We start from the raw sequence: 124,196 nt of genomic DNA on the forward strand, positions 1-124,196 counted from the left end.
GCAATGGGAAGGTTCTCTACAGTAGATGCAATTAAAAAAACCCCACAACAACAAAAAACCCCACCAATATTTCTAATAGTTATTTTGAAACAGCCCTTCAAGCTGGCTACATTTGGGTAAAGCTGGGGTCATAAAAATGCTCCTGGCCCAGGATATGCTCCATCGCCACTCACACTGGAAAAACTCAAAACAAGAGCATCTTTTCTTCTCCTGAAACAAAAAGGGGCTAATGAAATATTTTAATGCTTTGGGATGACTTTCTTTGGATGTGGAAATTTCCTGGGCTGAACTGTAGTTTGGAACTTTCACTGAAGGACTGGGGAAGAGGAACTGAGAGGCCCTGCATGGAACCCCACAGAATAGCTGAGGAGTGCACCTCATCCTGCATCCATGAACACGGCCACAGCAGTAACTCTCCAGCCTGAGCTGCCAGCCCTCTGAAAAAGCAGGCAGATAAGAGCAAGGACTTCCACCTGGAAACCCTGTGCTTCATCATTCGTTGTTCCCCATACAGTCTGGCAGGTCGGGCCTTTTCAAACTGGGTAACAGCATTTTGCACAACTTCCAACTTTTACTTCTCCATTAGTCTGAGGGGAAAAAGGACTCCATGCTGGCTTACCCATCTCAGTGTGATGTAAGTGACAGAAGGAGACAGGAGAAGGGTGAGGGATTCAAGGAGAAATAAAATCCCTCCCAAAATCTAAATGCTGAATTGGGAAAGGTCAGCTGGAAGAAATTCTATATAGAACTGAAACAGCGCTGGGCCAAGCAGGTAAAGCTTACATATATTTTTTGCTTGGCTGGAAAAAAACCAGAGCTCTAAATCACATTTTTTAATATAGGTATTGGGGAGGGATTGGGGAGCTTTTTGTACAAACTCCTCCACTGCAGCTTGCTTTCTCTATGTGTATGTGTATTTTCTGGGACATGGAGGTGGTGGTGGGGGATTTTTTTAATCTTATAAGTACCATCTCCTGAATTTAGACCAGAAATCCACATCTAATGCATCCCAAGGGCAAGCTGAAGGTTGAACCACAATACTGCTACACTTGCCCCATTTCCTCCTCAGCTCCCTCTGCATGCACCAAACCTGTATCATATCTAAAATCATTATCTGAACAAAGTCGGCACCAAAGACAGAAGGTGGAACTCAACCTTGCTTCATGGCAGTGTAACACAGGTCTGCAGGAGGCAAGCTACAGAGCTGCACCCACTCCTCTTCAGCACATCACGCAGGATGACCCAACCACTGGCTACCTGAAAGCCAGTCTTTAGGATTACCAGCAGTCTCAGCTGGTAAAATCTTTGGTGCTAGGTTGTTCTGAAAACTTCTCCTAGTAGTTTCTTCTCTCTATTTAATTTGCCCTCTATAAGAAAACCACCACCAAAGAAGAAAACTAATGAATTACACACTAATGAAAAGTGTAAATTTCACACTTGAAATCTCTTTTAGTAATTTGTAACTTCTACTTACAAAAAAAAAAGTTATTTTGTGTTTCCAAACAGTGGCCTGGTGCCATCCTCCACATAAAAGCAGTTGACACCACATTAAAGCAACCCATTGGGAGTCTCACTGGCCTCCTGTCTCTCCTCAGGTCAAAACAAGTAATTGGTTAAGATCTGAGTATGCTTTCTCTGTGAAACTTCAAATTTGTTCATTACTCTACAAATGCCACTCACAGCTAACTAATATATGTGCGTTTTACAAGTATTTTGAAACTGAAGTAAAGTATGATTTCATAGGGAAACTCCTCTACTGTATGACACAGAGTACACTGAAACAAAAGTCCTAGAACACTTTTTTATGATGCCAGATATATTAAAGGCAAGAGCAACACGTCATTTACTTAGCATTTACAGGCTGTTCACACAATTGTCACTCATATATCCATCCTTCAGGAACCTAGATATTCAGCACTTAACATGAACATAACATTGAAATGTTCTCATATTGTATTTGGGGAAAGGACTGATTTTTCTCCTATTTTGCAGTTCCCATAGTAACTAACATTAGTGAAGGAGGGAGAAATCCAATGCCAGAGGAACCCGATGTTTTCACATAAATGGTCAAATGGAATGAAGAGGAGGCAGAGACAGAGAGGTTTCATTCAGCGCTGTTTGGGAGAGACAGCAGAGCTGCCATTAAGTAAAAGTTTGTCAGGAGAATTTAACCTGGTCATGTAATTGCATAGCAGGTCAAGCAGCCAGCACAAGGTCATTCCCTGAGCAAACTTTGCAGAATTTTGCCTGAAGGAGCCTCCAAGTGCCTTTCCCACTGCCCCGGGTCTGGCACTCTGTTCCAGTCAGGTTTTGTGACTCTTGGTTATTGCCTTAACCCTAGTCTTGAAATGCAAGAGGTGACTGTATGCAAGGTTCATTTAAAAACAGCACTATAATAATTGCTTTAGAATATAAGACGCTTGTGCAACATGCTTCTACTACCAGTCCTATTGAGAAACCCAGTGTTGGTGATGGCCTTCACTGGAGAGCCTAGTTATTCCTACCAGAAAGATAATCTCCATCTCAGGTCCTTGAAGCAAGCAAGGAAAGAGACTGTGAAGAAGCAGACAGAGGATCTGACTTGCAATTGAATCGAGGAGCTAGTGAATCCCAGAGCACAAGTCCATGAAAAAAGCCACACATTCACTTTTGAATCAATGTATTTTTTAAGAACCAACAGTGAGCAAAAAATATCTCCAGGAAGCTTCATGCAAGTCTTACTTCCTGACCATTTCAACCTCATGTTCACACACAGGGCATTGATATGAAATGGTTGATAAAAAGGAAACAACAACCGAACAGCTGAGCCAAGTGAATGGCAGAGCATCTCTGAGTGTCGTGTCAGAGAGCTGTGGCTCAGCAGTTGTGGAGCTCATCCCATGATTCAGTCAATGGTTGTGTCACGTGTCAAAAAAGAAAATGCTAATAGGAACCTATAAATAAGGCATCTGAGCAGGGCTTTGCCACAGGCATTTTCCTGCCTTGCAGCGCTGACTTCAAGAACTACAAGAAGTTGGAGAAGGTTATCACACAGACACTTCCATCCAAAACAAAACGTCACTGTTTTTTTAAGAGCAGCCAGCCACCATAATTAAGCTGACAGCCTATTGCTAACATGTAACTTATCTAATAACACTATTCTCTAACAAAAATATTCTGCACTAAGTTCAGCTTGAAGCCTGCAATACAGTTGGTCTTGAATATAAAAATCTTGAATAACTCACACTTACTGTGGTGAGAACTAGAACCTCATTTATTTAGGAGCCATTGACTCAATATATAGTTTGTATTATTTCAGTGCACATATTTAAGTCTAAAGCATTGTTCGTTGTGATGTAAAAAAATGCACTGAACAGTGCACTGAACATTTTCCAACATGGTTGGAAAATGCAGGACCACATTTATTACAGAAACAAATAAGATACAGGAATTTAAATAGGAGATGCTAAAGGCCACTAACAAGGTGATAAAACTCTATATTGTTTCTTGTGGATTAAGCTAGCGGGAAATGCTGCAGAGGTTTGAGCATGCCTCACCCATTCATCTGTCTCAATGTGATGAAATATATACAAAAAGCTTATACTGTTCCTTTATTTGGCTGTGCTATTTCTTCTGAAGGGAAAGCCTCCAGACTCTCTAGCACATCTCAAGGTCAGTAAGTTCTGAATATGCATCAGTCCTCCTACAAAATAACTGGTTGTCCCTGTTTCCTACACATGCTCACACACACTTCCCTTCCCCATCCCTCTTGGATCCCAGCAGTGGCTTGCTGCTCTGCCTTACAGCATGCACTGAGACCCATATTCTCCACCAGCCCATTGCTCTCTTTATATTGAAATCCGAACACTCGTACCTGATTCCTTTCTCACATAGGCAGAAACAAGCCTTGCATAGGAGCAGATCTAGATAAGTCACACAGGATGGCATTGGTAGCAGGAGGGATTATGCCTGGAATTGCAAGAGGCAATTCAGAAGAGAGCATCACAAAGTGTCAGCCCCGTGGTTTTATGAATGCAATTCACAGAGTCCCCTGACTTTTTGCTTTTTCTAAGGCATGCTTCAAAACACTGCTATCTTGTTCAATGCACACACTGAAAGAAGAGGTCCATTTCTTTCTTACAGCACTGCCCAAACAGCATGAGATTCTTGAAGACTAAAGAAAAATACAATGCATTCATGCACAGAAGCATTCTAATGGGTGCTAATCAAAGCAAAACCCCAGAATGGAAGCACTTGCTTGTCTGAAATCATTGAATGAGCATCTTATTATAACACATGAATGACCTGGGGTATTTCCCCTCTCAAAAAAAAAAAAAAAAGTGAGAAAGAAATAGGAGGCTTCAGTGCTAAAGAGATCACATAATGGTTTCTCAAGTCAAATCATATTTAATAATAAGTGTTACGGGGAAAATGCTTTGACATGTCTCTTGTATGGTAAAGTTAAAATGGCATCTATAGAAGAAGATCTTTCCATTGAGAAATAGGGCTATGTGAAGGGAAATATGTTAAAATGATGCTGTTCAAAGAGGGGGGAGGTCTTGCCTATTTTTAGAGTGTAAGGAAGTAAACTCCTTGTCACAAAGAACTAAGCAACACAAATAATTTTCATTTCCCCAAGCTCAGACATTTTGATGCCAGCTGTGATCTCTATAAGAATCTCAGCCTCAGAATCCATGTCAAATGCTACTCTGCTATCCCAAGTTGCTATAATTTAATTTCTCCTGCCTTTGACAGCCATCCTCCTTCTCCCCACCCCCAAGACAGAAACAATCAGAAAAGCCAACTCATGGAAAAGAGGTGCTCAAAAATCACCCTCTCTCCACGAGATCTTACCAATTTGGCCTCTGTGCTCCCATCTTGATGGTGCAATCAACATGCTCACTCCATCCTGGCCCCACACCATGGTTCCCTGCTCCCACCAGGAGCAACCTGGGCACTTGTGTTCTCTGCACAACCTGTTTTCTGCACACTTTGGGGTGCAAGGATAGGAGTCCTTTCCTTTGGTAGTTATCTGCTTGGTTTGCCTTTGGATAAGGAATACAATTGATTTGCATTTATTAAGAAAACTAAAGGTGACTACCCATCAAGGCCTATTATCTGTCTGTCATACTTCCTACAGAGGAATCTTAATGGATAAACACTGATTCCTCTTTATTGCTTTATTACACTTTATTACTGTCACTATTGATCAAAACTAGCGATAAGCAAGACATCAGTGTTAACGCTTACTCCAAGACAACAGCATCTGCCAAGCAGTTCCTACTCCCTGATGAACATTACCACTGCAGCGTGAAGACTAAACAGATGCAACCATACATCTACATCAGAGCCCTTTCTCCATTCAAAGTCACACTACTGAATCTTTTGTTGGTCTGCTTTCTGTGTAGCTATACAACAAACCCCCTTTCCAGCCCATGTGCACCTTCATGAAAAGCTGCCTTACCAGAAAAAGTGGCCAGTCTGACCAAGCACTCCAAACCCAAGGGCAAAGACTGCGTGCAATGGCCCCAGAGGGATTTACCAGTGATCAGGCATCTTTCTGGTGATTGTGATTTTAACATTCAGGACAGAGACAAGATTTTTCATGGCCTTCAGTGGTTTAAAAACTGTTTCTGGCTATTCTATGCACAACTGTCTTCTTGTCCTCCACTGAGCTGCTGTCCCTGTGATGGAGACTGCAGAGAAGGTGAAAATCAGTCGCTCTTGCAACCAACCCAAATCGCATAGGAATATCCCATTCATTTCCAGTGGTAAGAAACCCTGACAGAAGGGACAAGTAAATATTTTAAGACTAAAATCTTTTCATCTGCCCTCCGGTAAACTTATTTTGTCTTCTATATCTTTCATCAGCACAGAGGTTCAGCTGCAGCTGTCCATTCCCAGGGCTGCTGAGGCGACCGCTGGTGCCAACACTCTGCAACACCTGCCCAATCCATCCAGGCATGTAGCTGGGATGCCTGAGGCATGGATGTGGTTTTGTTGCCTGCTGGAGGGTACAGACTGCCTGTGCTCTCTGCTCATGGGAAGTCCCATTCATATTTCATCCTTTAATTGAAACACCCCATTTGAGTGGTGAGATACCCTCCTATAGTTTTTTGATAGTCTACTTAAAACAGGTGGCCCTCATACACGTTCCCTGTGTCTCACAACTGAAAAGTTTTTTCCAGAAGCAGAACCAAATAGCAGTTTTTCCAGGCAAAACTTCCAGGTTATGGTGACAGAAAGAGATGCTTTACCACGCTATCTCACAACATAAAGCCTTGTGGAAAGTTCAATAATTCCCCACAGAAGAGAGAAACATGTCTCACTGCTCTGTCTGCTCCTAATATGAGGGACAGAAAGAGTGGGTGGGCACATGCTTGTTAACAAAGGAAAAATATTTGCATGGGAGTAAAACAATGCACACAGGAGACCAGACAGCATCTTTTTATCCATCTAACTAGTTCTGCTCAGACAGAAATATAACAAACACCTAAGTTAGTCCCAGATACCAACAACATAAAACTCTCTCCAACTTCACTGAGTAATTATATGAGGTTCCACCATTATTTAGCCCAAGCAACACTGAGGGAAGCAGTGTATTTATGGAGAGGCAACAGGACTGTGAAAGTAAAAGGAACAAGAAATGCCTTGCTGATAAACTCAGCAGCTTTGGAGAACAGGATACAACAGTTGTAGATAGAAGAGATGAAGAATAAAATACTTAGAGGGCAGAATCCTGAAAAAGCGAAGGTATACTCAGAAAACAAACACTGGAACGTATTTCTAATTCCTTAACTATTTACCAAACTTTTCATCAAAGCAACTGTGCTCATAAGTGACTATTGCATTAGGTATCAGATTGTTTTTGCAAGCTAGGAATAAAAGTGTCATGCAAACAATTTCTAAGATTTTGAGTTGGGTAAAGCAGATGAGCAGAAAAGTATCAGCAACTCTATTCAAAGAACATATCACATCAAAGAGAACACAAAATAGAGCACAGAAGAAGGGAACGCAGTAGAGAAAAGGTTTTCAATTTAAAAATACTAAGTCAGAACAACATAGGACAGGAAGAAAATGGAGTCTCAGAACAATTCTGTCCCACAGCAGAATATACCTTGTACCTCTATATTTTCCAGGACAGATTTGGCTAACCTGTCCTAAACTCTTGTAGTGATGAACCATCATCAACATTGCCATCAATCTGGAATCTATTTCAGTCTTTTGCTATATTCATTTTAGAAAGATTTTCCTAATGTCTTATTTGAATTATCTCTGCTGCACTCCCAGTAGAGTCAACACCACTACCGCTTGCCCTTGATACCGTAAATGTGGAAATATTTTATTTTCCTCCTCTTCCTTGCAAGAGCCTTTCATGTATTCAGAAACTGCTCCCTTGTTCCCCTCCATCCCTTTGCTTCAGATTACCTGATTCTTCCATCCCAGTGGGTGATGTTTGCTAGCCCTCTAATCATTCTCACGGTTTCTACACATTCATCCTTCCAGGCAGCCCTCATTTTTCCTCAAGCTTATCACCAAAATTAGGTGCAAAGCTCCTGCCTTGGCCTATTCAGAAAAAGCAGCAGGTATCTGGTTGATTCCTGGTGTTTCACCTTCCTTCCTGCACCAGCTGCAGCACTGGCCTTCTTCACATGGAGCTGCTGATCCTGTTCAGCCTGTGCTTCTCTGTAAGTCCCAGATCCTCTTGTGGCAGGCTGCTACCTTGGCACTCACCTCCCTTCTTATCCCTGCCTCAACTAGTGCACATGCTGGCTGACTGTCTCAGGGCAAATATTGGCTGCTTCCATTTATTAACTACCTACAGGTAGTACCTTGAACTTTTTTCCATTGAACTATTTCCCAGCAATTCCTCCAAGTTATCAAAATGCTTTGGGATCCTATAAGGAAGAAACCCCAGGATATTCTACCCAAATCCCCAGCTGATCCATCCTATCACTTTGATTACAAACCTTTGATGCCACCTGAGAAAATGGGTACTCAATAAGTTCTGATCCTACACCTCAACAATTTCATTCTGACCGTTTTTCTGAAGCTTACTTATATATACATGTGAAATAGTGTCAAATGCCAGCTCCTGCTGATTCTTTCTTACCTGCCAATGGGTTACAATTTTGCAAAAAAAAAAAAATTAGACTGGCTTAACACTTTGATCGTGATAAATTCATAATGGATAGTATTTACTTTGCAATCTCAAGGGTGCCTACAAAATATCACATAACTATTTGTTTCAGACTTTATCAGAGAACATAACTGATTGGTTAAAAATAATTCATCTGCTTCCCCTTTCGTAATTATTAGTATATCTTGTAATTTTCTAGTTGTCCAGGACCTGGCTGTCCTCTTATTCTCATCCAGTGGACCATAGACTGTGTCATTTCATGATCAGCATCATATTACTTGCTCTCAGCATAAACTTTTCAACTCTTCCTACTAGTAAGAAATAAATCTTTAAGGAGTTTCCCTCCCAGTTGCTTTCACCACCCAGTATCAAAACTCCCCACCAGTACACTAAAAACTGGATGAACCATCTGTCATGTTTGTTTTCAAGAAATGCCTAGGTAACTAAATGCCCATTAACAACACATGCTGCTCTAAAGGATTCTGTAAGTTCATTTTTGCTGGAGCATCTTTGCCAATCCTTAACAGCAAGCAAATTGCATTTGGTGATTTGTTAGTCTGGGGAAACTAGCTGTAAATTCTCAGTTTTTCCTCTGTCCAACATCCAGACAAAGTCAGAGAAAACAAGAATAAACATTTATCTGCATTATGAGCAGGTAGACTCCAAGAGGAGAAAGACTGCCATCCCGTTTCATCAGCCCACAACAGCTCTTCAGTCTGCACAGTGCCCTGCATCACAGAATTCATTCTGTTTGCAAACATTTACAAGAGTTTAAACCTTGTGTCTGAGGAATACCCTGTTGGGTTAGAGTAATAGTCCATCTAGGTTGGCATTCTGAACATGGAAGATCCAAGCTACAGTGTGCCAACTAAAACTTCTTTTTCCAGGTTCTTTGATGAATGTATAAAACTCGAGTAGAAGAGAAAGGCAGGATCTCACTGCAGTGGTGGAAACTTTCCAAGCCAGCTCTGTTCATTCACATTTTCAGTGATCTTCAATGTTTGCACAGGCAGAAGTTTATAACTTCACCTTGGAGACCCTTCAGAAGTCCAGGCTAAATGCCATCTAGTCCAAGGGACTTACCTGCTTAGTCAAACATGATCTGAGTCCTGTGAGCTTCCTGCTGTGAAAAAAATTGTTGGTTGTAGGAATCTCTCCAGCAGCAAAGACCACACAAATACAGTGAGCTTCTTGGATATGATGCACTGAGGCACAGTTGCGCTGAGAGCATCTTTCACCTTTGGCCAGCCAGTGGTCCCACTGATTGCAAGTCTGGCTTCCCACTTCTGAGGCATTTGAAGAACTTCTCACTAGCAGCTCAAGCATCCTTAGCAAGGCTCTCTTCCAGTTTTAGGAGTTTTTTTTAGTCCTCCTAATTGCCTGTTTATGTGTCATAATTTATACGCTCTCTTAATTTGGGCAATTTTCCCATTTTTTAATATAAATCTTCTCCTTGTGATAGCCTCAACTTCTGTATTAAGCCTTGAAGGGATTTTACTGGATTTATGTTTTCTTTTTAATTGCAATGCAAAATTCACCTAAACTTCTAATACTGTAATTTTTAGAAGCCTCCAGTTTTCTCACTTCCTAGACTACTGTTTTCAAGGTTGTTTTGTTTTCTTTTTTTGACAAATTGACTCGTTTTCACAGAGCATCCTGTCTCAAAATTAAATATTCATGTTCTGAATTAATTTGGCTTGCTTTTGCTGAAATGTAATCACGCTGAAACAGTTGCCTCCTGAAGCAGGTCTCATACACCACTTGTGACCAAACACAGATCAGCATCTTCTCCTGCAGGTTATTCTACACAGCCGGCAATATTGCATGTCAAAATTTTTTACCTCCATACCTTGCCCTCACAAAGTATCAATCCAGTCTACAGAGGGACATCACAACTACCCACTTTGCTGTTTTGTAACTGCAGCTCCTCTCATCTCATGCAACATTTCCCCATCACGTTATGATGATCAATCCCTGTCTGAGCAGGGGCTTGTCAGTACAATCCTACGATGGCACTTTGTTACTAGGGATTCCACTGCACATCTCTTTTCCTTAGAACATTTTTATGCCATTACATTTCATATTATCCTTTCAGAGCCTGGCTTCATTTTAAACATGGCATATCCTGACAGCCTGCACAGGTCCATCTTTTCCCAGAAGTGTCTTCATTTCCTAAAACACTTTAATCCTACCTTTCTGCCCCAGCACCTCCTCTGTGAAGGCTCTTTGCCTATGGAAATTGCAAGGTGAGCATCCAGGTAGAAGTCCAAGATTTATCCATCCCTCCGGTCCTCATTTTGATGCTGACACAGGATACTACCAGGAAAGCCTGGGTCCAATTCTCCTCTCTAAAGATCATAGAATCTTAGAATGGTTTGAGTTGGAAGAGACCTTAAAGATCATGTAGTTCCAACCCTTCCACCATGGGCAGAGACGCCCCTAAACCAGGTTGCTCAGAAACCCATCAAACCTGGCCTTAAACACTTCCAGGGATAGGGCATCCACAGCTTCTCTGGGCAACACCTGGTTCCTCACCATCCTTACAGTAAAGAAGATAGGACCTCAATCCCCTTGAGATACCTGAGTTTATCCCACCCTGCTCCACCTGCTCCTCTGTAGAGTATGGGCTATGCACAGGCTCTGTGTTACATCTACTGATGCTGCAAGATCTGTCAGAAGCCCTAAGGCACTCAAACAGCACTAGATGGCTGTTGTTTAGACAACTGAAGTGAGCTGCTTAGGAATGTGAGATTTGCCCTGGAACAGCAGGGAAAGGATCCCAAACTTAAAACGAAGAGATGCTTTGGAACAGCTAGTTACAGTAGACAATAGATGGTACTTCCTCTGAGGAAAGTAAGGAAGAATAAGGAAGGTTTAAAGACACTTTTTCCAGAGCAGAGATACTCAGCTTAATCAATTTGATTCTAGTCATGGCTGCTTAAAAAAAAAAAAAGGTTCTACAATAGCAGTGAGGGGGGGAAAAATCCCCAAAATCTAGGTGAATTGTAGAATGCTCTTTTACATCACAGCTCTGATTATCCCTTTCCAGAAGGTTTTGTACCCCTAAGATCAGGGATATTATCTCCTATGCATTTTGTTATTAGCGACAAGTTCTTTGCCATGAAGTTTGTTGCCTTTTTTGAGGTTTGTAGTACTTTTACATTGTACGTTGTTTTAAGCACAAAATAAGGGATCTCAAACAGAATATCAGAAATAACTACTTCTAACCTCATAATTAAGTGTTCTAACTCTCAGTATACTGATTAAGGGCTTTTTATGATAACTTCTTCGCTTTTGGGGGCATTCAATATCTACACAAAAGCATCAAAAGAAGGCAATCTTGCTGTAGAATATGTAATCAACTTTGCTTTGGTTTTTCACATAGCTACAGTTTCCGCATATCCCTTTCAAATACAATATTAATTTGAAAATGCAACATTGTTCTCCATACAAAAATGTTCTTCTGCGTGACCAAGGAGATTGTCTAGTGCCACAGTACACTGTGCCATGCCCCCACATATTGTGTAATTCCTTTTCCTTTGCACATGTGTTTCTCTATGCAGTCTGGCTCCAAGGCCAGCAATAGCACTGGACAGGTTCATGCTGCGATTTCTCCCAGAATTTCATGGAGTATTCACTTTACATTTCAGTGGTTTAAGGCATCATTCACTGATGTCTTTTGTGCATGTCTTAACAAAGAAACATGTACTTACTGCTTGTGAAATAGCCCCTTTATGGGACACTCAGGGCTACATATTGCAAAATATAGGACAACTAAAAGTAACAGTTTTCCTTCAAGTGATATAATGCTACAGAGTAAAAGGGCAATCCATACTTAAATATGGATTAATAAAATGAACTTAAATATGGACTAAATTTGTAAGTACTTCTGATTTCGACATGACTGAGCTCACAGGTTCTTCAGGGACAAAATACCAATTGCATAGCCACCCCTGGAAAGCTGATGGGGCTATAAGGCAATGACTCACTGCACATTTTACCAAGTCAAATTATATTCTTAGTTCTCAAGCATATTATGATTAACAAAATAATGCACAAGGAGACTCTTAGTCCTTGTGCATTACTTAGTCCTCTTTGGCACAATTTTGCGGTGTCAGTTTTTTGCCTTCTGTGAAATTATTCCTGATCAACATTACTTAAATAAGAATCCAGCCAAGGGTGGGCCCAGTATTGTACAAGAACAAATGTAGCAGAGAAGAGTTTCAACAAATGAACCCTAGTCTCGAGAGGAGGCTGCAGCAGTACTTATCCAATTTAAACAACAGAGCTATTATAAAAGTCTAGGAAATATAATTTTTGTCCTAAGCCAACACCCTAAGAAGTATTCAGATATGTTTTCATCATTCCTTCATTTCACAGTTTTTAATCAGCAAAGACAAAGAAATCTCAGGTACTGTAAAACAAAACAAAACAAAACAAAAACTAGTGCCAGAGCTCAGCAGCAACCTTCCCTCCACATCTGTGCTGAACTAAAGCCATGACACTTGGCCAGGAAGACGTCTTGTTCATTGTTCTCCATGATGAGAGAAGTTAATCCTAGTGGTTTGGAAAAACTGCAGTTTGAGTCATTAACATTCAGCCTACACAAATCCTTGCTGTCCTAATGCTTAGGCGTTGTGCTCCCTTCACAGTATCCCATAAACTACTGCCATGTTGCAGCACAGTGCTTAGCACTGGTCACACCCCTCGCAAAAAGCAGTTTAAATGGCAGATAAAACAACTATTTAATATAAAATCTTCAGCACAAAAACGTATTTTCTATCTTTTCAGAGTAAAGATGCATGGAATAGAAATAATGAAATGCAAAGCTGTCTGGCTAAAACTCAGAGGGGTTGGATAGGGTTTTACTTTTTGTTACACAAACCAAAATAAACTTATTTTAGCACATAGGGACATTTCCTTAACATTTTTAAATGCTGAATAGCTTTGTTCCCAATCCAAAACCTAAATAAATCCTACTTCCAAGCCAAAGAGATTTTTTTTTTTTTTTAGATCAAAACCGCAAAGAAAAAAAGGAGTGTTGTGGGGTTTTTTCCACCAAGTTATGTGAAACGTGGTAACCAGGAGCTGCACAATGTGAGATTAGAAAAACCACATGAAGTGGTGAAATGATGTATACAAACCTTCATTTTGCGCAGCTCCATCAGGGATAAAAGTGCTACTTCAGTGAAAGGTATTATTAGAATTTGTAATGCTCTTGCCTTGGAATTAGCTGTCATGTCACCCACCAGGATTATGGCTGGGTGGACAAATAAGAAGAGCAGATGATACATGAAAGCAGTAGAGATGGAAGCATTTTTCAGAATTAGACAGCAATGACAAGGGAAATGAAAATGACATGTAAGGTCTAATTGGAATTCCTTTAGTCACTTGGAAAGGATATTAAAAAGCCTTTCTCAAAGTACTCTTATCAAAATTTTCTTCAGGAATTAGTGTACAGCATAATTTAGTGAGTGCATAAGCATATTAATTTTTCATTCTGTGAGTAGGTGACAGAAAGCTTGCACATATTAACACCAGCCCATGAACTCTTCTTTGGGGCCACAGCAGAGAATAAAGCTGGGGAGTAGCAGGCAACTGGCTACCCCCTGACACTTGCGGATCAGTCTTACTCAATCACTTCTCAGTCAGGACAGGCTCAAGTGTCAGTAGCGCTCTGCTTCTAGCACGTATTTATCATCAACCCTCCCAGCTCAGATTGGTAGCTTAATTGTCCTTTTATCTCAACATCCTATGTGAACTTTCAACATCACAGCCCCAGTGAAAAGCAGGTAATGTGAATAGATACAAGAAAAAAAAAAAATCTGACCTTGCAAGATTCATTACTTCTCCACAACCTTGGCCAAGACACAATGAACCACATAGGGATCATTGCACTGGGACTAGCCCACGGTTGAGCACCAAAACTGCTCAAAGCAGTCACTGAATCAGAGGCCCTGACCAATCTAATATGATGTTGAGGTTAACTCTGCTTTTGGTAAGTGGTGAGATTAAATGTCCTCCAAGTATTCCTTCCACTACAGTTATTCAACTTCTAAGAACTCCTTATTGCATCTGACTGTTTCTATCTGTCCTGCATGAGCTGTATGTTCATCACAAAAACTTTTTGAAGATTCTCGCTTTTCTAAGCTCATCCTGAGCTATAACCTCACTTCAATGTCAATTCTCACCTATATTGCCCTTACTGCATTTAACAGGAATCCTGCCAATCTTTGGGGGTGAGACAAACCAGAGTAGGAGCTGTCATGTTCCCCCCCCAGCAGTTATTGGAAGGCTCATGTTGTTCCTTCACACAGTGAAAAATTGGCCTCTTTTCACTGAGGAACAAGTTCTTGATATCAAAGGAAAATTGACAGGACATATAGGGGGAAGAAACCCTTCCTTCATTAACCCTCCTCATTCTCTCTCTCAAACAAAGGAATGACAAAAAGGCTGTGCACACTCATCATCCAGTCCCCAAGAAAAAGCCTTGGAAATCTAGTGTGGTGAAGGTCAGAGTGCTGTTTTACCAAAACTAGTATTTCCTATAAAAGCCCTATATTTGCTGCCTACATAATACTGGAATAAGGGCCATGCAGCTTGATTTGTCATGAAATTAATGTCCAATGCACATATGCCTTCAAAAGAGTCAGGAACATTTACAGTTAGTTAAGACATTTCAAAATAGCCATTTAAGATATAACTATAAAAGTACTTGGTATAATTCTTTAACCAGTTTGTCGGTTTGCATGAGAAACTCATACACTCAGGTGTCAAGTGGAGGAAACAGGCTTAGGATTTGTCCTTTTCCAGGTCACATAGAAATCTGCTGAACTGCACAGACCTCATGAGCTCCTCTGCTGACTTTTCACCACTTCAAGAACAATACTCTTTCTCCTGCCCTGGTTCCTGACTTGAAACCCATGTAGGGATTTTCCTTATTTTCCCTTCTGTGGGATGGTCAAAAACGATATTCCAAAAATTCCAAAAATGTTCCTCCTGTGGGATGGCCAAAAGTGAGGTGGCAAGTGAACATCCCCTACTATTTGATAAAGCTTCAGGTCTTCAGCTTGATCAGCTGGGCTCTGTCACACATTACATTCGAAACCACATCTCTGAATTCCTGCAACTACATTGGTAACATTTCTGACCCAGAGACAGAAGATATACAGATACACTGCCTGTTTGCCTACACCCATTCCTCACATACTAAGGGCCTGCTAAATTAAAAGGGGATCTGCAAATACACTAGTGCTGTTTTAGCAAGATGCTGTTCTCCTGGTTTCAGGGTAAACTAGAGCCTGGTGTGCAAGACTACTGCAGAGACCTTTCCTGCTTAAACCTGACTGCTGGACACCAGAAACAACACGGGTCACCAAAATCTGAGAAAAAAGACATCACGTCTGTCAGTTGTTTTTGTTTACTGTACAGGTTTTATTATGTGACAACATCTTTTTTTTCCACAGACTCTTCCCTTTATTTACTACACAGAATAGTTGGGCTTCACTTCACTGTTACTTTGGTTTTCCCCTTTATTTTTCTGCATGAGGCACAACTTAATCCCTGATCTGAAGAAAGAATTATTTGCTTCCTTCAGTGGTTTTCAAGGCTGCCACCCCTATCAGATCTCCAAGCATGTCAGAAACACTCAGATGTCAAATGGGGAAAAATACGTGCAAACCCTGCCAGAGTTTAGACATGCAGCTGACTGCTGCCACTCCAAAGAGAAGCACAACTGAGAGCCAAACCTGGTTTGCTTTTTTTACCATCTGCAGCACCAGGGAAGATGGGACATTTTGCCCAAGGCTTTTCCACATTCTTGCTGACAGCAAAATAAGTGTCAAAGGGAAAAACCTTGGGTTGTCATCATGGGGTTAGAAGCAAAGGTTGGTTTGGTGAACAGCGTTTTGACCCAAAACCAGACCTCTTTTACCTTTCAAAGCTAAAATACAGAGACGCTAAAGCTTCTCAAATAAAATGTCACTGGACCTTTTTCCAGCATAGTCACAGCAACGTTTTCCACTACAGCATTGGAACACCAAGGAGAAGCTGGTTGGAAGGGAGTCCAGCCCCCCACTCACAGCAAGGCTATGAGCAAAGCCACATCAGGTCAATTATAGCTTTGTCTATCACAGTTCCAAAAACATCCAAAACCACTCTGGGTACTTTTTCCTATGTAGCACCAAACTCCTTTTACATTGGATCCTACGCAAACACCCCATAGTGGGCAGTGCCCCTTGATATACTGGGGAGGAATTTGGGTCCTTCATTCTTTGCAACTATTTCTCAGGTTCTTGAGCACTTCACCCTCTTCTGTGTCAACCAGGGCTAGGCTAGGCCTCCTCCATCTGTGAGCAGATCCATTTTTATCCTGAATTTCTTTTAGCAGCTAGTATACCTGCAGGATTCCTCCTTTGTTACCTTTGAAAGCCTGCCTCAAGTCTTTGCTCCAGCTGGGCTTTTTTCTTCTTGATTTTGTCCTTAGGCACACAAGGGATGCTTTTATACTCCTATTGTCTGTCCCCACTTCCATCTCCTTCATGCTCCCAGTCTCATCCAAGTTGTCTTGAAATGTCCCAGTTGTCTTGAAATGCTGTTTTTCAGACACATTCAGCCTGGGGCAGACAGCTGGTATGGAAAATTACAGCCCAGTCATAGCTTCTTCAAGTTATAAGTAACTGAAACAAGGATTTATAATGAGCAGGGTTGGGAAATTTCAATAATTAGTAACTCTAGCCCTCCCACCTGTAATTACCTACTGTCAAATACTGCAGCCAGCACTCACTGTGCTCTGGCCATATAATCCTTTTAAGCAATCCTGAAGTGTATTTGTGCTACCCAAATAAATATAGCACTGATCTATCCTAGCAAATGAGTGCTAGTGCTTGCCTGTTTAATGTTATTATGTTACCTTTCACTATTTCTGCAGCCCTAGACATTTTAAATTTATTTCCAATATTTTAATCTTCTTTTCCCCCAGCAACACCTCATTGTATCCTCTCTAGTTCTTGTCAAGATTTTAACTGGATTTTTATTACGTCTAATATCACTTGCCCATAGTCTGTTCCACTTTTTCTCCTTTCACCTAAGGTGTTCCCTGCCTCTCAAGCTCACTTTCCTTTATTTTCCCTCCTTTACCTCACACATATGCCTCTCCCCTGCACCTCTCTCACACAATCGGTTCTTATCTTCATCTTTCTTCTCAGACACAACTCTTCTGGCTTGACGCAACAACTCGTCCATATCATTTTATTCCAAAGCAAATCAGTGTTACGCATTATCTTCCCTCCTGCTGTGGGGAGAGACCAGGCTCAAGTGCAGTGTTTCCCTAGGGTACATTCACTCTCTCCCTTGCCCTCTGCACAAACTTCATCCCTCATCCTCATGGCCAGCAGCTGTCATGGGCAGCCTGTGTTTGGCAGTCCAGACCTAGGTGCAGACATGTCCTTGTTCCACCCACAGAGCCATCAACCTTTTCTGACTCTGGTAGAGCTATTCCAGCCCCTTATCTTCAGTGGACAGAGAAGAGATGCTCTAAACAGGGCTGCTCCTGCATCCAGGCCTAAGTTGGGTGTTGAGTTTATTGTTCAGTTCTTTTCTTCTTCTCAGCAGAGACCCAAGATCACTGTTTTACCTGCTACAAAAGTCATCGGCTGTTCTTGGAGGATTGAGGTCAGTAAGTCATACCCACTCTCCCACCCAGCTGCTGTAGACAACTGCCCCACGATGTTTCTGGATGCCACCAGCAACAGTGGGAGGGACACCATGCTGAGCTCCTGTGGCAGCAGCCAGGGAGAATAATGAATCCAGCAAACTTGGAGGCAAAGCCCCCTGCCCTGTACTTTCTGCATGATCTTGGACAAGTTGTTCAGTTGCTCAATCCCTAATGAGAACAGCACTTTCCTGAACCTACTTAGTCTAACACTGCCCTACGAGATACCCTGAAAACATATAGAGCACCACAAATACTGGTAAGATAAACATGACTTCATAATAAGAAATCAAGAAAGCTACCAGAGAATGTTTTCTGTTTTCTTTCCCTGGGGGAAGCACGATTGCTATCCATTCGCTTTGGCAACATGCACCCACACAGAAGGGAAAATAGAGGGAAGCTGGCAGAGCAAGAGCTCCAGCTCAGGTCTACAAGGATACCACAGTGAGATTTGCCCACAGCAGATGCATCTTTATAAAGAAAAGTGCCTGGTTCCCATGGCAGCTGACCAAAAGATAAATCCAGAAACTGCTGAGCAGCTGAATCTATGGGATCATCATTCTAACAGCACCATCCATTGAACTGAGCAGTCAGTCCCACATAAAAATCCAAATCAGCCAGATGGTCTCCTGTCACTGTGCAGACCTCTCAGAAGGAGGCAAATAGCCTTTGTACACTTGTCTTCTGAAGTGTTACCTAATTTGTTTTAACTGTTTAAAAATTAAGGTCATACTCAACACTTTAGCTACTCTTTTTTGTTTGCTTCGTTCTGTAAGTACTAAATATTTAAAAAGGTCTTACAAGGTACCATCTAACAGCAGGTTCAGCTGTTGCTGTGCTGCACATTAATAATTTAACCCCCTTCCAGAATAAAAATGAAGCCTGGAATAGTCCATTGGTATAACCTTTATATTACACCTCTGTGTGCAGGGAGAAGGGATATTATAGTAAGGAGCTTCTGAGGCTGCGGTGAAACAGCTCAACATGTAAGGACCTCCTCATTCACATCTCCCTTCTCTCCCTTTCGCTCCTTCTGCCCCTGTGACTCCAAAAATGAACTGCCTCCTTCCCCCTTCAGCTCTCTCCCTTCCTTATTTGCTTCACGCATCTGCAAAGCTGCTTGTCACTCTAGGAACACAGCAGCAGTCAGCAGTCCTGTCGCCTCCAGGTAAGTGATGCTTTATCACAGTGCCACAGGCTGACAAGCAAGGGATGTGCGGGCATCCCCCTGTGCATTGAAGGAGTAAGAAACAGCGTTACTGCAGAGGACAAGCTGTACATTGGCCTTTCCCACTCCCTTAGAAAATTCCCTTCCTGTCAGGGGAGTTCTCACAAATATTCCAGCTTTTATTGCTTATAACTGTCTTGCTTGCTCATTAAGCAGCTCTTCTTTCTCGGACATCTTCATGCTTATTGATACATATCACCAGAGCCTTTGCAAGGGAACCAGACTTCCAAAATAGCTTTGGCAGCAGAGCAGAGGCTTCACCAAACCCCACAGCAGCAGACCAAGCTTCCCTTTGAGCTTCCACTGGGGACCAGGGCAGGCATGCAAAAAGGAGCTTTGTGTTTCTAATTATTTGACCTATCAGCTTGCCCAGACATGTTCAATGGTCTTTTCACATACAAACTGACTAGGAAAGTGTTGAGCCATCAAGATAAAAATTCACGGAAGTCATTCTGTGTACCCACAACTAAGGTCACAAAGGCAGGTGAAGGGAGCTGGGATTCCGCAAATAGAGCTCTGAGTATTTGAACAAGACATCAAAAGCTTTGTCAAATTCAAGTTTCTGGCTGCAAGTTTATTATTTTATATTTGGCTTTTTCATGTACAGAGCATAAGACCAAAATGTTAGTAAAAGAGGCAGTGAGGAGGGGAAGCAAACAAAAAGCCAGAGAATTAATACAGACTTAAGTGCAAACACTGACTTTGCCTAAAGTAACCTAGCATCAGGAGGCACTGCTGGGTAACAACACTACAAACAACATAGGCACACAGACAGAACTTTAAAAATAGTAACATGGGAGTTATTAGCACACCAGCTTGCTATTCCCTGTCAGCTCCGTAACTCAAGAGGCCTCCGCTTCTGTTAAGCAAAATGCAAGGCACATGCCATGGGTAGCATTAGCCTTGTGAGTACAGCACTTCCCACACTGTTAAAAATAACCTTTCTTGTCTCTACACTGGACTTTGGTGTTGGTTTCGTTTTCTGCTTTAAAATATCAATACAATTTCAATGCAAGCTAAGAAAATTTACTTCACCAAGGTGAAAATACATGGGTGAATTACACATCCTATTTTTTGCATTCAATCAATCAAACCAGTCAAGTGGCTCATGTCACCATGGTGTTTTGTGGCCTCAGCTGTATTTATCCTGACAATACCCCCATGACAAAATCAGCCCTGGACCATTAGCGCAAGGGGGGAGCTGATGCATAGAAGCGACTTTCTGAAGGCTACACAGGTTACTGGTGGAACTGCAAGCTTAAATCAGTTTGAGGAGCTAATATCCTTTATCAACTGCATTTTTTCTTTATTGCAGCCAAGCTCATTTGTATTGCGACTGCCTCCCTGCCAAACAGGTGAAATCCCCAGACCATCACCCAGCTACATCACAGCACTAATAGCTTGGGAGATCCCTGTAATTTCTTGCAGGGGAATGCTGTGCAGCCACTTGGCTGTAAGCACCAGCCCTCAGCTCGACCACACACATGCACATCTTCCTCACACTGTTGAACAGCACCGAAGAGCTACAGCTTAACAGAGCCATGGGGACAGGAGGGGGTCAAGGCAGGAGGCAGTTGAAGTTACCCTCGCCTGTGGGGCAAAGAAGAGCTGCCAAAGAAGGACGGGTCAGAGTATGGGTGAGGGAGAGCAAGGACAGCCACCAGAGACTGGAGACCATAGGGACAGACACTGGTATGCCCCACAGGGCAAGCAGAGCAGGAAGCAAAGTGGGACTTTCTCTATAACAGGTCAGGAATATTTTATTTGACTTCTCTTCTGAGCTGGATCAAGCCCTGGTCAAGTGCAGGGTAACAACATCTGAAAGCAAGTGTGTCAAGGCAGAGTTACCTAGTCAGAGCAGCCAGTTTAAAAGAGCAATACATGAAACTAAAACCAGACTAAAAGCATCCAAGAAACCCCACATGTGCTACTTCCTTCCCAGAGCAGCTATAGTGTTGTAATAGTGCATTTGAATCATCCAGCACTTTTCAGGCTGCCCACTGGGCCGGAAACCTTGCGGCCAGGCACTCAGGTCTCTTCTTAACTCCCAGCTGTTAGAATGAACCCCACAAGGTTTTCTGCCATCTACCAGCCAGTCAAAAACAGTGAGGGTACAAAACCAAGAGATAATGGCTTCATACACAAACCCCTTTAACAACGCTCAGGGTCCGATGTTTCTTATTTCATTCAAGTCCATTAAAGCAAGCTCACATAGCAACTATCTATTGCACTTGTCAGCAAACACTGTTGGAAGCTGACCTTCACTTAGACCACAGGATCCCGAGCTCCAATAACAACTCAGCTCCCTCCAAGCCTGACCTGAGATCAGAAATGCACCATTTGGCTTGAGGATTTCAAGCTCTGTTTGCTGACAATGAACATTGCATACCTGAGCCTGACTCTTTATTCTTAGCTAGTTACCAGTGGCTGCCTGTGCTTGGTTCATTGATTTATTCCCTTCCTTAGCCTGCTGCAGATGACCTTGCTCCATTCCACACACCAGAAAGGCCATGCTCTGCAGCAAAAAAATTCCTATGTCCTGAACTGAGGCACGCAATCATGCTGAAACACATCACCCCCTTCGAATAGCAGAAAGTGTTGCACACACATGAGCCACAAAGGAGCTCAGTGTAAAACGATTATTTTACATGCTACCTACTGCATTTTTAAGAGTTCTTGGGGTAACAAAAGATGGTTTGAGAGGAGGTTTTTTTAATTTAACCCAATATTTTTATGGCAAAAAAAGCCTTTGGCCTGCTATACAAATCAGATGCTAGCATTATCCTGTCAGAATATGGCAGTCTATTTAACCATAAAGCTTGTCTTTTTATTTATTTTGTCTCTTTAACTGCTATAGCACCAAGCAATCACAGTCATTCTTAACTAGATATATGCTATTCATTTATTTGTCAATATCCAGAAAGTTTTCAAGAATGGACAGTAAGTTGGGAGCCTCAAATTCCTAGTGCTCCAGGTGAGAAGCATTGTCAAGAGAGTAATTATTCTATAAATAAAGGTCCTTTTAAAGTGCCCCGTGCTGGAAAAACCAATAAATCAAGGCCTTTCAAATCAGTAGTTAATTATGAATGCCTCAGCCTTAACAAGCTTGCAGCAGAATAAGCAGTGTGTGTTGTTAGCAAGAGAAAATCCTCGGTTAGGTTGGGTGAGCTTCAAGCTTGACTATTTAGACTACAGGAACCTTGTATTTGCCCATAGAGAATTTCTCTCTGGCATAAAAAAATGGTGTATCACTAATGTTCGGAGGGATAAAGATTATTTTCCCATTAATAATAATAAATACCTTAATCCTATTTAAACCTTTGAAATATACCCAAACAACAACAGTGCCTCAGCAGGATTCCCACTTGTTACATCTGCTATAGCTCCCTCTTCACAAGTGATCTTGTACTACACAGTTCAATATTTTCAAAGGTATTTTAAAAATACTACATTACTTAGGACTCCTGCCAGTGGGCAACTGAGAGGTGGTGGAGGACAGAAAAAGACAGAGAAACATGAGCAAGGCTCTTCAGCATTCGTTTAGGCATTCTCCTTAAGCAGTAAAACCTCATTAATCCTTAGAAATTAAAGAGGTCAGTGTGCTGCTTCTGACTCTGATGTGTTCAGTCTAGACACTAGTTGCTACCAGGAGGCAGGTCCAGCTGGGAAGGAAAGATGTTAGAAAGCCACTGAATCAGCCAAGAAATTCCCTGCAGATTTGCTTCATTTTTCCAAGTCAGTGCCAGTTTCCTGTAGTTTCCTCCTGGATGCTTTTGACATGTCAACTGCTAAAAGGACCAACTCTACTCCTTTAGGAAACTAGAAATCAGGGCATAAGGAAGGAAAAATACTCACACACCATTAGATATAGCAGGTTCTTGTTTAGGAAACTGCTGTCCTGACGAGCTCTTATGAGGGGCTTCCTTTCCTTCTTCAAGGAGATTGACCACAACCTCTTTTGACAATGTCACTTAATGCAGGAGAGTTCACATGTTTGTTTTCTTAAAAGCAACAGACTGTCTATTACATCAACAGTTAAGAGCTTTGTGAAGAGGAGAGGAAGCACTGCTCCTTGGTTTTTGACACTGCTGCTGACTGAGCAGCAGTGACAGGTCCATCTGAGATGTGTATGAGGGAGCACTACTCATGTCTTGGCTTTCAGCCATGGGATTTGCTAACACCATTTTAGGTGTCTGCCTGAGCGTGTGAGAATCTGTGTGTTTTTTACCTGAATCACAACAGGAACAAGTAGGCAGGTTGTGCTCACTGGAGTCGTTCTCTTTCCCTAAGCAGAGATGGGTAATAATACACTGTCATGATCCAAGCAAAGGTAGTGTAAGGAATAGGAATTAACAGCCTATTTCATGGCAGTGGGTTAATGCAAAATGTTGTCTTATACCCTCTTGTGGAAAACACTTCTCCGAGATCTGGAAAGCAGAAGACAGACAACAAATCTCAAAAGAGATACTTGGATCAGAACAGAAACCTCAGGCTTGACAAGTTGAGTGGGCACTAGAATACCAGATGAAGCAAAGAACTTAATTCAGCTTAATTAATGCCAACAAATTGGGGAGGGAGGGAATGTTTTGTGGTATTTACTTCAAATATAAGAGCTCAGTCATTTGCTATCCCTAAGTGAATAACTTCTAAGTCTTCCATGCACTGCTGTGGTAAAGAGTTACAAGCACTTACCTCTGCTTGGCTCCAAGTTGCCTGACACGTGAAAAACTGGTGGGATCCCCTGCCTTTCCACGCAACCCTGGTCCTTCTCTGGGAACCCTTCCAATTCCCTGCCCTACCTTAAGATAGGGAGGGTTCCCATGAACTGGAGAATAAGATACTGTTTAATTAAATATATCCGAACAGCAATCATAAAATTCTTGTAAGATTATCCATGTTCAGAGCTTTATACAGAAAGCAACCACTGGTTGTCTGTTTCCCCTCAGCAGTACAGCAGTCCTAGATTGTGAAGGAAAGATCTGTGGGTAACTGAACCCTACACCTAATCTGTCATTTACAGAAAAAACAGGATATCATGAAAATGTTGTCATTTTAGTTTGCTCTCCCTATGGAGCTTCCCTCAAACATGTGGCACAGAAAGCTGTGTATCCATTTCCCAAATGCCCTTACACAGCTTTGAAACTTTCTGCCAAGTTTTGAGCATCAACTACCATTCATTTATTAGAATTGTTTGCTCTCAGTAAGTGACACTTTTAACAACGAAAAGAACTCAAAAGGCTTTCTTGATTTGCAGACAGCCCAGCATTTGACAGCCTTTTTCTGTCCCCAAAGGGCAAAATTGGAAATATAATTGCTTAGGGTGATAGCTAGGCTCCACTACAACACACTTTCAATCTAAACACATATTTAAAATGAGCTTATTTCTCTCTGTCCTCAACTATTTACACCAAAAAAAGAGCTGATTGTTTCTAGCACACATCCAAAAACTGTTTCTTCCACCCTATGTACTGCAGTAAAGCATGGATGAAGTGATACATAAAAGCCCCCATCACTAACTCATTTTAAATGAAGATTGCTTTCCAGTTAATGAAATGAGAAGTCTGCATTTAAATGGATAAAGGGCAAGCTAAATCAGCTCTAATGCCAAGTGACACCAGTATATTTAAATTTTACCTGACTTATCTACCTCAGAGGTTTCTCTGCACAAGCAGACCTGAGGTCCTACCAGCACAGGGAGAGCTCCATGGGCTACATGAAATGCACCAAAAAAGGCAGAGTAGCAAAAGAGGAGCATGGTTACCTCCAGCATCTACAAATGTTATTTCCCTGACCGTCCCTGACCTTTATGTTTTTATCACAAGCCCAGAATCTTTCCTAGGATTTCTGTTCCTGAAATGACTAGAGATGGGAAAGGAAGATTCAGTCCCCCATCAACAGTATGAACAACTTACAAGGGACCTCTGAGAAAGCATCTCTCAAGAAACAATCAAACTATGCATTATAAAAGATTCAGGACTCCATAGCCTCAGAGTGCCAACATTACTTGCCTCATAATTCTTGAGCATTTGAGATGACCAAGTTTCAGACAGTGAGGAAACTTTGAAAGAAGTGGAAAGTCAGCATATTCCTGTACCATGCCTTCTGTTTGACCTGGAGTCCCTGCCCTGATGCATATTTGACAATTGCTCCACAATTTCTAGTAACAAGACTCAGTGGTTGAATACGAAACCTCTGAACAGTCCCAATCTTATTTCTGTTTTCAAAAAGCCAACCTTGTAAATGAGTTTCATCTAACATATTTGAACCAACTCCCAGAGTTTTAAGCACTTTATTTTGGGTACTTCCAGACTAGAAAAATAAAAACATTCTCCTAGGGAAGAGTTTGCTTGTGCAAGAAAGAGAAAATACGAAACTCAGAAGTGGGCTGGGCATGATAGCCTAACTTTCTCCAGAAAAAAACCACAGCAATACTGTGGGTTAATGTGATTTATTTGATCTCTCTTGAATCCCTGCCAAGTTATCTTTGCTGGTGCTGCAGAGGTGGCACAATTTTTACATTCTTGAATTTCTGTTGCAAAAGGGATGAGAGCACAAGGGAAGAATTTTGAGGGAGGGGGAACAGTTGTTAGAGAGAACACCAACTGCAACCATAAATCAAAACTATAAGAAATACAAGTAGAAAATGACTTAGGAAGCATCTAACAAGATCAGAACTGAGAAAATCATACTAATTTCAGGAAGTGATCAGATTTTCAGATTTCAAAGGTAATCAGAAAGGGAAAAGTTAAACAATTATCACTTCACTCAAATCAGGCATTAAAATTTTTAATTTTTGAAGAGTTTTAAACATATTGTCCTTGTCCCAAGGACAAAAAAATCCAGCCTCAGAGTGATTAAGTGCTGAGCTGAATGTACAGCTTCACAGATGAAGAAATAATCAATACAATGTGTTAAGTGGCAGCTCTTGGTCAAGGCACATCAGAGGACAAAAGAAAGAGCAGATACTTGAGGTAAACTATTAAAATTCTAAGGATTTGGCATTATAAAACATGCACTACTGTGGTGCATTGTTGATATGGAAACAGAAATACCTTTGAGATAACTGTAAAGTGGGGAATCTTAAATATTATAGCCCTTTTCCAATATGTAATCATTTTGTGCCTGATTTTAAGTCTAAAGCAGCACTAGAAAAATTCCCCAAATAGGTTAAAGCTTTTCTGATAACTGTGAAATCTATGTTAAAAGGGCAATTGAGTTTAGGAGGCATGAATTAAATTAGTTCAGATAAAAGAACATTTAACAGCTTCATCTTCTCACAAAAACAGACATTACTGGTTAGTAATAGCATACATACAGCTATACTTATTTGAAAGATCTGCTTTTTAGGTATGTATATCAGAGGAACAAAGTTATTTGTATGTTTGGGTTGGTAACAAACTACTGTCCCTCCCAAGTAAAAAACATGCTCTTTCCTAACTTCAAGCCTGAAAAACTGCAGTATTCCTTAGTGGCAGTGGCAGCAGAGACCACACATATCACAGTCACTGCAAAACGGAAAAGGGTGATGACACATCCTACCAATGCTCTTCCTGACACACTGGCTTAGTAACAACCCAAACACTGATTCAGCGTTGAGCAACTTAGCTGATAGCAATTACACTAAGGTGCTTATATCTACATTACTCCCGAAGAATCAGTACTCACCTCTCCACCAGGTCACTGCCTAGACTCAGTGCAAAGCCCAGTGCAGCCTGATGGAAGTAAGTTCATCTCTGACAAGCACTGAGTTTAGGACACATGGACAGTTGTTTTTTTTCACAAGGACACGAAGAATGTCTCCATTTGGAGAGTCTGTGTGTCTGCCACTAGTTATTCCTTGATCCCTTACTTGCACTACACCCTCAGGTTTCTAAACAGGAACATTTCTGCAGCCCTGCAAACACTACTGGAGTATCTTCCAGATATTTGGAGGAAAAATAAAGATCACATTTATATTTTTTTCTCAGAATGTAAGAAAAACTGATTAGCTCTAGGAGCTTTGTTCTCTCATTACAATGTGTGGCTGAGTTGCATTCACACACTGATGAAAACTTACTTGGGCAAGTAAAGAAATAAGGCAAAAAGTGAGTAAGCTCCAGCAATATGAGGTCATAAATCAGAAGACACTAAATTTTACTGCATCTTTTCTAGTTTTTTGGATTGACTTGGTATTAACAGCAGAGCCACTGTGGCAGAAATAGCACCATGACACATTTCCATTGAGTAGTAAAAGGACCCTAAGAGAAATAATAAAGCTGTTAAAGTTGGAGGAACAGGGAAAATTAATGCAAACTGTAGGCAAACACACCATGAGGTACTGGAAGCAACGGATGGCAAAACTCATTTAGTAACTACTGCCCTGGTAGGCTTGAAATTAAGTCTGGAGAGACACAACAGAATACATGCATTTCATTGAGGATGGTTAGTTGCAGAAACTAGGTACAAAACTGTCTGAGGGCCCACTTGCAGGTTGAATTCAACTCCATTTTTTATTTGATGTGGTAGTCAAATAATGCATATGATCCATTACACTTCTACAGGCATCAGGCAATGCACTGTCCCCCTCTGCCCACAGTGTTGTCTAGGTACAATGGAAGGAACCAACATGCAGCATCCAGAAGTCCTCTCCATTGTGGCAACTCTTAGAACACACCTGAAGCCCATCTATCCAGGCTGCCACAGTCGTAGTTCACTGTCATAGAATCATAGAATGGTTTGAGTTGGAAGAGTTGATTAAAGCTCATCTAGTTCCAACCCTAATGGAAGGGACACCTTCCAGTAGACCAGGTTGCTCAAACTACCATCCAACTTGGCCTTAAACACTTCCAAGTCAGTTCTAGTGCCTCTGTCTCAAGCACCATCATGGCACACTCTTTGTAGTCTTGATATGGCTCTGGCTCAGTACTGGTTGTGGGACAAGCCTGAAGCACCCATTGAAGCCTTTTCATTTGCTTTATGAGGCTTCCTGAAGTAGCAGAGACAGAACAAACAAATAGGAAGGCAGGCTCAGACCCAAAGCCAGGTTCAGACAGAGCTGTAAGGAGATCTGTCTGCAGGGTCTGCACAGCCACCACTGTCACAAATTGGCTTCTCTAACTAGGAGACAACAGGTATTTGATGGGAGTTTCAACATACTATCCATATTGGAAGTTCTTTTTTTACTGTAAATCAGTATAATAAATAAAGGTTATTCCAACCTGGTTTTGCCTCAGGTCAAGCAACATGAAGGGAAATGTGGATCCTGGATAAGCGCAATCCTGTCACAGACCTGCATGATCTAGTTCTCCATATATGTGATAGTACACACTGCTACAATTCCCACAAGCCCCAGTATGACTGTGGGTTGCATGACATGAACTTAACCACAAAGCCTGGGCTGACACTGATGTAGGATCCTCCTTTAAGGAGGCAGGAAAGTTTCATGTGCTCTGATCCCCCCATACCCCCTAGAAGCAGTAGTCAAACAACTCTCTGTCCTTGAAGTGGGTCAGCTCCTACATTTTTTGTCAATTAGTTATGTGCTTCAAGTCCAACCCAGTATTATACAGTTACTCAGACTGAAACCTCTGCTAAGGGATATCACAGGATAGTTTTGATTTTGATCTTAGAAGGAAAAAAATGCAGTAAGACATCTGAGTTTACTACCAAACAAAACCTGTTAACTATACCTCCACAAGAATTTTCAGCCTTATATACATTTTAAAAATAGCTCAGTTTCTTTAAAAAGCTAATGTCAATTTTTGTTGGAAAACACAGAAGTCTGTAAATAGTGGAAGCTAATATCTCAGAGAATTTGGTTATTAGTTGTACCAAAAAAAACCCCAAAACAAATAAAAACCCAATCAGCACTAGGTTAGATTATTATGAATAATAATTTCAAAACTTCAGAAACATTCTGTATTTACACTGAGAGCAGAATCCTCCAGCGGCAAAAATAAAACTTGCAGCACCAAGTACTTTCTAGTCACATTTTCTCTTCATCACTTGAAGCTCTCTAGCTTTCAATAGCAACTTCAATTACACTCACACTTACTATTTGCTTACTTCCAGAAAAAAAAATAGAAACATGAAAGTCAAGTAAAAAGTAATAGAGTTGTATATAATATGTGTAGCTATTACTGGTAATCTGACTTGACCCCTACACAAGCATGTAGTTACATGGCCACAATACATAGAAATCAGTTTCTTATTAGTTTCCTCTGCTTTACAAAAATTTAAAACCAAACAAACCAACAAACCAACCAACCAACCCACCAAAACCCACAAATGCCCACAAACAAACAAATAAAAACCAAAAACCCCAAACAAACAAACAAAACCCCATGAATCAGAAGTCTATAGTTTTAAGGTCTTTGATTACCTTGACTGAAACTGAATAAACTCATCTAGTTGAAAGCTTTTCTAGAAAAGCATACGATTTCAATTTGGAGATAATATTAGATGTCAATCTCACCTATTCCCACATTAGCAAGCTCAAAGGGCTCCTCACCAATCACCATCAAGATGCTCTATCTTCTTCCACACTTCAATTTTCCTTCCTTTATCTTCCAGGTATTCCTCCTCCTTATGCTTTTCTCCAACACATGAAAACACTCTCATCTCTCATTTTCTTACCATACAGAAATATATGCAGCAAAGCAAGACTTCTCTGCATTCTTAACAGCTAAACACATAACAGGTTATTTTCTTAGTGATTTTTTTCCTGGACTTTCCAACATTTGCTTTCTTTTCTGACTTCCTCCCTAAATCTCAACACCCTTTAAAAAGCATTGCATACAGTTATTCAGTACCTGTTTACCATCTGTGCATGATGCTGGCAATGACAAATCTTATACACCCAAGAAGCAATTTGTCCTTTTGTTGCAGCAGTTCACCAGAGTTTTAAGTTCAGCTGTTTGCTCAGAATGAGACCTGCATTTTCTTCTAGTGTCCAAGCAAACAGGCTCTCCACTGATGTGGCCCAAGTAATTTTTTTTTTTACCATGGAGGTGCATGCTTACATAAAGACTGTCTTAAATCTAAAAAACCATCATAGAAATAGATCACTCAGTAATTTCAATTTCACATACACTACTATACCTAACAGCATAAAGTACCAGAAACTCTTACCAAGACTCTGTGTCAAAGAGTTTGAAGTGCACAGACAGAGCAGATATTTTGCTCTCAGTTTTCCTGGTTGTGTTCTTGGAGATTAGAAAAAATTCTCCCTTCCACATATCCCCTCATGTTCCCTGCATGCATGACAACTTTAGGAGTAAACCCCACTGTTGGGGTGAAGGAACAAAAGCGACACCAGCAGATGAATGGCTCATCTTTTTCTGTGCCACAGGAATACACTACCCAGTCACTGCAGCCTCATAAGGCACACTAAATATGATTACAAGCACTTTCCTCTTCTTTCTAAGCCAACTGGAAGAGCAGTCATGGGAGACATCACACTGTCAGCTCCTGCTGTAAAACATGCAAAGGCTAATTATGCCATGAAGCAGACCCCAGGAAAACATGCTCTTGCAGGAGATCTTTGTACACTAGAGAGGCACTTCAATTCCAAAACAAAAACCTCAGCTTCACTACATATTTATAAGGAGGGACGTTAGTTCCTTTCATTCATTCCTTTCACTTAAAAAGCCCAGAGGAAGCTCTCACTGCAGCCAGACTTGGCCCTTCTCGTAAAAACCAAGGCAGAGAAGAGCCTGGGCTCTTCAAGTTGTTTCAGTAACAGTGTGCTATTGATATGCCCCTTGAATATTGCCCCAAAGCCAAGAACACCCACACAGTATAAAGACATAAAGCACAATTAAATGTTTAGTGAATGGGTCAATTCTTTTCTCACTTACACCAAGGCCAAGAGTATCTCCATTAAGTAAAAATTAGCAAGAATAAGACCCTGTAAGTCCCTAGGAAAATCAGGCCAGCTGCAAACAAAAGCTATTTAGAGCTTGGCTTTGCTCACTGACACTTGTAAGACAGCAAAATCCGTGGAGCTGGAGGAGAGGAAGCTCTTCACAGTAGTGACTTGTCCCATCTACATAAGGCAAGAAAATAGTAAGTGCTGTCCCAGTCTTCACCATTTCTAAGTGTACCATCAAACCTACCGGTTTTAGAAGGAGTAGACTGCTACTTTCCACTGCTACTTCAGTGCAAGATGAGTAGGACAAAAGACACAAATGTGTCATGCATAGAGTTGGGTGGGCAGCTTTTAGTCAAACAACAGAAAGAAAAAATACTTGTGGATAGTATTTTGCTGTAGGAAAGGAAAGAACTGGTGCAGTTGCGATTAATTCACATTTCTGATTTTGCACACCATTATTATAAAGGAAAAAAACGTTATATTTGGAATTGTTAGTGAAGTCACAAAATGCATCTGTGGATGTTGAAATTGCTAGAACTCTTATTGTTCATACTTTGGGTTGTTTCTAAATACCACCTGCAAAATGTAAGCAGCTGTAACCACCTCAGAACTTGAAAAGGTATATTACATGCTCTCAGTTTTTTCACCCATGTATCAAATGCATGTGAATAAATTTATGAGTCAGGGAACAGTACCCACAAGCACACAGTTCAGACTCCAGCTCAAAACTCTAAACTTGAGAGTTGACAGCAAGTCTCAAATCAAAAGGTTTTTCCCAGTTTTGGACATACTAAACCCAGGAGTTTAAATAAGGCTCTCAATGGTTTACAAACCAAGAGGTTTTCCAGCAAAAGTACTTGCCCACTCAAACATCAGGCTTGCTGGTAAGTAAGACTTCTTTACTAACCCCACCAATTCCTGCCTCCAGAGTTGAGTGAAAAATCTAACAAAAGGCCCCTTACCTCAGCAGTTGAAGCTTTTCCTGTAACATTCTCTCCTTCAAAGGGTGATGTTTATACAAACTTGGTCATTTAGATCTAGCTACATGAGATCCTCTGCAAGGAGCACAGACCAAGGAGAGACAGTCTTCCTGTGGCAAGACACATCATTCACATGGGCCTCTCTCAGAACCAAAGACATCCCACTGATAATGTTGACAACAATAGCTGGATATCCCTACACAAAAACAGATGAATTCACAGGCTCTCTCTGATTTCCCTGAAGCACTGATTTCATTTCGCAATTTCAAAAAAATTTGCTCAGTCACTCTTTAGGAATCCAGAGCTAAACTGTAACTTCAGCAAAACATGAGATTTAAATTTAAAATGCTGCAGGCAAGCCTTTTCTGAGGGCCATTGGAATTTCTTGAGAATTCAGAAAGGTGCATAATGGAAGAAAGGTAGAATGCCTCCAGCTGAAAGACCCCCCTTCTGCCATACCTTCAGCAGAAAACTGAGAGCCACAGCATGTAAGCTCTCCCCTACACTCACCTTTGGCGGACAGAAAAAATTACATGAATTTACCAGCATTTATCTGAAAGAGTTTCCAAGCTTTTTTTTCCACCCTGTTTTATATCCCTTGAGGCACAGCAAAGGAAGGTCTCATCTGCAGTAGAGTTTCAAAAGTGAAGCTGTGCACCAGGTTACAGGAGTTTGAGTGATACTGGGCACATTAAAAGCCAATAAGGGTCAGTACAGCTGGGTTCGCATGTACTTACCACCTCACAGGTTTCTCTTTTTGACAAGCAATTCCATTTACAAACCTACTCAGCAACAGTAGTCTTGTAAAGTGTACATGTAACAAGTCACAAGTTGTTCCATTTATTTGAGTAAATATCTGGTAAATAAAATCATTGGTAAACATTACAAAATTAAATACATTAAAAAAGCTTGCCAGTATACATGAAATTCACAAACATGTACTTCTTTTGAAAAATAAAATATGTTCAGAGCACCCTTGATATAAAATGTCTGACTAGTGTCACCTACCAGTAAATGGTAGCTTATTAAACATTCCAGTTAGGACATTTTTCAGAAGGGAGCAGGGATCTCTGTCTGTTCTTGCTTTTACAAGTAAGAGAACCCAAGTTAAGAAGTCTCTCCACTTCTCAGGGCAGAGCTATAAACAACGACTGTATTATTCTTTGCCTACCTTTATAAGAGAGGAATCTGCATTTGATTAAGACCACATCATTAAATGCAATACAGTACTTGCAATTCATTTTGGTATCACTGCCTTTCCCCCAGCCTGAAGCAGCTTTTAAATGGTGATGGACATTTCTCTAGATATCACTCCAGGCCCTTATTCAGTATAGGTTAGCACGGCTCCAAGACACCATGAGGTGAAGAGGACGTGATCCTGGCAAAGCATCAAAGTCAATCAAATAACTTTTAAGTCTACACATTAAGTCTTTAAAATTCCCAATTTTCATATGCTGCAGTCTGAATAAGGAGATATGATAAAATTCTTCACTGGGCTGCTTTAAGGGTATTTAGAAAAATGGGAGCACTTATTTTAGTAATCTAAATTAGTACCTTCTGGTAGCAAATTTGCAATAACCACCATTTAAATAATTTACTATAACAAACCTTTCCTTCCATCCATGTGAAACAGTATTCACAACCCACTTTAAAATTTATGTACAGACAAGCACAAGAAACTGGACATCCATGAGTCAAATGTACAACCAACTTAAGAAACGTTATCCAACTAGTTGCAAGGAGAAGTCTCCTAGCTCTGTAAATTTACAAGATCTTCTGATTCAACACATAGGCTTGCTGCCCCTCATCACTAACTCTTGGATTCTTCACTTGCTTCAGTAATCCTCAGCTGGAAGTTGAGCAGCATCCAAATTGTTGATATTTTTGATAAAAAAAATTTGACACTTAAAAAAGAACCCTTAAAACACACAAAAGAAATTCCTTGAGTCGAAACTGAATAAAATCAAAGAAGTTGTGGAGAAAGACAATTATTTTAATAAAGGTCTTGTATTCAAAGTCCTGTTTCCCTTGCCATGTCTTTTACAGAGTGCTACTACTTCAAGTTATTTATATACTCTTCTTTTGAGGGGGACTGAGTTTCCTCATTCCTCTTATCCGAGTTAGCAGCTCTTTGATAAATTCCTAGGGGAAAAAATAGACAATATGAGTAATTTTAATGATCCCATAATACCATGATTCACAATTTTTAGAAAGCAAACTATACATTTTTATTTAAGTTTTACTGCTAAGCTAGAATTTCTCTGGTCTGATCATCAGAAACTTTATAAGCATATCCTCATCACCCAGCAGAGGTGTGAACAATTAGCTTTTCCTTGTGAGTGTGCTGGCTCAGTTTTTAACCATCTTTCAGGCTTTTGCCACACAGGGCCTTCTACCAGCTATTGAATGAAGCAAAATCTATGGTTGGATACAATGCAAACAGTCAAAGCAGACTTTCACAGCCTAAGCCTGCACAGAAATCAGCACTCCTGCCAACAGAGGTGTTTCTTTAGCCACTTTACCTGCCGGCACTAGTATTTCGGTTGGCTGCATACTCAGCTGTAACAGAAAGAAGATATGGCTAAAAATTCGGCTATTTTTCCTCTTCCCTTGCTACTTTCTAAGCTGGCTCAGCCCTCTGACCAGGCTCACCACTCGGCCCACACTAACACTGAGTGAGGCAAGGCAGGAACAAGGAGCCAGAGGTAGTACCACTGGCTTATGATGGGTGAAACTGGTTGCGGAGCTAAGTGAATGACACTACTCTGGAAAAACAAAACAAAACAAAACAAAAACAAACCCTAAACCAAACAAAAAAAAAAACAAAACCAAACCCAAACCACCACACAAAAAACCCAACCAAGCTAACAAACAAACCCACTCTCATCCCCCCCCAAAAAACCCCAAACCAAACCAATTCAGTTTGTGTGAGAACAGAAGCTTACAGAGTTGCATCATTATCTGAAATTCTTTTGGTATACAATTTCTGATGGTAACTGTAGATGCATTAAAAGCTAAATCATCTCCTTACTGTCACACTAGGAAAATAATATTTACCCACAGTACTGTATATGAAAGCTGTTAGCTACAAACAGGGAATGTAATTATGGATTTTGTCAGTCAGGTTGAAGTGAAAATCCAGGTTGGATAGGGCTTTGAGCAACCTGGTCTAGTGGAAGTTGTCCCTACCCTTGGCAGGGGGTCAAACTAGATGCTCTTTAAGGTGCCTTCCAACCCAGATCATTCTATGATTCTATGAAACAATAAAAAGCATGACTTCCTGTCTGAATGCTTGAAGCTAAAAATTCCAGTGAACAAAGTTACCACCTAAATGACAACACAGTACCTCTCAAAAAAGGTCACACAGAAAATTATATTATCCAGGTACTACACTTTGCATAAGGAAAGTCTCTGTAAATGTGTATTTTAACTTGAGAAATATGCCAGGTTTTTCTAGTGGGACCATAATCCTAGCATGTATCAAGAAAGCAATTTCCTTTCCTGATCTTTTACACTTCTTTATAGTGAGCTGCATGTGCTGCTGCACCATGGTTATCATTGCACCTACACTACCTGTTGCTGAAACTAACAGCAGCAAAGGCAGAGCAGCAGACACATTACTGTGGTCTACAAACACTCACTAAGAACCTTTGATATTTAGGCCTCCACCCCTGAAATAAGCCAAGGCCAGTTCAGGAATACATCTATGTATATCAATACCATGCTTCCCATCTGGATAGTCAGATAGCCTAAAGAGATGACCAGAAAAACAGATTTGTTAAGACCCCAAATTCTCCCCCTCTACCCTCTAGAAGTTATGTTTTTTCACATAGGCACAAGCCACTGCAACGTCTACTCTAAACTTGTCAGAATCCAGTACTTTTCCACTCAAAAAATCAGAAAAATGAGGAAGACATGTTTACTTTGAAAATTCACAGTTTTCAATGCACTTTGCATTGGTTGTCTCAACGTTTCATCATTGTAAAGACCTGATAGATAATGCCAAACTATGTGGCATGGTGCTGCTTGAAACATATAAACACACTTGAGGATTTTTTACTATCAAACTTAAATAAAGCCCTGCAGTAAAATCATTATAGAAATAAATGCCCTAAAGTGATCTTAAAAGGCCATTATTATTGCCTTTCAACAGCTCTTTCCACAAAAAAGCCCCTATACTCCCATGCCAAAACATCAGATTAAGACAGCTTTGGGAAGGAATGGGTAGAAGTACAGTTCTTCCCTTTGAAAAGCTTTATTTTCTGTTCAAGCCACACTCTATACCACCTTCATTCACCATCAAGGCAGCAACAAGACACTGCGACTGGAAACTGTTCAACAGTTTCAAATAAGCTGAAAGTAAGAGCCTTAAAGGAAGGGGCATATGCAGAGTGAACAGGGACATCTGTGGTACTGTTTGGGAGGCACTTCTGCCATTTCTCTGTCCATTTTCTCTCAGGGGAGTTCAGAGCAAGTTTCCCTTAGATACGAAACACAGCCACAGGTCAGTTGCTTTTCAATATGACATTAAAGCAAGAGAGGAATTCCTCCCCTTATATTTTTAAGAGGTATCACAAGCGCCTTCTTTTGCAAAACAAGATACTTGCTTGAAGTTTTCAGGCAAGTTTGACACCACCTGGAAACTTCTTAGGGCTGCCAAAATAAACCACACTGTAGGGGCAACCCCCTAAGCAGATCTGAGGTAACTGCAGCTATTCTTAAGGCAGAGCGAGCATTCATTTGAAGAAGTATATATAATAATTTACAATGCTTTACCCCTCAGGAGCTATTTTTTCTTGAAATAAGGGTCTGCAGTATGAAACAGTAAAACCCAACAAGAGCATTTTGTATGTGGTAGACATTTTGCATAATGCAGTTGGGCTGTTGTGCACATCCCATGGGTGCATAAACCACACCACTGGTTCAGCACATTTCTGATTTAAGTATCATTTTGCATCTGACACTTGCATGGAGCTGGCTGTCATTAACACAGTTCTGCTCTGGTGCACTTCTGCCTTTCCTGCTTTGCAGCTCCCCATCAAGGAAAGGCAGCATTCTGGAAAAGATGTACATTTTCCCTTATGGAGGCAGGAAAGGAGACTTCACAGCATTTCAGTAAGCCTTCACTTTATAACTAACTTCACTTTATGACAGTAATACCCTTTTTTTTCCCCCTTTAGCCATCACTCAAAAATTGCAGTTTTGTTCCTTGTGGCCATTTGAGTCAAGGCTTAATATACAAATCTATCTCCACCTCGTACACAAAAATCATTTTACACAGAGCATTTTATTGAAATCCCCTTTAACGAGATGCTGAAATTTAGCATCTGAAAGCTGATCACGTATAAATCTTTGTTAAAAGTAGTCCCGTAACACAGGTTGAATTATCTACCTATTATACTGATTTAATTCACAGAGTTGAAAAACATACAAGAATAATTCAGCTGAAGATTCAAGAACCTATTATTCCTTGGAGGGTTACAGCCAGGAATACACAGGTTACATCCACTTTTAATAGAAGAAAAATCCCACAGCAGCACTTTGTACATTGGTAAATAAAATAAAAAATAATTTTTTTTAAACAAGCAAAAGTTTAAACAAACTTGGTTTAAATTCTTTTTACAGATATTCTGCAAGGGGATACCCTTGCTACAAGTACTGAGAATCCTGTTAATTTATAATACTAAATTATAAAGATGTTNTTGGTTTAAATTCTTTTTACAGATATTCTGCAAGGGGATACCCTTGCTACAAGTACTGAGAATCCTGTTAATTTATAATACTAAATTATAAAGATCTTTCTAATTCTGAAGGCAAATTTAAATGAGAGACAAAGACTAAATCTACAGTTCATTTGAAGTCATCTATATTCAACCTTAGGCAAAAAAAAACAAAACAAAAGATGACAAACAAAGGTGAAATGATAATTCAGGAAAGGGGACGAAATCACTTTACCTCTCTACTTTAGTGGTGTGACTCATTGTTTTAATGAGGTCATTTGCCCAACAATGAATTCCAGGCTTTCTATTCAAGTCTTCCAATTAATTCTGGAAACTAATTAGACTGTCTCTCCAGGTTTCTCTTCCACAAACAGTGCACATGTAGTAGGACTAGTTCTTAGACTAAAATTTAGAGTTTCTAGTCCATCTGCTTCACTAGAGCATGAAATGAATCCTAAGTCAGCTTTCCTCCACAGCTTTGCTTTCCTTCACAGCTTTACTTCCCTGCAGCCAAATCAAAAATCAAAATTTTCTTATTTGTTTGGCCAAGGCTATTTCTTGGAGATGGCCTGATTGGTTGGATGTAAAAACTAAAGTCAGCCTGGAGAGCAATCCCACAGCTACCTGTGGAAGAAATTAAATAATTACTTTTAAAAAAAAAAAGAAAAAAAAGCTCCATCTGAATGTGAAAAGGGGACAGGCAGGGGTGGGAAGGAGGAAGAAGAAAAGGGAACACTACCTACTGCAAAACATCCTCCTTTCCACACAGGCTCAAACCTGAAGCCAGTTGTACAGAAAGAAGAGAACTGACACGACACAGTTGTTTTGGGAGAACAGGACCAGAAGCTGCCTTCTATTAGCAAGAACCAGCGCAGCATGTCTGTAGCCTTACTGAACTATCCCATCAATAAACCCTCTCCAGTGAGGTCACAGCACCATCAGTGTCCAGAGGACAACAATATGCAGTGAGAACAACAATACGCAGGAATTTAGGCTCTCATTGAGCCTTGTACAAGGCACTAACTACATACCACAAAGCTTAGCCATGGTAAAGACCTGCAGTCCAGTTATTCTCCAATTTGGCAGCATATAAACAAGCTTATTCTTGCCAAGTCACTGTTTGCTCCTCCATTCTTGGAGGAATATTGCTGTGGGTATTTATTAGTTGTTAGAAATACTTGCAGAAATGAAAACATAAAAGATTAATTCCTTCCAACACTGTAGTACAATATAGGGTAAATCTCAGCAGCCACATAAAGAGTTTTAGTTCACTGAATTCAGTGGTCAAATGGGTGAACAAGAAATCATGTTTTACTAGAAATGCCTCCATCTGCATTGCTTTTAAATATGCATGATTCTTAACCTTTTTTCTCTACAAATTATCCTATTTGATTTCAAGTAAAATGGGCACATAATACAGTTACTGTGACTTAATAATTTACCACCCATTCAGCTGCCCTGCAGCTGATGTCTGTGAGTTCCTAGGCTTACGCAGATGTAAGGCCATACAGTGCACTGAGGCTTTAGGACACATCTATAGTGACTATCGCTTCAAATGGCTATCCTACATATGATCTGCCTTGCAATTACATTGAAAAAACAAGTAGTAACAATAACTTGAAATAACTCATTACACAGTAGTACCAAAAATAAATATAAAATCCTTGAAATAACTCATTACACAGTAGTACCAAAAATAAATATACAATCCTTCAAAAGTTTAGGGGTTCTATTTCAGAGACACTGAGCTTTCTACTCATGCCTGCATACTAAATACATATGTTATCTGAACAAAACAGGTTTTAGCTTTAAATCCACAGTGCCTAGACCACTCTAGAAAGCTGCATCACAAGCCTGTCATTTGCTCCAACTAGGAATTAAACTTTGCAAAATACACACTTAAGCAAATGCATCTCTATGTTTTTCAAAATGAAGTTTTAAAAGCTGCTGAAATAGTAATTGAGTAGTCAATGACTTAAATCTCTGCCTAAGTTTTCCAGAAAATATGCACAACAATTCAACATAGTTTGTTTGCAAATCCTATTGAAAATCATTATTAATTCAAAGTTCCCGGCAATGCAACTTTCTTTAATGATGCAACTTCATCTCCGATTTCTCTCATTTTGCACTGAGTGAAGAATTGTACTAACAAAATGGTCTGGATAGATTTAATCCTGATTGAATGAGAGAGCTCTCCAGCCCATTCATCTGAAGCTTTGTATATTTCCATAAGAAAAGAAAGAAGTAAATAAACTGCAAATCTAATTTATCCAGTTCTCTTAAAACATTCATCATCTGCAGCCATTGTTTTGCTCAGCTGCATCTTTTGGAGTCAGCATAAAAATTGCCCATTCATTGGATTTCCCTCCCATAGTAGTTTAAGAGTTTCCTTGTAATTTCTTCTGTCATCACTTTGGCAGTCCCAGCAGCGGAAGGTATAATTCACATTGACCACAAATATTTCAGATTTTCTGCAAAGCCCAATCTAAATGAGTGGCTTTGCTGCTACCGATAGCAGAGATATAGTAACACAGATTTAGTCAGCCTTCTTCAAAGTATATGTCTTAAAAAAACCTCATTGATTTCACAACCACAGCAGTCTTCCTATCCTAAATAAAAGTCTATTGTCGAGTATCTAAACCTTATCATCAGGACTGAAGATTATATTTAAATTTCTTTGTTACTCTGCTAACGTGATACTTGAAATTCCCTGTGATCTACATTAAAATTCTCCATCATATAGACAGAACTGAGACAGCAACTTGACAAACGTTCCACAGGCGATGCATGGGACTGAATGAAGAAGTGGCTGCTCTGGCACACGGATGATGCAGGAGGATGCTGCTGCTACCTGCTACTCTTCAGCCACAAAAGTTCAGATCCAAAATTTGGTTATGGCACTGATTTAGCAGATACCATACCCCTGAAATTAGTGTGCAGGACTCTTTACATAAAGTTCCCACATTAAGCATATTTCCATGCAAATTAAAATGGCCATAAAGCTTTTAACATTTTAGAGCACATTCAACAGTCTAGCTATATTTCCATTAGAAGAAAGGTTTCATAACTGTTCCTCATAAGTTACAGTCAGCTATTATATTTGACTTAATTATTAAAGAGGCGCAGAGTTCTTTCTATCTTTCAAGTGACCTGGTGAACTCTGTTTCCTCTGATGACAAGTCAATCCAGAATACATGCAAAAATGCCTCAGTCTTTCCTAAACTTTTAGTCTAAATGGAAGGTACTAAGCAAAACTGACTTAAGATATACATTTGCAGGTTTGGAGGGTTTTTTTAACAGATGGGATAAGAGCTTCAAGTTATTAAGTTTTCTGCCTCTACTATTTTTCTTTATGTTTGAATACCAGAGACATCATATTACATAACTTTTTCCCCAGTTAGTAATTACTGCCTTTTGCAAACTATATTACTCTTGATCATAAAAAACCTAATGTGCTTGATTGGTCAGGATAAATTCCATCAGCTCATATCCATTCTCCACAAATCTTCTAAAAATCCTTTCACAAGCCAATTACCTTAATAGTTTTGAATGGTCTGCAAATATAAAAGGATTGCAGATTTTCTAGACAAAGTGTGGATCCTCATATAGCAATTTTAAGCCAACTTAAAGGCTGTTCTTAGTCCACACATGGCATGTTAAAAATCTCTATTTTTAAGTGGCCTTAGTTAGCAGTCATGCAGTATTACATGCCATAGATGAAGAAAAGCTGCTGCTGGGAAGTGACACTCATTTTGGCAACTATCCTAACAGAAGAGTGGATTAAGTACTCCTCTCAGCTTGGCTGTCTCAAAAGATTGTCAAGGAAGATGAATATTCTCCCAGGTAAGGGAGCTGCCTCCATCCCATCAGCAGATGACTGAAGACGAAAGTCACCACTTCAGTATTAAAATCTCACCCTCATCCAAGTGCCTTGAGGGCAGTTAAGCACATGTGTCCAGGATGTTTTTTCCTGTGAACTGCCATGCCAACTTAATTTGCCAGCATGGCAGAAGTATTTCCTGTAGGTCTATGACCAAGGTTTCCAGTGAAAAACTCACTAACATCTGTCATGTACCCTTATCAGCTCTCTGAATTTGTCCTTGCATTATGTCAAGTTTCACATTACACATTCAATGAAGAAAGGAAGAAGAGTAATTATATGAGTCTCTGCTTTCTTCATCTGCCTTCAGATAACACAGAGATAAGAGGTCAGCACACGAATGACTGTTAAACCCTTGGCAACCTGTTCCTACCACCTGGTCATGACCGAGAAGAGCCATGTCAGGCTCCACATGCCCTATCAGCCTTCACACCTATCTTAAGAAAAGCCACCAAGGTTCAATTGCACTTGCTTAGAGAAGGCTGGAGGAGGCTGACAGGAGTCATCTATAGCGTAGCATTACTACACTGAGACATCTGAAGACTTGGCATTATGGCATCTGCACAGTGGGAGATGTGTGTTATCTGCTGTAAAGAAACCAAGGTACAACACAGATCAAGCTACCCATGCGTTATCATGTAAGTCTTTCCAGGTGAATACTCTGCACTGTCAAGACGTTTGTACCAGCAACTATAATAACAATTATGGAGAATTTCCCCAATCTACCATAGGAATCAATAAAAATGAAAAAGCCTTGAAGAAAGTATCTGATGGATTGGGAAGTGCCTATTCAACCACCCAGTGGTTCTTCCTGACAGTCTGACTATCCTTCAGCCCCAGTACTTTATGTGGTAACAGATGCAGATGTTACAGAAGAACCAACCTATATGTAGCCTTGTTTCAAGAAACTAGTCATGCTGTAGTGTGTTTCTGTGGCTGGGTTTTGGTAGCAGACGGGGGGCTACCGCGGTGGCTTCTGTTAGAAGCTGCCAGAAGCTTCCCCTGTTCTGTGGGGCCAATGCCAGCCAGCTCCAGGACGGACTTCCTGCTGCTGGCCAAGGCTGAGCCAATTAGGAGTATTAGTAACACCTCTGTGATAACACATTTAAGAAAAGAAGATTGTTGCGCAGAAGAAATTACAGCCAGGGAAGAGCGAAGTGAGAACATGGGAATAACAATGGAGACACCAAGGTCAGTGCAGAAGGAGGGGCAGGAGGTGCTCCAGGCGCTGGAGCTGTGGCCCCTGCAGCCGGTGGTGCAGACCATGGTGGAGCAGCTGTGCCCCTGCAGCCCATGGGAGACCATCGGGGTGCAGAGACCCATGTGCAGCCCATGGAGGAGCCCATGCTGGAGAAGGTGGATGCATGAAGGAAGCTGTGACCCTGTGGGAGGCCCAGGATGGAGCAGGGTCCTGCAGAAGACCTGTGGCCCATGGAGAGGGAAGCCCACACTGGAGCAGGTTTTTCCCGGGTACAACTTGTGGCCCCTGTAGGGGACCCATGTTGGTACAGCTCATTCGTGAAGGACTGCACCCCATGAAGGAGTGACCCACAGGACAGCAGTTTGGGAAGAACTGCTGCCCGAGGGATGGACTCACATGGGAGAGGTCCATCAAGGACTGTCTCCCACGGGAGCAGGGGAAGGACTCCTCTCCCTGAGCAGCAGCAGAAACAACAACTGACCATAACCCCCATTTCCCCTCATTCACTGCTGAGGGAGAGGAGGGAGAACATGGAAGGAAGGAGGGATGGGGGCAAGGTGTTTTTAAGACTGTTTTATTTCTCGCTCTTTGGCACTTATCCTGTTAGTAATAAATATAAGTACTATCCCCACTTTGAGTCTTGTTTTGCCCATGAAGGTAATCAGTCACTGACCTCTCCCAGCTCTTATCTCTACTCATGAATCCTTAGCTGTTTTCTTTTTAGCTCTCTCCTCTGTCCAGTTGCAGAGGGAGAGTGAGAGAGCAGCTTTAGTGGGTACCTGGTGTCTGGCCAGGGTCAACCCACTAGACACGCACAGCTGAAAGGTGTCTGATTAGGGGAGTCCTGTAAGCCACCCCCTCTACTAAATACTGTGCAGTAGCCGCTTCTGGGAAAGCACTGACTCTATAAATGGAACCAAGAAACTGACCCATGACCTCAACTTTCGAATTTATTTTTTTTTTAATATTTAATATTTACTCTTCCTAGTAAGCACACATTACTATATGAGAAGTAGGCTATATTGACACTGAACACATTAATAGATATGCAAGTTGAAAGCTGAGTAACTAAATCCTGCTAGTTCAGGTTATCCCACAATTCTATTCAAGTCCACTCACAAATACAATTAGTCAAGCTGCATATCTGGATAACAGTCCTCAGAATAAAAAAATTTTACTGTCAGAGATAAAATTAAGTGTTTTCATATTGAAGAGCACAGTCTATCATGCAAATATTTTAACCATCTGATGAGAATTGTTTAGTTTTTCTATCACATGACAGGTTTAAGTATCAGTATGGACATTACAGAAAACATTATTGATACTTCAGCTGGAATAATCAGCAGTTCCTCCACGGGGCAAAATCATGTTCCTACTGTAGCTAAGGGACAGGGCATAAACATTTCCAGGATATAAAGCCCCAAGTCCATCAGCTACCATTAACATTCCTCTAATAACTTTATCATAACTATAAAAATAAAGTTACTTTATCTTGAACATAGCTACAGTTTCCACATGTGAATAGTATTTAAGAAAAGTCTTTTACCTCTGTTGGTTTGTAGCAATCTACAAGAGTTTCCTAGAAGCAAAATATGAAAGAGTCAGTTCCCATAGAGAATAACAGTGAACATAAACAAGTCACACTATGAAACCTGACAAGACAGGGGGGAAAGAAAAGGAGCAAGAACCAGGAATCACTGAATAAAGATGCTACTGAAAAGCAAGTGTTATAGCAAGTTATCTTTGCTTTCTAGTTGGATCAGAATGATTTGCAACAGGAGAGAAATAATGGCTTCTTCCTCCAGGTAGGAAGTTACAAAACCCCTCTCTCCAAAAAAAAAAAAAAATGAGAAGAGGAGGAGAATCCAAGAACATTTCTTCTAGCAACGGAAATGTGAAAGGCAGCTTTCTATGAGGGCACCAGAGTTTTTGTAATGCAAAATACAGGCAGTTATTCCTAGCAGGGCATTCCTAGCAGGGGATCTGCTGCAGCTAAACAGAAGCACCAAAGCTATTAATGAATACTCAGTAAACAGGCCAGGGCCATGCCCCACATCTCTGTGGCTAGTCAGTGGGTACTGAGAAAGGGTGCCAACAGACACTCAAATCAGATGTGCTGCATTTAAGCACCACATTAGTCACCTCCCAGAAGAAGCTGAGGGCAAACCGTGACTCTGGAACAGTTTTCCTTTTAGTAATGCATCTGAAAAGATTATAAACAGAGACCCTTCATATTGGTTTTACACCTTGATTTAGATAGATAGATAGATAGACAGATAGATAGATAGACAATTATATTTCTTTTCTTCTCCCTCTCATTCTTCCATTCATTAACTTCTACCTCACAGAGGATTCAAAGAATTAGAGAGCTGTTTTGAACCATGTCATTTCAGCGGACTCCTTTTGAATTTCCCTATTAATTCCTGTTCCTGACCATCTTACCTTTCCTCAAGCATTTTGACAGGTTACTTCAAGGTAGCTTGATGAGTTACAATTTCTAGCTAGCATAGACAGAGAAGTAATTGCCAATAGTCTAAGGACAAGGGAAGATTTTTGGTCTGTATACACATGCATGTATGTTTCTGCAGCTGAAAGAAACTATCTGGCCATCATAACTGACTCTCGGCCATATAATTTTTCCTATGTGACTGTTCTTTATTTTTCTATGTTTTCTGTTCTTTATTTTTATATTTGTACAAATGAGAATGAGGCTTATATGGCTTAGCATATTTCCCTATAATACTGGATTCTTTGAACTTTTATTTACTCCTATTATCACCTATCTTCCAGAAATTTTTTATCTAAAAGGATTTTGATTACCTTTGAACTGTCTAGTGGATTATGCTAAGCTCAGACCTAAGAATCTCTCAGTTCTAATTCTACACTTACAGTGGATTCAATCAAACACAAGATGTGGATCCAGATGCATTACTTCAGCCCCATTCTGATTTAAAATTATAAAATACTACCTGTAATTTGAGAGCTCTCTCCTCTTCATTGGCCGCATCAAGAAGGTCATCAATGTCAATTTCTACTTCTGGCATCTCTTCTTCCTGAAAAGAAAAAATACCCACTTAGTTCATAGATCTATCCTTTAACTAACCTCAAAAGCAGCATAGTGATAGCACACAAACCCATTTTCCTGGAGCCAGACAAGGAAATCAGTAAGGGATGGAGGCTTGATTCCTTATTCCCAAGCCAGTAGAAGGTCAAGCCTCAGCCACACGGGAAGTGATGGCTCTTAAGCAACCTTTCACTCACAGCCAGGAGGTGTGTTACTAACTCATGCCCAGCAGCACAAGTCATGCTATTCTCACAGTACTGGACAAGAGGATGAAGAAGTAGTCAGGGAAGAGGAAGTAGATAACAGCTGCACCAGGGCACAAAATTGCTTTCAAAACATTCTTGCTTGAACTGCTTATTTTGTTAACACCGTGGAAGATTTCCCTTGCTTAAAGCTGGCTTACAAGGACAACATACATGGCCTATCAGAAGAGCTCAGATTTTCAGTGTCTGCAGTGGAGCACAAAGTTTAAGGCATAGAGTATTTTAGATAATTTTTCTTAAAATCCCTCCACCCACACGCTTCTCCCATTGCATCATCAACACCTCAGGTGCATTGTTCCCTGAGTCAGAGCAGCAGTCCACACATTTTGAAGGACCCCTGAACTCTGGAATCTCAATGAGAATTCATCATCCACAGATAGCACTATTTATCACATTTTCAATTATGCAAAAAATATTCTTTTGGCCATTTTTTGCATTTTCTCATCAAAATTCTTACACAGCACCTTGTTGCACATACAAAACTCGGGTCTCAGGCTCTCTCCCACATCAAGTCTGACCCTGGTAGCGCCCTCAGTGTCATGGACACACAGCTCCTCTGTTGCCCCTCCTCCACCCAAGCCAACACACAGGCACTGCAAAACTGTCCCCTCCCACATGTACACTGCCATCAATCGACTCACTAACACAGCATCACCTTGGCACCTCCTGAATGAAAGCAGGGACCTGAAAGCCTCCAAATGGAAGGGTGGATTTGAGAGTCAGGATGAAGCAACAAGACCATTATCCCCAGCAGCAACTGTATTCTTGGACCCCACCAACACTTTTCAAGATCCTTTAAAGAAACATTTTGACAAAAACGTGGTGGTTCCAGCAATTTGCAAAAGTTTCAACAATTGTGAAATAATTTAACAGCTCAAATGGCAACTGCCCCAGGTAACACTTATTCTTAGCCTGGGAGCAAGGAATCAAGCCACCATCTCTTAAAATTACTTTTCTACTGGATAAAAGATGAGACCAAATATTAGCAAGGAAAATAACAAGTTAGCTCCAGTTAATCTAACAGAAGTTAAACACCAAGGTAGCAAGGTACCTGTATCAGAAACTCCAGCTAAAATGCCAGCTGTTCAACATCTTTTTGAGTGTGAGAAGGAAGGACAGAAGTCGGATGATTAAGTTCCCCACTCCCCATCTCTGAAGGAAAGCGTGTAGGAACGTGTAGGAACACGATAGTGGAGTTGCACAGGCTATTAGACCCAATGAATAAAAATACACAAAGAACACTCTTTGCCCAGTTAGCAGGTTTAGAAAGGAAGCATGGACATTTGTTGAGTTGAATCAAAGACACTAGTTTTTGTAATACAATCTGGCAAAAAGGGAGTTTCTAACCTAATGATACAGACTCATTAGCAATTTAAACAACAAGGAGAAGAGGAAAGAAGTCTTCCACAGACTATAAAGATATTCAGCAAAAGCCATTAGAATTTGAAAGGATAAAAATTAATCCACAACTAAGTGATTTACTTAGTAGCTTACTATCCCAACTCTACGCTAATTAGCATATCACACCAAGAACCAGAAATTCCCCAAGTAGATAGTAAACCTCCTGAACATTTTATCTAAGCAGTTCATCTTAAATACTGTTAAGACAAGGCGCCTGGAGTTACTGTTAATACAGTAAACTTATCAAAATACCCATTCATTGACCTGTGTAAATGCCAGTTGTGCACCTCTCTGCATTCAGAAGTGCTGTTCAGCACATTGAATATTTTGTCAGATAGACATTTTGAACTCTCGTCTGTTGGAGCAGCATTCTGGCAAACTGAAACAATGCTAGAAAGTGACAGTGAGGGGGAACTGTCTGTAAGGCATATAATTCTTTTTTGTGGTCACACTTCATTGAAGCTGAGTGCTCCTGAAAGGTTAGTTTTACTCTGATTGGTACCAATAAAGTGGAAGAAATCCCTGCTTGTATCCTCCTTCACTCTTATCTTCTTCAAGTCAGCTTTTCCTACATCTTCAAGGTTCACAGTGCCATCAGTGCAGAGGGCAACTGTATCACTGAAGCTTTGGTGTAAGAGGTAACACAGCTCCTCTACATCACAGAAAGCCATTAAAAAAAAAAATTAGAAATACTTCCAAAATGAGGAACTTTAATTGTGTCTGACATACTGCCATTCAATTAAGTTACATTTTCTGTAAAAGATCATGTGTATCTTCTTCACTTCACAGCAGATTTGAACCCTGATACAGAACACAAATGAAGGGGGAAGCTCAAAAAGCTATCTCTTGGTCTTAATTTTTGGCTGAAAGAACAAACATAATCAAAGCATTTTTTTCTCCATCTGAACTACTGTGCCTGCATGATCTCAAGAGTTTTATGTTAGGCATAAAAAAACATGTCCTTAGGTCAGGAGCCTGACTGCTCCACAACAGCTGTAATGACAGAGGGAAGGAAGACACAGTCATGTCTTCTGTTTGACACATTTTATTGGTGAGATAAATGTGACTGTTCCTACTACAATTAAGCAGCTACAGATTAGGCTGGGGCAAGCCTGAAAAGGTCTGTGCATAGCCAAAAGGTGGTATTTTAAGGGTCTTGTTAGTGTCACAAGGCTATGAAAAAAAACCCAAAGCACTGCCATGTTCTGCTCTGGTGAGAGGAGACAAGGTGATGCAAATAGCAGATGATGGGAGGGGTAGGGATGGGGCAGAAACCACAAGCAGCATGCTGACAGGGAGCAGCCCCCAGGGAAGCTAAAATAGAAGACGTGGGGGGTTGCAAATGCTATCTATGAATTGAAACACAGGGCCGGGGGGGGGGAGAGAGAATGGACACTCTGCTTTTAAGCACCCTCACCAGTTTGCATTGACAATGAAGGCAGAATGTGAGCTGATTTCTGCTGCAGTATTCAAAAATCAAAAAATATGACAGTTAGTTTCCATACTTAAATTCAACCTTGCATTGCAAGATAGCTCCATGACTCTTTAGGTTGCATGAACTCTTTGCAAGCTACTGGCAAAAGACCTTGGGCACAGATGTGCATTATGTAGTAAATAGATGTAGCAGTTTAAGATATTACAACCTCTCCAGCTGACAGAGGTGATCACAGCCTCAGTGGTGAATGGAACAGAAACAGGTGAGCATCCTTTAGTGAGACCAGAAAAAAGCCTTTGAAACCAGCTCCCACAGCAGCTTAAGCCAGATTTGGCAGGGGCATCTTGAAGAACACTTACATATCCCAGTCTGCTGACCTTGAGGACAGCACCTCCAGTACAGCAAAAGCTGGTCTGACATAATTCCAGGTATTTACTAACTAAACATTTATCTGAGGCTTTAAAATTTAAAAGGCAATAGTTGCTCTATGGATAACTTTCCCCTATAAATCCAACTCTTAAATTAGCCTATTATCCCACATCCTCACTGCCCATTCACTGTGCATCATCTCATTTGCAGTGCTGCGAAATAATTAAATAGGCTTGTTTGGTGTTTACTTTAGATTTTAAATTTGGCAAAGACAGGAGAAGTTAAATGCAGGAAGAAAAGTTAAAGCCAGTATTTGTATAGTGCATTTGGAAGCAACATGAAAGGACAGCAAGAAAAAAATTAAAGCAAAGGAAGGAAAGACAACCATACAGTTCAGATGTATGGAAGTTTCAGATTGTATGAATCAGGGATTTCTCTCAAAGTCCTGGAAGATGCCAGTGTAAAGTGATCAAAACTGAACTAGAAAATAGGATCAGTTTTTCTAGAAATATCCATTTAATATAGAAAATATTTATTTATTTTGGAACAGACATGTGATGGGCATCTAATACAGTTAGCTCTAAACAAGGTCATCTGCAGACATGGATGGCACTACTAGACAATGGCTTAAGTCTCAGGATGAGAAATAAAAGTGCCACAAATTACCAGGACTAGAAGTCATTGGTTGCATGTGTAACCTGATGGGATTATGAATGGATTGCACTTAATCCAGGTAAATGACTATGATCAAATAGTCATTTGTCTAAAAAACAAAGGAAAAACCCATGTGTTCCTTGTTTCAAAGCCTACAGTTGTTTTGGGTCAGGGCAAAAGTAGATAAAAGTGAAAATAAAAAGAGAATAATTAAGTGGGGAGTCAAAATACACAGGTAAAATAAAGCTATTTTCAAGACAAAAAGACTACTCATGTCTACTGATTGGTATGAGGAAGAGAAGATTAGGAAAGGATGCTGGAGACAGCAAGAAGAGACTCAAAAGTGCCAGGGTTTGTAAAACTTGCAGTAGGAACAAGAATCCTCAGTGGTACAACCCAATTACTAAATGACAGCATGTTTTCTCCAATCCTGAAATATTGGCAGCAATAATGCCATAGCAGACATGATGATCTAATGTTAGACATGGAAAAAAATTATCTCTCATTTCTGTTGGTCCTGGTCAAGTGGTTCATGCAGCAGTGAATATTAGTTTGTACAGCTGACAATCAGTGAACACATTTAGGATGCTGCTCCCAGTATGATACAATCTTTAGCATGCAGTTACATATTATTTTCTCCCTCATCAGGCACTTATCTCATTAGCAACCAGTCATTGAATGTGAAATCTGAAAGGCAACACACAGTGTGAGGCCCCACACTCCTGAGCACATGCCATCTAGTATTGGCTCCAGCTAAAAGCTAGAAAAACCTGTGTTGTACCCAATCTGTTCTAACCAGAGCAGCAGCCTCTTCCACCAACAGCAAATTTACCTTCCTCCACCATTCTTGTTCATTAAATGAAAGTGCAGGCACATTCAAGGCAAAGTTACCAGATTTGTCCACTCATTTTGAGTCAATGATCCTACTGCTTCTGAATAATCATAATTTATCTGTGGCAGCGTGGCCATTTAACAGAAACCTTCTCCTGTGCTGAGCCCATCTTCAAGCCTGACATCATATGGATTAAGTTAAATACACAGAAAAGGAGGGTCATCAAGTGCTCACCTGTCAAGAGAATGGCTTATGCAAGCTGCCCGGTATCTCACATCTACATAACACGGTACAAACGGCTGGATAAAAGTCGAGGAGACAGTGTTTTATCTATATGGTCTAGGTATGACCTACCCTCACCCCCGGCACTAGCAGTGCTTAGCCTTGCACTCACACCACTAGAGGGAGGTAACACTTTGCAAACCCAGCAAGGGCCCCTGAAGTTGCTGGTAGACCATGGAAAGGTCTTCTGAGACCCAGATGCAGTTCTCAGATCTGGAGAACAACAGTCTAACTTTTGTCCTCAAGTACATATTGTCCTCTACTCCTGTTCTTAAAAATGTAGCCCTCAAGCTTTTACTCTCACAGCTTGATTCCTGCAAAATCCTACCACCTATGTGTCTACTTTTTGAGGTATTGCTCCTACATCCATCCAATCTACCTTTTCCCTTCAACTGAGGGCCAAAGAAAGGACTGCTGCAAGCAACTCAGCTCCCAGCCACTGTGACCAGGGCTTCCTGCCAAGACGAACTGCAAGAGCCGAGCCACTTCTAGCTCCCTACAGAGCAAGTTTGTTCACATATGACAATCTTTGAGCTTATTGCCAAACTTTAACAAGTTCGGGCATATGACAAGCACAAGTGAAAGAGGAGGGGAGGTATGTGATTAAACTGAGAATACTTCCATAAACTGGCCACAGGCATCTCTGACACACAGCAAATCTGATCCCTCCTAAATTTCCAAGATCGGACATATTAGAGTTTCAACTCAGCTGTTGAAAGTCCTCAAGCAATGTGAAAAAAATACTCTTTTTTTTCCTCCCGATTTTAGTCTCAATATCAGAAATAACTGAAGTCTTACCTAAAAATCTTTCCAAGATATTCCATCTGAGGCAAGCACATCCTGAGAACCTCCTCAGCTCAGATGATTTCCATTTGGACAAGTTTAACATTTTAAAAGAGTGTTTGCTGGATGTTAAATCAAGAGTAATGCCAAGAACAATGATTATGGGGCTCTGCATGGAGAACTACACACCTTGCTGTGAAGCAGAGGGGGAGCTTACCGAGGAATCACCAAAGTCTAGCAATGAACAGGGTGGAACAAATGTGCAGAAAAGGTGAGAAAGATGGACAGATACTTACATTCGATGGTAGTGTCTACACAGGCAGGCACAGCTGGACTGCAGTTTGCTCAGCCAGTGTGTCATGCTGCATGGTCCAGAAAATATAGCTGGATTAGGGCAGCTTTAAGACCAAGAGAATAAACCCTGTTGGCAGAGCATGTACATTCAAGTGCCATAGTCTATTAACACAGCAATTAAATTTCCAGACCAAAGCTTACCCACATCCACCTGGCTCAGAGAAGAAAGAAACAGCTAAAGCCTGTCTGCATCTGCCAATTCACCCTATTTTGGTAAGTAGATAAGTGGGCAAACAGCCTAAAGCTTATATTAGGAAGTGCATATCACATTACAAGGAAATCTCAACGAGGAAATCTGTTGGAGACTCCTGTCTGAACCCAGGGAACAACAGGGAGTACTCTCAAGCTCCAAGGTCTAAAGCGTAGACTAACAGCATCCCAGATCCGTGCCAGTATGCAACTTTGGGGTGTGTTGCTCCCAGCCAGAGACACACTATGAGAAAAAGCACAGGACTACATGTTGAAACAGATACCACCATGCTCCTTTGACAACTGGAAAAGCATGCCCATCCTGCAACCTAGCCAACCTTCCCTGAAAAGGCACTGTTAGGAATTCTTGGCCTCCTCCATATCTACCACCATCTTCATTGTCTTTTCCTGTCATACAGGTAGCAGATCAGTTTGAGCAGTATGTCCCTTAAAGGCAAAAAGAGGGACACAAAGTTTTGATTTAATTAGTCTCCATAATGGCAAGTTTAGAGATTTGATACAGTCAAACAACAGGACATGCTCCCTCTGTGAGTTATATTACCTGAAAATATAACTTGTCAATCAGTATTCTTGCAAGTTGCCTAAAAAGTATAAGTCGTCATAGGTTTGAAGGGTTTGGTTTTGGGTGGTGGGAAGGAGGAAGGAACTCAGAACAGAATGATGTCAAGTAGGAGAATCCCTGTATAAGGGTATTAGCGTAGGCAAACTGGGACACTAATCCTGTATGTTAGTGTTACTTATCAATAGCCAAGAACAGCTCAAATTTCCTTACTTAGAAACAACTATAAAGAAAAAACATGGCACAAAACAAATTTAAAAACTTCTGGGAATCACTTAAGTATAAGGGCATGTTAATGTTAATGTATGTGCCAGGAATTACATACAGCTACAGCTTCAGAATTCAAGTGTAAGTTAAAAATATACTAACAGGGCAATGGCTGTACACACAAAACATTTAAAATTCTAGTTATGAACCTCATTAAAGCGATTAGCAACAACTGATATTTTTAATAAGTAGGGGAGGGGCACCAACTCATGCCAAGTTCTTCCATCTCATTACTCAAGCTGGCTCAGTCACTGTAAGCCATTGTTGTTTGTTTCAAGCTGGCACTGCCTCTCCTCTTGGCTCTCAAGTGACAGTAGAGTAGATGAAGTAGACAGATGTTATTCCAATTCCGAGTTCCATTCAAAGAATCAGCCCTTCTAAAGCAGTAAATGCACCCCGAAGTTTTTATTGTAGCACAGTAGTACACAAAAATGGCAACAGCACAATCCTGGCACTTAGGTGATACAAAAAGACACAACTCTGTTGTGCTGTTATTTCATGTGGGGTTCCTCTATCAGCAGGGAGGGATTAGGGTTTTGGGCAGAGATCATCATCCCTCAATGCAATTCCTGTGAAAGCTTCCTTTATGGGCAAGCCTTTGTGAAAGAGGATAGGGAAAGGACATCCGCATCCAGAGTACACGTCCCTCCACCCAGCTTCCCTGAATATCTTCACCCTCCCCCAAAACAAAAGCCTGCCTGCATTGACATTCAACACAGAGGCAGCTGCTGTTTTTGCAGATGCCACTGAAGTTTTGGCTTTCCTTGGGTTAGAAGGCTAGAGGGCAGAAAGACAATGGCAACACACCATGATTTAAACTTACAGTTACAGACACTAAATTTAAGTCAGCTGTTAGCTCCTACATCACAAAATGGTTAGCATGACCTTTTACCCTGTATAAGGGCTGGAGGAAAAATAAGACAGCCATGTATCAAAATTCAGTTGAAAAAAGGGAAAGGGAAGGTTAAGTTAAAGCACAGTGAGACAGGTACAACTACTGCCAAACCACTTCCTGAAGTGAAGTTACTCAGCTGAAAGGGAGGCAGGGCTAATTTCAGAGGACAACCGAATCTATAGAGACTATGCAACTATGGGTTTTCTGAATGGAGCAACGGAAAACCTGGACCGCTCCCCTGCTGCCGTGTTCTTCTGCACCACAGGTAGAGGCTGCATGTCACATCTAAACTGCCTTAGTGCCACACAGTTATGCCAACACAAAGCTTTGAAGGAAAAATGGTACCATTTGGCAAACAACAAAAAAGCAAGTAGTTGAAAAACTGTTGATATATCAACTTGAAGCTAGAGTTTTATAGTGTTAATAACTTGTAATACATGAAGCATAATAATTTCCACAAGCTGTTTCAATGTAGATTCTGGCCTACCTACACCCAGGAGTAATGGCAATGGGATTTTCAAGTGAAAGTCAGGGGCTCCCTTTAATAAGTATAGGCTAACCAGCCACTAAAATTCACTGTAATTTTCTGCACCAATGTGACCACTACTGTCAGAGTTACCTTCATATTTATTTAGACTATACGAGAATGCCATGGTGACCTCACTCAAATACTCTAGAAGTGTGCATGCAGAAGAAGACACCTCAGTTCCTCTATTTCCACAGTTCTCTATCCTGCTTGCTAGCAGGGCCATAAAGCTGCTATTGAAAGAACAATGTGTTAGGAGAGCTAAACTGAGTTTTATTGCACTTCAAAATCTGCCAACTCAGTTGAGGCTGGGCTTGCCTAGCAGACACACTGCCTATTGTTGGTCACCAACACACCCATCAAGTTTTCTTGGCTGGAAGGAAGACTTTCTGTGCTCTTTCAGAAGACCATGCCTTTTTACTTAGATGCCTGGGCTGGCTGCCACATTTCACTGGCTGCATTCTCCCATCATCAGCAGGAAGGTAACTCGTACAGAGTTGGATGCAGCCTGCAATGACAAACAGCACTGGCAGCTTGTGCAGGTGCCCTGGCCAATAAAGATAAATAATAGATCCTTTTACTTTCCTTTTCCCTGCTTCTGTTCAAGAATTTTTGCCTCTCAGTTTGGTTGTTTTTTGTTTTTTTTTTTTTTAATTTATTCATTATTATTATTATTATATGAAAGCTAAGGAAGTAATTTGCGAAGAATCAACAGGAGTAACTTTTCCTCTAATTAGCTGCTAAATGGAATTTTGTAAAAGTAAAACAAATGCATACACACACTACTTAGGGGTTTTTTTATCAAATCAATTTCTTGGTATCCTGTGTTTTAACAAGTTTTCAAAAGAGCCTATTATGTAGGTGACTGAAAATACTTATCCTAGGCCCTGGACTTGCTATTTTTAGTTTGGTATTTATCTGTTGCTTGAATGGGTGACTGAAACACTAGTCAGGGGTCACACACTTGCAGTGCTGACTCTGGTCTGTCCATACACAGTAGTTGTTGTATGAGCAGCTGTTTAGGAAGCACTTGCTCAGAACTCCCGTCATAAAGCATCCAACAGTGAGAAACCAAAATAGGCTCTGACTTGGAACAAAACAGCTTCTAGGAATCCCAAGCTGGCGAAAAAACACAGTTTGGCAGGCCTTGCTTGGTTCATGACCCTATCATTCATTTAAACACTTCCATTGGTTTAGTTGGGAAATGGAAGTTGAGAGTCAAATACAACTTGCTATTTACTCTTATTTTACAATGTGGGTATTTGATAACTTCAGAAAAATTGTGACAACCCTTGAAAATCATGTGGGTTTGACTATGACACTGATGCAACTACCCAGTACGACAGAAAAACGCTCACTTGTCTTGAACAGGCAAAATACCTGTTTGTGCTTTCCTCTCCTGGTTTGGAAATTCTTGCCTAGTCTCCAAGGAAGAGTCATCATGATGCTAATGCAGACAAAGCTGCTAAGTTAGAAAAAGGCATTTTTGCCCAGCTTTTCTCTACATATAAAATAGACCAAGCCAGTAAGAAATATACAAAAAGAGATCCATTTTGTTAACACTTCACAATTCAATAAATGTCTCATCTGAAAAGTTTGTATCACTGGAAGACAGAGAAAACAAGTAAGTGCTGGAAGGTAAAAGCTGAACATATAAATTAAGACTATCTTCTCTGCCATTGTTATAGGTGTATTAATTCCTTTCAAAACAAGGATTTTCAATGGAAGCATTCAGATCTCTTTCTTGCATTGAAGTGTTGTCTTCCCAGCTGGTTTGTTAACTGAGATTTCTGCCATGCACCCTTCCTTCACACTTGCAAAAGCACCATTTCACTACCTGATATATGTGCTCATGGGTTCAATGTCATGTCATTTCATCCCATTTTAGTTAATATCTAATTGTCAATAAGTTTTAGCCCTCTCATTTTTTCCAAAATTCTTTTATTATATCCAAGTGTGGCATATTTGAAAGGAATTTAGGTTTTAGCTAGCATTTTAGGATACCACCATTTAAAAGCTCCCAAAAATGTGTCAAAAATGCCTTCCAATTCATTTAGGTTCAAGTATACACATTCACGCTTTCCTGACTCTCTGAAAAATGGGTTGTAAGGAGACACTAATTACACATCAAGAGCTCATCCTTGCCATTAGAGCACAAATGCAAGAGAAGAATTCATTGCAAAGAAGTCCAAAGCACAACCAAAAGAAAAGCTTGCAGCAAATCTTTTTGAGTCCCAGCTCCCTGCATTTTTCTACCTATTTCACTATGTCCCTATGATCACAGTTACCCATCCCAAGAGAAGCTAACCTTTGCTTACTGCCAAAGAATTGCACTTTGAACAGCCAGCAAACCTTATTAATTGTGTTGCCACCTTGAAAATGAAAACTGAGCAAGTATCACTTGGCAGAGCCTGCAGATGATCTGCAACAACTGTTTTAAGAAGAGACACCAGCTTAACTGCCTTCCAAGGTAGCCTTCAGCATCAGGAACTCCCATTTCAGCTTCCTTGACCCCTAAATAGTGCACTTTTTCAACAAAATCTCACTTTGCTGTGATCAGCCGAAAATTTGTTCTCCTTCTTCTGCTTCAACTTCAAGTTTTATCTTTCCTAAGCAGATGTCAAATATATGTGAAAATATTTTCCTCCATCTTTCACAGAGACACAAACTTAAGAAGTCAGGACTTGTCAGCAATCTCTAATCATATGCATTGTTGGAAACAGTCACAGGAAGAAGAAAAAAGTGTTTTTCTTTCCAGTGGCATTCCAAAAGAAACAAGTTATGGATGATGTGGATATATATACACTTTTTTTTAAAAGAAATAAAAGCTTTGTAGTTCCATAACCATAGCCTGAAAAGTAATTTAAGGCATTCAGAAGAAGAAAAGTATAATGTAAGGCAAGATATTTGTTGTTTTGGCTTTGTATAAAAGTAAAAAACTGAAGTCATTCCTGAAGCTTCTAATTTACTTGCAGCTTTACTTTTTAAATGCCAAAGAGCCTATCATCTTCCACAACAAACTATCATCTTGCCAGCAGCAAACATGTGGCAGACCTTTTCACATTGGATAATGAAAACTTGTGGTGAGCTGTACGATCATGACAGTGTTAGCAAGCTCAAAATAGAATGAGGCCAAAGCACTGAGATGTCCCTCTGCTCCTCAGATTCACAAACGGGCTATATTTTCCAGCACAACGATAAACATTCCAGATGCTCGTGCAACAGCTGCTAGCCCTCACAAATCTCTGTAGCGGAAAGATGATGCAGGCAAATAGAGCAAGCCCAGGACTGATGAGGTCCTTAAATGAGATGAACTTACGGAGTGACAATAGCAAGAACAGAGAAATTCAATTGGGCTGAACTGAAGGTAAAGAACTCCAAGAGGCTGCTGAAGCATGAACACTTCTCCACCCCCTCCACCCCCTTCTTAGCAGTACAACTTCCATATACATGCCAAAAAAAACAACTGTTTAAACTGTTTCCTAGACTGAACTACAGCTCCAGGAAAGGAATATTTTTCTAAAGCTGTATTAAGCCTAGCTCTTCATTATCAGTGTTAGAGCCCTGGTAGAGGGGCCATAATCCTCACGTTTTCAAGTTAACAAAAAAGTAATAGACTACTCTTAAGTATGTTAATTAACGCAGTAGGGAAAAAACGGTGGGAAGTAAAAAAGATTTTAAGGGGACTGCAATTTTCTCAAGTATCCTTTAAATGCCAGAAGGCGCCACCTTCAATTATCTGGAATACCAGAGATTCTCAGAAAGGAGAGAACTCTCATGCATACTCAAGATCTCATTTCTTAAATAGTTTCCTGGTTCTGTAGGACAGCGCACACACCAAGATTACCTGGGATCCAAAGCACTTTGATGTAAATCAGAGATCCTCTGCAGCTCCTGGAAGTCCAGAACAAAATCAGAGCAATGCTTCTGGTTAGCACTGAGTTTCTAGAGGCCAAAACAAGGGTATGTTATCAGTGGCCTTGTCTGCAGCCAACTAGACACAGCTTTTCAGACAGAACCCAAATGAGTACAGCACTCTTTCAGTTTTCTCTTGAAGTTGTTTCCATACTATGCAAAGCATTTTCAGCAGCTCAGGTACATTAAAAATAGAGCCAAACAGTAGCTTCATTCAGATTGATGTTACACTGAATTGCAATATTATTTCATGTTACACCATCCAACACCACACTATATACCCAGTGCACACATATATACACACTAACCCTTCAGGATCATGTTAACAAACCACAAATATGCACCTACATCCACATATGCATGAACAGTTGCCTGTTGTTACAGAAAATTACCAGAAGAAAAAGAATGTACACAAATTTCTGCAATGAAAGTATAGGTAGCAAAGCCTTGAAGAAGCATGGCTTGCCACAGCCCAGCAGAGCATATTAACAAGCCATGTGTTCATTATAACAAGCTCAACAGGATTCGGCTTCTAAATGCAGAGATGCTACCTACAAGCATCTCTTGTCCCTTGATCAAGCAGACAGTTGTTGGATATTGCCGAAGTCTTGCCACATCCCTTTCGGGGAGTATGTTATATGTCTGCCACCAGCACAGTCTGGATTTAAAAACTGCTTTCCCAGGGGGCTATGCCTTTGAGCAGAATTAGTCGCACTAACAAGCAGCCCACAGTCAGCTAGAGATATGCAGACATAACCAATGCTATTTGCTTAAAGCTCTCAACTTCTGTTCTCACCCTGGAGAAAGATGCATTGTACTTCCAGGAATACAAACACTGAAGAATATGAAATCTGCTTTCAGAAGAGATACTGCCTCTCAAAAAAAAGACAAGAAAGACATTTCTCTCTAGTCTTATGCAAGCCAGATGACTAGTTTTTTATTCTCTCCCCTGGCCCCATTACTATATTTCTCCCTTCAAACAGAGAAATTATGAAACAGCTGTTGCTTTTGCCAGCTTTGTGAGAGGCAAAGAACAGCAGTCAGAAGTAGCAGCAGGGGAACAAGACTGTAATATACTCTGAGTCTCATCTGTTGAGAGTGGGTTAACAGAAGACAGAGGGCAAGGAGACAAATTGGGACCCCAACATACAGTCAAACAGCTCCTTTCTCACCACCAATCTTATGTTCTTCACCTCAACACCCAGCAACTGCAGCAAGAGAAAGGACAAAACTCTTCAAGTTAAATGTACAACATCCATCAATTTAGTATCTTGATAGTGTTCACAAGCAAGTCGTTTAATTAATACACTGTGCAGCCAGTATTTTGGCTTAGTTGTCACTCTGCCATGTGGCAAACTAGACAAAGCAGATGGTCAATAAGCTCTGTTAAACTGTCGGGGCCAGCTATTATGAAGAGACACAAAACAGCTCTCTGCTAGTTCCAAAATTTATAAGCTAAATCTCAGCAACCTCAGCTCAGTTTCTCCTCCTAGAAAAGCTGGCATCAAAAGAATCAAAGTTAAACTAGTGACTTTCCCAAGGCTCCAATCCTGAAGTTCAGAGCACGCCAGGCACCATGCTAAGAGATGCTCAATTTCATTAAAAGGTGCAAAAATTTGAAAATAGGCAGTATCATCTGTACTACACCAAGAAACCACTGATCTGTGAAATCAACAGGTTTGCATCTTAAAAATAAAAACTGAAAAAATGTGCAGCAAGTAAATCAGGAGAGCTGGGATTGAAATCGAATATTAACTCCTCAGCCTTTCAATTCCAAACAGGGAAACCAGCCCAGCCTAAGTCTTATTAAAAGGAACAGTTAACAAGTCAAATTTCAAAATACATTCTGCTTTTCACTAAAAATGCTGTTGTCACACAAACTCTGAAACAATCTCAGACACTTTACCTCACATGCACCTCCAGATAGTTCTCTGATCCTCACAACAAAGAGAGACGCTCTGAACAAATAACCAAGCAGAGCAGAAGTCTGGTTCAGCAAAGAGCGCAAGCTTTGCCATATTAGAGGAGAAGGTTTCTGGTAGCATGTACAGGTACATCTTGTTCTGTTCTGCTAAAACCTGCCTCTTCATGCTACAGTAGCCTCTTTGCCTACTCATTTGCTTAGGATTAAAAAGTTTTGAGCCCAATTCTCTGTAAGTCCCCATGAGGAGAGGTTAAAAGCTTAAATGTGTCTTTCAGGCAACAGAACTCATGAAAGAGCATCAGAAAAATGCTGTAGTTAGAAGTTAAAATGCAGTTTTTTACTTAATGGACAAAATAGGAACTTTACTAGACATCTTGAGATGATGTCCAGTGAGCTGATGCCCCTATCTCTATATGCACCATCTCACTTGGGTGCACTGCAGTCACCATCACTAGACACCCCAACACCACATTTTTCAGGCAGTACTATATCTCATTTGTGTTTGCAACTAAGTGCCTATCTCAGTAGGGCTCTAGTAACAGTGGTTTGGTCTTGCAAAAGACATTTTATTAAGTTTGTTGGCATCATTCAGAAGCTGTTGGCAAGAGCAATTAAGGAGTCAAGAGACAGACCAACTTTGTTTTTCTAAATTATCTCATGATTTGTGTAATATGGGCTAAAAATTTCTAGATCTTGAACTTAGCCAATACAATATATTTACAGCAAGGAGCCACAACAGCTTGAGTAAGCCATCAGGTGAGGCTGTAACATGTGTTTCCTCCTTCTGGACAACACTGGCTGGTTTCTAGCCTCTAGCAGACTCTCAAGGAGCCATTCAAAGAATTCACCTGGATTCACACTTCAGCTACTCATTTCTGTGAGTCTTGCTTTCCTTTCACTATTTTATGTCTTGGAAACGCTTAGAGGTTAGCCTTCTCCTTTCTTCATCTACCCTGCTATCAAATACACACATTGATCACATGACAACTAAAATTCATACACATGAAGCCACTTAATATGTAAACAGTCATATCTGACTCAGGAGCAGATGTCTTCCAGAATGCGACCTTCATCTGATCAAAATAATTTTTGTTGGGAAACATTTTAAAGCAACACTACAAAAATGACTGTTTTTCTTACCAAGTCCCAGGACTCACAAGTTGGGAATTCTCTCACCCAGTTTTCTATGTCTACCACAGAAACGTTTATCATGCCCCATCTGTGGAATATGCCCCATTCTTGGAAGTGTTCAAGACCAGGTTGGATAGGGCTTTGAGCAACCTGGTCTAGTGGAAGATGTCCTTGCCGATGGCAGGGAGGTTGGATCTAGATGATCTTTAAGGTACTTTTCAACCCAAACCATTCTATGATTCTATGATTCTATGATTCTATGATTCTATGATTGAGCAACCATCCATCCATAGTAAACAAGCATCAAGCCATTACAGCCTGGAGGTCTGTCTCATGACAGATGAATCTAACTAATATTGTCTCTCATATAACTACATGGAAGACCTACATCCTTCTGTTAAGGAGTTAGTTGAAGTTCACTGCTGCTATTTTTGATCCTGGAGGCAACATACAGTATTATCCTAGTCCAATAAAGTTGGAGACAATGCCCTTCTTCAGATCGTGATAAAGTTAATCAGTATACCATGATAAAGGTTGTGTCAGGATGTGAGACAAAGGGTAGACTGTCTTCAAGTCTGGCTGATTGTGTAGCTTACAATGCTTCACCAAAAGACATGTGTTACAAACCACAATTAATGTAATTTAATTTTCCCATCTGTTACACTGTATTTTAAGACAAATTATTTTACTACCAGGTCAAATGAAACACATCAGAAGTTCTAAAGATGGGCGCTACCAGCTGGCTACCTTGACCACCCAACAGATGTTAATTTCAGTGTGGAAAAAAAAACGAAAAACAAAAAAAAAAGAAAGAAAAAAAACAAACCAAACAAAACAAAAAGCAAAACAAACAACCCCCCCAAAACAACAACAACAACAAAGCTACCAAAAAACCCCAAACAACAAAACAAAACTAAGAAGCACACCAACAGAAACAAACCAAAAACCCAACCCTAACCTTCCTCAAGTCAAACATTTAACTTGGAGTTTTTAATTAATTTACTTAATATAGTGCTGTATTCTTTTGTGTAGAAAATTATTTTCTACTTCTAGATATCAAAAAAAGGAAGTAATACAATCTGAACATCCTTTCTGTTCCAGTTCTTAAACATAGATCACCTTCTTCTCATTAGCACACCTTAGTCAAATAGCTGACTATTTTGCATTCTTCTCACATTACTCCACCTTTGAAATAAAAGATAGGATTGGAAAAGCAGGAGAAGAAAATTTCAAGCAGTTAAACACTGCCACTTAAAATAAAATGATAAAGGACAGTAGTGTTATCATTGACACTGTACTTAGCATATAGTCTGAAATCCAGAGTCTTTGGGTGGCAGTGAAGTATGTATAAGAAACTTAACATCATTACCCAAAGAACCCAAAATAAAGTCTTTCAGTGGAGCTCCTTCTCATATGACTCACACCTACAAAACTCCTGCATATAAACCAAATACCTGCAGCAGCCTATTTCCGTTGTAGGGACAAAATGATAGCTGTGAGTAATCACACCCTTTCTGCAAACCAGGACCTCATGGAGTTTGACTTCACTGTCATGGTTACAGAACTGATGCCATCAGAAGGAATGCAGAAGCGCTCCTGTGCACCTCTAAAGTACCAGTTGTGTGCTAGTCTATAGCCAGTTCAAAGGAACTTCAAATTCAAAGTATAATACACTGTTAAACAAAAAATCAAGTTATTTTTATCTGGCTACTTTTCTTACAAATACACAAAGTCTTAAGATTTGAAGCCCTTATAGAAATCAGCTTGGACACACACATGTTAATGAGGAAGACTCAGATTCTCACAAGCCTTTTCTATATCCACCTACAGATTTTCTCAAATGGGAGATGTTTCAGGAACACCTGAGATGCTAATCAAGTCTTCAGACATGAAACTGCATGAACATACACGCAGAAGCAGGTGGAAGGAAGGGAATAAGATCAAAGTCAGGCACTCCCTTTCCCTCCCTGGGAAAGAAAAAAAAAAAAAGATAAGAGAGGAAGATCCATGCTGCTCCTGTCTCATGTTTCTGTTGTTTTCCACTTTTAAAAGATTTCAGTTGTCAAAGTAGTTTTCAGCACAAACCACATCCAACGCACCCTGAAACAGCTGACTTCCACAAGACCCCTTGTAGATGAAACAACTGTCCACCTAGCTCCCAGGGTAACATACAGGATCACTGGAGTTTCAGGGGTTGGAGGGTATATTTTGAGGGGGGTCGTTTTGTTCTTTTGCTTGTTTGTGGTTTGGGTTTTTTTACACTGTGGCACACAAAAGAGCGAAGACTCCCTTTGCCAATGAAACGGCACATCAACAAAGTAGATTCAGGGGATGACTACTAACTGGAAAATGTTTCACATCGGAGTCTGACTTCTTGCTAACAGGTCATTTTCTTTAGTAAAACATCCACTTTAAAGTGATACTCAAAAGAGGGCTAGGCTATGTATCACATTTGTGTTTGGATTGCTCAGGTCTGTTCTTACAGCAAGCAGAAACAATTACACAGGTTAGGGAGCACTAGAGCTAAGGAAGTGTGGGTTTCCTGTAATTTCATGTCTTGATTCTCAGGTGCCCAAATAAACCCCTTTCCTTTTCAAGAATATATAGGAAGGTATAACAACTTATCTGTGTGGATCCTCTACAATTTCATAAAGAAGGAAGTTCTTACCTTCAGTGAAGATACTCAGGGGGTCTGTAAGTTTTGTAAAAATAGGCAGCTAAATTCTACAGTTAAAATCACGCTCTCTGACCAATTTCAAGCTAGAATTAAAGGAGTTAGCATGCCAGAAGACACACACAGAGACAAAATTTTCTGCCAAACATTTTTAGCTTGTCATTTTAGCTTAATAATGGAAACAAATACACTTAATGCCTTAAAAACACAGCCAACCCTGATCTAATTACAGTCCAAACTACTATTGGCCAGAAAAGCTGCTTTCAGGATTTCTATTTGAATGAGTTCAGCAAGCTGTCCTGAGCTTGGAGAAAGTGTTTATGCCCATAAAAATAATGTGCTCCTGCTTGGCTTTTAAGTACATTGTAGCACCAGATCAGAAGACTTTCTGCAGTGGAAGAGGACCCTTTTAAAACTGATAGCAGCAAATCAGTGCTCAGGTAGCCCCAAACCCTCTTTTTTCCCCCCCAAATCAAAAGCCTGAGCTTCAGAGGACTCCCCATGCATTGTCATGATTGCATGTAATCACTCTTTGTCAAACCTACATTACCAGATTTCTTCAAAACTCTTATTACACATTCTAAAACATGTTAGCACACCACATTAGCCACAAGCTGCAAGGAATGCACATTTCTTTAATATTTTCTCTTATCGATGAACAAGAAAACAAAGTAAATAAAGAGTAAGCATAATCAAAGTGACAGGTGGATTCTGAAAATCACTTCAGGCTACAGCTAATAATAGAATACCCAGTTTCAAATTAAAAGTTTGGATGAGGAGTCTGGCACCCTGAAATGTGAAAGAAACACTAGTGCTTTTCTAAGAGCTGGTCAGGCTGAGTGAGCATGCCAAAATACAGGAGCAGCATGAGAATTTTTTCATGCAGTAATTGGCCCGAATCCAAGCTTGTGGACAGATTTTTTCCTCCAAGTAAAGCTGGGCTCCACATATATGCAACCTCCAAAGGCAAGATTTTCTCCAGCAAACCAAGTCAAAGCATTCTCTGTCTAGCTCAGAAAAGGCACTGGCTGGCACAGAGTCCTTCCAGTCAGCACAAGGTTGTATCATCAGCTCCTTCCCACCAACCTTCGCTTTGTGCTAGCCTTCTTAATCATTCAAAAGGCAAATGCAATCAGAGTTTAAAGTTCACCTCACCAATTTTGGGATATCTCCAGAATGAGCACATGTTTAAACATTAGAAATTCCTCCAGAACTGCAGCAAAAGCACTTTCCACCCCTACACACCCCTGTTTACTGAACTTCACTGTCGCAGCAACAGCTTAGGAAATGTCTGACTCTCTCCACTGATGGAGGGCTTAAGAAAGCTCAGGCCATTTAAGAGGTCTCTATCTGCTGCTTGAAAGACAACATAAAGGACTGGGAGAGGGAGAGCTGTTTTCTGAAAATAAAGAAAAGTGTTGGGATTTTTCTAAAGCACCTACATTTGTGCTTTAGAGGACCCCACCTTCTCATTATTGCCCAAAGCTACCAAATAGGTACTTTCAATACTTCTCAAATTCTTCCAAACCCAGATGGTTTGGAAGATGGTTAGGAAGAGAGAAGATGGAGCAACCCCCTCAAGCGCGTCTTCACAGCTTGTAGAAGATATGTGTAAAGTACACTGTACCCATTTTCCTCCCACAGGCAGGTAGCTCAGATAAAGCACAAATGGTTCAGTTCTGCACACATGGTGCCAAGCACAGGAGTCAGGACACTAATAAATCCTACATTCGTAATAAGCAGTGCCATAAGAAGAGTTCTCAGGATAAAATCCACTGAATATGGAACAGATGCAGCAGCCATTGCCTGGTCATTTCAGCACAGCAGAATACAGGCATCTGGGTAGCACTTTATGACCAGGAAAGAATCTAACATAAGCTTCCTAACTAGCCTATGGAATAGAGAGTTAAAAGAAGGTAGCAGAACCCATTGCCACTCATTAAAATCAAATATAGTCACTATTCCTTTGTTTAAAATACCCACTACTTACAGCTGCAAGGAGGAGATAAGCTGTGCCAAGAGTACTTCTACGTTTATTCTGCTTTAAAAATGCTGAAGATGCTTCATATAATGCCTTTGGCAACTACCACTGAATAAAGACAAGCCAAGTCATAAGATACTTTGTAACATAAAAATATTCAAAAGCAAAATACACAAATTTGCAACACCATTTTCCAATGCTAAAGGATTAAACAATTACGTACTTAATTAGAAAAATTAGGACGTGAGTTTCACCTTGTTTCAACACGAACTAGAATTTATTTTCTACTGTGGTTTCTGATGTAGATCTGGACAACTATTTATGCAATTACACTAAGGAAAGCAGGCTAATTTTTAAGTTCCTTCATGTTGTCGTTCTTAACGAAAAAAACAAAAAATACACATAGACAAAAAATAACTACTTTTTATCACCGAAAATCCATGTATTCACTCAAATAGGGAATACTCATGTGAAATTCTGAAATTCTTCGGATAGAGCCAAAGAAGAAGCAACAGCTGGTTGAGCTCCCAATCTAAAGAGATTCCAAATATACAGAAAAACAAGCTGTAGTTAAAAATTACCTATCCTTTGGTATACGCGGCTTGGTGGCTTGTGTTACATACACTTTCAACCTGGCAATTTGGTTTAGGTGATAACAGTTGTTTTGAGCATTGGGCCAAAGTTTTACATCAGAGCATTTTCACGTTGCCTTACAAGCCAAGGCAATGGTACTTGTCTTGTTCAAAAATTTTAATCACAGGAAACCACTCTGGCCTTCTTTTAACATTTTGTTTTATAGCAAGTCAGCTTGGACCTTTACTTCTGCATTTCTCCAAACAAGCTCCTACTCAAGTAAGTAGTCAGTCCACCGTGCACTTGGCATTCCACTCCCAGCCACCCTGGCCTGTTTGGAGCTACAGGCAAAACCCTCACTGCTGCTTTCTTGTGGGCTGGTTCTCTTCCACCTTTTGATGGTTATAGCCCTTTGATTTAAGCCCTAAAGCAATTTCAGTTATTTGATGCTTTCCCACAATATCTTCTTCTCTTCCCCCTCAAAATATGCCCCAAGAACAGCCAAGTTCCCACAATTCCCTGGGAAATAAAAAGCAGCTCACTTTACTGCAGAAAAAAAAAAACTATGGGAATAAGACACCAGCAGTCCTAGCAATGGGCATGTGGGACTGAAGTGCCTAGGCACATAGTGATCCATGCTGCTTACGAGTACACCAGGCCCAGGAGCCCAAGCTAGTGCACCTGCTCTGCATCTGACTGTGTTTTACATGCAAGGTTATCTTGCACACAAAATAAACACGTCAACTGAACACGAATTAATTTGTACACTACAAGACTGCCACCCTGCAGAAGTTTGCAATTCACAAGGAAGTTTGTTTTTGAAGAGTGAAGCGCTCCGCATTTAGGAAACAGGAATTACAAATAGTGAATTGATTCTACAATTAAACACAGCCTAAATAGCTGACTGATTCCAATAACCTTACAATAGGATCTTACCACGAAATATATGTGTGACGTTGAGCAAGTTGTAAAGTGATAGTTTCCACCTCTGACGTGGAGGAAATACTTAGCTAGCCCTTAGTGCTGAAGCTTTGTTCATTAACCTTTGAGCACTTCAGACTGACTGTGTTTCAGAATTAAAGCAATGTAAATATTTATCTGGGAAACAGGAAGAATAAAATTCTGTAAGAGTCAAATGAAAACTAACCTTAGTTTTAAAAATTGGTCTTTCAGTTAGTTAACTGTCCTCAATCGCACAGCCTCAATGTTACATTAACAGGCTTCTTCCTTTTTAATTGCATATAATTTTTCTTGTGATGTATTTAATAATGGCAGTTAAATGGATCATTAGGATTGGAAATGTTCATCTTTTTGGATATGAAAAGTTTTGTTTTCAAAGCTGCCATTAGCCTGCTGATAGTTTTCTTTAAGGCACCATTAACACAGCAGCAGTCAAGACTGGCTTACATTGCTGCAAAGAAATTATTATCTGACAAGTTTAAGCCTTTTTCTCTTACCTACATGAATCTTTGCAGAAAGCTTTGCAGGTCAGGTAGTTATGAAGATGCAACCAGAAAAGTCATCAGCTCCAGTACTTCCTTTTATCCTGTGTTACCTGCCACTGAACTTCCATGACAAAGTGATAGGAGAGGGTTGCATTGCCAGCTTCTGAAGGAATACTGGATCAGATACAGTGCTTGAGCTCTTACCATCTTTTCTCCTTCTAACACCTCCAGCCAGCCTCCAGTCCTTAGGACTGCAGTTCCTCCAAACAACATTTATGGGCTCTGGGCTTAGCCTGCCCCTCTTCTCCCTTCCCTTCTCCGCCTTGTACGGCTACTCTGCCTTTTACAGCTATTTCATCCTTAGCGACAAAGAGTCTGTAGCAAGCAAAATCTTTCAGCATATCAGACTGTTATGAGGAAAATAAAATAAACATTATTTCAGAAACTGACATTCAAATGGGTTTCATGGCTGAACAAAGACTTCAAAAAAATGAGTCTTTACATAAAAACTAAATTAATGGTGTGACACACACCTTCTCATCAGGTTCCACATGGCCACTCTGGTTATGATAACTCAGCTGGGTCTGCACCAAGATCTTTAAAAGCTCAGTCTCCAACACATGTTAACATACCTCACAGCCTTACATTACAGCCTGTGATCCAGACCTGGAGCTCTCCCTGCAAGGACAAATTTCTCACATTTGCCCCAACAACCTTAAGAAGCACTCAGGACCAAAGGCCAGTGTAAGAACATATCTGCTCACAGGCAAGCCAGTGCAAGAAGCCAAACTCTTCTGAGTACTCAGGCCCCAGAAACACCCCCATCACCCCCATGGCCTGCCATGAGAGCCCCTGGGACCATGAGACCCTGCCCCAGCCATGTCCCAGCAGGGCCAGCTCCTCACAGCTCATCCACAGGCCTTGCTGAGCCAGACCCACATCAGGGCCCAGCCTTGGCTCAGCCACAGGGAGATGCCCAGAGCTGGGGCTGCCCTGGTGCCCCTGGCTGCCTGCTCTTGGCTGGGCGTGGGACAGACCCTGGCTGCCATTCCCTGGCCCAGGCAACTCACATGGAACAGGAGCAGCACGAGCACACTGGGTGACCAGCAGCAAGGCCCAGGGCTGCACACTGCACCTGAGCACCACACAGCACTGCCGGACTGCTCCATAAAACCTGACAATGAAGAGCAGTATCTTTCACCAAATACCATTTTTGCAGCCAGTGGCAGAGACAACCCCAGCTGAATTTCAGCAAGAAACACTTCCCACCCAGAACCAGGCAGCCAGCCACAGGGTCACAACTGGTGTCTCCCAGCGTTCAGTACTGGGGCTGGTCCTCTTCACTATCTTCGGTGATGATCTGGACAAGGGGATTGAGTGCTCCCTCAGTCAGTTTGCAGACAACACCAAGTTGTATAGGAGTCTTGATCTGCTGGAGAGTAGGAAAGCTCTGCAGAGGGATCTGGGCAGGCTAGATCGATGGGCTGAGTGCAATTGTATGAAGTTCAATAAGGCTAAGTGCTGGGTACTGCCCTTAGGTCACAACAATCTTATGCAGTGCTACAGGCTGGGGGAAGAGAGGCTGGAAAGCTGCTTGGCAGAAAAGAACCTGGGGTGCTGGTCGACAGGCAGCTGAACATGAGCCAGCAGTGTGCTCAGTTGGCCAATGGCATCCTGGCCTGTATCAGCATCAATGTGGCCAGTGGGACAAGGGAAGTGATTATCCCCTTGTACTTAGCTCTGGTGAGGTCACGCCTCGAGTACTGTGGTCAGTTTTGAGCTCCTCACTTTAAGAAGGACATTGAGGTGCTGGAACGAGTCCAGAGGAGGGCAATGGAGCTGGTGAAGGGTCTGGAGCACAAGTCTGCTGAGGAGCAGCTGGGGGAGCTGGGTTGTTTAGCTTGGAAGAAGTGGCCTCATGTTGCACCAGGGGAGGTTGAGATTGGGTATTAAGAAAAATTTCTTCACTGAAAGGGTTGTCAATCACTAAAACAGGCTGCCCAGAGAAGGAGTTGAGTCACCATTCCTGGAAGTATTAAGACGTGTAGATGTGGCACTTCAGGACACGGTTTAGTGGCAGACTTGGCAGTGCTAGGTTAATGTTCGGACTTAATGTTCTTAAAGGTCTTTTCCAACCTAAACAATTCTATGATTTTATCACCATCCTCCTTTCTCAAAGGTGCCCAGGTTTTCCTTCCCTCACTGACAGCCAGTCTCACCAGCAGTACTACTGCTCTGCAGCCATGTTGTGACCAGAAGTCAGCTTCAGCATCACTGCTGCTCCATGCTGAGTATTACAAGATTTGAAAAGGGAGTGCTTGTAAATTAGGAGAGAGGAGAGAAGAGATCACATCCTTTTCTTTCAGCTTTCACTCTGTGTCTCATTTCCTGCAACATCTCAAACACTAAGCCAGAGTAATGCCGAACAAGCACAACTTCTCATATACTGATTTTCCTCCTATAACACACACCTTCTGCTTGCTATTATTCTTCTCCTCAGCCTACAGCAAGCAAAGACTCATCTACAGCAGCAGAGCTGAAAGCTAACTGCTCTGTGCACAGCTACCCTGCGAGTCAGTCTTTGCTAACTCACAGATGGTTTCCCTTCTTTTTGCCTTGTCTATATATGTCTAGGTATTTTGTCTTCTAAGGCAAGAAATTCCCAGGCTAGGCTTTCATGCAACTTCCTTCATGTTGATTTGCTAACTGACCATTTGAAAAGCAAAAGCAAAACCAAAACCCACATAAACCTGGATGACTGCTAAAAGAAATAATCACGCAACATGAAAAACAAGCCACTGTGGAAGGAGAGAGTCAGACACACTCTAATTTCACTGCTTTTATGCTTAGCACTGCAGCTGTGAAAATGAGAAGAAACACGCTTTTTCAAGGCATAGCCAGCCAGTCTGTCACAGTGTTTCAGAAGTACATCTCCAGTGCTCCTGTTCAGCACTGTGAAAATAACTGCAAGTATAGTTCAGGTTTTGCTTTTTTGTAAAGTTAAAAAGTCAAAAGGATGAGAAAATAGTGGTATTCTGTAATAACAGCAGATGCCATAATCTGACAGGGTGAACAGGTCATTTTGACAGTAATGTTGAAAGACTGCAATTTTCTCACACTAACTGTTGGTACCATAGGTGGAGTACTAAAATTAAATAAGTGTTTAGCTGGGCTTGGTGAGTGGAAAATTGCCTCTATTAAAAATTTGCCTCGCAACATGCCTTTAGGAGGTATAGAGTGCAGAACATCAACTCAAAACTGCCTATTATTTCATTTTTTCTGTAGCTTGTACCTCTGACATTTAGACCTGGTAGCTCCTGTTCCATGAGAAAGTCCTTATGGCCTTAAACAATTTATTTTACTGAATGCCTATCATCCCAGAAAATTCTGAGGAAAAGTGATTTACAATGACCATTTCACCTCCTGGTGTTAGGCTTGGAGTGAGGGGGTGACTGCACAAGCATACCTGAAGACACATGCCCAGATTAGACCTACAAGTTGCAAAAAACACTGAACAAATGTTTCAGAAGCATTTTGGTACATTATGTGTCTCAGAATTAAATGTACAGACATCCTTACTAATTGTAGAAATACCAGCAGTTGTTGACAGTGATTGTATTACTTCTCCCTCTAATCCATATCCAGTGGACTCTCCACTGCTTTAAACACTATTCAAACAACTTTTTCTAAAATACAAAATTCCGGCTCTCACTTGTCTGAAGAGCAACATCTAGAGCACAGGAACCAGACTCAGAACAATCTATTGTCAATCTCATTGTCCCTACAACCCCTGATTTCTTAAGTTCTCTCTTTCACTACTGTGAATATTTCTGTGAGTCTTCAGCGGAGAAAGACAGAAGGAGACACAGGGCACAGGAAGAAAGCAAGTCAGAAGAATAATTACCTATATTTATCAAATTAGCATAAGCAAGCTAGCAGAATTTGGGCAAGGAGACATATACCCACACATCTAGATTTGAAGTACACACTAGTACAAGAAATAACCTGGAGAAGCATGGAGACAAGGCAGGCAGCCTACTGTACATTTTCTACATGCCATCTCTACCTTAGTTCTGCCTCTCCAGGTCCACCCAACTCTTCATTTTCTTCTTTTCTTCTCCAGTCTCTTCCTATGTGGCCCCGATAACCCAACACTTCCATTTGGTTCAGAGGCAGTGGATATCCTTCTACTGCCTATTGCAGAGATGGACAGAAGCAAGCTCTAGAGGAGAGACATGTATTTGTTCTCCACTAGTCAAAGGTACGATATTTATGACAACACAGAACTTGCGGGCACAGGACTTGAACTCCACTTCTTGTCACTGGAAAAGTAGGTGGAGAAAGAGTGGGAAAATCCCCATTTCCTCAGAGTCCTGTCAACAACTGCAGCTTTTGCACTTGCTAGGAAATGGTTTCCAAATGAGTTGCCAACCACTCCATCCTCTCAAGCACTTAAATTTAGAGCAGTTCTCAAGGCAGGACATGTGTCCTTGTGGTATGCCTCCTAAGAGGGTAAATTACCCTAGAGCCACCATCAGTAAAAGCAGAGATGTAGCCAGCAGGTGGAGGCGTGTGCAAAATACAAGGTGGAGCAGCAAGTTCTCTGGGATTCATGCCATTGCTGCTAAATGACGAAAAACAAGCATCACGTGAAATACAAGAGCAAATGTCACAAGATTCTGAATTTTGAGAACTCTACACCTCATGGTGCCCATAACTTTGATGATAAAATTCAATCCCCTGCTACAATGGCTGCAGCTCTGTAACATCTTTAGCACAACACAGAAGAAAATCCACTGGCGGGATGACATGATTACAGTGAAAAGATTTTTTGATACCAAAATACCTGTTTCCCCAAAACCAACTGCCACTCATAGTAGAGCACACCAAGCATTCTATTCAGCCATAGGGCTAATAAAAAAAATCTCTGCTCATTATGCAAAGTAAAGAACTTTGCACTCTGCAACTGCAGTGTCATTAGTAAGCATAGAGAAGAAACTGATATACAGTCAGACTTCATTTAGCCTTCTTTAGTACTAATACTGGTATTTTACTGTTTTCATAGCTGAACTATCAAAACAACTTTAGCTGATCCAAATATATCCAGAACATGCTGGTTAAGGAATCTTTGTCTAATTGATGCATCTCTACAGAAGTCTAAAGGAATCACTAGAGTATGAAATTGCTAAATGAAGAAGAGGCATTGATCACAGACTATACTGAGCAGAGGAAGAAAGAAGCATTCAGCACTTCTTAACCATATGCATAACATGGATCCAATCTCAACAACAAGACATTTGTTAAAAATCAAGTATTGTCTCCAAAATAAATACCTTGTGTTCTTGATATAAAAATAGGGCATGTTAAGTCTATGCCTGGATGTCACTTCTATTAAGCAAAACACTCCAAAGCAGATAGGAAGGACATATCATGTTCTTTGTCATCCTCCATTTTCACAGCGAGCAGAAATAGTTTGGTATTAGCAAATACATGTTGTACACTAAATCACTGTTATATAGTCACCCTTAAAAGGCACAGAACTTAAGCCATCAGGAGTTTTCTAAATGTTGCTGCTTTGAGGATTATGCCAGTGGAATGACTTCCCACATAGGAGTCATAGGACATCCCTACTTCTGGCTGATTCACAAGAGCAGGTTGCTCTCCATCTCCAAGTAACAGAAATCCAGCTGACTACTTTCCTGCAATTTGTACATAATTCTGCACACAGGAAGAATGCAATAGCAACTAGGACAATGGCATACCAGGTCAAATTTGACAGACTGATTACTTTTTTGTAAGAATAGAGATGGAAAAACCCCTAAAGAATATACTCTGAAAAAAATTTGATCAAACAGGATCAACACCAGGTCCTCTGCACTCTGGAAATTTAGGCTAAACAGCAGTGCAATTAAGTAGGTTTGCCTCTTGAGGCACTTCAAGGATTAATTACTCCATCAGATTGTTTGAAAGAACACAAGGAAAGAGCACATGATATCATGAGGCTTCTAAATGGCTCTCCTCACCTCAGTTTCAGCAGCCCTGTAAAAACAGTCTGTTAGTCTCCAGTATTGATTTTCTCTACTCTGAGAAGCTGTGTGTAAATTGACTTCTGCAATAAAAGTCATACAGTATGGATACATCAAGCATCTGACACACTCAGGGTCTTCTCATTGCATTTTTGTCTTGCCAGCCAATTAAAGTGTTATTGGTCAGAATAGAAGACAGTTTTCAATTGTCAATATTTCTTTAGTCAGAAGTATTACGTCCTTTCTGATTTAACATGGGAGACAAGAAGTCTGCTTTCTGGGGCTTTAGAGGGAAATGTTTTATTGAGCGGTATCAAAACAAGTGCTCTTGCATCCTGCAGAATCTACAAGGAACATAATCTTCTTCTTGAAGACGTTGAGTCTGCAAGAGATCTAGATTGCTTTCATGGTTTGTAACAAGTCATTCCTTCAAATGTTGCCTGGGCACAGCAGTGTGCTCTACACACTGATGACTGTTAGACCTCTCCCTCCCCCAAGATACTAGTTTTGAGCAGCAGACAGGCCAGGGACTGGCAGTCAGTACATTTTGGCTCTGGTCCACTGATGTCAAGAAATATCAGCAGGAGTTCTAACATGCTTTAAAGCAGACACTCCTCTTCCCCAGGGGCCAGAGACACCACTTGGCTACACCGGCAAGTCCCAGTACTGCAAAATATGGAAAAGTGCCTGAGGGATCTTTAAAATGAATTTGCAAACAACTCCAGATCCAGGAGGTGGGATAATCTGCCATGACTATCCCACCAAGGATGACAAACCCTGGGAGAAGGGAGCTAAAGACTGTATGGGACCCCTGTTTGATTCCAGTGTTGCTTCTCACTGTCAGATTCCCAGAAATGTATTTTGACACATTGTCCTACCTCCTTCCACTTGCTACATTCAATGCACTACAAACTACTAGCAAAGAGTAAGAGCTAACAATTCTAATATCAAATACAGCCATTACATATTTTAAGGTTAAATCCAAAAAAATTGGAGAGCAAAAAATGCTCAGAGACATTGAAAAAGAAGGCAGAAAGTTTGTTTAGGTGTTGGCTTTTACAGAAACAGTCCAAGAAGCCTCTTTTGCAGGCAACCTGAGACAAGACAGTCTCCAAATTATAAGTGAAAGATTGATATCTTGTTTCCTTGTATAAATGCATTCTTTGTTTATCAGAATTACTTCAAGACACTAAAGCAAACCTTATGTGTAAGAGTTTGGGTTTGATTAGCAAATAGCAGCTGGATACCTATAAGCAAGTTGATTAAATCTTTAGCTAAGCAGACTAGTAAACTAGTACTACAGCAACAGCTGAAGTAAGAGCTGAGATGCTTCTGGCTGCCAGTGAGCCAGTTACCACCACTACTCCTCCCCACACCAGTTTCTGCACTCAGAGAGAATTCAGTTTTCAATATTAACATAGTCCAAATTTTAGGGGCTTTTGTTAGCTTTTTAAGTAAGAAGACTATGCAGTTTTACCTCAACACGCCTAAAAGAGAATTTGACCATAAGACTAAAATGGCATGATTACTACCAGCATAACAAAAAAAAAAAAAAAAAAAAAAAAAAAAAAAAAAAAAAAAAAAAAAAAAAAAAAAAAAAAAAAAAAAAAAAGACACAATAATATATTCCAGAACATTTGGACTTCTTTTCTGACAAAACAAGTGCACTATGTGCTTCAGGTACTATCTTCAAAATGTAAAGCAAACAACTGTAAAGGTTTAGGGCATTCTTTGTGTTTAAAGTAAATGTGTCAAAATGTTATATACCAGTTACCTAAAGTAGAACAAATTGTTTCTACCATGCTGGAATTAATTTAAATATCTGCTTCAAAGAGGTTATCATTCAAGTGCTAAAATAAGTTAGGATCTTAAGCCAGTAACATATATTTTCCAAGTACTGCTAAATTAATTCCATGAAATATTAGTTAGCATATTTCTCCCAGAGTCTGCAGTCATCTACTCAAAATACTGCAGTAGTAACTGAACTATAGCAGAATCACTGTCTTAATACTTCTGCCCCTTGACTGTGGTCATCAGTTGAGCCCAGTGACGCCCAGAGTAAGGACAGGCAGCAAAGTGCATTAACAATCTGTTTAAACTTCACCTCAGAGTGAAAGTCCAGGCAAGCTCATTCCAAGCAAGTATTGATCTTCTGTCTGTGTCTTTCTACATTTTATGGAAGGGGTGGGAAAGTGACTAGTGTCTAAAAGGTTTAAAACATATACTTAAATATATGAAATAATGTGGAAACAAACATCATATAACTGAGTTACACCATTTAAGAAATTATATCAAATGTAAAGAGCTTATCTGCAAATGAGAAGGAAGACCATGTGACCTAGGAGATCCTTCCCATTTCTGTGTTCTAGAAAGTAATCCTATTAAGACAGTCTGGTAAGAGGATTTTCATTAGGCATTGATTGTGCCATCATTTGCATTTATGAAGTCCAACACAGAGGACTGAAGTGTGGGATCCCTTTGTTGGGAGCACTTTTAGAATGGTAAACTCTTCTCAGTCACCACTGAAGTGTCACCTGTAGACTAGCGCCACTGCACAAAGTAGCCACTTATTTATTTACCATTATGCCACTAAATTAATGCTATCTTCTGTACTAGCTTTGCTTTACAGGCTGAACAGTAATACATTGAATTAATTATCTACAAGCATTCTAATAATTAAAGACGTATAGTGCATGTATAGCTATGATTTTTCTCTAGGTTTAGATCCACTAGATCTATGCTACTGATAAATATCACACGGATTGAAAAGATACAAGACGCCTTCTGGGCCTGCAATCTGTGTGTTCCCCAAAAATAGTTTAAGATGCCATGTTGAACTGGTTCTGAGAATAGATACCATGCTCCCAGGGTGGGGGGAGTGGTGGTGTAGTGGTGAGGTAACAGTTCTGCCATTCAAATGTGATCCTCAGAATTAAACACTTATCACTTCAAAGAAGATTTGATTTGTTATAGTGTATACCTCTGCCCAAACAATTCCTTGTTCCAAGAAAATCTTTAACAGGCTAAATTTATTCTACCCTTTGAAATACAGTCATACAGTATGGAGTGCTGTATGTCCATACAATTAAGATTTTATCCCCCTTCTCCAGCATTAGTAAGTTCTAGAAATCTTGACTTCCATAATTCCACATTCCACGGGGAGAAACAGCAAAAGAAACTGCTAATGTTTTATAACAGGCAGCCAAAAGTTGCAGTGACAAAGATGGATAGCCATGTCTAACCTACTCAATTTATGCTGTCAAATAGAAGTTTCTGGAGTTAGATGTAAGACAGGGAGAAATGAGAATTTAGCTTTTGAATACTGCAGGCAAGACACAGGGCTGCTGAAAGAATGGATTGATATTGCTGCTGCTGCTTTATCACCTGTGGTGACAAGAGACAAGGTGACCATAACTCAGACTGAATCAGGTTAGAGATGGGATAGCACTTATTTTTTTTTCTATCAGCATCTCCTGCACTGTCAGGATACCGTATGTACACATTATGTACATCAATATGCACTACAAAATTGTATAGGGTGTTTTGGCTGGGCTTGGGGCCAAGTACAGTGTAAGTGGCTGCACATAAGCTGTTCTAAAGGGAGAACTATAAGAACGCAAACAGGAGCTCAGCCAGCCGTTGCAAAGCATGAATCAATAGAGAATTAGTTTAGGGTTTTCATGAGACTAAACTATCACAGTACTTGTTCTAGTTGAAGTAAGACTTCATTTCGCATCTTTTTATTTAGATACAACACCTATTTAGAAACATTCCCTGTGCCTTACAAGAAGAGTAAAATGTGTCATGAAATACTTATTTTCCTCATTTAAACAGGGTTATTTTTGTTTTAGGCATTTGCTTCCATAGCACAGGTTAGATCAGCTAATGCAAATCTATGAGAATAAGGAGAGATCCCACTCTAACACAGGAATACAAGGGAACAACGGCACCTAAATCATCCCAACTCTCAACAAAGCGCAGCATAACCCACTCTCAGCTATGTGTGGACAGATCATCCATGTTGTAGTTTAATTGTACTACAAGTACAGATACATCCAAGCTAGACTCGAGTCCAAAAGCAATATAATGAGTTTGTGTGACAAACTTCAATGGGAGAAGGAGGTAGATTAATGACCAGTTCCCCCTCTTTCCCTTCAGCTGTACATTCACTGCATGATTTGTAGCATAGTTTACCGTTTATTTTTTCTATCCACAGTTTTCCCATTGTATCCATGTTCTCCCTTCTACCCTCTCTTCTCCCTTCTTACCCTGGATAATCAAGTTCTGGCACTAGGTAAAGTAATTTGCCCAAAGGCATAAGAGTCTTTGTAGCCACAAAGATTGGAAGATACTGTTCATAAGAAGTACAATTATAAAATCTTAAGTGATGTAAGCAATCAATTATTTAGTCACCTTATTATAAAACAACCACACCTACTGCTTTAGCAAAGAGACCAGTTGAATCTTGAACAGAGAGGGAAAGGACAAAAAAATTGCTATGGAATAGCTTATGAAAGATAATTTGTGTTGTGAAGCCTTAAATTGGAAGTAAAGAACATTGCTGCTGGTTCAGATAAAACAATGAACCATGACCAATGCAGAAATGACATCTAGACTATACAAAGATCAAGTAGTAGAAAAAATCATTTTCTTGGAATCATAGAATGGTTTCAGTTGGAAAGGATCTTAAAGATCATCTAGTTTCAACCCCCTGCCATGGGCAGGAACACCTTCCACTACACCAGGTTGCTCAGAGCCCCATCCAACCTGGTCTTGAACACTTCCAGGAATAGGGAGTCCACAACTTCTCTAGGTAACCTGTTCACCTCGTGCCCCATCACCCTTACAGTAATTAAATTTCTTCCTAATATCTAATCTATACCTGCCCCCTGTCCTCTCACTACATGCCCCTGAAAAAAGTCCCTGTCCAGCTTTCTTGTAGGCCCCCTCTAAGGTCTTCCTGTAGCCTTCTTCTCCAGATTGAACAATCCCAACCCTTCTCAGTCTGTCTTCACAGGAGAGATGCTCCAGCCCTCTGATTATCTTCGTGGCTCTCATCTGGACTCTCTCCAACAGGTCCCTGTCCTTCTTATGTTAGGGGACCCAGAGTTGGAAATAGTACTCCAGGTGGGGTCTCACAAGACTGGAGTAAATAGGGAAGAACTGCCTCCCTCGACCTGCTGGCCACACTGCTTTTAATGTGACCTAGGATGCTGTTGGCTTACTGGGCTGCAAGTGCACATTCCTAGGTCATGTTGAGCTTCTCATCAACCAACACCCCCAAGCCCTTCTACTCAGAGTTTTCTCAGTTCATTCTCCACCAAGCCTGTATTTGTGCTTGGAAATGCACTTGACTTTGATGAACTTCTCTCTTCTTGAATTCCTTTGAGATGTTGTGCAAATTTTGCATGTAAAAAGAAGGAAAGTAGCTGAATGGTGGTACCTTTCCTACAAGAGTAGAGTCTTTAGAACTTAACATGAGAGTTTAAGAAGTGCATTTAGAAATAAAAGACTTTGACTTCATCACAATCCGATGATGGCACCCCACAGGTATTTAAGCCACTCCTCTGAAAGCAACAGCACACATTTTACAAGGTTTGTTTTATGACAACATGCATTTCTTTAAGCTTCCGATTTTCTGTTCTTAGGATTCAAATACCTTTCTGTGGTTGCCACACGACAGAATAAGCCTTTGCTACACCTGTGTTGCCTGTAATGTTGTAAGTCCCTGATCACAGCAGCTCTTCAACTGACACAGGTATGTTGAGCAGCATCCCTGCCATCAAGAGAGTGCTCCAAAGTTCATGCCATACAACACAGAGATCTGACACCTGCATTAGTTGTCCAAAAGACAACTACATATTATATCTATAATACATATTATAGATATAATATATAATCCAAATATATTTATAAGCAATTTGATGGACCTCCAAGTACTTCACTCCAATGCATCTAGACTGTAATACTCAATCTCCTGAAGAAATAAATCCTTTATTATGTGTCCTACGGACTTGCATCTTTTTAGAGGAGTGACACTCTCTCCAGTTCTCAGCTCTTTCCACTTTAGATCAATTCAGAAAAGAGTCCAAACACAATTACCATTTCTGAGACCTTAGTACAAATTAGAAGTCTATTCAAAGAGTCAGACAGTAGGCAAAAGTTTGTTTCTGTAGTGTTTTATTCAGTGGATTTTCTTACCAAATGCCTTTCTGAGAAATGAATAATGAATTTCAAATATTATCTTACTAGAGCCTGAAGCATAAGTAGTACCTGATCACACCTCAAGCCCACATCACAACATGGCAGTCTTAGCAGCATGCTGACCAGGCTGTTTTGGAAAGAATAGAATTTGGGGATGGAAATGTTTGGCCCTGAAGTCCTTGCACCATTTTATCCAGCATTTTTCCAACCCCAAAACAGAATGGATCACTGGTAACCATGTCAACTGTCTCAGACACAGCATCTGCAGGGCAATCTTGTGACCCATGAGCAAGTGGGCTGGAGAAGATGGTCCATAGTGTGCCAAAGGACAGCGCCCCATATAAATATAGTCCCAAACAGTAGTGGAGAAAGAGCTACAAACAAGTTCACCAAATCACAAGCAATGCATGCTTGGATGCAAATGCAGAGGAACTTTATTCAGCATATGCAGCACTGCTCCTGGTAGACCTCCCATCAGTCTGCAACTGTATTTAAAATATATTTTAAATATATCCAGTATTTAAAATATATTTTGAAAATACAGTCAATTTGTTTAGAACTTAGGGTTGACTAGAACCCCTCTTGCAAAAATCCATCCTTTTCAGAGAGCCTCATACAAGACAGACAGCTCACCTTCCTCCCAACTCTCAGTCCAACTTTTAGACCTTGCCGCTAGCTTTTGACCACTGCAGCCAAGACATTTGTGCAGCAGGAAAAGAAATGGAAGGCTAGGAGATTTTTACTTTTGTGATCACTCTTTCCAGCCAAAATAAGGGCCTTCCTCCTGTCTAGCAACCACCAGCTCAAATTGAAGTGCGCACAGACCAATAGACTTTCTGGAGCTATATTACGGACAAGCGGTCACTGTTAGCATATCCCAGCAGCTTCAGGAGGATGGTCAAAGAGGGTGTTCTCCAGCACTGCAGTCACAGAGCACCCAGGGGAAGAGAGCTCTCGATCCATGCAGTACTGATTTAAATTGTTCCCTTTTCTCAGTCTGGCATGGATTTGTACTCCTAAAGGAAATGCCTGAAGAGCCCCCATGGGCAGCTCTTCCAACTATATTTTCTTGCACAGTGAATTTTTAAACAGAATCCCAGGACATTTCCATTTCTGAAATGGAAGAGGAGTATGGATGTAACACCCTCTTACTTCCAGACCAACATCATATCCTTTGACAAGTACTGATTTCTGTAGACATACTCTAATAAAATAGTTTATTACTCAGCAAAGGTTAGCAATATCTAATATCTCATATTAGAAAGTAAGTCTAATACTCAGTTCCTAGAGTGCAGAATCTAAGGGCCCATTTGACTTGCACATGCAAATCTCTACATTAAAAAATATTCAGCAACAAAGCCATAGTACAAACAAAATCTTTCTTCATTGCTGTGCAAAATCTGTGTGCCATTTATAGCAAATGCTACAACCGTGAGTACATAGGACCCCAGAGAACAGAAATTCACCTGCAAAGTTGAATGACTTCTGGGGACAAATCCGGTGGTCTCTTTTTTCTTCCATATATAAAGTCGTTCAAGTTTGGCAGGTGCACACAACGTAGATCATACATCTGGAAAACTAGACTGTCATCACTTTTGTGCTGAACTACAAGTTGCAAACCATTAGGGAATGAACAGTGATGATGTAAGTTGTTCTCTGCAGCATTATTTTGCAATTCTTAACCAATAATGGACTTAGCCCAAAACACAAAGCATCTGTGGAGAAACTATTTTTAGAAACAAGATACCTAGTAAAGGGCAACACTGAAGTCAGTCCAAAGCCTGCAATTAAGGCACTGCATTTTCAATATACTAACCTGTGACCACAACCTGTTTCAGCATTCATAGAAACCAGAACAAACAGGTTGTAAAACTTTTTTTTTAATGAAGCAGTTGCAGAAACAAACAGCCAGATTGACACTCACCTGAGGCACTTGACCTGAGTACATTAGCCTGAAGGTTTTGGTGCCCAACAAATCCTGCTTAAGTCTCTCTGATCCTATTAAAGTTTCCTACCTTGGTAACCCTTTACCATTCAGGCTGTTTTTTATCCCTGAAGTCTGCATCATGTGGAAGTAACCTTTCTAAAGCTGATCTTGGTATCATATAACTGTGGTCTGCATTAAAAATAGTCTCAAATAGCTCTTTCTAAACCACTCCCTCCAATACCATTATATTGCTTGGCATCCAATTTTTAAAACTGGAAGTGTATCAGTAAAGACAAGATCCACTAGAAAAAGAACATAAACAAACCTGTTTCATTATTTCCCAACCTCATCTCCTAAACTTTGTCATCAAGCCAAGAGAGGCTTATAGCTGACTTGAGAGACTCTGAATACATATTTAGCTTTCAAAAAAAGGGAGTGTTTCTGCAAGTATCCACTTATTGATGAATCTCAGCATAATAGGAAAGATTATTTAAATGGAAAACAGTCAACAGGCACTACATTTATGCAGTCCCACAGAGAGAGACTCAAGTCTTCTTGCAGACTTTCAGAGCACCACAATGCAAGTGCCCTTTACTTATTTCTGCTCTTCCCAGGAATAAAGTGCATTGCTCCTTAGAAACAGAGCTCTGAACCAGAATAGCAATGAAACACTGACACTGGTTAGCTCTTCCAGGATTAACAATTTGATGGCTATTTTTGACATTATGAAAGACTTCAGATTGTTTCAGAATTTAAGTGCCATTGCACTGGGAAGTTATAGTAGATCTTCCACAGAAGTTAAAGTGAGCAATTCCCAACCCCCTTCCCCCTACACACAACCTGCCCTCAGACAGGGTTATTAACTGTCTGCATAGGTGATTAAATTTCAGTCTGAGAGATATATCTCTAAGCCTAAAAGTAATTCAAGCAGATTCAAGGAAAGCATCTTGCATTAAATTGCTGTTGTCTTTAATCACTACACTCATCATGCATCTTCAACTTTATTCTGATAGCATATTAATTGCTTGACCTTTTCACTACCATCATCTGTGCTGGCACTGGATAAAGTTCATGCATAATAGCAAAGAAGAGCAGAAGATGACAAACATTTTGCCCTCAGCCTTCAAAGCTAAAAGCATTTTCATCTTTTGTGTCAAACCATTTTTCCCCTCTAAGAGTTACCTCAGAAATCAAATCACCAAAAAAGTTTTATGCAGCCATATACGGTTCCCACCTTAATGAAGAGCCCTCCTTTTAAAGTAGATCTTTTTCTATTTTAGTTGGAGGCAAAAACCGCAATAAGGAAAAGAATGAAAGGTCTTCCTTCAACAAGCCTATGATTTGAATACTGTGAAGAGCAGCAAAAATTCCTCTGGGCTTTGGTTTCGTCCTATGTATTGCACTCTCTTATAAACAGAACGATTACGCCTGTATGTCAAAAGTACACAGCCCAAAAAGGCCCGGTGCTTTTGAACAGCGAGAGTCAAATCAGAGGATGGATCCAGCAGACTAGACACTAACTACATTATGAGCTTGCGCAGACACAAAATCATCAGTTCACACAAACAACTGTAAACACTCCTGACCTCAGAGAAATCCTTGTAGCCTACAGGCTATGTGGCCAAACAAGTCATGAGACTGGAGAGGCAAATCACACCAAGACAAAGAGTAAGAACTGTTTATTTTTATTATTTTTAACTAGAGTCTCCATTTGTATCTTTCCTTCCCATAGCTCATGGATGTGAATAGTTAAGGAAGTCTAACTTGCCACATGCACATTTCTTATGCATGCTTCTAACAAATTGGCTGATAAACTGGTTTTGAGATTAAAGGAGTCTCTTTAAACATTTGTATTACGTGTGTGCTAGATATTCCATGCAGGTTATTTTCACATCCACTCAAGACATCCACACCTCAAGGACTGTCAAGCTCTTGCCTTCCTAGCTCCAGAATGCCCAGGAGCCCTGGTGTGAGATGTTGGCTCCAGAAATGCTAGCTGCAAAATTCACATTTGGCTTCAACAAATCTCACTTCAGAAGTCTCTAATTAGATTACTGATGGGAAAAGTATGTGCAAACGTCAGGTCAGCCTTAACATTTTGATCCTTTATAACAGTAAATACCTGAGGTGGAAGAGACGTAGGATCTCCTGGGGACTAGAAGGTCTACATTTTTTAATGAAGCTTTGACAAAACGATGTACTGGTACTTCCTTTACTTACAACTTTGTTATCTCTATAAGAACAACAACAGTAGCCGTTCCTCTGAACAAACTTGAAACATCATTCTGCTCACCTGTCCTCTACAAAAGAGAATTCATTCTGGCAACACTCTTTGCCCAGAGTAACAGAAAAACAGGTTTGATACCTATAAATTAGGTACATACAACCCCCCAGTGTTTTCGGTTCTCGCCCTACTGATCGTCGAACTGCTCACTGAAATTTCCTGGCCAGTATCTACTCCGCTTCTATCAGTCAGGGTAATGAAAAACCACGGTCCAGAGGGGACCGTATCCGCATCGGAGTCCTTCCTCCACAATAGCCATCTCCGCACAGCCCCCGTGGAGCTCCCGCTCCCTCCTCCTCCTCCTCCTCCCCCTGCGCCCGCCGCACACCGCTGCCCATTCCGGCCCGCCGGCCGCCCCGGCGCTCGCCCAGTCCCGCGTCTAACGGAGACCGAAGCCCGCCCGGCCCCGAGCCCCGGTCCGCCCTGCCCCGGAGGGCTGCAAGGACAGCGGCTCCCGGCCAAACACGCCGCAGGCGCACCGCCCGCCCCCCTCGGAGAAGAGGGGCCGCTCCGTGCCCGGCCGTGCGGTAGCCACCGCCCGTCCCCACAGGGCGGTCCCCTCCCATTTAGCTCGGGAGTGTACGGGGGACACCCCTTCTGCAGGACGGGGAACGCCTTCCCCCCGTTCCCTGCGGCAGGGCACCACGGAGGCGCGGGGCGGCGGCAGGGAGGGGGCGGCGGGCCAGGAATGTCATTTGGAGGTGGCGGTGACAGCGTTCCCCTGCCCACCGCCGAAAGGCGAGTCGGGGCGGGAGGAGGATGCCGGGGGCGAGGAAGGCAGCGGAGGGCGAGGGGACTGCGGAGGCAGCAACCGCGCCGGGGACCCCGAGACCCCGGCCCCGCACCTCGCAGCCGTAGAGCTGCCCCAGCTGCTCCACGATCCACTCCTCCAGCACCAGCCGCTTCCGCAGCTCCTTCCGATCGTATTTCACCGTCACTTTCCCCTGCTGGTGGCGCCGCTGCTGGACCTGCACCACCGCCGCCGCCGCCGACACCGAGTCCTCCCGGGAGGTGCTGCCGGAGGAGCCGCCGCTCCCGCCGCCGGCGCGGGGGCTCTGGAAGAAAACGCGGTTCCCGCCGCCGCCTCCCGCCGCTGCCTCGCTGCCCCCGGTCACCACCGACATGCTCCGCTCCGCCGCGGCTCCCGCCGAGCCCAAAGGCGCCCGCCCGCCCGCCGCTACCGCCGGGCCGCCGCAGCCGCCGCCTGTGCGTGTGCTCCGCTCCCCCGCACCTGCCGCTTAAAGCCTCGCATGGCTCGGCGGCGCAGCGGCCCCGCCGCCGGGGGGTGGGCCCGCACCGGCGGGGGCGGGGACAGACCAGGGGCGGGGCGGGGCGGGGCGGCTCGATTAGGCTCGGCTTTGCGCGGCTGGGCTCGGCTTGGTTTGTCTCGCTCGCCGCCGCTGCACGGCGGAGCGCAACGTGGAGCACCCCGAGCGAGCCGCGGTGCCGGCGGCGCAGCCTTTGGGCCGCCCCCGGTCCCAGCGAGAAGTGGGTGGCCGCTCCTCGCCGCCGGCGGAGGCGGAACAGCGTGCCCGCGGCAGGGCGCTCCCCGGGAACTTCGGCTTGCTGGGTGGTTCGTGGCTTTTTTTTTTAAAAAAAGGAAATGCAGTGTTGCTCCGTCATACACACTACGTTTATAAATACTGCATGCCTGCAGCATTAGGATGCTGAATGCGATCGTTCTCTTCGTGAGGAGTGTGTGTGTGAATGATTCCAGGACAGTGAACACAAACAGCAAATATTGCGAGCTATCTGCAGTCAGTGTAACGATTAGCCATAGAATCATAGAATCAACCGTGTTGGAAAAGACCTCCGAGATCATCAAATCCAACACTGCTGTGGTTACTAGACCATGGCACTAAGTGCCACATCCAGTCTCATCTTAAAAACGTTTAGAGATGGTGAATCCACCACCTCCTTGGGCAGCTCATTCCAAGTTTGGATTACTCTCTCTGTAAAAAATTTCTTCCTAATATCCAACCTAAACCTCCCCTGGCACAGCTTAAGACCATGCCCTCTTGTCCTGCTGCTGGTCACCTGGGAGAAGCACCTCAATATCCTTCCTGAACTGAGGGGCCCAGAACTGGACACAGTACTCCAGGTGTGGCCTCACCAGCGCTGAGTACAGGGGAAGAATCACTTCCCTGGTCCTGTTGGCCACATTGTTCCTGATACAGGCCACGATGCCATTGGCCTTGTTGAACCTCATCCCGTTGGAATCAGACCATCTCTCCAGCTTGTCCAGGTCCCTCTGCAGAGCCCTCCTCCCTTCCAGCAGATCAACATTCCCCCTAACTTAGTGTCATCTGCAAATTTGCTAATGGTGGACTCAATCCCCACATCCAGATCATCAATAAAGATATTAAAGATATTAAACAGGACTGCCATGTGGTGATGACACATGGCGATGGTGATGGTTTTTTCTAAAATGCACAGGTTAGCCTGCGCTTTCAGCTTCGTGTATCTCAGGAGGCACTGAGTGAAATCACCGATGGCCCATCATACTCACCAAAGTGTTCCTATGACTGCAAGTAAGCAACCAACATTAACAAAGGCACTGTTTAGGGACCCCAGGCCACCCCTTTTAGTGAAGAGGTTTGCCTGTGAGAAAGGGCAGAAGCCAACCTCCTGCATGTGCAGACCTGGGACTAGAAGTGCCTGATGTCCCAAAGCTTGGATATGGCTGTAGGAACCATCCTCTGTACACACTGACCTGGGAGTGGATGTCTTGGGTCAGCAAGGGGCAGAGGAGAAGAAGGCATGGATCACCAGCCATAATTACCTGGGCGTGTCTGCTTCAGTCAGATCCTTGCTGATGTTTGGCATGGCCATGTAGCAGTGGCATCTCAGCCTCTTCTGCTTTCTGCACTTGACACACCACTGAGCAAGAGGCTAGCATGAGGCATTTGAACCTCATCAAGCTATTTAGGTAAAACTCAGCTTGTGCTGCTAAAGGGATCATAATCTAATATGATAAAACCTTATTATCGGTCTTGAAAAGCTATTATAGCTTTTAGATTTTCATCTAAAAAAGCACCAGTCCATCAAAGCAAAGCATATAGAGTTAAGCTCCTTACCTGTATGTAGGGACCACATGATTTTCAGATATACTGAGCAACTGCAACTAGGAATCAGTATAGATCACACTTGAAGCTTGAGCTGCAGGCAGAGCTTGAGAGAAAGTCACATGCCACAAATCTGAGTTTATGCAATAAGCCTGCCCTATCTACCAGGTACCCATTACTCAAGTGAATCTTGATTTCAACTGCACCTGGGTAGTGCTGCCTGCCTGGTTTTTATAACTCTAGGCTTGTGTAAATACAGTAGGAAAATACCATCATCAACAATTTGTTCTTAGAGAAATCAAAAACATACAAGGGAGTTTTTGGAAGAGGGAAGTGGCTGTTTTTTAAACTTTTGTGTTTGTTGTGGCCTCTAATTTAGGTCTTCAGCTCTGCATGTCATGTTGGAAATCTGGTGCTGTCATTCTCAGCCACAAAACTTCAAACTTTTCTTATTTGGAGCAGGATATTTTCATCTTTATAGACTGGTTTTGTTTTCAGTTATTGAGAAAAAAAAAATGTATTAATGCAAAGGAAGGTCAATATTTCTCAAGAGGTTTTTTAAAGCCATACTAAGCATCATACTTGTTCCGTGGGATATAAAGCACAAATAACCAAACTGTCACCATAATAGAATGTTTTCTGGAGCCAAAAGACCACTGAGGTGTTCCACACTGGACCTAAGCTGACTGGAAAATACTGAGATTTTTGATCTCTGCAGTAGCAAATATCAGGTGTACGGATGGCTAAAATATTCTCATTGACTCTGAATGTAAGAATCCAAAAGGTCTCAGCAGAAGGACTTTTTCAATACTATCATTAATAGGATATTTTAATCACTGTAGACATTTAAAATCTGGTACGCACTATTCAATTAGCACTTCTGCAACACAAAGTAGAAAATGAGATACTGGTGATTAAAAAGCATGTCCTCAGAGGTTATCATTTCAAAGTTACAATTCTAACATTATGCATAGTGCTTGGTAAATGTGGGTGGATAAGAAACTGGTATATCTGCCAGCATTGTCATAAGGCAGTTTTATGTGCCATTGGTTTTTCATTCAGCTTTTAAAGCGAGCACATTCCTCAGGAAGCCAGAGCAAAAAGTGCTGCCAAGAATCTTTCCTGCAATGATTTTGCTTCATTTGAAAGAAAGAACTGGTTGTTTAAAAGTCAAAGTTGAGCAAAAATGTTTAGACCTGCTAACATCCTGGGAATGAGCAATGCAGTCCAGTGTGGGCATGATCTCTGCTTTACTCCTGAGTGGCTGAAGGCATATGAGAGCATTTCTTGGAGAGAGTTTCCTCACAAATACTTCTCCTTACCACAATGGAACTATTAATGGTTACACCCATAACAAAGACAAGTGTTAATGTGGCAGAGGGAGGAACAATCCTTCCCAACACTTCAGCCTTAGTTTTAGACCTACCTTAAGGAATTAATTCAGGGCATAAGAGATTAGGCTTCATAGCTGAGGGTCTTCCAGCAACTGAATCAAAATCACAGTGCTGCATTTCATCTGAAGCTAATGGTTGATCAATAAAGCCAAAGGGGAGATAAAATACTATACCACTGAAATGTTGTGCTCTTGCAGTGTGACCATGTCTAGATTTGTCTCAGAAGAGCATTGTATCGGGTGACAGGATAAGTAAAGAACAGACAACAAAGGCAGAGGAACACTTGCATAACCTGCATTTCCCTGTTTCTTTCCCAAAGAGTGGATGTGAGAAGCTCTAGTGAATGTTAGCAACATGAAGCTGTGTCCACTTCCCATGCATATATCACATGGTCCTAGTCTGTTTTCCAGTCAAAGAAAATAATAAAGAGCATCTAGACTAATTTTTCAGGAGGCCTAGGCAGTAACCCTTAAGGTTTCAAGGCTCTGAGCGTAAATTGTCTGTTCACCTTTAGTAACCCTGTTTGACAGCACGTGTATTCTCTTCCTAAACAATTGATGCTTCACATCAGTGCTGGCCACAAATGTCAGCATTGACTCATTTCTGTGGCTGAAGTTCTTCCCCAGGCAAACTTCCTATTTGGGAAAGAAAGTTTAGGTTTGTTATCTCCAGTGATAGTTTGAATCCCCATTTTCCTATGCTGTACACTGGCCAAAGCCAATACCCCCTTTTTTAATTCTGCTCTCCAATGGGTTTTCCTTCCCCAGAGGCTGTTCAAAGGAAGAACCCCTTCAGCTTGTGTCTTCTCCATGGCTTTCCATTGTTTCATAGCAGCTTCTCTTAGGTGTTTCCATGCTCTTTTCTGAACAACTTTGGAAATAAGTTGCTGGACTCTGAAATAAACCAATATGTGTCATGAAATTTCACTCTTTTTAGTATCTGTTATTTTTCTGAGGCATTTTCTCTTTAAGGGATTCACATGTCTGCAATTTTGATGGTTTCTGCTTCATATGATGATGTATTCAGTAAGAAATTAGGAGTTGAGTGGAAGACTCATGGGTGGAAATTTTTGGCAACCCAGAATTGTTTAAAACTGCAAAGTACACACCGATCAGTGATTTTGTTTCCTTACTGAAATCCACATTTGCCTTTACATGTTCTCAGAATCATATAAGTAATTTCATGCTTGTATTCCTTGGCTTGTTAACAAAATACTCGAGTTAGGAGGTGCTAGGGAATCTCTTAGGTGTGTAATGATAGACTCCATTATTTTTGCAATGCTAGACAGCCTTTGACTACTGGCTAACCCTGCATTTTAAGAACTCTGTATGGCACCTTATTGATGAGCTGTGAGACTTCACTCCAGGCACACTAGTGAAATTTACTGTTGCAGGGCTTCTCTTTTGCAAAATTATCGGAAACTTCCATCAACCAGATAGTCTTTATGCCTAATGGTGGCATCTGAGGAGTCTGAAGACACCATTCTGAGTTATTTGTTGTTATTTTTGTGTGAGAAAAGTGTTTCATCAATGAGGAGGCTTGACATTCCACTCAGCTGGAGGAGGTTTTGCTCCTGTGGTGTGGGTACTACACATTACCTTGTCTGGAGAGTGTTGCCATTCTCCTCATCAATAAGCCAAAGCAGTTCAGGGGAATACTGCCACAGTTCATAAACCACTGCAGAACTAAGTTCTGCTTTCATCACAGTGGTACCCCATGCGTGTCAGACGGTGTGTAAGTGCCATTTTTGTGTCTTCTATTTGAATTTAGCTTGGGGCTATGAGCTGTTAATGGGTTCTTTGTCTCTAAGTGATTTTCCACTTTGCATGTCCTAATTAATGCCCCTCCCTCAGACTGGTAAATTTCTTGTCTCTCCAGATGTATTATGATTTTGTTTTCATTTTTAATCACTTTTCATCTCTTTGTGATATTCATGTTCCATACTCCAAAGACACTGTGCTTGTGTCGGTCTATCATTCTTAGCACTGCCAACTCTTTATTCTTGCAGTCATCCTTCTGATGCTACAAACCTCTGTTTATTTAGTTTGTTTTGCCTTTATTAAAAAACTCATCAGAATCTGGCTCATACAAATGTTTATTATTGAGGGCAGCTTTTTCCTTTGTCCTTTCTTGTAAAGAGAGCCTACTGGCTCATTGTTCAACCCACTGCTGTATTACTGTGGCCAAAACAGTAACTCTAATACTAGTCAGATAAAACAATGACACAAAGCAAATATTTGTTATGTTGTAGTGTTTGCTCTGGTCCCTCTTGCTTATGATATTATCTGTTTATAGCTTGAGACTCTCTGATAATGAAACTTTGGAAGATTTACATTTCAAGAGGAGGTCGTTTGGTAGTCATGAGTTATATAGGTTAAGATATATTCAGGTACAAGGTGAATGCTACACAAGAGAGAGAAAAAATAGAGGGAAAAATAAGTTCGTACACATGCACTTATTATTTCCTACAAAGTGTGCACAGGGACACCTTCTTCCTGTCTCAGAGCAGAGATCTGAGCACGGGATATGACTGTAGCCTCATTTCTTCCCTATACCAGTAGTGGCTAGAGAGCATGATGCTATGAAATCTGCCAGTGCTGGCTGTTTCTCTGTGATGGAGTTCCTCCAAACTTTCACATACATAGTGTAGGACCACATGATGTACCTATGTAGCTGTTCCCAGACTAGAAGGCTTATTAGGACCCCCACATACCAGCTGTCCATAGCAGCCTCCTCTCCTTCCCCCAGTTCTGTCTATGGCTCCCAGCCAGTGTCCTTGGAGAGAAACAGCCCTTTGGGCTCCTTATGAGTGCACATCTTGGGCAATTTGCATGGGACCCAGGCACTGTTTGTCTCTGGGTCTCCCAGCTGCTCTTGCAGTGGCAGTGGTGTGAAAGGTTGCTGGGTCCCTTAGAGCAGGAGGTCTCTCTGGAAGGGGTCCACTTTGCAAAGGCAGGCAGTCTGGGTGCCCACTGTTGTGTCTTAGAAGGCAATCAGAAGTTCAGAGAGTTCTCAAGTATCAGGTACATCTCCCAGGATCTCTGATGCATGCTGTTCAGTCATGTTAGAATGCACAGACTGTGCTGTCACGGCACTTTGTGTTAAGAATAGGTAGCAACTAAAGAAGTAGCGGGTAAGCTCTGTTTACTGGCACTTGACCTCAATAACATCAGCAATTCCTGGTACAAATAACCTATGATTGTTCACCTGAGCACTACCATCCAAGCTGTCACTTTTATTTAGAAAGATGTGGACAGCCATCCTTTTTTCTGGAAGGGATTAGTGGGGAAGTAGGGAATCAATAAGGCAAAGATTTGAAAAAAAAGCCAACAGCAAAACAAACCAGGAAGCAGAGCTGGACAATTAACATCCCACAGCCTCTAGGAATATTGATTGTTGTTTTGCCCTTGAATCCCGCTCTGTTACATAGAAGTATTAACCCTTTGGTAAAATGCAAAGGGAGAAAATGAGTTTAAGTATTTGTATTACTCCATAAAAAAAGATAAACAAAAATATTAAAAGAAATTATGGGTTAGAGAGCAAGACACCCGATATCTAGATTAATAATTGTCTGGATCCGTCATCTCCCAGATCGGTATCTGTCAACTCTGCTACACATTCCATTTCACTTGCACTCAAGAAATAATGTAGAATGGTAATAAGTTATTCTGCATAGCCTGGCCCAGCCTGTAAAGAAGGGGCATAATGGGTTTCACCCATTTTGTTTGACAATTAGTGATTAGTGATGGTATTCAGGTGCTTGGATATGGGGGAAAAAATGAAAGAAAAAGAAAGTTAGACAGAAAACAATCACTTAGAAATTTGGATGCCAATAGTCCTGTTTTCCTTCAGGTCCCCTCATCCTTGCATCTCAAAATATTCTGCAGAAGAATGTATGCAGAGTGAGCCCAAGATTGTCTAAAAATTGACATGGATGTGCAGCTAAAACCTGGCTGTTCCTAGTTGTTGGACAAGATAGAAATGCTAAACTTTTTAAGTCTTTAGTTACCTCCTTTGGGAAAGCAGGAACCATACTGAGCTGTTCAGCATAGAAAGAGCCTGTGGTCTCTCTGGCTATAACAAGAGATGCCAAGAGCATAGAGTTCTTAAAAACATTAAGTAACGGATGCCATCCCAATCCATGTTCTGTCAAGCTAAAAGCTACTTTGATGGAGGAAACATAAACAGTCAAGAAGGCTTGCTGGTAAAAGCTATCAGCTGTGGTTTGAATAAATAACAAAACAAGGAGCAAAAGTAGAACAATTTCTACTGCTCAGGTGCCTTTCTGGAAGATTTTTATNAAGAGTCCTGAAGACATTTTTCAAACCTTGAGAATATTCCAAGTTGCCACTCAAAATCTAGTAAATGAAAAACATGGAGGATGCAGGAATTGAAGAAAGGAGATCAGCAAAATGTAGAGTGGCAACCAAAACAGTTCTTCAGTTTTATATGTATATCACAGGACGCAAATCAGTAAAAGAAATGCAAACACTCCATATTCAACCGGAGTAGTCAGCTGCACAAATACATGATTGGAAATGTGAATTTGACAACAATTCTACCAAGGACCAACAAGAGATCTGGATCACAGATTGAACATGAATCAGAAACAAGCTGTGGTGAAAAAAGCTGTATTGCAGTGGGATGTATAAGTTAAGAAGAACATCAGGCATACGAGACATGAGGTAACTCTGCTGTGTGAGATTCTATGGGTAAGGCCTCTGTTAAGCCTGTGAGGCTCCAGAAGAAATTGGACCAATCTGGCAGAAATCGAAGAGAAGAAACTGGAATGACTGGACATCTAAAAGACATGCCCTTTTTGTAATAGCCTGCAGGGAAAGACTAAAGAAACCAGAAATACTTTGTCTATAAAATGCAGATGTGTTGATAAAGTTGAGGAAAATAATGTGCTCTGGATCTCATTTGGTGAGTGCAGGGAATAACAAACCTAAACTGAAGCAAAGGAGATTTTGATTAAATGTGATGAAAAAATTTCCAATGGTAGGGATAGAGAAATGGCAAAATACACTGCCTAGGAAGGCTGTGGAATGCACATCTTCCGAGTTTTTTCAGAAGGAATGATATTTATTGTTTAGTTATCTCTCTACAGGGAGAGTTTATCCAGCCCAAAGGTAAGGAGATGAACTAGGAACCTCTCAGGCTACACCTATCCCTCTAAGCTCTCCAGGGCCAGGAATGGGCTCAAGCACTGGTAGCTTCCCTTGGCATCCCCATTAGAGCTCAGCCCTGCAGTAGTCCCTGGCCTGGGGATCTAATCTCCAGAGACAACCCAACATTCGCTATGGACAAGGCTATCATATTCAGGGGGAAAAGTATTCAACTGCATCATGGTATTTGCCCTCAGGGTGAAAGAAGAGGTCCTGACCCCATTTCTTGTAAAGACAAGCCTAAAAGTGCCCTCCAGCCCTAATTTCTCTGGGTGTTTCTGTACCAAGATGTTTTTAATGAGGAGAATCCAAAAGCTCTCTCTAAATATGTGCAATTTAAATGAATAAGCTTTTATGTGTACAACAACAATCCAGCTCTGGGGCATTCATGCAATTTTGCTGCACTTAGCAGCTCTGTATAAATAACAAATGAAAAGAAATATTCTATGTGCAAACATAAGATGTTCATAAATCCGAAATAGTTATAATTCATTGCAATATTACCAAGATGAAAGTCCTATTATCCTAAGTTCTTTCACAAATCTGTACCAAGAGCCACTCCCTGGCCCAAACGTTGCACAGGTTAAAAACACATGGTCATGGTAAGGACATTTTCTTAAGTGTAAAAATGAGATTATCTGTACTGATTTTTACTATAAGGCAAATTTAGCATTTCCTCCCCCACTTAGGCTTAAGCCATTTTTCCAGGAGGTTCAGCTCAGTAAGCTTTATACAATGACATGACTGCTTCAAAACTTCCTTTTCTGGTACAGATATACATATTGGTTAATCTGTTAAATGCCTGTCTAGAGTACCTCCATTTAACAAGCTTCAAAGAATTGGATAGTACAGAGATGACTTAGGATCTTCTACCTACAGATATTGTCCTATATTTAACTTTCTAATTGTAATGGGAGGAGAGTGAAATGCTGTCAGGTTCCATAAACATAAGTTACTCTTTTTAACTGTTGTACTGTTGTTCAACTTTAAAGCTATTCTATCATTCTGGCCTTGCACATTTCTAAGCACTACTGAGAGTTTGGGTAACAGCACTTAATAAAACTATTTCCTAAACTGAAATTCAGAAAAGTGTTGCAAAATGAACCCATATAGCTCTTGCAGTAGTGAAAATAGCATCCGAAAAAAAACAGGATTATTTTCTTTTCCTTTCAAACCCACATAAGAAAAACACCACAGGCATCAGCTAGTTAGTAACCTCTTAGTGCACTGACCTGTTTGATGTTCACAGGAGTGTTAGTCAATATATTAGCCTTGGATAGGGTACCATTAGTAATTTATGCATGAATTTTAGTACATAGTTCAATCTTCATCTTCCCCACAGCCTACAAATGCTCCACCATCACACGCAACTGCAGAAAATGGGAGCTATGAGAAAAGTTATTAATTCTACTTGAATTTTGGTCCTTTGCAATGCAAAAGGCATGGTATTGAGATATGTTTGTAATATTTTGCACTTAAAAATGGTGGTATGTTTCTACTTTTAAATATGGCATCCTAGATAATGTTAAATTAATCATTAATCATTTAGGGCATTTCTAATCATTATTATTCCTAAGCCCCTCTCTGTTGATTCTCAAAAACTCACTAGACTGACCTCTGAAAGAACCCTCAGCATTTGAAGAAATCACATGTAGATATATGCTAGCTTCTGTGGGGGAGTACATTAGTAATTCATCTCTAAATAACAGACAGTAAAATGTTCCTGGTATGTTGTAAATAGGAAAAGATTGCAATCTGCCATGGATCATCTTGAGAATGGGAGCTTAATGAATCAAAGAAAAACCAGTCAGAAATTGAATTTGATAACATACACCTGCTAAGTTTTGTGCTTTCTGATGATGAGGCTGCATCTAAAGCAGCAGTTCTGGAAAATGCAAGGTGAATCTGAAAAAGGTAGAGGCAGAGCATATAAAAAAATAACCAATGTTTGATCCTGTGTGAAATGGTCCTTCAGCTCAGACATCCTGTTGTTGAATTACCTATCTATGCCTATTTTTTGATATATAGCTGCACTTCACACTGATATTTTTTCTAGCAACAGTGCGTTTATATTCATCCATCTAAATTATTCCTGGAATGATACATAGTACAGCTCTGTAGCACTAGGAAATGAGGCAATTATAGGTAGAGTTAATAAATCCACTTTGACTGCCTTCCCCTTTCAGAGCTGAATCCCAAGCCCATGGTTAGGCAGCTACATTTTCTATACAGTGCAGGAAGCACTTCAGAAGAGCAATCCAACAAACCTCTTGCTTTTGCAGAAGATGCCCAAATTGAGTCCGAAGTGGTGAGCCTTTTTCAGAATTGCCTCTGCTGATTCTGAATAAGGACTATGAGCAGCGTAGCAATGTCATTGCAGCACTTTATTTGGGTTTATACACCCCACTTCTCACAGCGTGACTTCAGCAGAGGCTGTGGGGGCTGCACTGGCAGGCATCAGGGTGGATAGAGGAGTCTCCTGGGAGGAGGCACTTTTTTAGGGCGACTGAAGCAATTCTAGAGTCAACCTTTCCATCTTTCTATGAGCCCTCTAAGTATGAAGTTGCTATTTAGACAGTGGAAAACAAATACCTCTCCTCAGCATTTAGTAAGCCCCGTCATACCCTAAAACAGTTCTGCCAGAAATTGTCACAAAAAATACTATTAAGCAGCCTTTACACAGTTTTTTAAGTGAATTATTGCACTCTCATGGCTGGAGCCAGTGTGTCCTGCCAGGGTTTCTCAGCTCTCCTCCCTTGGATTTTGGTTCATAGGATTTTGGCCTATGGTCTGTCAGTAAAAAAAAAAAAAAATGTCCATGAAAAGACACATGCCTGACTTCATCTCTAGTCTGATATACCTGCTAGCAGATGCTGCATGTCCCTGCATCTTCTAAAGAAGACAGCACAGTGCTTGTGAAAGCTACATTTTTAGGTATCTCTTTTTAAAAAAAAAAGAAAAAGAAAAAAACAGGTGTTCCTTATTGGCAGAAGGGAAATGGAGTTTATTCTGAATTGATAGTCCTTTATATTTCACCATGCCTAGATGAATATATTAGACTGTATAATATTGTTATTATTAATGGCAGCAACGATTTTACCATTAAGCAATGCAGCAATAACCAGATATTTGTTTAATATTTTTTACTTGGCTTATCTCCATCTTTCCTATATTAGCTATGGAATTTGTGAGTCCTGAATCCTCTAGGTCCATAGATTAACATGATATGATATGTTTCTTTTTATGTCAAAACATTTACAGTATACTTACAAAAATTAATAGAAGGTTTAAAATAAGCCCCTCTCATAGCATGTTTAGTTTACTTTCTAATGAGTTATTTCTAATGCTTATTTCTAAATGAGTACTGTCATTAAATTTAGCTTCTCTTAGCAGAGTCCTCTATATTTTTGATAAAGTTTTTTCTCCTTTGGCGTTCCCATTAACCACAACAAATCTTTCTCTTGCTGCCTGTGCATGCTCTGACTGCCGTTTCAACACTGACTCACGACTGAGAAAAGATTAAGACTTTGACTCGACAGGTTATAATCCTCTGCCTGCACCAGGAATGCAGTGCTCTGCTATCTTACAACTGCCAGTCTGTGCATAAGGAGGCATGATGGCCCCGTCTGATGTAATTCAGCTTGTCCTGATTAGATAGGGGAGAAAAAATACACACGTATCTAATTGAAACGTGAATTATTTTATTGGATTACGAATGTGCTTGGAAAATCTGTGGTAACATTCATTAAATAAGTGTTTGTTCACATACATAACCTGGCTCACTTCGGTACATAGGATGAAGGTTGGAAACTGCCTCCTGTGAAGTGACTGGAGTTTTTCTTGATTGCTGAACAGACAGTGTTTTTCATGTTCTCTCCAAATTATGCTTATGATTCACAATGATCTTCTCTCTTTCTGAAGATTTATGTTATTGCACAGATGCAAAGAATGGCACCTGTTCCAGAGAGCATTGTCAGCATTTTAGTATTTATTTCAGTGTATTGAATACATTGAAGAAAACCTACCTTTAATAAAATGTAGCAATACAGTTACACAAAACACAGCTCTTGTATTTTCTTATGTGCTCAGTTCCTACCATCTGCTTTGCACATAATACTCAGGCTTGCGGAGCAGCTTCCAGGATTTTGGCATTTTTATTGCAGATGACACGCCTCTTCCCTGTTACAATGCCAAGCATTTTTTTAATTGGAAAACCAACATACACCGGTTATACACTAGCTGACAAAGATGAAACAGTGTAATTGAAGAATGGTGAATTCCATAAGAAACAGCCTAAAATGTCTGGTAAGGCTACATCATATAAGATGGCAGATACTAATTGTCAATTTATGTTTAATTGTCATTAATTGACATACTGAGGTAACACACCCATCCAATTTAGAAAAATGCCAGAAACATCCTGAGGATCACTATAAAAGCACAGTTTTCATTGATACACTTTGGAGTGTGGAACTGTGTTTTGCTTCCAGGAGGACATAGCAAGGAGAAAGACAAAAGTAGATTTATGGCACTGTTGAACAGGAGAACCCTACCTCATGTCAGGCAAAGGGTACATCAACACCTGTTTGACTGGTGGTTGCCCCAAGCTGGGCATGGGGAGAACGGGGCAAAAAGTTCAAGCTAAAAACAGGTGAAAGGAAATAAAACAACCCAAAACTAGAAATGGGCCCTGAAATTCAGGAAATAATACAAAAGCAGTTAACGTTTATAACTAATCCCTAACTTGTTTCTGACAACATCCAACAGGTCCTGCTCTCCCAGCACAGATATGGGAAGGTTCATAGCAGAGCTGTGCTGGGGCAGGTTTAGGGCAGGTCATGTGAGCACCCGCTCTAGAGCCACATGGCAACTTCAATGTCCAAAGCACTGCTACTTCCCTGTGATGCTACACCCATGCCCACTGCATGCTGGCATGCCTGAAGGAGATAGGGACTTAGGTAGGTCACAGCACAGCTGGCAGAACTCTTCCCACTGCCTCTTCTTCAGATGTCTATTCTAACTCTGTTCCTCCTTTCTGTGCCCAGTGTAAAGCCTCAGGATGAAAGCCAGCCCTCCCAAAGTCCACAACAAAACTCCACTTGAGCAGAAGAAGTTCAGCTGCCGCCTGGAGCTACACAGTGGGTCTCCTTGTTCAGCCTTAGTGTCTGTGGAAAAAAGACACAGCAAATATTCGACCTTTGAGATGTGTGAACCCATACATACTTTCAAGGTATTCTAAAGCAATGTCAAAACCCAAATGCATTCAAATATATCACTATGTGTCTCAGCTGAAGAAAGTATCAAAGCCAGCAATATGTGCTTCAATAGCTACAGGACATCCCACATATTCGAGGCCTGGCCAGCAGCATGCACTGAAAACACAGTTCAGATCAAAAGAGTCTAAACAGCTATCTAGTCCAAGCACCAGTAAAATCCTTGAAATGATTGTTATTTCCTGAACACTTAAGATGTACTGAAATCTATAACTGAGACCCCAGTTCACAGACAGCTTTAGAGTAATTTCATCACAACTGCTCTATTGTGGCAGTATTGTCACTCAGCAAGTTGGTCACTCATGCCTTCCCTCGCATGCCACAATCTCCGACAACCACGGGAAGCAGACGTTTGGATTTCCATAACACTTGTTTACTTCTCAGGTGCGCTTTATTTGCTCTCATTAACAACGGAATAGGTTTGATTTGGAGCAAATTTAGTTTCTATAGCCAGCTAAGTAGAGAAAGTATCAGATCTCTTTTGATTGTTGTTGTGAGATTTTTTTCCCAATTTTTTTTAGCTGGGAACTATTTCAGGGTTTTTCTTGTATTTACTGGCCACCTGAAATCAGAGTGCAGGAAGCAAAAATCTTGATGGTTCATCAGTATTTCAGGCCCCAGCAACAACACATGCAATTTTATTCAGAAAAGGATTGAAAAATTCTCTCAGTTTGCAGCTTTGAAATAGAGCAAGCCCAGTTCAGTGAAACTGAAGCCTTGAGCAGGTGACAGTGGCAGATGCTCCAGCTGGCCCTTGCTGCCACCCGGTCCAGCAGATCCACATAAAATGCCACCCCTGTGACCACAGAGGGCTGTAGACCAGCAGGGGTTTCACATGATTTATTTGTTTCTCCCACACTTAATGTGGCAAAAGGCTCTGCCATGGAGGGAGTAGGCGATTTTTAGCCTCTCTCTGGGACTTTGGGCCAAAACTCTTGCCCTTCTGCCCTCATCCTGCTTACAGATGGTACTGACCATTGGGAGAGCAAAAAATCAGAGTCTTTACCAGGAATCCCTTCTTTCCTCAGAGCTGGCTTTTATGTTGCTGGTCTATTTTTTACCTCAAGGACAACAAGACATTACCCAGAAAAATGAACTTCATTTCCAGAAAAGACAAAGGCAGCAGTAAGTCAGGCGTAATAGTCTTAAGACATTAGAAAGATACAAAAACTTATTGCTTTCAGTTCGTTCTTCATTCTTCTTCCTTTTTTTTCTTTGCAAGATTATTACAGCTTTATCTTTGCTTGATAAATGATGGGAATTTCTGTGGCTTGGATTGCAGCAAGAGCCTGAGGCCTACATTCTGAGACCCTCTAAGGCCGACCCTAACAGGATCATATCTTGTCCTCATACTTTCTTCTCTTCAGAAGTCTAATTTTCTAAAAGTTAACTCCCTGGTTAGTTTTTTTTGGTGACTGTTTCATTTAAGGCTCAACAGTTTTCTACCTGTTAAAAGAGCACCGGATTGACTAATGGAACAAGAATTGTGATTCTGGAAAAGTATTTCCAAAGCATGTATGTTCTTGTTCGACTCACAGTGTTTCTCTGAGTGGGAGAGTTACTATGCTTAGATGAACATGTTATGTACCAGTTAGTCAGGTATCCTGATGATTACACATAGCTTTTTAAAGGAACATCATGTCTTTTTGTGCAGTTTTGATTTGTTTTTATGTACTTTTTTCATCAGCTTGCTCCCTCTAAATTTTTTCCCCAAACTACACCATTGTTTTCAAGAGTCTCAGAAAATCAGATATCAGTGTTATGATTTTATTCTTCCTGCTCAATAATCATACACTTCTCTCCCTATTTTTGCTTTCCTTCCATTCCAATGTGATTAATGTACAGCAACACAAAAATAAATCTTGCAATTACTGAAAACACATTTCAGGGCTACAGCTTCCAGAGATCAAAAAAAGAATAAACCACAAAGAAATGGAGGTTTGATTTTTACTTTCTGGCAGGCAAGGCAACATGTGGAATCAAATATATAGTTAGAATCTAGCTAAGATGGTAAGCCACAGCCTTCAAGAAGAAGCTGTGTGGACGTGTTTTGTCCAGAAAAAGCCCAGAGAGGAATGCTTCTCGAGGAGACCAGAGGGAAACCCAGGATTCTGCTGCTCTGTTAAAGGTAGGACAAAACTTTTAGGTTTTTCCCCACCATTACCATTTTACATGGGTGGGCAGGGATGCACTTTGCTCACGCTGCCTTTTACATGTCTGGTGTGACTTTCTCCACCTGCAGCTGCAGTGAGGACTCCCTTTGGCAGCTGTGGGAGGTGGGCTTGGCAGCAGCCCTGCACCCTGGCTCCCACCATCTCCCCTCACTCAGGCGCAGCCTGGCCTCTGATGCCCGGAAAGCTGTGGATGTTACAAAAGCCTGCTCTGTTTGCTCTGTTTTGCCCTCCTTGGGATAAACAAGGATCCTGTGCTGCGGGCAGGCTGCCCAGAAAGGCATACAGGCTTGGAAAGGGAGACTGGTGCTTTGTCTTTAACTCTTCCCAAGGAAAAAAAAATGCTTTCTTTACTTTGGAGCAAATAATGGGCATGTGATAAATTTATATGAGAGGCTGGGCATGGCAGTTTTACTGCAAGAAAAATTCAGTAAGGGAAAGCACTAAACTCTGTCTCTTGCTCTTGTCTCCAAACATCCTTTCAGGGTAAACCTATTTATTCTGTACTAAAGTTGCAGGATATTATCCACACAGTGCTTTTAGGTTTTTTTAACCTCAGGAGAGTTAATTCATGTGAGGTACCCCAAACTATAAAATACACCACTTTTAAGCAAAGACAAAAAAGCACCAAAAAAACAAACAAAGCAACAAAAAAGACCCACCCCAAAGCCCTGTGTGGACTGGATGTTGCTCATTTTAAACTCTTCTATCACAGATTACTCTTCTTTTCTATAAAGGCTGCATACTCGAGTGCAATCTCCTCCTTTAGATCATGAAAAACTGAAGAGTAAGTAGTATATACCTGTTGTTTAAGCTAGGATTTGGGAAAAACTAGGACTTAGCCAGGAACAGGACAAGAGTGGAAAGAGATTGAAGGAGATATTTCTTGAGGGATAAGGAAAAGTATGGAGGTGTGGAGAAGGCCTAAACTTCTCTACTTGAAATAGCACTGAGGAGAACACCAATGGATAAAGGCAATTATAAAGGAGAACAAAGAGAAAGACTCACCAGGGAATACCGAATATATTCTGACATATAATATGTGACATATGTGGGCAGTGACACAGAGTTTGGAGGGTTAACTCCACACCCTGAAATTCCCTTTTAATAACAGTAAGTATCACATGACGATAAAATCTGCTGTGTTCCATCATTCTTTCCATCCCCCCCGGGAAGAGAGTATGAAAGGTATCAGGGCTGGCATCCATGCAGTCCAAAGGCTCGTTCTCTCTTCCACATCCCCAGGCTCCTCAGGCACACACCTCCCTAATGGACTAGAATCGGCTTAATTTGATCTTGACAAAATAAAATTAAGTAAGCGCAAAACCACTAAAGTTATTACAGAGAATGTCTTTCTGAATCATATTTAGATTCATGCCATGCCAGGAGATAATCTTCAGCTAAATCCAGCCTCGGCTGAAAAGAAACATAGAACTAATTCAGTTCTCTATACCTGAGATCTCAACAGTGCAGTAACTAAAACTACTAACCACTCCTTTAAAGCCTCCTTTCTCAGGCCTTTTTAGGATGGGTTGATCTGGATAATCACCCTTAAAATCAATTTTGTGTTCAATTAAGAAAATATATCTTTTTCAAAAGTCTCTTATCTACCAAAGGATTTAGATGGCAGGACTGCCTGTTCAACTGCCTGTTCCATCACTTTCCCAGTTTTTCAAGTTGATCATATAGAGATGGAAAACAGTTTTGTCTTTGTTGCTGAACAACAAAATGTAAGGGTATTCAAATGACAGCAGTTGTGATTAAATTGTGATTAAAATAAATTCACATTTAGATGTCAGATAAAATCCTGAGTAAGTGTAAAATCATTATAGCCCTGTTGAATTCATTGAATTTCTGCCCATTTTCATAAGATGAGACTCTGACTAGAGCTGAACTCTTCTGAGTAATCTTCATCTCTAATTCTAAAAAAATTAGTAATTTATTTTTCCAAACATCTTGCAATGTTTCTATCCATTCATTTATGTGGAGTTCCTCTTCAATGTTTCTTGTAGCTTGAACATGAAGCAGGGATCCGGCACCAATTCTTGCTGAATAAGGCCTCAGTGTGTGCACTACCAATCACTTTTCCCACAAGGGTGCTAAAAATAGCAGCTTCAGCCCATTGTAGCTCACTGGGAAATCTGTCAGCAAATTTCACGTTTCTATTATTACAAGACCAATTTTAGAACCAGAAAAAAAAAAAGTTATAGCAGTGATATAGCTCCAGAGTGTTTTAAAAGAATTCGGGTGGAGATGGGTCAGCACTGCAAACACTTCTACAACAAAGTGCCAAAATTTCAGGATGCATTCACTTTTAGCATGTTCATGTGATCTTGAATTTGCTTTCCACAGACATCTGGTCGCTTAAAATGTTGATTGACAGCATTGTTTGCACTTCATTTCTTAGGAAGTTACATATGCAAGTATTCACAGCTAATGAATTTGCATTAGCACAAGCAGTTACTCTTGCAAGAAATGCTCACAAATTTCTGACTTTGGGAGAGCAGGTAAATCTGTCCCTATTGTAGGCAGTATTGAACTGTGTGCTTCCACCTCAAAGACTTCCTACAGGCTCAGTTCTAAATTCGTCTATTGACATGTGGAACCCCAGAACTGAAGCTGTAATGAGACTGGAGAGATAGACACTGGGTGCCATATGACTTATTAATAAGTAAGCTTAAATAGCTAACACTGTGCTATTGCCCAGAAACTTCATAAAAACATAAGCACAAGTGGTTGAAAAATTTCTAATAATAAATAGATCTTGAGAGAATTTACAAGTGCTTGTACACGTGCTATAATTATGGAGCATCCATTATTTAGTCACTTCTGTCAAATACAACTTTAAAATCAGTCCAGTCTAGCACTTGAGGTTCTTTTTGTGTGTGTGTGATCAAGCCTTTTTAGACCAGACTGCAGGCACCCTGGTTAATAACATAGGATAAATGACTTCTGATGCATTCCTAAAAGAAAAAAGTGGAGGAAATTCCTCAACATCTGGGAGACCTTTGTATAAGTAAAGAATTATGTAACTCCTCATGCCTTGACTAGTCATTGTGTTGAAGGTAAAGTCTGATTTAAATCATAGAGTCATAGAATAGTTAGGATTGGAAGGAACCTGAAAGATCATCTAGTCCTGCCATGAACAGAGATGCCACTCACTAGACCGCGTTGCTCAGGGCCCCACCCAACCAGGCCTCGAACACTTATAGGAATGGAGCATCCACTTCTCTTGTCAGCCTGTGCCAATTCCTCATTACCCTTTGAGTACAGAATTTCTTCCTAACATCTTATCTAAATCTCTCCTCTTCTAGTTTAAAAACATTCCCCCTTGTCCTGTCACTATATGCATGTGTAAAATGTCATTCTTTCTTCTTTTTTATAAACCCCCTTTAACTACTGGAAGGCTGCAATGAAGTTTTCCCAGAGATTTCTCTTCTCCGGGCTGAACAATGCAAATACCTCCTGGAATAGTTTCTGGGCTCTGTAGCCCTATTCCAACCACTTTCTGAAGAGTATCTCAGAGTCCCTCCCAGCATAACAAAACAGATGGTCACAGCAGTGCTGCTGAACTGTTTCTCTCTTGAGAGGGCAGTGGGAGACCAGACAGTATCTGAAGAAATTTTAAATATTGTTGAGAACTAGCTGAATTCAGTTCGGAACCAAAGTAAAAAAATAAAATGAGACTATAATAACTTGTTTCACCTGTGAAATTTGAAGGCTTAACCATGCATTGCATATATGTTACTATGAAATATGACTTTATAGTTCTTCATGGATGTGTCCCTTGGGGACTGAACACAACTTTGAATAGGTGTTTCACATTTGGTTGACTTTGAGCAAACCTATAAAACCTATAACTGTTACGACAGTCAATGTAAGAAATACAGATCACAAAGAATGCATTTAAATCCTTATTATCTTCTCCTTTTTTGGGGGGGATATCAAAGAGAAAGACAATAAAGAGCAGGGTGGTTTACATTTATGGATAGGTTTTTGGTGTAATTTTGTGTTGCAATCCTAGCTATAGGCACCAGGACACAGATTTTTACATCATATTTTTTGAGTACTAATAGTAAACATGCATAAATTATTTTTAAAAAGCTACAGTAATTAGGAACCTGAACAGCGCATGCTGTTATAAAACACACAGACTCTTGTAGGCCATAAAAAACTACCCTTACTCATACGTTTGTTGAAAGAAAACGAAATTTATGGTCTCTAGATATTGCTTTGAAAAATTTATGTCAAAAAAGATGCAAGACCTGAAGATAGGAAGGATTTAGAAAGACAAATTAATGAAATCCCCCAATCTAATGATTCTGGGTGGAATCTGAACATTCTGCTAATAAGCAAAAGAATTGCTAACTGGTGCTGCTGACTTGTGCTGTTCCTGCTACATCTGCCACCATATTATTTTGCCTCAAGCATTGCTGTGGAGCTCACTTTAGCTAATGATCATGCAACTAACAGTCTGTCAGACTTAATATCTGCGGGAAACAAAATGGAATTTGTCCCTACACTATTAGCCATGCTTTCTAAACACACTTCCTTTGGCCATATGTATTGAACATTGCATTTAATGCCTGCTCTACTATATGCCTACTGGATATGTGCAATAAAGACAAATTTTATAGAGCAGCACGTAGAAGTCTATATAAAATTCCTTGGCACATCCTTGAAATACAAACCCACTTAGATTGTTGCTCTGTTTTTGGAGTAAATGCAAGAGATGAGAAGCAGTGGGTCAGCAGACCAGCAGCCAATAATAATGCCAATTTATTGGAAAACTCAGTTTTGCCTGAGGTCCTCTAATTACATGCATTGTAGCCACAATGGGGTTTAACACAAGGACAATTAAAGCTTCCATTTTGAGGAGGTAAAAAAGTCTAACTCCAGACAGGAGGACAGGCAGCTGGGGTAAAATCAGAAAGGATTCCTGATCTGAGAGTCACTTCAACACAGGGAGGGATTCATATCTGTAGCAACAGCCACGCTAACCACTGCTGCCCCCAGAGCGATGGGTACCAAGCTGTGTCACGAGGAAAGCTGACTGCCCTTTGGTGAGTTGGGAAGGCTCAGAAGCCCAAGTCCTCGCTCTGCTCTGCTGCATTTGCTACAGTGCTGCTGCAATGACCCATTTCTTATGGCACTGAACTAATATGTGAACTGTCAGGAAAGCATGAGAGAAGGGAACTGGGGAAAGGAAGAAGTAGATTCCTTTCAGGCAAACTATTGCTGCATCAGAGTCTGTCCCTCTAGACTATGTTTCCCCGTTCCACAAATAGCTTTACATCAAAGAAGTCAGGAAAAGTGAAATGACTACATCTTGCTTTTACCAATGTTTTTCTGATTCTGGACACTATTATCACTTTCTCTCTTTCTGGTCACCTTTTTAATCACTCAAATTTCACCCCCTTGGCTAAGAAGGGGAGAAGTACTTAAGATTTACTGGTTCTTTTCAAGTGTTCAGTGACAGAGACAGGAATATGCCCTCTTGACTTGAACTCAGAAAAGCTTGAGGCTTGAGTTTAGGACCTTCTAGCATACAGCCAAATGAAGTGCAAGGAAGCATTTGAACCTATGGGGTTCTCCACTTAGTCTAAAACATGGCTCAAGGAGTAAACACTCACTGCAAAGTAATGTAAGGCTTATTCTCTGCACTCAGATCTGCTACTTTCAGCAACCAAGGTTGGGGTCCTGAGTATTTAGATACTCCCTCTTCGAAGCAAGAGAGAATACAGTCAATGCACTTATGCCTGTTTAAATTTTGCTTAGAATAAGACTAAACAATTTAATTTTTCATGCCATACGGTGTAAACACCTGAAGTGCTCTGAAAGGGTTGAGAACTAAATAAGTAGGCATGTTAATTCTCTAAGTCCATTAATTAGCTTAATTTCCATTTCCACATCATATTGTACTTCCTTTTACCTGCCCCAGGGTCTTACAGAGCACTTCACACCTGCTGCCACATTTTGCTCAGCACCAGCTTTACATCAAAGCCAGTTTGTATCTTTCACCTTTTCTATACATGTCATCAATTCCTGTACATCTCATCGGTTACTGACATTTTTATTCAACTGAAAGATCTCAGCTGCGTATCTACATTTCCTAGAAAAAAAAACTACCAAAAAGATTCCTATGGAACCTTACTTTGCTGTCCTACATACATTTTGTTATGTATTCTATATTATGGTGTGGAGATATTTTACTGATGTAACTTCAGAGCTGAATATTTCAGGAATAAAAACAGTCTTATAGAGACGGGGCAGTGTATATAAGCATTTGACTAGAGTTCTGTGTACAGCTGTATACATCACAGGCTTTAGGAAAGATGGAGGTCATCCAGAAAAAATGTTGCTATTGATCCTGCTTTGATGCAGCAAGAAAGGCTCTCTTTCCATTTATTGTTTGACAAAAATTTTGTGGGACCAAACTATGGACCCTTTACTCTTTCTCAGTGGAAAAGCAATGATTCCAGTATTAAGGTGGGAGGTGACTTGTTCAGCTGGTTAGTAAACATTGTTAATTATGCTGCGGTTTTGAAGTCTTGAAACTATATATTTGCACTATTTTGTGTGAGACACCACAACAGAGGCTCGAGGAAATTAAAACAAAACTAAAAGCAAGTTTTTGCTTTATAAATCACATGCAAAATCATCACAGTCTTCAGAAGTCCTTCTGGGTTTTAAGAGAAGTTATCTCAATTTAGATCTTTATCTTCAAGAGTTTCATAAAAATTGAAATAAGAATGTGATAGCAACCTGGCAGAGCACCCAAGAGTTACACTAATTGAATGCTCTCCTTGGTCCCAGACCACCTGTGCTAACTTCATAGAAGTCTGATATAGTCTTTTATTCACAGAAAAGGTCCTTTGGTTTAAACAACACGTGAGATTACAAGTGTCATCTCTGCACTAAAAATCTCAGAATAGCAAAAGGCATAGCAGCCAGTCCTGCCACAGTGGAAAGCAGGACAGGGGCATTTTGGTCAGTGAGTGAAGGTCCTGGAGAAAGCTTAATTGTGTACAAACTTTATGAGCTATGAAATGTATTAATTTTAAACAGTAAATGACAAACTAAAAACAAGATTATATATAGGTCCTCATAAATAACTATATTTGCAATATTATATAAACATTATAAAAATAAAATTATTACTAAATTGTGTCAATCTTTCTTAGCATACAAATTCAAGTGAATAATTTAATGTTTTCACTGGTATTTGGGTTCTACACATACACACTTCTATTGTAGCAGGAATTACTGTTTTCATTTCCATCAATTGTTAGGATTATAAAGGTTTTCACTTATTACATCCTTTTCTCTGGAAAATTAGCTGGACATACACATTTTGACACTGAACAAAATTTGCCTAAGCTTAGCAAAGTATCTCCATTATACAGGAAAAATACATATTTTTCATATTAGGACAATAATAACGTAGAAAAATCCATTTGCATTTTATAGGAATGGTGTGCACTGCTTAGAAAAAAGGAGAAATCTGAGTCTGCCCAATATTTTTGTTTTTATTGTAACTGCTGTACAGGTAGTTCTTCTAAACATAAACAAAATGAGACATAGCAGAATAAGGCACTCATAGTCTATTAGAATCTTACTTTTTATTTCAGTTCTTTTTAAAAAATAAAGTTTTTTTAAAAAGTGCTCCTACTTGAAGTTTCAAATTTAAAGAAAAAAGCACTTAGAGATAACTGTGAATGCATATAGAAGTCTTGACTAATACTGTAAATAGAAGAGTTACATTTTTTCCTGCTCAGAAGGAAGTAGGTGCATTCTTTCTGACATTTGCTAGCCATCTCATTGGTCCCTGCTATGGTCTGACTTATAATCAGTACAAATTATGGAACAATCAATATTTCCATTTTTATGACAAAATGTCATCTTGTGCCGAAATGAAATATCTCAGAGCATCTGTATCAGCATGGCAGTTGCTCTGTATCACAAGTAGGGAACACATCACAGAAATGAAGAGGGACAGTCACACATAGGTGTAATCTGCTAGTCAGAGAATAGCCATAGTAACAAGCTTATGTGAAATATACACTATTCAATTTTCTGCTTCCAGGGACACAGTTAGTTTGGTATACGTAGATACTCAGTATCTCTGCTTGTCAGTCAAGTCACCATCTGCTCCCATTCACTGTAACCCCTTCCAGGTTGCCTGTGTACTGCCACGTATCTTCAAATGCCTTCTACTTCAAAGAGTTTGAACAATCTCTGATCCTTTCCCTTCTGCTTTGAGCATGTCCCAGCTCCATGTTATGCAGGCTGAGAAGTGCTGGCCTGTTAAAAGGTTATGTCTACATCATATTGTGAGGACAGATGCAAGTTTGCTTCAAGCTGGTAGGAAGCGAGCCAGTTTGGATGCAGAAGCCATGTGACTGCATTATCAGCACAATGCTGAGCTTGATGCAATAAGCCTGACAGAGAAACAGAATATATTAGCTGAGCTTCAGTCAGTGTAGAGGACAGGCAAAGCAAGCTTACATCTGTCTGCAATCTGTCAGGCAGCTCCATATTGTGCCTGAATCGCATAATTCCCCTTTCAGTCTTAATAGCCCACACACAAACTGAAGCAGGGACAGAAAGACTTTCTGTTTGCTTTCTACAGATGAACTTGCTGATACTGGGCTTTTGTCAGGGATGGCACACCTGCATGGCTCTGCTCTGCTGTGCTGCCATTTCTATCATAGGAACCAGGTCTACATTTGCCAGAAAGCTTTTATACTCTGCATCTATATTTACATTTGTTCAGTTACCAGTAAGAGACTATTTTCTGCACTGCTACCTGTTTCTACCCACTGAGAATCAGCTTGAGAGCCGTGAAATGTTCATTATAAAAAAAACATTTGCAATTCTCTTTCCATTTTTGATCTGTCCAAAAGCACAAGAGTTTTGACAATATAAGACTCACAAAAGCACTGCTTGCTTTTAGTGGTCTAGCACCACTTAGGATGAAAACCACAGTTAGCCATTTTGAAGAACATAAACATCAATAGAAAAAAAAAGAGATTTTATTAACCCTTAGGACCATATATGCCTGGGGGATTTTACATGCTAACTTTCCCAAAGTCCATTTTCAATAACATCTATTGAACATAAATACTGCACACTCTTCTATAAGATCAGCTGCCAGACACTCTGGCCATTGAAGGCCTTTCTTTAATAAAACTTTGAAGACCCCTGGCTTAGAGTTCTCTGTGCAAGGATTCCCTCAAGGAATCCCTGATACAGAAAAACATCTTCCTCAAGGAGATACCAACCCAATGCCTGCACCACTGCCTGAAGTGACTGCCTGGTGCTTATGTTACGGCACTGATCATAAGACAGCCTTGATCCCTTTTTGCACATTGTTCTCCAGTATGTCTGTAAACTCCTCGCTCAAGTCACAGAAATCATGTTGGAGAAATACTCACTATCCATGCTGCTTTGTTCTATAGGAAGTGAGGGTGCTCTTCAGCTAAAAGTGTCTAGCTTCTCCATGAAGTTATAGAGATTATTAACTCTTAAGTGGCACCCAAATTTAATGAAATTGAGAAAACGAGAAGATGCAAACAGGTTTCCAAGAATAAGTTCCCACTGCAAAATATAACATACAGGTTTTCCCTGCTCCCTGTGCTGCCAGAAATGTGCAGTGGTAGTTGGTCCAGGCTAGAGCAAACCACATGACCATCTCCATGCTAAAGGAGAGTACAACAGGACAAGCATGTCCATGGCTCAGTGGTACCTGATTTTCTTTTGTGAATCCTGACCTCATTTATCCTTGTAACACAGGATTCGTCACCTCTCTTGCAGGCATGTGCATCTGGCTTGACTGAATTTCCACTGTGTCAATCTGTTTCTCAAATCCTTTCAGCCAGCAAAGAACAGTGGTGACACCTGAGCGGAAACAAAGATGACAAAAATACTCAGGGCCCTTTTGCATTATTTCATATTGCATTTTGCTTAGAAAGGTCTGACAAAAAGCCTACCCCAAGAAAATTCTCTGCCTGCTGTCTCATGCAGCTTGTTAATTAACCACAGGGACACAAATAATTTAAGTATGAGGTAATTGGAAGTATTTTTGTTCAACAGGTTTTATTCAGCCTTATATGAAAGGCTTAGACACCTGAACACCTGTCTTTTTACAGACAAAAAAGTCTGTTCGGTCTAATGTTTGGATTGGAGACAGCCAGCTGTAGAACTGCTCTTGAAGTATCATCCGGTGACTGACTGTACTCCAGTGTCTTGCAGTCAGCTCTTCAGGCTGCAGCACTGTTATCCCAGCTCCACAAGTGCTAGGAGAGCTCTGGGGCTTTGTCTGAACACTATATGGATTATCAGGGATGGCTGCTTATCCCCACAGATCTTGCAGAGTGAGATGACACCTTGTGTATCCCCCCAGTACTTCCCACAGACACCTACCAAATTTCCCAAGCCTAGAGATGGTGGCATTCACAAGCCATGGTGGGGCAGGGAGCAGGAAGGGTCCTCCTCAGGAGCAACAAGGAGACGAGGTACATGGGTGCAGCCATAAGCTTTTTTGCTCACAGGAATCAACCTGAGGTTGTTTTGCCAGGCACAAAACTTCATCTGTCTTCTGCTTGAAAAATGTGATATAGGCAATGAATCAGCACTGCCATGGTTGCAACACCCAGGTGCTACAAAATAGTTCTCCCAGCCCTGGCTGGAGTGTGCTGAGACAGTATCTTGACCAGAAGTGAATCCTGCTTCATCAAACTCCTGGCTAGGAGCTCTCCATGGGGGTCCATCAGGGCAGGGCTTGGCAGCCCATCTCATCTCCAGCCAGGAGCAGGCAGACAGGGGCAGCAGAGCAGCCGCAGCCCTGGGCATCTCCCAGGAGATGGGCACAGGATGTGTCAGGCCTGCAGGTGGGCCTGGTTTGGTGGGACCCGTGTCTGGGCAGGACTGTAGGGAGCTGGAGGCTGGCCCTGCAGCATGGCTGGGGCAGGGGCTGATGGCCCTGGGGGCTGACATGGCATGCTGGGCTCTGGGGAGCCCCAGGGGACTGACAGGGACAATCAGGGCTAGGGGTGCCCCTGGAGCCCCGGCAACAGATTTTTTTGTCTCAAATTTCTGTTCTCAGAGTCTTCTCTTTCATCTGGACATATTGATGGTTTTTTGCTCCCTTTCCCTCTGTGCTCCCTGACTATGCTTGGCCATAGCTGCTCACTGTGGATCACACTTGATCACTAGAGGTACTAAAGCAGGCACCTCTTTGAGACATGTTTTGCCACCTTATTGCACAGCTCATCAGCCCTGCTGTTGGAGAGGTGAGTGTCACAGTGAGAAGGTGCACTGCATCACACCTGCCTGCAGCTCCAGCAAATGAATTCCCCACTTTTCCGCCCATGGCCTTCCTTCTGACTAACTCCCTTGTCACCTACAGACTCTGAATCAAAAAAAATACCCATTCCCTGAGTTCAGAAGCAGTAGTCTTGGGTGCAGCTCTGCCTTTCAGAGCTACACCCAAGGGACTATTGCTGTGTCTCCTCATCTACCTGCTACAGCTACAGTCTCAGCTACAGTTGCCCCGAGCTGCCATGACTTGGGAGGCCAGTTCACAGCTATGCCACCACTCCTTGACTCAGCACTGTGCTGTCTCTGCTTTACAACCCACCTCTCAGACATCAAGTTTTATTCAAAGCTTTCTACTACAGGTTACAACAGCTTCTTGCCAGATGCTGGCACATTTACAAGTAATGGGTTAGCCTTCACCAGCCTTACTCACTGTTAACCCTCTCTGACTCATACCCCAGTTCAGGCAGTTCAATCCTGTCGTGCTCTGGTGATATTTTATTTTAAATGCATCAATACTGTGAGTGGAGTGACCTACTTTTAAGTTAGACAGAAAGTGAGGAAGACCTAAGGTTCTTCCCTGCCAAAAGGTCAACTTTGATAAACCTGGGGAACTAGGATATGAAATCCATGCAGCTGAGGATCTCAAAGGATTGAATGCATGCAATACTCCACGTTTTTTAAAGTAAAAGATGAAAATTTATATAGAATATTTTTTGTCAATAAAAGGAAAAAAAGGCATTGGAAACAAATATAGACTTTAGTGAATGAAAGCTGTTTCACAACATCCATAACAGAGTTGAAAAGACAGACCTGCCACTCCACAAATTGATTTAGTCCATGCTAAATCTGAACTCTGATGAAACTGTCATTTTGGCAATATCTTGTCCTGTCTGACATTTATGTATTTAACCTTTAGTTACACAGTTCCATATTTTTAAATATATTTTGTTGTTATTTGACTGCCTCTAACATTAAATCACTGATGCTCTGGCATTCAGTGCAGAACTGCCTTGTGAAATGTCTCACTTAGTAATTGTCTCCTCTGCCCTTTCTTCCCAAGGCCATTGCTACTGTTTGCCTCCCAGGTCTGCAAATCTCTCAGCAGCTCCCACAGTTGTCTCCCAACTGCACACTTCAGTGACCTCATCTCTGCAGGCCATAGTCTCCCTCACACTTGGCATAAACTCAGATCAACAAATCCACTCCCCAAAGCACATCTAATTATATTCCTCTACTTCCAGGAAGCTCCAGCATGTTCTAGTGAATCCCAAATCAAATGTGAAGCAAACCCAGATCTTCGCAAACAGGTGAGCTTTTTGTTTCTGTAGATGTCAGTGTGCATCTTCAGTTTGAGTATGAACATCCTTGGGGCATGACTGGGCAGCAGCAGTTTGTCTGTGGCATCCTTTCATGATCATTGGAAGAGATTAAATGTTTTGAGTTCTGACAAAAAGAGTCAGTTTGGTTCTATCTGCATAGTGTCCAACTCGGTTGCTTTCGGATAGAACCAAGGTTCAAGTTCCTTTCAAAGTCATTGAGCTGCATTTTCAGTGGGACAAAGCATACCTAAAGGTAAAGAAGTTATGCTGCAATGAGATAAAAAGAATGTACTCTCATGGAGAAATAAATGGTTAAAAGACAGGACACAAAGGATAGAAGTCATTGGAGGAAGATCGCCAGTGGAGTCCCACTGGACTGTATTACATATTATTACTAATACATATTATACACAGTGTGTTCCCACAGGCATACACTGATTGATCTAGTCTTAAGTGACCTGGAAAGTGGGATGAGATGAAATAACAAGGTTTGCTGGTAATACTGAGTTATTCAAAGAAGTAAATTTAAAGCCAGCTAAGAGCTGCAGAGGTATGTCATAATGCAGAATGACTTGGAAATAAAAATGCAGCTGAATTCAATATTGATAAATATAAAGTAATGCACATGGGAGAAAAATGCCTAACTATATTTATGCAATGACAGTCTCCAAAGTAGCTGTTTCTACTGTGGAAAGCAATTTTGAGGTTATTATAGAGAGGTCTATGAAAATGTCAGCTCAGTGCTCAGTAGCATTTTAAAAAAACAAATCAAATATTAGGAAAGAAAGTAAGACCAAACCAGAAAATATCATGAGATCGCTGTACAGATTTAATGTGTGACTGCATTTGAATAGAGTGTGCTGTTTGGTCCCCATCCTCCCAGCTCAAAAAAGTGGGTGGGGGAAAAAAACCAAAGATTATCCAAAATCTGGAATGGTTTTGATGTGAGAAATGGTCAACAAGACCAGGAATCTTCTGTCTGGGAGAACAGAAAACCAGAGAGGGCACATGATAAATATCTAAACAATTTTAAGTGGCTTGTAGGATGTAGATGGAGAATAAGTGCTCATGGTCTTCCAATATAACTTCAAATGGAATCAGTAGAAATAGTTTCAAATAAAGCAAAAGGAGGTAACTCTTGAAACTGCAATTCAGCTGTGTAACTCATTGCCATAGGAGGCTGTGAGCACAAAAAGTCTCTGTGGGTTTAAAAACCTCATGAAAATGGAATCTGTTGAGAGTTACTGGATATCGAAACTCAGAGTTTTTCAAAGATGCAGATCTTCAGAGTGCATGAGAGGCATGTGCAGCATGTTTCTGCATCCCTTTTCCTGCTGTGCATCCATTATTGCCCAGTGCTGATGAGCTGCAGTGGGACCCACTATGAAAGTTTTGATGTTTTAAGGTTGTTTCCTTAAAGGATCAGAGTGAGCCCCAAAGCTCACCCCCTTTTCTCCTCGGAATTGAGTGAGGGAAACTTAGCTCTGAAGCCTATTTTATGCTGGAATAAAATATAGTTTGGTCTAAGTCAGAAGGGAGGTGTAAGATGTGTGACTTGGATTAATTTGGCATTCAGTGGGTGTGCGAACGATGACATATCCACCAATGGAACAGATGGTCTGGGCAGCAAAAAAAATAACCAGATAGCTATAAAATAAAGCAAGCTCCTTCCAGGCAAGTTCTTATCTTCATTTCACCTGAATAAATCTGAAATTATTTCTTTGAAAAGACTGAGCTGTTTATCTCTTTCACTTGAGGTATATCTTAGATTTTATTTTATTTATTTTATTATTTATTTCGATCTTATTTGGCCCCTTGCTGGAATTTACATGTTGCAAATTCATCTCCTTCCTCCAGGTTGAATTTGAGTCCTTATGTTATTAACTGTCTCATTGAATCTCTTATACAGTGTCTGTGGAGGAGCATTTAGACTAATCTCCAGAAAGGAGAAATCAGTCTTACATGCTTCTCTCCTCAGACCTGTGCATCCTGTGAGTGGCAGCTGGGGTGAAGAGGTCCTGAAGCTGATGGGGCAAGAATGGTACTTATGTCTCTGTGGGCATTGCTCGGCACCATGGGCAAGAAAAAACTCTGAAACCTCCTTCACTTGAGCTAAATCAATCTTTAAGTTGCTGAAAGACAAGAAAGGTATCAGTCCTTAAATAAAACCACAACCCTAGACTGCAATAAAAACACACCCCTAAGAGGTGCATCCAACTGTCTCCTTTTTTTCTTTCCCTTTCCACACCCCCCATGTAGCTCTTTGTGCTGTGGCTGCACTGGTGTCAGAGGTAGTGACAGGGAGCGCACAGGTAATGGCCAGTATTGCATAAGGGCTTTATCAGATAGTGTGATAAGAAAAAGTATTCAGAATTTAAAGGTAATACTAAAATTGAGAGCTACATGACAGAGCTTTATCCTAGAATAGTATCTTCCACGTTGCAGAGTACAGTTTTCTCCATTTTCATGTAATCTGATAAACACAGTTTCTGTTATCCTAAGCATGAATGTTTGTCAATACTAACTTTAAGTAATAAGAGGCTGATTTGGTTGCAGGAAAAAAGAATGAGTCATCCAGCTGAACAGAAAACACTGCATTCTTGTAAATGTATCCTATATATATCCGTATATAGAAACAAGCCTAAGATATGATGATGCTATATTGTTTCCAAGTAGAAACGGTATCCAGATCTCTGTGTGGGTGGATAGGTAGTAGGTGGACATAATAAAAATCTCTATGATGTATCATACTTATGCCTCTGTTGTTTTCAAATATGATTCTGAATTATTAATACCTAAAAATGGAATTGTCCAGTTCTGCCCTTATGCATCATTGTTTACTTCAATAAACCTAAATTTAGCAGGAAATGCTGAATATTTAATTGTGCAGCATAAATAATGAAGATTTGCAACCATTCTGGAAAGTCCCTGTTTCAGAGATGACAAGTGCTTAATTTTATATTTTATTGCAGTAATCTGCTGCTAAAGTCTTCTGATTCGTGACTCAGCCACTTGATATGCTGTGATGAATTTCTCACTTTCACAAACCAGGGGAAGAAAACAGAGGGACCTCTGGCTTTATCCTTCATATCTAGGGCATTATTTACCAAGCAGATGTGAACAAACACCCAAACCCCTAACTTTGGCTTACGTTTTCATTTAGTACCCACTAGCGAAAGATGGTGAGTTTTCTGCTCATTGTTTCCTTGACTGGTTTTTGCAAACCAGGCCTCTGTGCTTGCCCCATCTGTGTTTTTCCTTTGGATGCTGCCTGGAAGGAAAGCTATGTGGCTGTCCATGGAGAAGGCCCTGTGCATTCTTGCCTGGCACCACAGACAGTGGAGGGATGGCTGCCTGTGCTGGAAAGGCACCCTCAGAGCCAGACACAAAGTTCCCCATGTGGTTTGTAGAGCAGGATTTGCCCAGTTTGTGATGGCAGGTACTGATACAAGATGTACTGACAGAGGTGGTGTTGATCTCCTTCAGTGTTTGCCTGTAATTATTATGGCAGGCTTTTCCCCCCTTTGTAATTTCACACTTCCATTTGTAGATAATGATAAGCATTTTCAACATTATGGTTAGTGCACATGGTCTGGGATCTGCAGCTTCATTTCCAGTGAAGATAAAAGTGTTAACATGTAAATTTTGCATCACAGAATCCTATGCACACAAATAACTTCCGTGGGAAGGGGATTGAAAGCAGTGCCCCAGACAGGACTTATGAAAATATCTCTGAATGTGATCACAAAGCTGGAGATTGATAGAGACGACTGAAACTCAATAGGGAACATTATTAATGCCAGAAGACCAGGGAGTGCTTGCTAACCTGGTAACAAGGCATATTATTGTGCTGAAGAAGTATGAAGCAACAATAAATAAAACTTGCTTGAATTATCCTTTCAGAGTCCACTGAGGAATGAGCAGTCATGGAGGTAATACAGAGCATGGTAAAGATATTTTACAGCAGTATATTGCAATTGCAGATCGCTCAATCATTGTTTAAATGAAAGATTTTAAAGTCTATACTTAGAGGTGCTGCACTAGGTGCTGCATGACTGCTTGTAAAGTAGATAAGTTGCCTAGTATACAAATAGCTTGGATGTTCTCTGCTCATGTATGATACATAGTTCTGGCCTCATATAGGTTAATTACGAAGTCTGAGGGCAGACAGACAACACTTCTTTTAATATATTACAGCAATGTTTTCTCACTCTCAGGTAGTTTTTTCCTCAAATGCAAACCTGCATTTCTTTGGTTGTTTTTTTTTAGGAATTCATTCAACTCGAAGTCAATTTCAGCCTACTAATAGAGCCAGTTGATAACTTTTTTACCACTGGCAGCATCCCACCTGATTACGGTTATCAAGGGCCTGGACTTTTTAACACTAATTCTGAGATTTTTGGTGTTCTTTAAAAGCAGGTGGGAGGGATAGCACAGTTTCTCATGCATTTACATAAGACATAAAGACTGCAGTTACAACTCCATTCCTAAGATAAAGTGGTAATTTCAACTGTGAGGATAAAATCCACCCGTTAATATCATCTTCAGGACAGAGCCTCAGGCTAAAGAATGAACTCTTGTATCCACCAAGAACCACCTTAAATCCTACCATCTTCCACCTTTCAGGAAAAACATTCTTCTTGAGCCTTGCCTTCTCTGAAAAAAAAAAAAGTTAAGTACATTTATACAGATTTACACATAAAAATATATGAATGTTTTATTTATGTATTAAAAAAAATAAGACCCTATTAAAGGAAAAACAAAACCCTATTAAAACAAAGTGTTACTCCAAATGCACAATTTTCCCCAGGAGACCCATGAGGCTGAGCTGTTAGTGGCAAATAGCAGATCCATCACTTCAGACTTGTACTTGGATATTACTACGAAGAAACTAAACTGAAAAGCCACATGGTGCATAATGGAGCACTCACTCTCCATGTGCCAGAATCACTGAATATGTAGAAGAGGACACCCTCATAAGAATGGAGAGGCTGCACAACCCTGAGCTAGAGTTCCAGGTTGCCTGCAGGCTTCAGGTAACAACGTGCTGGGGTAATGATGGCAAGGTGTTCAACCATGTCCCAAACACGTAGGTTTTTTGCAGTACTCAAATTGAGGAGGAAGCAAGGTGACCACAAGATTTTACCCTCCAATAGAGAGTCCAGTCATTTCCCTCATCTTCACAACAGCTTCTCTCTGTGTCTCTAATCAGGTCCTGTATCTGCTCTTCTCCCAGTGGGAAACTGATTGCTTAGTAAATGCCACATTCACGTCAGGCCTTCAAAGGCCTCTCTGTTTTAACTCATGCCAACACAACTGTGCTGTGGAGGCAACTGTAAGACTGTCCCAGCTCCTACTCCAGCAGTGTTTTGGCTGCCTGGGGGACAGGGAGGCTTTGTGTGGAAGTAGTGCTAGGTGGCATCTGGGGGACAATGTGCAGGTTTCCATATAAAAGTTTGGGATGGGGCTGTGCTTGTTTGTAAGACATGGTTAGGTGCAAGCTAAGGGGCAGAGATGGGTAGTGCAAATGGGTTGTCAGGAAAAAATTAATTGGGGGCACAAAGACTCAAGAGCTGGCTAAGCTGCTTCAGCTCCTTTCCTTCAGCTTGACAGAGCTGGAGATGGTCAGGCTTAACTGAAGTCTTCTTGAGCATCTGTCTTAGTTCGAGTTGCCCCCCCAGGAGCCGAGGGGGGGGCCTAGAGGCCTAGAGGTGACTGGGTCCCAGGAGAACTCCCCCTGAAGAACCAATCACAGCTATTCTTGTTTGCTCCTGTGAAATTAGACATCACAACCGCCAGAAGTGAGTTGGCAGAGTTGGCAAAGTCAGTCTGCTGCTGTGTCTGAGTGAGTGTGTGTGTGAGAGGGCCCAGGGGTGTCAGGGTCCCCTTCCCCCCCAGGAAAGAGGGGCCCTGGGCCCCACAGTTCTGGCCAAGCTAGGGCTGAAGGCAGGATGTAAGAATGAGTGTGTGTTGTGAGGGAAGAGACTCACAACAGCTGGAGGTAAGAGGGAGAGAGAAGGGCAAGCTCCTTGCGAGGAGGCCAGGCCCTCTTTTCCCCCTGCCTTTCCAGCCAGACTGCAGAGCTCGGGACAGTTCATAACTGGACCGAACGCCTGTAGCAAAAGCTGAGCGGGGGCTTTTCCCTCTCACTGTAAGTGGGAGTGGATGTGAGACTTAGTATTCTGAAGCTGAGCCAAAGAGGACGGGCTGATAACGAAGCAGCTCAATGCCAGGGGGGAAAAAAAAACAGGCAAAATTGGAGATGGACCAAGGCAGGTTCGGAGGTGCCTACGTTGGATTTAGACGTGGCTACTGAAATGGAAAACTACAGCAGCTACAGAACAGAGAGAGAGAGAGAGAGAGAGAGAGAGAGTCACACAGCAGAGATTGGCACGGAACCAAGGAGCATGGACTCAAAACTATCTTCTTGGACTTTGTGAGGAAGAAAAGACTTCAGTAAAGAGCTGGAGGTTGGTGGAGGGGTGGATCAGAGGAAACCCTTTTCCCTGAACACTCCAATGAGAGAAAGACTGTTTACCTATCAGCCTAAAGGCTTCTCCTGGACTGAATTATGGGAGGGGCTCAGAGGGATGATAGAAGTGTGTAATATTGTATATATATAGTTGCTTTTAGTTTGTACAGTATTTATTTGTATAGGAATAAATGTACATATTTTCCCTTCCCCCTACAGAGGTGTGCCTGCCTGAAAGTTTCTCTTTGGTGTTGAGGTAAATTACGAGGGAGGTGGGGGAAGCTTGGAGACTGGATTTTTGTGGGGGTCAAAGCACTACAGCATCTCACCACACTATGGCAAGCCTGATCCACATCCAGGTCAGGAGAAGGGATGCAGAAAACTGTGATCTCAATCTATGTCTTTCCAGAGCAGACCAGGATAAAAGTTCCATGTTGTCCTTCCCCAAATGAATCACAAGATTTGTTTCAATAAAAGGTATGGCAAATTATCAAATGAAATTTCTAAATTCTTATCCCATTATTTTAATGTAATCAAAGTTCAGAAGGCTGCAGGAACATCACTTAACTAGACAAGAAGTAGTACCAACAGCCCCAGAACCTTAGTGGGAGAAGGAGGCAACAGCCTTTTCATGACCTTGGTGAGTAAGTTAATATATTCCCTTACCTATCACTGTACTGTATATAATAAAGGCTTTACACAGAGAGAGTCTCTCTCCTCTTATTGCGTAGCCAGAATAAATCAAATAAGGAGTTGGGAGTTTTTTTAACAGAATTAAACCCAGATCACATTTAGCTGGGAGGAAGTTATGGGCCTTAAAGGGGGAGCAGAGGCACACAGGTATGGAGATCTGGCTGGAAGAACTGGTCCCAAGTTGCAGAAGAATACAGAGGAAAAGGGGTGAAAAGGTTCTGTCCTGTTTGGTGGCATGTGCTGTAGAAGATAGGGAAAGTGAGGGTAGGTGAAAGGGGAGTAAAATGGTTGTGTCCTGATGGGGAGAAGTGAGGTGTGATGTTGCCTGGGGTAGGGAAGAAGATTCAGAAGAGCTGTGTCCTGTTTAAGAGAGAGAGGACACAATGACTATTCAATATACAGGCTTGAGGTGTAAGGAATGGAAACTTATGCCTAGTAAAAATTAAAGCTATTTCTCAAAGTGCAGGATCAGACTATTCCAACAGATCAGGCTCCACTTATGTAGTGTCCTGATCTAGAACTGGGATATCCTAGGGAAATAACTGCAAGAACTGCACTGAGGATTTTTTTCAGGATGTAACAGGTACCCAGGAATTCACTCAGAAAGAAAGTCATGCCACTGTTCAAAAACTGTTGAATGTGGAATCATAGAATCAACTGGGTTGGAAAAGACCTCCGAGATGATCAAGTCCAACCCCTGAGCTGTTTAAGCAGCTGTTCCCTTTATGCTTATTGTCTAGTAAGTGCTAAAGCCCATAATTGCAAACCACACCACACCACCCCCAGATAAATAAACAAAAAACCAACATGCTACTTCTCAAATTCTAAAGCTGAAGGACTGTGTAGGCATGTTCCCAGTGTCTCTTGGTTTGGAAAGGCAGCACAGATTAGTGTGGCTGCCTGAATGTTGGAAGGCCATGTGCTGGGGCACAGCAGGGTGGCAGTTGGGCAATATATTGCGAGGATTTGGAAGCTTTGTTACAGGAGAAAATTATACTGGGTATCCATGCAGGCTATTGCTAAGCTGTTTAAAGCAATACACAGATTAATAAATAATTGAAACACCTTAAAGGAATAGGAGGATACATTTGCTGTAATCAAGTAACAAATGATGCAAAATATGGCAGGATTCCAAACGGTATTAAGAATAGGCACGTGACTAAGTGGTATCTTAACCAAAGGCGATGCCAGGCTATGGACGGGTGTGTTGTATTCACCAAACAGCCTACAAATACCCAAACAATTTTTAAATATGTAACACAACTGCCATTCAGAGGCTGAGGAAGACCTAGACATCACAGAGTCAAATCCCAGATTTTAAACAGTCTTTACCTTGAGATGATATTCCATCTCATGACATACTGAATAGGGAATAGTTCCAAGGAAATGATCCTCAGACTTGAAGTTTCAACAACAGCTCATGGAGAGTGAGTAAGCAAAGCTGAAATGCCCTATTAATACCGTAACTGAAAAAAAACCAGTAAAGTCTTTCCCTCTTTGTCATGCATGCTGTAACTAAAATATGAACTGGCTAATGGTGCAATTCATTAAAAAATACTATTTTCCAGGAGAATGTTCACTTATAAAAATGGTATTTCCAGGAATAAGAGTTTTGCTGCAGGAGCTTGAAGAATTTTCTACAAAGTATGAAAATTACCTTAATATATTTCACCTATTTTCTCCTGAAAGTAGGACTTGAGTAACAATTACATAAATAAAATATTATTATAATGTGCTTAAATTACTAATTATTATAAGCATTAAATTACATGATTCTTCTGTCCCTTTTCTTGGAAGAAAAGAGGATAAACACAGTATTGCCTCCTCTGGATTGAAAAAGTTGCTGGCAGAAATGGAAAAGCTAAGGAATGAGAGGAGAGATCTTTTTTAACAACATTAAATGAAGCACACAAACTTTCCTGAGAGCCGTTCAAAGATACCAGAAAACCCTATAGCACATACCATTATCACTTTAATCTACCTCTTAAATAAACTGTCAATCCCACGCACTATCCAAACTTTCCATACCATCTGGCAGGAAGTTTATACAGAACCTGAGAAAATTCCTCAGATTCCAGTCCGGACAGACCCAATGGTGTGATTTGTGAGGTTGATCTAACTAAGCAACACATTTGAATACTTGTCCCACACATAAAAAATTTCTTAGCTCTTGGAGAAGACTTTCATTTTTTATAGAAAGAAAGGAGAATGGAAAAGAAAAGGTATGCATTCAAGTAGTTATTTAAGTATTAGGAACCTGAGCATTTGTAGATTGTATATTGGCAGAGAGCAAGAGGTTGAAGTCTGGCCCTGCTGGAGGAGATCCAGCAAGATCTCTTCTAGAAGACTTACTTAGATTAGAAAAACAAATAAATACAGTAATTTCATCAAAATGAGCTATGGCACTGTATACATGCTTTATAATCAAACAATAACAATGAGAATGTTCAACAGTCAAGTAGCTCCATAATATTCTATAGCAAAACCTCAGTAACTCTTCTGAATATGAAATGAGTTCCAGTCAGGAGTACAAATTACCAGCAAAAGACATGTTACTCAGAGGTCTAACTTATTGCACTGGTGGTATGGGCTCAGGATTAGTCCTTTGGCTTTTCTGTAGCTGCCGGAGATGTAAAAGTATGGGCAGGCT

The 124,196-nt window shown here is 41.0% G+C and overlaps 1 protein-coding gene across 1 annotated transcript; it reads right to left on the reverse strand.

The window, feature by feature from the left end:
- Positions 1 to 32,701: 32,701 nt before the first annotated feature.
- On the reverse strand, positions 32,702 to 85,793 carry PPP1R14C (protein phosphatase 1 regulatory inhibitor subunit 14C). Its single transcript, XM_017822065.1, has 4 exons — positions 85,515 to 85,793; positions 45,661 to 45,744; positions 44,238 to 44,270; positions 32,702 to 34,032 (listed from the first exon to the last, which is right to left on the reverse strand). The coding sequence occupies exons 1-4, from the start codon at positions 85,791 to 85,793 to the stop codon at positions 33,958 to 33,960; spliced, it is 471 nt and encodes a 156-aa protein (XP_017677554.1). The 3' UTR covers positions 32,702 to 33,957.
- Positions 85,794 to 124,196: the final 38,403 nt, after the last annotated feature.

This window comes from Lepidothrix coronata, unplaced genomic scaffold, assembly GCF_001604755.1.
Source record: "Lepidothrix coronata isolate B3197 unplaced genomic scaffold, Lepidothrix_coronata-1.0 Scaffold94, whole genome shotgun sequence".
NCBI lineage: Eukaryota > Metazoa > Chordata > Aves > Passeriformes > Pipridae > Lepidothrix > Lepidothrix coronata.

What these genes read in the sequence shown, in the direction of transcription:
- PPP1R14C (XM_017822065.1), bottom strand. Translation starts at nt 85,793, where the DNA reads ATGTCGGTGGTGACCGGGGGCAGCGAGGCAGCGGCGGGAGGCGGCGGC. An exon ending in GGCAGCTCTACGGCTGCGAG is followed by an intron (nt 45,745 to 85,514) that starts GTGCGGGGCCGG and finishes TTTTCTTTTCAG; the next exon opens with GAAGAAGAGATGCCAGAAGT. An exon ending in AGAGAGCTCTCAAATTACAG is followed by an intron (nt 44,271 to 45,660) that starts GTAGTATTTTAT and finishes TTTTGCTTCTAG; the next exon opens with GAAACTCTTGTAGATTGCTA.